Here is a 121896-nt window from a genome sequence, read left to right as displayed (position 1 = left end):
CACCCTTTTCATATATAAAATAACAATTATTCTATAAATTCTATTTACCTTCCAAAATATCTTCAAAACAAATAACTACCTATCTCCGAAACAAATTAATTTCCTCTCTATTTAATCATATTAGCACTTTTTCCCATAGACAAACTGAACGAGCATCATCCACTTTGTTTCAATTTTCTCTATATTCTTTGATGATTCTGCCTACATAAAAAATAATATGTTAAATGGAAATTATCGTATAAAATTAATATTACTAACTTCCTCTCTATTTGGTCATATTTGCACTTATCTACTCTATCTCAATTTTCTCTATACTTTTTAATGATTATGCACTCCGTAAGACTTTAACTAGAAATTATCGTCATTATAATAAAAAATATATGTACTGAAATACATTTATCAATTTTCTAGGTCAAGTCTCCGGCGACACATTCTTCATCTGCAGCATTACAGAAGATGTGAAACTCTGTCGCGGAACATGAATAAACTTTTAACGATATGGGGTAAAGTTGATAATAAAAAATGCATTCCAACTAAAAGGGAAACAAACCAAATGTTTGGCGTCGGCACATTCTGCTCCTCTATGTAATATATTAATGTTATCTTTGGAATTCTTTTGTACCCTGTCTCAACCATATTTCTATCCACAATAATAAGTCCAAGATCAACAAGGAAGGAAGGAATATCATCACCATTCCCTGCAGCACAATAATTGGCTCCATATTCCTTTTTCTTTCAAAATTGAGGTATATCAATCACCTCAGAAGAGACCGAGCGAGATGTTCGCGGGCAACAGCCAGTGCTTGCGTTAATGTCTGCATAAAGCATTATTTAGTTCATCTATGAATGAGAGATTAAAGTTAAGAATGAGAAAGTCAACAAACCTGCTCAGAAAGAGGGGATCCAGAATCCCTACTGTGACTTGCAGCTTTATCAGCAATGGAGTTGCCATCCGTTTCGAGAATAAATCTACCACTTGAAAGGAAGGATGTTACAAACTCAAAGATAATTAAATGATCAATGAGTTTGAAGTTCTACATAAACTATTTATAGGGCGATATGTCGTCCATTTTCCATCGTTTCAACAGCAATATGATGATGATCCCCAATTGCCATGCCATGCAAGTCATACAGTTAAGTGTGTGTGTGTGTGTGAGAGAGAGAGAGAGAGTGCGACACTGATCTAAATTATAATTTAAACCAAAGGCATTGCCCCATCAAATCAACCAAACTAAATTAGCATCTGAAATTTCAACTAGAACTAGATGGATCCAAGGAAAGGGAACTGAATCTCACCCGCCATCAACAATTTCATCAACGCATAAAAGGATGAGATCCAAATTTTCAAGTATTTCTCTCTTGTCAACACTGCCCCTGGAATGAGCACAATAGAGTCAAGCAAAGTATATGCTTAATAACAGAGGGATGGGAATTAAAACAAAATTGGCGTGGCCACCTACTTGAGTATAATGCCAACAGCCTCTAAGAATCCTTGAAGAACACTGGCTAGAATGATTTCATTTTCATTTTCATCTCCAGTAACATAGAAATGTACATCTTGAGAGAACTTGTAGACAACAATGTAGTTCTCAAATATGGTAATCTCAACTGAAGATAAAGTAACAACCTATGAGGTTAGTGTGGCAGAGTTAAGTGCAAACGTAATCTTAAAAGTATACCAAACTGGCATCAAGTATTATAGGAAAAAAACCATAGAAAACACAGGATACTAATGAAGCAAATAAAGATGTATGCACTATGAATTCGAGCTATCCCCCAAAAATGGAGAAGTAAACAAGAAAAAATTGTGCGACAATGAACAGAAAACAATAAATGTAATGATATGATTATACCCAATTAAGTATAAGTATTACATTAAAAAAAGAAAGTATCACCGATCCATTGCTGCTATCTGTAGGTTTATCAAAAGTAGAATTGTTTTCCTTTGCATCATAAAAGCCCGTTTCGTCTATGAAATCATAAGAGATTTCAGCTAAGCTAGACATAGGTTTATCATAAAATTCAATCACAAAACCTAAATTTGTTGTGACTAGATCATGCAAAAGATATTAAAAATCAAGAACACCTTCTGCGCGACCATTTGTCTTCTGAGTTTTGTCAAATATAGCCTTCTCAAAAGTTTCCTTAGCATCCCTGGTGGGCCAATCATTCGAATAGTATTTAGCTGCAACACGTTTTCCTTCTGAATCAAGAAGGATAATATTTTTCACAGAAGGGCATAAATCCTGGTCAAAGAAAAAATACAGTAATAAGCAAATATAGTACACACACAACAGAAACTTTTTATATATTCAGTCAAATGTGAAGCTGGTATTAAATATTAAAGTCGCCACAGTTTATAACATTCCAGCGAGTATAGCAAAAACAACAGCACAAAATAGCATCAATGTCGAACAATTTTTACTCAGTTACAATGCTTCAAATTAATAAAGTACTACTTTGGACACTCCATTCAAGGCGTGTTATAATCAACAATGAAAAGATTAAGATTTTAATAGGTTACATCATTCCATGGCTACACACACTGACACACGCACACACATTCCAGTTTTATTCTATTAAAAGAAGCACAGCGACAGAGAAGCACAACAAGTCAACCGTTTGCCAACCACGGGAAAGGGAGAAGGCCAAAAAAAAAAAAAAAAACAAAAGGACCAAACAACCTAAATATAGAAGGCCGAAGGACTATTTTCTACCGAGGCGCATCATTCAGGGAAAAAAAAAAAAACTGATACATCTAATATAGTCTGTATCATTTTTGACACATCAACAATTGTGAAGCGGCAATTGCGGAAGTAAAAGCATGCACCAAAAGCCTCAAACACTGCGACGCATAAAAGGAAGAAACTTTTTCGTGTGCTAAGACTGTGGAGAAAGAGAAGAAAGGCATAAATACCATTTTTCGACGGAGAAGACTTCGGCTGCAGCGGAGATCGCGCGGATGGCCGACTCTTTCGGAGGAGGAGAAATACAGAGGGACACGACACGTACAGACAACCCTTTAGGTATTTAAGCAAAACGTAAAACTACGCAGTTCCCATAAATCGCATAATCAGGTTTCCGTTAATCGTTGTTAAGTTTGTGTAAAACGTTATTAGGTTCATATGGGCCAGATTAGACCCAATCAAATTTGGATCTTTTGAATTGGGCCAAATAACAAATTTAGGCTTTTTGATGAAGGACCAACGAAGCCCAGCCCATTATTTGACCGCCTTACGTGGCTTCTTCCATGATGCTTCTGTTCGGTCTCTGCGTAACGGTCTCTCCTACGCATCTGCGTCACCCCCTTTCTCTCTCTCTTACACACATACATACACAGCGGGCAGCCAAGCTCGCACAACGGCTCAAGCTTCTTCGGTATCTGAGTATTCTGCAATTATTGTAGGCGAATATCGGCACCGTTTTGGGAAAGAATTTGACCGGACCATGGATGGTATGTTCTTTGATGCCAATCTCTGTATGTGGGTATTTTTTTATAATGGAAATTCTTAGGAAATAATCAAAGCTTAATTTCAGTGATTATTTTATTTTTTTTATTGGTTGATTTGTTATGGATTACCTTGATTGGCGTTGTTTATGATTTATTGAGTTTCCCGAACCGTAATGATGTCAATAACAATGATTAAGAAACGAGTAGACTGAATAAAGCTAAAGGTTTGTGGAGTAGATGATATTTGATTCCACCTTGTTATTGAATGTAGTGATAGCGTTTTTGTATCCATCTTAAAGATATACGGCAAGAAATTTCTATTACCTTGGTTATCCTGCTTACCTCGTATATTTGCCCGTTCAAATTTGCGGTGGTGAGAGAGCATCTTCTTAGTTTCTGTAGCCCGATGGTGTAAATTGCATGAGAATTCAGCCATGGAACTGATAGGTTTGTACTTGAGAGCTGTGATTTTTACTGAATTGATTGGTACAAGTGTTAATAGTTATATTGAAATTAGAGACTCTGAGGGAGCGGTACGCTTTGTTTATCAGTTAATTAGTTTCTTTAAAGTCTTCTACTAACTTTGACTGGGAAAATGTCCTTGATGTCATTCTTCTTCCTTAATGCTGTTGATGTCATATCCATTTTTCATGTATCGGAAGTAATTGAGAAAACTCGATTGGTATTTTTTGGCTTTTTGTCAGATTTGTCAATGAAGAAGTGCGTGCCGTGCGATACCAAAGAACTTAGGCCAATGACAGGGGAAGCAGCAAAGATTTTGATTCAACAGGCAGGAATTACCTACATTGATGTATTTAGTATGTGCGTGTAACATGGAATTTTATAACTGTGTATTATTGATTCAGGTTCCTGGATGGAATCTCTTGAATGAAGGTGGTTTCCAGAAATTGCATCGGTCATGGAAAGTTAAGACATTTGTGAAGGGAATGGAATTTCTTCGGCTGGTAGCTGACATTTCTGAAGCAGAGGGTATATTTAACCACTTATCTCATAAATAGGCATAGTCTGATGGTCTAGGCACACACGAAGATATTTTCCCTTCAAATTTCAAATCGTTTGGTCTTTCATTATTAATATATTAGTATTATTTTCTGTTCTTCTTGCTGCCAAGCAGATTAAGGTTTATTAATTTATTTATTTTTTGGAGTGGGGGTAGGTGTTGTTGGGGGTTGAACTTGAAATATTGGAAGGGAAGGCTTCAACCATCTTTATTGGTGACATCAATACATGATGATGTTTTAATTTCACACTGATGAACCATCTTAACTGCATGTGTTATACAGGATTAGTACCGGGTGATTTGAAAATGGAATCTGATACCTGACATCATCTAGTACTAGTATATATTTTGGTTGATCCACTTACTTGAAAGAGCTGAATATATAACTAATTGATCAAGTGAAACGTCAAGGATTTCAGATAGTGCTTCAGATAACCAAACATAAATTATAATTGGCCCGCTGCTGGCTTGAATCAGCAATTTTTCTACTTTATTTCAGCAAGATCTTAATTTGATCAAAAGTTGCCCTCCTCATTAGATTGTGCTTCCTCAGGCACAAGGAGGAAAAGAAGTGTATTGATGCAGTTGAATTATAAAAATTCAATATATATATCTGTAGATATATATATATATATTCACAAAAATCTGCTTCCTTCCGAACTTTTCTGTGAATATTATGTGACCATAGTAGAAGTTGATATAAGTGCCTGTAGGACTTGATAGCTTCTCATAAGTTTTGGTTAGGAATGCATGGCATTTAATGGACCTTATTTTCTGTGCTTCGTATGTGAATTTCGGATTTATATATATGTTCTGACTTTTTCGCTTTTGTATGTATGTATGTATTGTACAATCTAATTTAATAGGTCATCACCCAGATCTTCACCTGGTTGAATGGAACAATATAAAGATTGATATATGGACTCACGCAGTGGGTAAGATCACTTGGTTTTTGTTTCTATTGTAAAATGAGTGCTGCTGTGATTATTTATCAAGTATAGTATACTTTCATTTTCCTCAAATTGAAGCATGGACATGCATTCATGGAAGGAGTATCTTAGCTAGGTTGTTATCAGAAATATGTTTGCAAATATTCTGGGAAGTGGATAGAAGGTTAATGATGTACGTATATCAGTTTTCTTCAGGCCCCTTATATATGTTAGTTTCACGATGTTAATTACATTAATTTCTATATATCCACTATGCACCTAACCAACCGCTCATGTAATTCATATATATATGTCAGTCGGCTTCTGATTATGATCTCCTTGTAATTCATAGAGTACAAGTATTCATCCTATTTGATTTGATTTGTGTGTTTAAGCTTGACTTGATTTCATTTGTTCCTGGCATATGTATGTATGTATGTATGTAGGTGGACTCACCGAGAACGATTTCATACTTGCTGCCAAGATAAATGGACTCAATCTTCACCACCTTCTGAGGATAACACCTACTAACGACTGACCAGCCTTAATTTAAACGGCTCTCTCATATAGTACTATATATACAATATAAACTCATCCGCTACCTAGCTAGCTAGCTTCTGGACTGAAACTTGTGGATAGACGACGCCTGGCTGGCTTTCCTTCTTACAACCTGCAGATTGCAGTTAGTTGCTGGCCCTGGCCCCGATCAATTAATTATACATTACCTACAACATGTTTTTTGTGTTTTTTTGTTGTGTTGTGCTATATACCGTATCTTAGTCTATATGTCATGCAAATGGCGCAGCTGATCATCTGATGAAGTGCCTTTTAAGGTTCAACTTTAACTTCATGGGATGGGATATGGATATGGATATGGATATAGCGAGGTAGGTTTAGTAGTGCTGGCCTCTGCTTGACATATATATAAATGTTTAACAGATTCTGCTGCGTATTCTTATTCAAACCCACCCTTTTTGGTGTATCATTCTTTCTTTTTAAGATTCAATGTAGTATCATTTATGTGCAGGCTTGATAAAGTAGTTTTATTTAGTTATTTATTAAGGTGGACGAATATAGCGTCGACTTTGAAAGTGCAGTTTCTGTACCTGGAGATTCAACTTTGTCATTATATAGCATCGACGACAGACCAGGTCAAGTCATATATGTTCCCTTTTTCATGCAATTATTACACATTCTCTCTGTATGTTTATAATAATAGAATCTGTTCCAATGACAACTGATCCCGCTATACATCAATTAGCAAACACACCTTTCTTACTCTCTCTCTCAGACACATGATGAGAATAATATCTATTGACGGTTGATGACTGAGGATGAGGATGATGAAGAGGAAAGATGGTTGGAAAAAGAAAAGATGCCCAAAAGTAAGTACCCATAGTGGGGTGGGGTTTGATGAAGCGATCAAGAAAGCTAAGGTTGGGCATCTAACTGAACTCTCGAGTGGGGACGGGGTGGGGTGGTTGGGTGTGATATGGTTCTTTCTCCCATCTTCAGAATTAATGATTAATTAATATATATATATATATATATATATATGATCAGGTACTCCTTCCTACGCTCACCATGCATTACATACTATTATATATTATGATTATGGTTTAATTTGAACTCCATTAACTTAATTTCCTTTTTCACATATGATATATGATGCATGGTATGATGGTGAAAATATTAGTATTGTTATTATTTCGAAAGAGAAAACTCATGTGGTGTTGGAAGTATTAACGCAAGACATGTATGTATATTTGAGTGCAAGTAATATCAGTCTTATCACATGGCTTCCAAGACAGAGACAAAGACTAAGACAAAAGAGACTATTTTGTGGTGTATTGGGATTTGGGACTGATCATGCATGCATGAACTAATGATGATGACGATGTAATGAAAGGTGGCCTTTCACATGTAACTCTGAAAATTCCAAAAGAAAGAAGGATAATATACTTGGACTAGTAGTGTTTATTTATTCAATTGTTTGTTTCTTTGTTTTAAACAATTGGAAATATTGACTCATTCAAACATACATTTTAAGTGGAGTGGATATAATCATTTGCCCTCTTGACTTCATTCTACTTCAATCCCTTTTTTTTTTTATGCTATCATAAGAGGGTTTGTGTTTGTTGATTTTATTTGAGTTTTGGTTAAAAAAGTAATTTGATATGATGATTTATGAGAAAAATAATAATAACAATAATGATTATTTTTTAAAATACAAACTAAATAGATCTTCAATTTTAATAATCAAAGAAAAGAAAATGGTGTTCATGTAGTATTATTTTCATAATAATAATAATAAAAAATAACAACAATACTATATAAAGTCTGTTAATTTGATAAATAGATATTTTATAAGTATGATATTTTAAATTAAAAAATATTTTTAGTTAATAATTAAATATAAAATTGAAGGTACGAATACATAATATATTAATGTTTGAATAATACTATTTTTATCAAGCCAAAAATGTAAATGGAGATACGAATCTAGGACAACGTTATTTAATCAAAAAATTTATTTCATTGTACATTTGTATTAAAGAAAGAAAGAAAAAACAATTGGATTTGATTGTGACGACGGGGACGGTAATAATAATAATAATAATAATAATAATTGTAGTGTAGTAAATTAGGTTGTAGGCAGAGAGGGGGATCTTTGAATTGGTCTCCCAGCTGACTAATTACTTAACTGTTTCTCAGCAAATTAATTTATTAATAAAATAAATATCATCAGTGCAATGCAAAGTCGTGCACTAAAATTAAATATATTCAATATCAAATCATCCAGACGTCCCTTTAATTTGCTTTCGATCATCCAACCCTAATTAAAATAAAAACCAATAATGTGTGATTTCAATTTTATAATTTTCAAAAAATATATATATATATGTGTGTGTGTGTTTGTGGGTGACATTGGGATAATATATATATATATATATATACATACATTGATGATAATAGATGTGTCAATGTCTTAAAGATTCCTTTCTTTTTTCTTTTAGGTATAGAAACCTAACAATTAACAAATAACCTGCCCTGGACAGAGACTTTGTACTGCCCATTAAAATTAGAATTGCTTTTCTTTTTCTTTTACTACTACTCTATATATGTATTATGTCGTCTGTCACATGTAATGGAAGCAGCTAACTTTTACTATCAGCTACTACCAGTCAATAATTTCATGCTCTTTTTATAGTATTTCTTTTTGCACCATAACACATTAACGTATATAGCGACTTCATTTTACATATAATATCTGTTTAAAAAACAATATTTTTATTGGATCATTGTACTATTTACTTAATAAATATTTTTTATAATATTGCTATTATATATATATATATATATTAGTAATTTTTAAAAAAAATAAATATCAAATCTTGAAATGAATTAATTGTTCCTTCCCAAAGTAATTAAGGTGAGGAGGCGTTCCCTAAATCCATCCAATGGTGAGTGCGACTGTATGTGAGCACTGTCGTCGGCCGGCGACTATCCTATCCAATCCTAGACTAGCTAGCTAGGTGTTGTAGTTATATAGCTAGAACAAATACAGTTGGATCGGATCGGATCGGATTTATCATGTACTGATCATACAATTGATTGATTAAATTTATATATACATACATACATACATAGTGGCTCTCCGTATATATTATGCATAGGGACTGACTGGGAATATGTTTGCCAACTTAACTAATTCCAATTAATTAATTAATTAAATTTGGAATTACAGCTGCTGTAGGCTGTAGCTAGCTAGTGTATTATTATTATTATTATTATTATTATTATTATATTGATAGATATTTACTTGATTGAGTGGACAGTACTAGTACTACTGCTCTTTACTAGCTAGCTAGATCTATCTGCCTAATAATTGTTGAATGAATGCACGAATGATTGGTACTTATATACTTGCATGCTGGTATACATACATACATATATATATATATATAGCAAGGAATTGAAAACTGTCACGTACCTCGGCTCAGTTACAATTATTAGCTAGTTTATAGAAACACACACGTGTATATATATATAACAGTGGCTGGGGAGCAGCTAGCAATTCTGAGTTGAAATTAATATCCATCCATGTCTTTAAGATTAAGCTTTTTAAATTGATGGGCTGAGTCTGAGTCTGAGTGCGATCATTTGACGTCGTCCATCGGTAACAACCTATAAAAATAATTTAGGCCATGCCTTGCAAGTTCAATTAACCTAAACTTACTCACGATTAACATAATAATATTTCATACCTTTTGTTTTTTTTGGTCTTATATATACATATGCTTGTCAAACTTAATTAATTCAACTCCAATTATATGTACGCAAGTAGAGTGTATTTGGATGAATTTAAATACTAGTAGTTATCTATAGAAAATAAAAACATGGAATTTAAAATAATAATAATAATAATAATAATAATAATAATAGAGACGTATTTGAGTATGCAAATAACAACAATAATATAAAGGGATCACCACTCCTTAATCTTTAACTTATTATTATTATTATTATGATTCAAAGGTGGGTGGTTGATGAGACCAGAGATTGTTCTTCTTGTAATGAAATTATTATTTTTATTTTTATGTTTATTGTTTTGTTTTTTTATTTTTCTTATAATATGAGAATCTGCTGCTCCTATCCGACTAATCAAATTCAATAGCCTATAAATTAGGTTCAACCAGACAAAATCTGGAGGCATCCCCGCACCACCACCAGATTATTCCCTACAAAACTGTTTTAATGTTTATGTGCAAGGGTATGACATTGCTTTTGACCAATAATACCCCTTTCATTGAATATAATATATATTATTTCCAGATTTATTCTTCCGACCATCATCGACATAGAAATTGGATTTATATATATATATATATATCAGAATCTAACAAACAAATAATCAACAAAGTCAGAATATTAATGTGTTTTTCTTTGTTCATAGGAGTTTTTTTTAAAAAAAAAAAAAAAATGAAACAATTGCCTCATCCTCACTTAGATATATGCAATCTATCTGTTTAGATTTTGTGGTCAAAGTTTGATATGATATCATTGATCCTGACGTGGATGAATGTCCTTTATATATTTTTTTAAATGTTTTTATGTATTTTGTCTGTTTGATACTATGTATAGTAATCAAAGTGTTTTTTCCTTCAATTTTTTTGTTCGTGAATTTTTTTTTTTTTTTTTTTCCCCCACAGTCTATACCCTTTGATAAACTTTCAATCAAATTTAATAGTCTATAAATTAAATTTAACAAAATAAGTCATACACAAACTATATATATATATATATGATACACAAACCTAAAGGCATTATAATCTGAAAGTAGTGCAAATTGAATTCAGTGAACACATCTGCATTGTAACTGACAATAATTAATGATGATCACACCAACCAAAGTATGAAAAGGAGAAGAGTATAAATTCAAGTTGTTGATCATTTTTTTGTTGAATAAATTTAAGTCGTATGATTCATTAATAAATTGCTAATATTGCTATATAACCAATGGTGCGTGGTAATTGTTTTTATTAAAAATATAATACTAGCTTATTACATAGATATTTAATTGATTGAAGTGGAGGACTTATTATTATAGGAATAAAAAGTGTATATTTGTTTTTTAAATTTCAAATAAAAAATATAATTGTACAATTGACATGTTTTTTTTAATGAAAATATATTATTTTTCGATAAAATATAAATAAAAAAATATTATTTAAATGAAAATTCAAATTAAAATCAGTGAAATCCTAGTATTTAGTTAATTTGAATTTGTACAATTATTATAATATATGTACCCAATTTAATGTTTAAAAGAATAAAATTTAGTAACTAGTAAAATATTGGTAAAATTTTTCAATCAAACACACACATGTGAACACAATACAATATACATAAATAAGTGACAATACAAGATAATAATACACAATTAAGATGTTAATTCAATAACAACAATGTGTTAGATAGTATATATGGAGATGAAGAGCGAGCAACCTTTTTCCCTTTACCGATTGATTAATTTTGATATACAACTTTCAGTCCTCTTTTAATTCGTAATATATGACTTTATTTGCACATTGGGTGTGTTTTTTTACATTTAATTTGATTTAGATTTTATATTTGACAGACAAATATTGAAGAAAAGATAATAGCTAAAAATGATTTGTTAATAATTCTATTAAAATTAGGAATAGTGTATGTTTCGAGTATAGACTTAAAAAAGCAAATATGAATAAATTTGACTGCGGAATAAAGATGGTAATAAGCATCGCAGTTGAGAGAGTTGGGAGAGAGGAGCGAGGAACCATTGAGCAGAGCGCACGTGGCGGTGGAGGTCAAAGTGGCGGTGCACAAGTGGGGACACGTGCTCGCCGCTTCAGATCGCATGTTTGAATTTTTGACCGCTGATGATTACAATTCACACAGACTCTCTCCCCTGCGAAGCAGTCTCGGTTGACTTTTCCCCAACAACCATCCATCCATCCATCCTTCCTTCCCCTTGTTGATAAATAAAATAGTAAAATAAAGATCATGCCACACACACACACACACACACTAATTCATTCTCACCTGCTTAATTGATCTTCTGTTAATCTAAGTTGTGACACATAATAATAATATATAACAACAATTACGTGCTCCAATAACTCTCTATCTATGTATCAATCAATCAATCAATCTATGAGTGTGTGCTTGTAGCAAGAAGCTTTGATTAATTTGACCACACACACACATATAGACAGACTATAGTAGTTACATGAAATTAAGTAAGGGGCCGGATTGATTGATCGAGTATTGTATTTGTATTTATGAATTGATTATGTATGTAGTCATGTTTGAGCAGCAAAGAAAAGATGGATTGGATTGGATAGGATACTCTGGCTTCTCTTCATCTTTCTTTCTTTCTATCTATTGCTAATAAATACTAGCAATTCGCTTGCTTGTGTGTGATTGTATGTAGTATACCCTCCCTCCCTCTTCGACTTCAATTTTCAATTTATTTTTAAAAAGGGGAAAGGAAAGAAAACTTTTTGAGAGTGGAGTGGAGTTGAGGCACCAGTTGAGCCTCTGCCGTTCCGTTACCCGAGCTAGCTACTACGGCATATCATTTATCAATATCAATGGCCTGCGCTTCCAGAGACAGACCCGACACATTTCTACTGCTGACCTCCACCTCGACCTCGACCTCCTCGACCTTGATCCAAATAATAGTCAGCCAGTCAGTCAGCCCGTCGCTCGAATAAATAAATGAAGTCACACACACACACACACATATATATATATATATAGCACGTATATTATGCATATATATATGTATTTATTATGTTCGCTCTCGTCAAACTCAAACCTCCCTCGCTCGCTCTCCTCACAAGCATTAGAGATCCAATTGTTTCTCTGCTCCTCGCAGCGTCTCTCTCTCTCTCTCTCTCTCTCTCTCTCTCTCTCTCTCTCTCTCCATGTCTGGAGATTTCAGAGACGTTTACTACTACCACCACGCAGCTAGTTATAATTACGGTGGGAACCAGCTTCATGGCAGCTTCCCCTACCCTGCCGATGCCGACACCTATTCTTCCTCCGCATTATTTTCAGCTGATCCCACTACTTTGCAAATGCTCGATTCTCCTTACCTGACCTTCATTGACTATTTACAAGCTGGACCTGGACCTGGAGAATCCGCACAACATGATAGCACCGCTGCCTTTGGCCTTCCGCCGCCCTCTTCCTCCGTTCCCAAGGAAGTCGAGATGGTCACGCCGCCGACACGGGACGCGTCAGCCGGAGGAGGCGAAGCTCCTACCACGCCGAACTCGTCCATATCCTCCTCCTCCGCGGAGGGAGACTCCGAGTGCAGGAGGAGGACTAGTAGTAAGAAAGGTGTAAGTCAGGTCAAGGAAGCGGCCGACGCGGACGCTTCACAAAAGGAGTAAGCGAATAAACTTGATTGTTTAGCTGCAGTATAATTAATAAATAAAGAATTCCCAATCAATTGAAATATATACGTATGTATGTATATTAACGGGGGAATGGATGAATTAATCAAGTGCAAATGAATGAAGGAATAGAGGCAACAGCAGCAGCAGCAACAAGTCGTCGTCGTCGTCGAAGAAGAAGAAGAAGAAAGGATCATCATCATCATCAGCATCAGAAAAGAAAGAGAAACAGGAGCGATTCGCATTCATGACGAAGAGCGAAGTGGATCATTTGGAAGATGGCTACCGATGGCGAAAGTATGGCCAGAAGGCCGTCAAGAACAGTCCTTATCCCAGGTACGTACGTACGGACGGACGGACGTTAATTTGATGGAATTAGTTTGTGAATTAATGGATTTCGTTTCTTCTTCCTTGCACCACCCTCCCTCCCTAGCTAGCTAGCTTATTAAGCTCGATCGTGCGGTTTGATTAATTGAATAGAATGGATGGAATTGTAGCTAGGCCTAAGCGGTGTGGTGTGAATGGTCTTTGAGAAACATGCAATAGTCAAAACTGTGGATTGTTCGCATTCGACAAGTTGTTCTTGTATAGCTTGCTTTATGGATCGGAGTACTTTTGTGCGTCTCTTGTCCGTGTCTGGGTCTGGGTCAGGGTCTGGTCTGATGATGCATATATATATATTGACTAGCTCGTAAGTCGGAGATATACATACAACTATACCTACAAATGACTACAATAATAAATAAAATAAAATGGGATTGATCATCCTGTTACATACATACGTTCACATAAATTATTATTGTATTGCAGAAGCTACTACAGGTGCACGACCCAGAAGTGCCCAGTGAAGAAACGGGTGGAGAGATCGTTCCAGGACCCTTCGACTGTGATCACCACCTACGAAGGCCAGCACAACCACCACGTTCCTGCCACTCTGCGCGCCTCCTCCTCCTCCTCCATCTCCATGCTTGCCGCTGCTGCTGGTGGTCCGCCCCCGGTCATCTACCAACATGAACCGCCGCCAACCTTCCACCAAGACCTCCTCAGCACCTTGCTTCAGCCCCCGCCGCTGCCACGCACTAGTAGTAATTACGGTTACGCCTACAATGAGGGCAGTGGCGGAAATATGTTGAACCCCTTCCACCAGCAGATGATGATGATGATGTCGACGACCACGACGAATGAGGACGATTATGGGCTGTTGCAGGATATGATTCCTCCGCCCGCGACACTCCCCAAGCAGGAGGAGGACAACGACGACGATGACGACCACCACAACAACGATGATCATCGGGAGCCTTGGTGATTAATGAGCTTATTATTAATTAATTCCTTGTACGACGTGGATCATCGCAAGTATTAATTAATTAATTAATCGTCTAACATATATATATATATATATATATATAGCAATGTTCCCTCCCCGTCCCCGTTTAGTTTGCTTAGCACCACCCATCCTTTCATATCCATATATACACTACACTATCTTGTAACAAAACATTTGATAAACGCAACGCAAGCCTGCAGGCCTTAATCATACTGCTTAACAAATTAATTAATCAATTAAACCCTTACAACATCCATTCATTCATTTTAGTAGTGTGCTTTACGTGCTCGCTAGCTAGTTTATGCTGCTTCATTGGATTTTTATATATTATGAAAACAATATAATACTATATATATATATATATATGTATAGCTTGGGATGGGTGCCTTAATTATTTGTCTTCCATTCAGTCCAATATATCGTACAATAATATACTCCTTAGAACGTTCCTCTAGCATGCCAGAGGTTGTGAGTTCGATCAAATTTATTGAAAACAAAAAAAATGAGGTTCTGGTCCCGTTTCCATATCATCACTTGGACTGGAACTTGGTGGGCATCGGATTGGAAGATAGACAGATGTTGTCTGTCTGGGACAATATCGATGATGCACGAGCACTGTGCTATCAGGCAATGCTGCTTCCAATGCTCATAGTAATTATTTCTCCCATCCATCCCAGATCTTTCCTTTTCCATTTCTGATATATATATGTGTGTGTGTGTACCCTCAGCAGCAACTAATGCACATCCTCACTATACGTGGCAGGGGCGGGGCACTGAGCAACTATAACGAAGCAAGTCATTGGTTATGAAGAAGATAGCCTATCCACCAAAACCTGCAATAGAAAGTGACAGGTGGACCGACCGGACCTATCTATCACCTATGCCTGGGAAATCAAAGTAGAGATTTGATAGATCCATTGTAATGTATATCTACCCATCGACATCAGTTAGTAAATGAACCAAAAAAAAAAACATGAACGGTGAATCTCGCTTATGATACCTAAATAAATATCATGTCACGAAAGAAAACCCGATAACAGACACTGAAGTTTGAGAGGTGAAACTAATGGAGGTGCTTCTTCCCTGTCGCTGTTTCCCAAGCTCGTAAGACATGATCCACGATTTGCTTTACGCCAACGCCATGCTTTACCTGCGCATCATCCATGAGTTTATTATGTAATGTAATCTCAAGTTCAGTAGTGTCACAACCATTGACGCTAATGAAAGCAATAAAATTTGGCCGTGCAGCACTGAGTGTATCCAATGCCCAACCATTCTAAGACCAGCAACATCAATGAATGCAGCATGCTCCTGTGCATATCTTGAGAGAGGCTACACGTATGCAGAGGGGTCAAGTCATTCACTTTCAACTCTACCAATCTCAACCATACACCATTGGCAAGCACCGAGGACTAGAGCATGTCAGCAAAACTAACAAACAAAAATGGATTGATGGTAGCTACGCTGGATATTGGTTCCCTGGATATTCACTGTTCTCTTTCCTCGTTTTCCCATGATGCGACAAGCTTTCTTTGTTGAGTGCATACAAGTAAGCGGAGATAACTATACCAAGCAACTATAGAAAACAAGCCATCCTAGGATTCCAGCCCGATAATGGATGTATAATCTAATGGTACCTGAGCAAAAACAAAGGGACCGCCATCCCTCATTCGCAGTGCATCTCGCTCCATGACTGCCAAATCAGCCCCAATAGCAGCTGCAATGTCGGTTTTATTTATGACCTGCAATACCATGCCAGATAATACTTAGGCTGGGGGAAAATGAACATGAACTGCATGCATGTAAGCTCAAATTGCGATAGCAAATTAGTTGATGACAAGTGAAAACACCAACAAGGAGGTCAGCTTGTGTAATTCCTGGACCGCCTTTCCTGGGAATTTTGTCTCCACCCGATACATCAATTATATAAATGATGTAATCAGCCAATTCTCGGCTGAAGTTTGCAGCCAGATTATCTGCGTTACACAGAGAAAAAATCAGAGCGAACTAACTCATGATCTTGGGCCAGCAGAAAATTACAGATCATTGACTGACAAACTACCTCCTCCAGATTCACAAAATAGTATATCTGCTTTATACAAATTGGAGAGCTCTTCAAGAGGCCCCAGATTAATGCTTATATCTTCTCTAATAGCCGCATGTGGACAACCACCTGTTTCCACAGCACGAATTCTCTCCTCTGGAAGCGCTCCATGCTTTATCAAGAATTCACCATCCTCTTTTGTAAATATATCATTTGTCACCTACAATGATAGCATAATCACCCATCAAAATAAATGTATTCCCAATAATAACTGATACTACATTTTACACGTTGCTAAATGACAAAGACAGTATTATACAGAACATTTTGAGCAAAAATTGCAAATTAGCGATGGCAGTGTCACCCTATCAACCCTATGTCTCTACCATCGGCTATGTATTGTATCAGGGTATAAATGGCTAAAGCACCTTCTCAAACCACAAGGTAAGTGGTCAAAATATATTAAGGCGGGTTTCAATGAAGAGTGACTACAGTAGAGGCTATAAAGATAAGATAAGAGCATGGCTTGTTATCTGCATAAAGAGTAATGCTCAAATACGTTCATCCTTTTCCTTCTGACAATCAAACGTCAGCAAACCATGCTCTCAAATTTTTGTAATTTAACCTTTGGAACCAAGTATGAGTTTCATAGACTAAAACTTCTTTCAGTGTTACACATCAGGATCAGATAATGTGAGGAGAATAAAACGCGTGCAATCGGTGAAAGAGAAAATCAAGAATGAATCAGAATCAGAATCAGAATCGGTTAAGAGAAGGGAGTTCAACTTACTGCAGCAAGACTATACTTGTCCCTCAGAGATTCGCACAGAGCTAACATCAGAGCTGTTTTGCTGCAAATAACAGACAGACAGAAAGAAGCATTTTGCGGATGGCATTAAGCATAACTCGACATCATGTGCCCGCACGCATAATAGCGTAAAAGACACATAAAATTTGCTCGATGCCGAGTCAAATGGAGCGGTAGATTAAAAGAATGTACCCAGTGCCCACGGGGCCGCCGATGCCAACAGTAAAAGCCCTCTCCTTGAAATCCCTGTTCACGAGCGGCGGCGCTCTTCTGCTAAAGTATCCGGGGGATTCAATCGGGTCGTGCGAGTGCGGCGCCAGCCCATCGTGGCTGTGGTACAGCTTCCCGTCCGGACCTACCCATGATTCCCCCCTATCCAATTTCAAAAGATACCACCAATCAACACAACACAACACCACCCCCACCCCCGCAAAGAAAAAGACCTAATAATGTTGATAAATCCGCCCGCCCGCATAACACATACGATAGGATGATGAAATACAGAATACATAAATAATACTAGTATTACTCTTGGTGATGAGGTTCGTCGTCGTCGTGGTGGTGGTGGTGGTGGGACGCCATCAGACAAGTCTTCCAAAAGTCAAGCAGGAGCAGCAGCAGGAGTAGGGTAGCGCTGCTGCCCCAGTCGCGGATAAAATGTACGTCTCGATGGCGGGGACGGTTTTACGAAATTGCCCTTCAACCCATACATACATACACACATAGATACACGCTTCAACAGCAAAAGGGTAAATTGGAAGAATGTAGGAACACTGGAATGGACAGCGCATATTTATATTTATATTCATTCATTCATTTTAGCCGGTGATGAGAAAACATGAAGATGAACAAGTTAAGCGTGTCAAGACGTTGGAAGTGGACGCAATTTTCTGTAAATAAAATTAGTAAATAAAGAATAAACTGCTCGTTCACATTATTATTGTTATTATGATTATTATCACGCATTGGGTTGTTGCAGCAGTGTGTTGAGTACATTGGTTCTCGAAAAATGAGTCCCAAGTGCATTGCTTCTGCTTCTGCTTCTCGTGGGCGATGTTGATGGATCCTCATCAGTCATCCCCCCATGGCCATTCTCCTTTGGAGAAACATTTGGCTCACCATCGCCACCGTCATCCTCCTCCTCCATTCTTCCTTGCTGCTGTACGTATTCCCACTTGTCTTGAAAGAGATAGCACACTGTCATGAACGAGGCTTGAGCTGTGAAAATGATGGTCCAAAGCTGTGTGTTTCTTGATGTTCTGGCATGGAAGGCGTGTAACCCTGTATACACATTCAGGGTGCCCACCAGGTTTATACTTGTACCAAGCATCCAATGCAGGAAATACCATGTCCTCCGATGTTTGCTTCCCCTAGCGTTAACGCGCACACCACCACACCACGCACAGTTTAGAAAAAGAAAAACAAAACACACATGGAAATAATAGATATAGACGAGGGAGGGACTGGGGATTGTTTACTGCTTGGTTCAAGCTCAAATGAATTTATTTATTTATTTATTGATCACCTTGCTGGCCTGTTGAACCCAATCAATACTTGCAAGTATATGACACCATAAAGTGCCAAGCCGATTCTCTGATGAGTGGTGTCGAACGCATTCTCAAACTTTCTGATTGATAAAACTGCCCCAATAGTGACCAGCAGCACAGACGCCACCTTTTTTAAATTGTAGTACATGAAAAGAAACAACCCATTACAATTACAATTGCAATTACAATCAACCAACCAAATTATCCCTCTTCCTCGACCACTGTTACCATATGAAACAATTAGTACTATGAAAATGTAGCTGAGGGGATGATTCTATCTATGTAGCACCATAGACCGACCGACTGTGAAGAAACTTGGGGTCACATTCAGCTTAATTTTATTAATTAATTTTTCTGAGCTGACTTATGCCTGCTCTGAAGTAGTACATACCTGCAGAGCAGCATGGACATAGAGCAAGATTTTGTGCCTGGGGGGATGACGATCCATTGTATTTGTGCTTGACATTCTCATCGCCAGTGTCCCCACGGGCATCAAGAATCCAACTGAAGCCCACAGGAGCACTCCATGAACCACAATATCAAACCCCTTCTGATCATTTGCCTGCAAAATCAAATGGAATATATGTACATACACATACACACCAACAAATGGGTGAGTTCCTTCAAACTATAGTACCCAAGTAAATAAATTTCACCCGACGATTAATATACTAAATCACATGCTGTTTGTTTGTAACTCTGCCGATGCTCCTGATTTTATCCCCGATTCCACTTTCTTGAAATGGTGAGCCTTCAACAGATCGTACAAGAAGCAAAGCAGCTATTTCAGTACAGAAAATGCTGGCAGGAGACATTAACATTTTTGGTAGTTTAGTTCCGGAGGAGCTGTTTCTCTGAGGCTTGTTGAGTTAATGATATCCTTTTGAGGTTGATCTGCGGCCCTTTTTCTGATTGAAGATTCCAGTATTTACCACAGCTTGCAATGATGACGTTCCCGCTCATTGATTGTGTTCCCTTTTCTCTGAAAGATTTGATGCTGTGTCACATGGATTGCTTGCTTGCTATATAATTCCTTTCTCTTAACAAAAGTGATTATTAATTAGGGCATATTATAATCTACATGGCAATCATAGCCTCAGCTCTTGATTAGACTGAAACACTGGGCTGGCATATATATACGAATGAAGGCCTAGAGTAGCAACACAAGATCATTCATATAAATTTTATAATCTCGAAGGAGATTGTAGATCATCTTCATGGCATGTCAAAATCTACGAGGAAGATAGATAGATAATATATGCTCAAGCCACAGAGAGGAACACATGGTTGGTTATCAGATCTTGTGTGTTTCCTCTGTGCAAGGATTGGAGCATGCATGCTGTTTGTAATAATGAATTGAGTTCCGGGGATTGTTCTTGAAAAATAAAGCACGAGGCTTGTGCGCGACAATCATTTGTTGGATCATCAGCTCGCATTATATCATAGTAGATCTAAGATGCGAACAGAACAGGTCAGGTCAATTAAATATAGGCAGTTTGGCTGCTTTGCAATGACAATAATAATAAGTGTGTCCTGTCCTTCTCAATCTGCATTGCTTTGATCTAAAGGCAAACACGTTCAGAGTAGTAAAACTACATGTATTACATCATCACACTGAGTCAACCATGCTTGCTAATCGTTTTCTTTTTCCTCTTTTGGGTATTATTATCTATGACCCGGTGAATAATGATCAGTAAAGCATCAGGCCAGGTTGTGTTTCAACATTTGGAAGAGTTAGTTCGTTGATTTGCCTATAACTTGGAATAATGAGTGGCGTACATTTTAATTATTATCACGCATGAATAATGCTGCATAGCAAAAAAATAATATATCTCGGGATCTCTTGTATTGAAAATGTCACAGGGAAGATCGCATAAAACCTAAGCTTGTAGGGAACCTCAGTTTCTTATCCAATTTGCATACATAACATGAAGTTGCAATTAAGGCCATGGAGAGTATTATTATAATGGGAAGCTTCAACAAGATCATGCACTATGGGCGTAACTAAAAACTAAAGCAATCAAGCAGTTGTTTGTAGTAATCAAAGGGAAAAGAGCAATGTCTCAAGAGAACCCAAAAAAAAGAACACCCTAAAGCATGTAGCAAAATTGTCAGAATAAACTTTCTGAATAGGCACTTATAGAGAACTGTAAGAATGTGGTGGCCCTCCAACAGAGAACAAAACATCCTACATAAAAAGGTTGGGCCTTGATGCTTTGTACGTCGTCTTGAGCTTCCTGGACGGTGGCCTCACCTTCCTGAACACCAGGGGGAATTTGATTTTTGAGTCATGGAATTGCTTGCTGCTCTCCCTTTTGCACAGCTTAGCTGGAACAGTTGCTGTCTTGATGATTTGGATGCAATGATGTCGAACCCTGTGGCGAGAAGCCATTTCAGTGTACATTTGTTCGACCGCACCATTTAAGGTGGTGTCACGGTACTCCTTGTACATGTTATGGTAACCAGTTCTACTTTGGTAGCGCAGCCAGATTCCATAGTTCTTGATTGTTGTTGGGTTCTTCTCATATATCTGTTTTCTCAAAAGAGAAGAAAGCTAGTTAGTATCATTCGTCAATGATTAAGGGGGGAAAGAGTAATAAATCTCAATAATGTAGAACAAAAGCCAAAGAACTGCATCAATGCTACAACGCAGTGGCGATGGGAGAATCCAATAGGAATTCCAAGAAACATATTCCTCATATAATATGGAGCATGCCAAAGTTGAAAGTTTGGAACACAAAACCTTTTCACAGTCCATGAAAAGGCTTCACCACATCAACAAGACTAGAAAGGTTTTAATTAAGGTAGTGAACAGCAGCACATCCATTATCCAAATGAGAATTATAAACTATCTACACCACCAAGCATATCAAATTTACCAAATCCTCATGCTACACATTGCACTGGTAGGAGGATACATCAAATCAAGAAAAAATTACAGAGAAATGTAGGAATTCATATACCTCATTGATAGCCAAAATCTGTCCATTGCTCTTCTTCACCTTCTTAAGCTTCCTTAGATAGTACCTTCAACAAGAATAATACCCAGACAAGAACTTGATGTCAACAGTGCAAAAACCATACCACGCCTAAAGAAGATGCTGCTTCTATTCCCCAGAAATATATTTTATTTTATAATTTTAACATGATTATGCTAACAGAAATGTTCTTTCGGGCTCTATATAGAACTTTTAAAGATGCTTCGCCTAAGAGATCTAATTTTTTGATCGGCGCCCAGGTAAGAAAGCTCAATGCCTAGAAGATTTATTTATTTATTTTTGGAGTTGGAATAAAAAAAAAAAAAATGCATTTGTGATTGTTCTGTCATTTTCACATGGAGGCAAAGTAGACAGACGCATTGGATATGAATTTTCATGGTGAAATCAAGAGCCAAGGAAACGAACCAGAATTTAGACTTGGCGCGAACCTCATTGGTTGCCCAAAGCTTCATCCGGTAGATCTTCGGATGCTCCTCCGCCTCCGTAGGCAAGGCTCTTCCCACGACCTGGTACTGGTGAAACTGCATAGAGAACCACGCGAAAGTACAATAAAACAATCACCCATAAATGACAATGAATGGAGTTGCAAATTGCAGCAACGTACCCGGAATGCCACCATTTTGACAGCTCAAGCACTCTTCTCCGTTGCTGTACTGGCTGTGAGAGAGGCGCGTGTGGGGGAGGTGAGGAGTTTAGTTTATGATCCGAGAAGCTGAGGGAGATTGCAAACCCTAGTTTCTTTATGGGCTCATTGGACCTTAAATTGTTGGAGTTCCTCGCAATAACATATACATGCATCTTTTTGGGCTTGATCTAGTGGAGACTAGCGCAATGTCAAATAGTTCAGAACATTAATTGAGTTATTATTATTATTAAAAAAAAAAAATCATAATAAATATAGTTTTAGTTTTAGAATTTAATTTATATTCTTGAAAATTTCAGGTTTGTAACACCATCCAGTTCCAGCTTCTTCCATTAAACTAATGAACAATGCCGGGAAATTGCTCGCAATCCCACTACCAACCTTGTTGACAATTTTCCTTTTTTTTTTTTTCTTCTTTTTTTTTTTCCTGGAATGATTTCAAGCTTCGGATTGATTATTGAAAAATGATGCATATTATTAATTATTATTTTTTAAAAATATTTGGTATTCGTTATATTTTATTATTTTTATAAAATTTATACTATTTCAATTTTACAAAATACTCCTATAACATTTCAAATATTTAATTCTTATAATTTTTAAAAATTACATTAATGATATCTTACAGTGCATCTAATTGATTATTCAAACAAATAGATTCTTACTCCTTAGAATATTTTTTAAAATCTTGACATTTTCTATTAATTGATTCATTCACTACAGAAATAATCTTTATTAAATTAGGTTTTTTATAATTTTATTCTATGCAATTCTATTTTTCAAAGCAAAGGCAAAATTGACATTAGATTAGTTTAACAAATAAACAGATGTAAAAAACAAAAGAAAAACAATTGGATTTTGGGTGCTCTGCTTTTAGCTGATTCAATGATGATTTGACTGTTTGTAAAACAAGGTTTCGACATTAGTTGTTTATATATAAAATGACTATTAAGGACATTAATATATTATTTTTTAAAATATTTAATTTTGTTCATTTGATTTGAAATTTATGAGAATTTTTGTTATTAATTATTAAAAATTATAAAAATATTATAAAATATTTATTTTATTTTTATTATTTAGATTTGAAAAAATTATTTTTATTAAAAAAATAATAATTTTTTATTGAAATTATGTAAAATATAAAATAATAAATATTTCGTATATATATATTTTTATTATGTTAATTATTGTTTTAATATATATAAATAAATTAATAACATTTGTTTTTCCTATTTGATTTAGTTTTAAAAATTTATATATTTTACAAATAAAATCATTTATATGTAATAATTAATAATAGTAAATTATTTTAAATTTACAAAAATAAAAATATAATTTAATAATTAAATATATTAAAAATAATTAATAAATAATGCTATAAAAATATATTTATATGTATAAAATAAATAATTAAGTTTTAAAGGTAAATTATGAATAACCAAAATTAAAATGAAAATCCTCTTTCAAAATGTTGGGTAAATGAGTTTTTCGTAAATTAGCTTTTTGGGTAAAAAAAAAAAAGCTCTTTCAAAAAGCTAATTTATCAAACATCTAAATTAGTTTTTTGACTGGTGAAACAGCTAAATAATTGGATAAAAGTTGTTCAATAAACTAAAAACTCTTTCCCAAACATCCTCTTTATAATTGGATTAAAAAAAAAAAAAAAACATTTTTTGAAAAAAATTATTTGAATGTAATAAGACTGAAATTGTTTTAATTGTAAAATTTACTTACAAATACATTTTTTAATATAATTGTCTTTTTTTATAAAAACTTTATAATTAATTTTACGCACAATTGGGATTAAATCCCTCTGCGTAATGTTCAATTGAGATTCAGTCCCTATTTATAAACCCTTTCTCTTAACTCCCTTTTTTACCGATCTTCGTTCTTCTCGCTCCCTGTAATCGATTTCTTTCTTTCATTCCTTTTTTTATTTTTTCTTTTTCTTGTTCACACGATATTTCTCCTATACCCGTTAAGCTCTCTCATGTCAGATCGGAAGCAACTTCCTGTCCGATCGCCCAACTTTTAGCCGTGTGGAAATTTCATTTATCTCTCATTCTTCCATTGTCTTGCCGGTTCTCTGTCATCGTTTGTCATTCGATTCTGTTTAAAAACTTCCAAGGGCAGTTACTGATTATGATTCTTTGTCGTTGGCGATCGCACGATTCAATTGAAGAACTTCCGAGAGCTGTCACCGTCGATCTCCAAATTGACACCATTCTCTGGTTGGCCCGGGTCCACGATCGCCGTCCTTGGAAGGAAATTGTTAGGTTTGTATTTGTATCGGTAGCATTTGAGTTAGTAAGGAAATTGTTATTTTGGGGAAAATGTTTGGTATTTCTTGGGTGATTTTGATATTGAATTACGTTGTTATTGGGTATTTTTGTTGCTCTTTTGTGAAGTAGATTGTAATTGTTATTTTGTGAATTGGGTATTTGTTGCTATTGGGGATTCATAAATACTATAATTTCGTAAGAACATATAAGTTTACTGTATCTTGTGTAAGATTGTTGAATCGCTTATATGACTTAAGATAGTTAATACATCTGTTGGATTGATAGGTGATAACCAATTTTTGTTATTATTGCAATTTGCATACAATTTCACAGGGAATTCTATTCGAAAATTAATAAGTAGGATTTTATAGGAAAATGATCAGGTATAGCAGTTGTGTGGTTGTAGACCCTGAGTAGTTATCACAATTATTTATACTCTTTTTACTGGTGAGTTTCCAGGTCGAACACAAAGATTTTAAGTCATGAATTTCAAAGGTAAAAATCTTGAAGAAAGCGATGAAATATGCAAGAAAGGATCCGCTTGCAGCGGGTCCGAAATTTAACTACTAAAAGCGGTAAATAAAGCAATAAAGAGGAGTGGAAACGAGCGAAGCGAGAGGTGGGACGCCAGTGGTAACCAGATGATCGGGACGTGAGCGGAAGTGGGGACCAGGTGATCGGGGCATAGAAGAATCGCGGTTACCAGAGGATCGGGGCGTGAGTGAGCGGCACAATATATATATATATATGTATATGAGTGAATTAGAGTGAAGGAGAGGTGATGTGTCTGATCTGTGCGTTACTAAATGGATAGCTTTCCCTGGATAAAGTGAGCGAATGATGTAAGTGTGTTATCGGAAGAATATATGTATATTATGGAAATGATAGGAGAAGGGTGTTGTAATTATATAAACTAAATTGTAAAGAACTCATCACACTGGTATTTTGGCCTGGGGAGGATTTACAACAAGACTTCAATGACACCCAGAATTAAGACATTATAAGAAAGAAACCCTACTGTCACTAAGAATTTCTGCGACCTAATAGACCCCCGTCTATGTCCCGTTAATTTTCCCAATTTCTGCCTCATTAGTGGCTTTACCCCATGATGTTACTACTATTTAATCAAAATTGAATTTAGTACAGTAGTTACGCAGGTCGACAAGGCTCCCGCGTACTTAACTACATTGAACTACCTTGAAACCACTTTTGGTGCATAACAAGGCTTAGATAATCAATTATTCTCTTGCTCTATACCAGTGAAATGAAATTTTCTAAACTTGATTTATATAAGTGTGGAAAATTGTGAAAGAATTTAATTTGAAGAAGTAAATGATATTTCTTTATATACTACGAAAGCGTGAAAGATTAGAATTACAAAGCTGTAAATGAAACTAGTAATCTAATCTAAGAAAGCAGTAAAGACGTGACCAATGGAGAGGGGAGACCCCTACTCCCTTGGCCATTCCTGTGAAGAATTCCCTTACAGGGTTGGAGCTCTCTGAAACAGGAAGACGACGAATGCTAAAAGTATGCAGAAATCACCAAAAATTCGATCCTTTTACATAAAGATATCTGGCCCCATTTATAGCAGGTGTAAAGAGACGGTTGCAAGTAGTTGTTAGGTAGTTCCAACCGCTGGGCAGTTAGGCGGTTGCTGATAGTTATTCTGTTGAAACAGTTGCTGGCCATAACTCCCAGGGTGCCCGCTTCGCTTGCGTTGAAGGTTAAGGGCACAGATCTTCCTCGCTTGCTGGAGAGCTTGAAGGCATCAACGCAGCTCGGCTCGCTTGTGCTGGCTGGAATTGGAATGGCTGTACCGCTGCAATTAAAGTACTTAGTTGAAATTTGGTGATAGTCTGCAGCGGCGGGTATCTGGACTGTCCCTTATAAGTGGGAGAGGCTATCGCTTGCGGGCTGTGAAGGTGGCCGCTTGCCTCTCATGCCTTAGTATTTTCAAAATATGTTCTAGGCGCTTGTGAGCGAAGGCGGCTGTCGCTTGCGGCGTCTACCTTAGTTTTTCTGGTTCCAGATTACCGCTTAAGAGGGCAAAAATCGTTAATAATCTCAACAACGAACTCTGGATCATGCCTACTGATATAAATCAATATTGTATGCCGATTACGAATTATTTTGATGGTTCTTATGCAGAAATTCGAGTAATACACATTTTTGTCAAGCTAAGAATATGCTCATATTTAGAGTCATCAATAGGTTCCGATGGACATAGAGCAAAGTAGTATGATATTATAATCATTTGTTCGTATGAAGGTGAGCATCATGTAATTGGTGTAGAAGATGGCACAATGCTGACGGATCTTTACATGAATCTATCAAAAAGAGGGAATAAGGTAAGTATTGAGACAATAAAAATCCAATATATTGCACTTATTTAGAAAATCTATGTGACATTATTATGCGATGATGAAAAAAAATGAAAATTGAGAAATATGCGTCTGATTTCATTTTGAATTGAAGTATGATGCACTCTGAAATATTCATGTTTATGCTGATATGTATGTACACCATCCCCCACCATTAACTGTGTAGGTTGTTGCTTTTTTTGACTGATTTGATTGGTGCACATAAGATGTTTTTTACATTATTGTTACAATTGAGAGTGTAGAAGATTGAATCAAAAGGTATTGTTTTGGTTATCATTTTTAAATACACAATCTTTGTATGGTGAATGAAAAAAATTAATGCAAATAATTCACGGAACTATTTATTTATATGGAAACAGTTTGATTGATGGAGTCTCCGTGTTTTTTTAATTATAGATGATGGATGACAACAAATTGAAAGTGAAGTGAAGGAAAGCTCATATTGTGTAGTTCAAGAATGAGTTCATTAAGTAAATAATTAAGTTTATCATATAATAAATTAATAAAAAATGTTGTTTATATCATGTACTCCTAAAGATTGCATTGAGTTTCTTCTGCAGCTTGGTGTTGATATTCTGAGAAAAAATATTTTGGTGATTGATATAAGTAACGTTGTTGGATTGCCTGCAACTTTACTTCTTCAGGTATTGATATATATATAATTATAATTGATCTTAGTCTAGTAGATTTAGATTAGTGTGTAAAGATATTATGCTCATGCATTCTAATTGTGCAATTAATTATATAATCATATATTTTTTTCCTAAGTTGCTGAACATTAATATTTTATCCATTTATTGGCAGAAACATTATGCGATAGTGACTATTCTTCATCCACTACCAAAAATCCAGAACAAATTTGCCATGAAGCTGTTATCTTAATTGCAGCTGCAGAAGTACCCAATTTGGTATGTAGCTCAATTTTCGTAGATATTTAAAGATGTAATTAGGATGTCCGTCAATCATTTCCTTGTAATTACTTTTGGCGTGCTAAACATAATATAATATTGTACGTAAATATAAAACAATAAAATTGTTGTTTCATTGAAGCTCTTTTGTAAATTTGATGTATTATATTAGATTTACGAAAACTACAGGTATGATAATAGTCTCTTATATATGACTTGTTGACAATAGAGGTTTCTGAAAATATAACAGAGGTACATTGGAACTGTGTTTGGAGTACGTGTCTGCTCAACCGAGTCACAATTTTTTGAAATGCTTCTAATTAATTGATATTTTAGTTTGTGAGTGTGTGACAATTTGGATTATTATGTTATTGGTCAAAATACTTTAGAAAAGATATGTTTGTTCAATTACACAAAAAACACTTGAAGTCCTAGTAGTAGATTACAACGCACTTTCACTTGAATGTTGTTGTGTGTGTTATGGTGTGGATTACTTTGTAATAAGTTTAAAGATTTTCAATTCATGGTAGTAATTATTTACTCAAACAACTAATATAATTTAACTTAGTTACTTATGACTTGTTTAGTCATCTACAAGTAGATGTTGGATTATAATTGTATATATATCATACAATATAACTAAGTTATTTCTCACTTGTTTAGTCATATATAATAAATATATATTATTTATCTTTTCATACAATTTAGGGTGTCACGGGAATACTATCACGATGAATTCATCATTTTTTACCGACAACAAGTGAATATTTTGATCAAAAAATTGTCTGTTTTCCAAGGACAGATTATCAGAGTATATATACTCGCTACAAAAGCATATGATACCAGTAATATAGGTACGTAAGATTTGTGACAGGGTATATCGGTATTTTATGCAAGTATGTAACTATGTGCTTTGGGTATGAACACTGACACTTAACGTATGAATAATGATTGCTTAAGTATTATCCGTGTAGTAGTAGGTATCCGTGAATGTGATTGATTTCAGTTGACCCGCTGACGGAGGGGACAATTCACAAACTCGGTGAGAATACTTCATCTCCTAGTCTTGTTGGAAAAAATTAGGCACGGTACATTTATATTCGATAGCTCATGGCATACTTTTCAATAGCAAGACCACAATACATGTAGGAGTAACAAAAAAAATATAATTTAACTAATTCATTTATGACTTGTTTAACCATCCATAATATATATGTGTTATTTATATTTACATACAATTATGGAATTCACAGAAATACTATATGATGAATTTATCCTGATTACAGACAATTATTAAATGTTCTGAACCAAAAATGGTTTGTTTCCCAAGCACAGGTCTTCAGGACATAGATATTAGTTATGGAAGCATATGAGATACTAATTCCAGTGTTTATTGGTAAACGACTGAGGTATCCGTTGATGCTAACATGTGTAAATGAATGACATGTTATAATATTATATTGTTTCCATAGTTTTTGAAATTTATTATTGTGAATGCAATTGGATAGAGTATTATTATATTAATACTCTCAATTGTAAACTCATTGTATATGCAGTAAAACTAAGCACTACCATTATCAACAATACAACTAAGTAACCCCATTGCCTATTGTTCACGATTATGGATCATATTCTTAACTTTTCTAAGCAATTTTTTAATCTTCCAGATTGATATAACTGACTATGTTAAAGATGAATATATCTCATGTACGGGTACTGTTAAAGATAATGTTATACTTCACTTAATGATAAATATATGAAGTTTTAGACCCCCTAGGCATAAGTAACTTACCTTGGGGGTATTTACTAGCTTAATATAGATAGGTCATTAAATAACCGAGGCCTATCGTGTTTTGACAAGAAGTACGTATCAATGTGATGAGGTCATAAACCTTTGTAGTACATGTATATGTTTTTCTTTCTTAGGTGCACCACTAATGTAGTTAGATATCCGTAAATGCACTTATGTACATTGCAAGCATTACCTCAATTATTGGAATGTCTTGTAGTGAATTAGTTAATTCCAATTTAACCAAATTTATCATACAATCATTCACAACAAAATTCATAGCATTACTCCAAAAATTAAATTTCACCAAATTTAACCTACAATTCAATCTCTCAATCAATCTTAATACAATTTCATCAAACATGAGGCAAATAAAACCAATTCAACCGACAATTCAATCAAAATAACAAATTACCCAAATCAAGCACAAATAACACAATCCAAATTCAATACAACGTTCACTTACCCTGTGCTGCTCATTAAAGTCTACGGTTCGGAAAGCAGACCTTTCAGTATTATGGCCTCAATTTTACTGCGGTAGCTCTTCACATTATCAAATTCGTTGTCGATACTGTCGGATTCGCGTTGATGTAACACCCGGAAAACATACACACCAAACGGTACTGCAAATCGACTGATAACCGATTTGTATTCCTTATTCGATCTGTACATAAATACCATCAATTTACATTACCCCAATCTCAAATTTATTTAAAAGTTTGTCATAATCTATTAGGAATACGTAACAACACATTCTGAGTACACAATAGTCCTCCAAAATTATATTACTTAGAAAACTAGACCTAAAAATGCAACTCGGGGTACCTAACAATACCACATTTATCAACTCACAAACATAACTAATTACCGAACAATTAAACAAAAAACACTAAAATACTAAACACCAGGTAATTATACAAACTGGATATTTACAAAATTAACAAAAATTACAGATTAAACAAATAAAATTACCCAAAATCGGTGCCAAAATAAAACACCCAACTCGGTCTATATGGACAAACATACGAACATTTTCAAATCTAGTTAACAAATACAAATACACTGATCACCCAAGGCTCCTCAACACCGAACCTATCAAGACATACAAATACGGAACCAAGACTTATATCCCAAACAATCGAACAAACTACAGTATAAAATACAAATAATGTCAACAAAATAAAAAATCGAAAAATGTCTTATTTTTTCGAGCTTGTCATGGGGATGAGAGTAGGTCAGCTGTTTTCTTCACTATTTTTGCACCGATTGATTGTTACTTGATTGTCGAGGTTTGGAAAACATCAATTCGCCTGAAGATGGAAGATGTAGGGTTTAAAATCGGGGTGAAGGGAGTTATGAAAGATTTTTTTGCCTCAACTCCTATTAAATTGTGGGTAACTGTATTTTTTTACTATTTTTTAATTAAAAAAAAAGGCATATAAGATTATAATGGGGATAGAGCGAGAAGTAATGTATGTATACATTATGATATTAGAAGTATTGATCAATCTATTTCGAATACCTTTTGCGTATACAACGGTGATTAGGAGAAAAATACAAATTTGGGAGCTATTTAAATCTAATTCATAAAGTAGGACTGCAGTCTAATTGATTTCTAACTGAATTACAATTGGATTTCTCTTGAGAGGGATTTTAATACAACTCTCATTTAATTTTAAATTTTATTTATTTTATTTCAAAATTTTAAATGATATATAGTATAAGATATATACAATTTTAAATTTAGTAACTTATATTTTAAAATGTTAATTTAAAAATAAAATTACAATTCAATCTTAACATATTTAAATTTAATATATAAAATAAAAATAAAAATACAATGGTGTTTTTAAATTTGTAATAAAAACATAAAATAATTATTTTATTATTATATTATAATATTATTGTTATTGTTATTGAAAATAAAATTAATTTTAATTTAAAAATATTTCTAGCGTATAAAAATGTAAGGCAAAAATACAATCCCTAGCAAAAATGAATTCAAACGGATCTTATTATATTTAATACTTATTCGTGGAACAAAATATTATAGAATTTCAAACGAAAATTTTAATCTGGATTTATTATCTATTTTTCTACTGTTATTTTAATCTTTTTATTTGTTTTCTAAAAAATAAAAATTATAATAGAGCAGTGTTACAATGATAGATCAAGGGCACTTTAGTCCGTTCACGTTGCAACGGCTACAATATTATTAGCCGTTAGATGCGCCACTAACGCACGAAGCATAGCTGGTCTGTCGGCCGGCCTCCACTTTCTTTCGTTGCGAGGGGGTGTGTGTGAGAGAGAGGGCGTGAATGTGTGTGACAGAGAGCGGGCGTCTAAGGTAGAGCGACAAATCAAGCAAAATTCCCTCTTCGTCTCCTCGCAGTAACCTACCGAAATTCTTGCGCTGCTCCGTTCTTCTTCTCCAGCAATTACTTGGGAGTTTAATTTCTCAAATATACGCACTGCTTCTTTACCGCTAGAATGAATCTCAACATCTTCAAGAAGAAAACTTCGCCTAAAGGTAACCTTTTTTATGGGTTTCAGCTTTATTTGTCTTCTCCAATACGGGGCTTATTTACATATGACATTCTAGTAGCGCTTGTATAAAACTTGCTAGGATGATTCTACATCAATGCTAGTCTCAAGTATCCATATTTTTTATTTAAACCCTAATAATTGTCAGATAAAGGTTCATATTGGGTGGCGTTTTTGCTTTCACCTCCTTCCATAATCTAGGGATTTACTTGATTGTTTACAGTAATTTTATCAAATATCTTGTTGTACTTTTACAGATGCACTGAGATGCAGCAAAAGGGAAATGGCTGTTGCTACAAGAGGTAATAGAAGCTATTTCAATATGTTTTCTTGGCTTGTTGATTGGGTAATTGTATGGTACTGCTGTCTGTTTCAGTTTCCATATGGCATCTGCTTACGATTTATTTCTTTATTTCATCACAGGCATTGAACGTGAGATCGCTTCTTTACAAATGGAGGTACTTACTTGCCAGTTCTTTGACCCGTTTCTGCTGACACCTGTCTTTTAGTAAATTTACTTTATGTTGTTACCTGAAAAACCTCAATGTCATCTGCAATTGTTCAGGAGAAAAAATTGGTAGCAGAAATCAAGAAAACAGCTAAAACCGGAAATGAGGCAAGTTTTGATGGGTTGTATTTTTCATTACCTCCAGTTTAAATTGGATTTCATTTCACTTGTATGTATGATTGGATTAGCAGAGTATTCTATATTTGATGTTGCTTTGTGTTTATAAACCCCAAATTTCTACTATTGGGACTAAGCGTTTTTTTAAAAAGATACACCTTTTTTTTTTTTTTTTTTTTTTTTTTTTTTTTTCCACGCGGAACATCTCATCATACATTATTTTGATACTTAACTCCAACCAAAAATTTTCAAGCCCCATCAAAAGAAACACACCCTTAACTTCTCCACTTGTACCCAACTTCAAAATTTTTAACTTGATTCGAAAAATGCTTCAAACACCTGTATGAGGTTCCATCTTGCAAAGAAAGTTTACTGCTGAAGCCTTGCCGCTTGTTGAGTGAAATTTATAGCTATGCTTGCTGCTTTGAAGTGGTAGCTTTGCAATGTACTCTAATTTGTTTTACTTTGAAGTGGAAGTACAACACTTGAAGTACACAACTAAAGAATTTTATTTGATTTTTAGAATATTACATATGAATCTGCACAAGGGTGATGTCTTGCCATAAAGGATGTTATAAAAAAATAATAATAAAAAAGACTTGACCAACTTGACTTGCCACAGAAGGAGCTACTATCACAATCTTGATCAACTTCACTTGCCATAGAAGGGGATTATTTCACAATCTTGATCAACTAGTAATTTTTTGTTATACTAGTAATTGATTGCATGTTTGGCTTTCAATATAGCTGTGTTGTTGATTATTCTATTGCTTGCTTTTTTGAGGTGTTTTCCATGGTCTAGATGACACCTTATATTAAATTCTAGAATTCCATTTGATGAGATTTACTGAGCCACCACAGACTTCACCATGCTTGATTTTGTTGTCAAACTAGGCTGCCACTAAAATCTTAGCTCGTCAATTGGTTCGGTTGCGGCAGCAAATAACAAATTTGCAGGGAAGTCGAGCTCAGATCAGAGGCGTGGCCACTCATACACAGGTTGTACTTACATTTATGTTGCATTTGTAGTAGGCAAAGTTATGACATTGCATAACATCTATAGTAATGCATCCGTACTAGTCGTCGAGTCAACACATGGCTTAAAAATGATATGGTGCAACTATGACTTTTCATGCACTCCATAACAATGCATTTTGCTTGCTGTGCAGGCTCTGTATGCCAGCACTTCAATTTCAACTGGTATGAAAGGTGCAACCAAAGCTATGACTGCTATGAACAAGGTCAGTGGCTTAAATTGAACTTGGTTGATAGTTTGATTAGTAGGTCTGCTTGTAGCAGGTGAGAGGTTCTATTTGCATGGTTCTGTATCATAAATTGTCATTTGGTCATGATGGGAGTGATAAATTTTCACACTGACGGCATCTTGGTGGTTAGCATGTGGCAATTTGTTGTTACCTTAGCTTTTACCGTTGGCTGCACTTGGTGATCGCCATGTCATTCCAATTATTATGGTTCTTTTCCGGTATATTATGCCTGAAAGAGCTAGATCTCTATCTTATTCAGATGCAACATAAGATTAGGGTCTTAGCACTAATAATTCTTCCCGTTTTACTTTCAGCAAATGGAACCTGCAAAACAAACTAAAATGATAAAAGAATTTCAGAAGCAGTCAGCACAGATGGATATGACGGTAAATCTTACATTGAAATTTAAGGCTTTCCTCTCCATTGAACCATTTCCCATTGGTAGTTGTCAGCTGTAGTTGGATTTTTGGTATATTTTGATCATACCATGGTAAAGTTTTAGTACAAGATGGATTGGCTTAACCAATGCCAAAGAACTGCTTGTAGATGCAAGAGGTACAATTTTGGGATTAAGCTGCACGTCGAACATTGATTGTTAACACTGTCTGTTTATCTTGGCTGGCTTTCTTTTCAGATTGAAATGATGTCTGAGGCCATCGATGAGACGTTAGACAAAGATGAGGCTGAAGAAGAAACTGAAGAACTCACTAACCAGGTGTGCAGTCACCTATTCCACATTTCAAATAATTTGGTCAATCATTTGTTCATTCATTGCCAATGCCAAATCATGCGGTCAATCACTTGAGGCTGTATTAATCTATGAACTGCTTTCTCCTTTAGGTTCTTGACGAGATTGGTGTTGACATTGCATCACAGGTGCGTTTGCTTGAACTGTGTTTAACATAAACTAAATTTGGTGCCAGAATTTGATGAGAACTGCTTGTTTGAACAGTTATCTTCAGCCCCAAAAGGGCGGATCGCCGCCTCGAAGAAAGTCGAAAATGCCACCCCTGGGTATGCCAGCCTCCAATCCCATCTTTGACCTTTTATTCTGCTTGGAAAATATGCTGTGTGGCTGCTGCATTCTTTTGTCTTTTCCTTTGTCATCACTGCCTCTAGGACCAGCTGTTCCTTTTGCAATTTAATTTTAGGGGAGGAAAGTACCATTTTAGTCAAAATATATATCAAATATATCAAAAAAAAGGGGAAGTCGTTTAGCTCATTCACTGGCTTCCTGATAATGTGATATTATTGTTTTCAAAAATTCATAGGTGAAAGGCCCATTATGGGGTTTATAATGTGCAAGCTAGCATATGATCATTAATTTGCCTTTTAATGCATGATACACGTAAAGTAGTAAATTGATTCGGGTTCATCAAAATTGCCTTTTTCATTATTTTATTTTATTTTTCTATTGTATTTTAGTTTTTGGTTTTCCTTTTTGGGTTGCAATAATTTGCATTAGTCATGTTGTTATTGCCTTTTGACTTTGAGTTTGCTTTTGCAGCAGCAGCAGCGCAGGAAGTGAGGATGTCGAGGAGCTGGAGAAAAGACTGGCATCCCTGCGGCGCATATAAGCGGCAGAAAGTAAGAAAGAAAGATAGATAGATAGATAAGATATCCATGTAGCTATCGATCAGTATCCGGAGATGATGATGATGATGATGATGATGATGGTGCTTTCTTGAACCGAATGAACACAAATGGAGTATTACATTACAGCTGCTGCTGGTATCCCTTTATTCGCCTTTGTTGATTGTTTCTGATGAGATGAGGTGCGTGTGTGTGTGTGTTGATTGTTTCTGATGAGATGAGGTGCGTGTGTGTGTGTGTGATGTGTGCAGCAGCGTATGTCTCTCTATATCAATCAATCAATCGATCAGGTTGAGAAATTAGTTTTAATGGCCGTGCAAAGGCGCCCAGTCAGTCAATATAGCTGCTGCCACGGGGGTAGTCGAAGGAACATCGTTGATGTTATATCATTATTATTATATTCGTAGAGAACATCGTTGTTATCGCTGCTGCCTGGTGGGGGCAGGGCAGGGGATAAGCCAGCCAGCCGCCCGCCCATTTGGACCTACTAATAGCAACCAACGAACGTACGAAAGAATGAATGAATGGCCAACTTCTTCCGGGGGAGGGGCAATCCATATATATATCCATTGGAATCACCGTATGTATGTCGTCGTCGTCGTGATTATTATGGTAATACAAGGATGTCTGTCTGTCTTTCTGGTCTAGTCCATTAATTTAACTAATAATAACAATAATGACTTCTCATTGTAATTACGCACTGCATCATCTCCTCCTCCTCCTCCTCCTAGCGTCCAAGAGATTAACGCCGCCGCTGTGTGCCGCCGGCGGCAACTATGAGAACCGGTTTGTTGAGTGCATGACGGCGTCCACGTCCACCCCGTTCGGTGGTGACGGTGGTTCCCTCCTCCACTCTCCTGGCTCCCCGTCCTACGCCTATCTCCTCCGCTCCGCCCAGCAAAACCCTAGATGGTTGAACCGTAGCAGCAGTCGTAATAGCCGGCCCCCTCTGCTCATCATCACCCCTTACACCTCCGGCGAAGTCCGAGCAGCCATCCTCTGTTGCCGGAGGCATGACCTGCAGGTCCGAGTCAAGAGCGGCGGCCATGACTACGAAGGGCTCTCGTACCGGTGCACCCCCAGGTGCGTGATCATCGACCTCCTCAACCTCCGCGCCATCAGCATCCGGCTGGAAGACGACGGGGGGAGGGGGACGGCCTGGGTGCAGTCCGGGGCCACGCTGGGGGAGCTCTACTACAGCATCGCCCAGGAGAGCAGGGCCCACGGCTTCCCCGCGGGGCTGTGCCCCAGCGTGGGCGTCGGCGGCCACTTCAGCGGAGGAGGATTTGGGACCCTGCTCCGGAAGCACGGCCTTGCTGCCGACAACGTCCTCGATGCCCGTCTGGTGGACGCGGAGGGGAACGTGCTGGACCGGAGCACCATGGGGGAGGATCTGTTCTGGGCCATCCGAGGAGGCGGCGGGGGCAGCTTCGGGATCGTGCTGGCCTGGAAGATCAAGCTGGTGCGGCTTCCGCCTGTGCTCACCGTTTTCACCCTCCGCAAGAGTCTTCGAAGAGGAGGAGGAGAGGAGGAGGAATGCATACGGCTGATCAACAAATGGCAACACCTGCTACTATCATCATCATCATCATCATCAGCCGACTACAACAACAACAAGACGACGACGACGATGCCCGAGGATTTATTCATGAGAGTGGTGATGCAACGGTTTAATTACAAAGAGGAGGAGGCGCTGTTCAATGCGTTGTTTCTGGGGCCCGCGGGCGAGCTGATCCCGGTGATGGAGAGGATATTCCCAGAGCTGGGGCTGCGGCAGGAGGACTGCGCCGAGATGAGCTGGATCGAATCGGTGCTGTACTTTGCAGGGTTCCAGAGGGGGGCGCCCCTGGAAGTGCTGCTGAACCGGACGGTGCAGTACAAGAGCTACTTCAAGGCCAAGTCGGACTTTGTGGAGAGGCCGATCCCGGAGGACGCCCTGAGGGGCATCAGGGAGCGGCTGAGGAGGAGGAGGGAGAGGGCGATGACAGCAGCCCTGGTGGTGATCATGGATCCATTTGGGGGGAGGATGGACCGCATCCCGGCGTGGGAGCTCCCATTCCCCCACCGGAGAGGGAGTCTGTTCAACGTACAGTACTTGGTGAAATGGACGGACGAGGACGAGGACGACGAACAAGAGCAGCAACGACGGCACGTCAGATGGATCAGGGAGCTGTACAGGTACATGAAGCCGTACGTCTCGAGCTCCCCCCGAGCTGCCTACGTAAATTACAGGGACTTGGATTTAGGGGGTAATAGTAAGAATAATAATACCGAGGAAGTTGGGAAGAAGATCGGTTGGGGTAGAAAATACTTCAAAGGGAATTTCAAGAGATTGACGGCGGTGAAACAGAGGGCGGATCCGGGCAACTTCTTCCGAAATGAGCAGAGCATCCCCCCTGGCCCTTGATTATCCATCCCTTAGCTCATTAGCTAATGAATAGTGAATCCATCCAATTGATTTATCCACTTCCAATACGAGATTGATGGATGGTTGTTGACATTGGCCAATGGATATGCTTCCTCCTCCCAAAGGCCAAAACTATGGCGCTTTTTTCCTTTTTTTTTTTTTAAATTATAAAATAATAATGATAAAAAAAAAATTGTATTTGATTTAAAAATTATGAATGAATACGAACGGTCGGTCGTGGGTCCAGTCAAACAAACAATGGCTAAAAAATGAATTACAACATACATTGTGTGTTACAATCTATGTGATCCCATACATCTCTTTTACACAAATTTTTTAAACTCTATATTTTTTTTTTTCATGTCATTTTATAAAATGTTATTTTAATTTTAAATTCAAATAAAAAATTTTCAGGCCAAACTCTAAGAAACACACTCAATTCTTCGATCCTGGTTGGTATTCTGCTCTTCTACCCTTTCCTATGTTATTTTTCCACTGCAATCACCCTGTGAGCGGCTACATACTATTCATCATTTTATATCTTTTTATTTGTTTTCTCCGTCCACATGAATACGAGAGGACACAACAAGTGGAATCAGTATATTCAACACGCCAGCCTGCTCGAGTTCAGTCACTCCCATATGCACATAATACATACATACATACATACTGCTTGTGCTGCTTCCGCTCCTTCTCCAGACAAAAGGAGGGGCAACAAAAATGGGAAGAAACAGATGGAGACCCAAGGAAAACAAATAAAGCTTGAGGGGGGGCCATTTCAGACCCCGCTTTTTGTGATGGGAGGCGGCCATGACAATCTCCTATTGGAGTTGGTTGCCCCCTCCCCATCCACCTCCTCACTGCTTGCATTCTCCACTCCCTGCACCTCATTCCCTTGTCTTCTGGGATTTCTAACTTCTACATCATCCAAGCCTGACTCGGCTCTCCAAGTAGTAGGTGTCACGCAATCCACTTCCCCAACCACTTTCTGAGACGAACTACCAACTCTTAGTGCTTGAAGTTTCGCGAATGACTCTCTCATTGCAGTCATGGCTTCAAAGAACCGCGTGCAAGATGCCAATGCAACAGGTATTGGACGGAGCATTTCCTAATCACAAAATATAACATGGGGCGGTTACAACAGAACACAGCTCAACTCATGGTGGCTGGCATCTCTTTGCCATGCTTTCAACCATTAGTTTATTATTGGAGGGTTCGTGGAAAAGAATGGAGGTACCAAGCTGGCGAAAATATATTCGTAAATTTGATGTGTAAGACTACCGGTCCAGACTATGGAGTGGCTTGCAGTTGAAGGTAACTTTAGCAAATGGCATGATCTATGCCAGTTAACTTACCCCCCACACCGTTGGTGGTTCTTTAAAGTTTTGGCTCCATTGAAAATCAGCAACCGACGCTGTCAATGCCCCATAATCACTTGCTGCTCTCATCAGCAATTCAGAGAATTGTTTCTGCACAAGGTCAATCACAAGAAAACAAGCATAAAAGTAACACAAATTATTAGTTAATCAATTGGTGAGTAAGGGTTGAGTATAATAAATTGAGATGCGATGCAACAAGGAGGCAATCTTGCATAGAAAATAGATAACTACAGAATCTCAGGCCACAAGTTATTCATGCCCTCATCAATTGCAGAGTGTCACAGTAAGGATGAAATTTGTGGAGATGTACATAGCAAATGCAGGGGAAAAAATAAACAATTAATCCAGCAGGGGGCAGGGGCGTCTATTATTTTCAAAATTTCAATGCACAAATACTTCTGAAGAAGACTAGTGCAAGCGGGGAAGTACCAGTATTTTGCACCATTAAAAACATTTATTTTGAGCACATACCTGGTACTCAGCCTCCACTGGTATGCAATCCAAGGAATAAGGTTGCTGGAGTCGCGCTATAATCCTATCCTACAAAGGGTATGGTGCAATGTGAAGGGACATTCATAAAAATACAATAACAGTATAGCGGACATGGATAATAAACAATATGTGGGAGAACAGCAGATGTTTCATGTGGTTGAGAGTTATGTCTCTCAGCAAGTCCAGCAACTGGAGCTTTGTCATTGCTGAGTTTCTTCATCAGCTAATGACCACACAACTTCCAGATTTCAAGAGCATTCATTTCATACGGCATACTTCTCTTACAAAACAGTGTCTGTCCTTGAATGAATTGGACATGCCTGGTAGTTTGCATGGCCAAGCACTCAAATAGATTCAGGCCTTTTGGCTATTAACACAAGAGACTGATGAAAGAAAGAGCATTGCATCTACATGCATTTATAACTGGATATACGAGCGGGGATTGCCACTTCCGGAAAAACGCATCAACTTAACAAATATCCTTATGATAGCATATACACAGGACACAAGAACATATTAATATATTATTGGCTTCACCAACTACTGTAACTACCTTATTCTGAATAACATCTTTCAAAATAGAAGTGATCCGAGCTAAAGTCTCGATCTTCTTCTCCATTTCACTCACGTGTGTTAGATGAGCAACATTCTTGTCCTCCTGAAGTTCAATACACAATTAATTATAAGAGGCCCTCCAATAGCAACAGTCATCATCCAACTTCAGGTGCACATTTTCAGACCGGGCAGTCAAATGATATGATATCATACGATCTAGAAGAGTGAAAACTGTGAGAAAAATTAGGAAAGCATCACCTTTCTGCCCTGAAGCTCCACTTGCAGATCCGCGATTTTCCTCTGCACAGCAGTCAATTCTCCCAAGATTCTAATCAAGTCGTCCCCCTTCTCAGAAGAAGATAGATTCTGTATGTCCTCCTGGGCAAACTCAAAATTAGGGCTAAGCAGGAGGCAATATGGGAGGGAGCAAACTCGCAAAAAAACGGGAAGTCAGTTAGTAAGGAAACCTGGGATGGTGGAGGGGAGACAGAGAAACCCAGATCTGCAGCGATGGAGAGGGCATCTGACATTCCCCCGACTCTTCTGAGTGGCTTCTTTCCCACCCATGTGTTGTCGCTTCCCATCGACATTATAAGCTTCTTTTCTGTCCTCTATCTATCTAGATGTAGATGTATGTATTTCTATCTGCGGGAAGAACCACCTAGATGCGTCGGCGAGATTGCCGGCGCCGGGAGAGGATTAAAATGGCGATTGATCCGCCACTGAGATAGGGAAGAGCGCTTTAAAGAATTTCAAATTTGGAATTGGAATCGAAATGGCCGCTGCCACGGTGGGCGTCACGTCACCCAGCCGAACTGGGATTGGGATTGGGATTGGAAAGCCGTCCGTCCCGATTGAGCCGGGTCGCCCTTTTATTAACGCAGCTCTCAAGCCGGGTCGGGTCAGGGTGGGCCTCCCTTCTAATTTCTACTGATAAATAAAAATAGCAGCAAGTTATTTGTAAAACCTTACTAAAAAGAGTCTGGGACCGGGACCGAGATCGAGACCGAGACTGAAGCAAGCATATTATTAGCTCATAGCTGAGAAATAAATATGGAATGGAGCTGCAAACCCACTGCTGCTGCTGCTGCTGCTGCGATTGCAAAGCCTGCATGGAAGGATCAAACAAGCAAGCAATCAACTATGCCTTCTCCCATACTCAATACACTTCTTTTGCTGAATTTTGATTTGGAATGTGTGCGCGCCACCCGCCCAACTGTTACAACATATTAAACTCAAATCAAATTTTTGAGTAATGGAAAGGAAGCTAAGCTACTACTCTCTCTCCCTCCCTTTCTCTCTCTCTCTCTCTCTCTCTCTAATCTCTCTCTTCCCAATTCAGTACAACCAAATCCAAACCGAGTCAGTCAGTCAGTCAGTAATGTGCCATTTTGTGAGGCTGTAAACAAACATTCTTTCCATCCAACAAGGACAAAAGCTTACACATAGCAGCAGGCAATACACTGTTGCAAGCACCCCCCCCCCCCATCCCCCCCCCCAATCAAATGAATCAATCATTCCTATGCTCTTCTACAACATCTGGGTGCCAGAGATGGCGGTTGATTCTGCTGCCTCTAAGCTCCGCCTCTTTTTCTTCCCTTCACCATGCCTCGACCTTCTTGGTGCTTCATCCTCATCATCGCTCTCGCTTTCTTCATTCCTGTAACCATTCCCACCACCACTGTTATAATGATCCTCTTGTTGTGGAGGAGGAGGGGGAGGAGCTCTCCTTCTCTGCTGTTGATTCAGGCCCCCATCACCATCCATTCCACCAACATCTTGTCCCTTGCCTTGATTTGAACTATCATTCCTGTCACCATATGGTGCTTCATTATCTCTCTTGACTTTCTGGGCTGGCGGTGGTGGGGGCTGTTGATAAAAGGGAGGCGGCATACCAACTGGCCGGCCACCTCTTACTGCAGCAGCAGCAGCACCACCTCCACTCACACCCATTGGAGGCCTTCCTGGGCCCATCATCATTCCAAACCCAGATGGTCGACCAGGGAACATCATGCCAGGGGCAGGACCTGCAAAGTCACCGGAGAATCTTGGACCATATGGACCAAAGCCACGGGGGGGCATGCCAAAAGGGCCAGGCATTGGAAAGCCATCAGGGTTTACAGGCCCATATGAAAATCCATCACCACCCATCATGTTAGGGGGGAAACGCCCAGGAAATGGCCGAGCACCATGTGCAAGAGGCATGTGAGGAGGCCACATCATTCCTCTGCCCCTGCCTCTGCCTTGAGCCTCAAAGCCCTGTCCAAGCTCTTCCTCCTCTTCTTCACTCTCTTCTTCCTCCTCTTCTTCGTTGTCTTCAAAAGGTACAATATCCGGATTTTCAGTTCCATTCTCATTGTTTACTCCCTTTGCCTTCTCCTCTTCCCGTTTCAATTCCGCTGCAAGCGACACAGCCTGAAAATACAATGATCAAAGCTATTCAAATCCCAAAGAGTAGCTTGATAGTTTAGAAATAAACAAAATATTGGGAATTGTAAATGCTCGTGCCATCTGGTTATTATTCTTAAAAGGCAAAAGTTACATAATATTTAGAAGTCATTTTTTACTTCGAATCACCAGCCACATAATATATTAGAGAAGAGCAGAAACATCAAGGATATTGCAGGGAGCGGACTAGATGGGGAACCAATTCTGAGGAAAGGCATAAAAGAAAAACATTACTATCAGAAGATGAAATTACTCAGAAAATCCGTATAATGAAATTGTACATGGAGCACAATGACAAATCACCAACCCAATAATATTAGAGAAGACTACAGATATTGCAGGATAATGCTGGGAAAAGGGCATACTTCGACAACCATTACTATCAGAAGATGAAACAACTCAGAAAAATGTATTAAGACATTGTGTACTTGGAGCACAATGAAGTAGCCAAGTTGATGGAATTTCAATCCAAAGTCTTTCGATAGACATATTGTTGTAACCTATTAGGATTAATGATTGAATAACAAATAGAAACGTAAAGAAAACACAGATTTACATAGTTCATCAACAATGTGTTGGCTACGTCCACGGGTAGAAACGTTCTACGGAGAACAGATTTATTGAGGGCCGCTAGGTTACAGGTTACATACACCGACAGATTACATATACTGACAGATTGACCTAGATTTAATGAAGTGGCAAACTAGATTCAAGACATATCAACACATATCTTAGATATATCATACAAAAAAATTAAAGCAAAAGCTAAATTTATTATGTGCAATATATAAGTACCATAAGATCGCTGTCAGGCTCAAGGTAGAGCAACGATGCCAACTGCTCACCAACTGACGCCTCTAGTTCTTGACAATCTCTGCTTATCTGCAATGGGCGAATATAATATCCACAACATTAAAATATTCAGATGGATATTTCACTGAATCAATCTAAATAACCTGCAGTATTCTTTATATTCCATATTCATAAAACCATCACCACTATTACATCCACCCCTGATATACCCTATCCCCATGTGATTAGGTGATACATAAAAGAGACATCTACTATGGAATCTTGGATGTGATTCGTATTAAGACTAAATGGACGGTAGGTTAAAGAAAGCAACTAAAAAGAAGCATCAAATACCAAAAATTCAGTTCTTTATGCTTGGTTGCCGTGGAAATTCAGTCAAGGAGGAAATACACACACTAAACTTGGCTTCTTTACAAATTCATTTACTATTTCTATGGAACTACAGGGTATAAAGCAATAAATATCATTCCTGATAGTTTCAGACGTTTTTGACATATCTTTGACGATGTACCTTCACTGGTAAGTTCTCATTGAATGGATTCCTCAAATGACGAGTTTTGTCGAAGGACAATTCACAGAGCTGCAAGTATTAGTTATAATTAGTTAAATCTAATGCATTAAAAATGGCAAGTCAGAAAGATATCTATTTCCAACCAATCTTACATAATATCACATTCTCAACATTTCCAATCATTTTAAATACCTTCAGCAGAATGGAGAAAGGTCTGAATATTGCCATCGACAGAACATAAAAACCTAACAGGTACTACAAGCAATCAGATCTTTGCTGACCTTTAACCATTTGACCGCAAAATTTCGACCATAATGGGCAGTCCCAGGAGCATGTTTCCAGTTTCCTCCACCAACATAGCCACCAATTCTGGACATCATTTTTGCACAACCCTATTTAACCACAAATGAATCATGGTTCTAATATAGAGAGATTAATAGTTGATACTTGTCTCATACAAAAATTCAATATCAAAAGTTCGGCTGATGTATAATGATAGAACATATTACTATCAATAGCATAAACAACCTGAAAATGTCTAGTCTTGTTAACTGAGAAGATCAGAATGACATTCTCCATAGATTCAAAAGCTTCATTAAGTTTGGCCTCATTGCTTCGCTGTGTTGCCCATACTCCTTGCTGCACTGACAGTTCAAGATTTTCACGATTGCAGCTTTTAACAACGAAGTACCTACAAAAATTGTATGTGCATATAATTAGTACCATGTTTCAACTTAAACCTTTATTCACTTTTCACTGTTAGTACCGTATGAGAAATTGGGTGGCTCTAGCTGGGATTGGGGAGGGAGTTGGAAGTGCTCAAAATGGTTGACTTATACAAGCGTAACTACCAAAATGATTAAAATAAATGCAAATTCCATGCTTCTGGCAAGATATACACTATCACTTTAAACAGTGTGATCCACTATTATAATTAAGCAAGAAAAGTTCACAGATAGCTAAACAACTAGGAGAACCATGGAAAGCCTAACCTCAGACAGCAGAAATCAGGTTCGAGAAGACACCTCAAAAGCCAAGTTTTATCATCACAACAAATTCAATTCAATTTCAGATAATTGTCATAACAAGCAGCCTCTGACTTTGAAATTGACAGTAAGGCATAAGGAAAACATTTTATTTAAGATTTTAATAGAAAAAAAAAATAAAAGAAAAGAAGTAAGTCTTTTGAATAATAGGTTCTCTATAACCATGGCATATAAATTATCCTACTGAATAATTCAGTCTTATACAACTACAGAAAATCTCAGTCTACAAATTGTATGATAAGTCCATATAATTTACCCTGGGTGCAGAAAGTTCACTGGGATCATTAGAATCTCAAAATTGACCAAACCAGGATACTTAAGAACCAACTGTATCAGACATCAATAAGAACTAAAAAAAAAAATTCAGAATCGAATTAAATACCTTAAAATTCATAACCATAATGAGAGCATGTAACCACTGCTGCATTGAGTTTGGACACATAGTGAAAAATAAGTGAACCAATGAAGATTAAAAAAAATGCAAAAATATAATAATCGACAGGGTATCTAGAACCTCATAGTAAAGTCCTTGTTTATCACATGTACTAGCAGAGTACAAATTATTAAATGATGTTAAAACCAAATTATCAGACACTTGGAAAAAGCTACTGCTTCTATTCAACTATATACTTCCCAAAATTAGTAACCTAGCATATTATTAGGCACAGATACAGTCCATGCAAGAAAAAATCCAGGGAAACATAATCAAGTGATGAGATTTCACTACTCCAAGGGAGCAGGATAATCAGCATTGAGGACCTAGAGAACCACCAAGACAGCCATTATTATTTATTTCCTTGTTCCAAATTTAAGTATACTTGTTAAGTTTCTTGATTTTCCCTGAAAAAAAGGTAAACTTTTTTATTGAAAAATCCCTTGGTTTTTTTCTTTTAAAATTAGTCTACTTGCCGAAGAAGAGGGCAATAACACAGGAGCATATATATGAAATACATCATCCAGAGAGCAAGAAGTAACAATCTAACACAGGAAAACAGTTAATTATACAGCTGATGTGGTAAAGATCTCTAATATAACATCCATGTATATCTACAAAACCTTTTCTGTAACCTAGTTAAAAACCTTGTGCGGAACACACCTAGATGTTCCTTGGGGCAGGGGGGTAGCGGTCCTATTAGCTTGATTTTGCTGACCATCAGGAAGATTTTGTACTTGTCCATTGCTGCCCTGTTGCTGAGATTGCTGTACTTGCAGTGGTTGCTTCAGATTGTTAACAGGCTCGATTGTGTTTGTTTTCCCTACTTGATTTGTGCCATTGGGTCCCTGGGAAAACTGAGATTTTTCTGTATGCTGGGAGTGATTGTTATTACGATTTTGATGAAATTTGTTTGAATTTCCAGAGTTGAATGAAGCCATTTGCTGAATCTTCTTAAAAACTTCTTCCACAGGAGGTGGAGGTCCAGGCATCTTAGCATGCCTATACCTACAGTCAGGACCATTTGGACAAAATCCCATTTTGTACCTGCAACATTACCACCATCAATCAGCAGGTAGTTTCCTAAAAGTCTAAAGTTTGAATATCAGAATGGAAGGTATATATGTGTAGCCCTTTTAATAAATAATCACATGTAAATATTTTTTTTAGATACAGGAAACAGATACAAGTGTTTTTCAAAGGCATTGTTGGTTGCATTGCAAAAAAGAAAAAGGGTAGCCCAAGTCCATTTGGTACCCACCCTTGCTCATTATATCATAAACGGTAGAAAAATATCTGTAAAGCATGATGATGGAAGATTTAACTCATTGCAGACTCGGGATAGTTCTAGATGTGCCTAGCTCTGTGCAGGAAGGTGGCTTCAACATTTCAGAACATTTAACCCAAGAAGATATACCAAAAACTTGTCCAATTGTGATACAAATATCTACATTCAAATGCCAGCATGCCACAGGAGGGCAGGAAGCTGAGTTGTAATGTTCATATATCCAAGGGAGTAATAGCTTCGATTGTGTAAAAAGGCCTAGCAGCATAGAAGAAGGACTCGATATGCATACAAGTCTTAAATCAGCAAAAACATCGACGGGGCAAGAAAGAGGGTAACACAAGCGTATACATACATGTGGCACTCCTTGATATCCTCAATGGTGTGTTTGTACACGCAATCTTGCTCTCGGCACTCGCCGTACAGGCGAAAAAACCGGCAAATCGGCATCCGAGACTTGTCATACTGATGAAGAAATCCACAGGCATCACCTTTCATGCAGAGAGATCTCAACCAGTGGCGGCAAACCGTCTGGCGGAAGCTCCGTCTGCCGCCAGCGCCCATCCCATCGGATGGCTGGGAGGGTTGCTGCAAGGGTGCGGCGGCGGAAGGGTTAGCAGAATTAGCCGCAGTAGAGGCGGCGGCGGCGGCGGGCACAGAGGATTGGATAACCGGTACGGAAGCAGTTGGATGTGCGGGAACGGTGTCCAAACCCCCTTCGAAATCGAAGCTCAAACCCCCTTCATCGTCCATCTTGGGAGGGAGAGAGAGCAGCGAGAATCGATGAGACTGGCTGTCTTAATATGATTTACGGAGGGAGGGGATAGGGAGAGCGAATGATGGATTGGAAGAGGGGTTTTAGAGGGCAGCGGCGATGAGCGCGGTGGAGGAGGAGGAGGAGGTATTTGTGCGAATTGCGGGAGAGGGAGGCTGGCTCGCTCCCTCAACTCAAGTCAAGTCAAAGAACGAGAGGAGGAGGTGAAGGAAAGAAAAAGAAAGTGGGGCACTAATAATGGAAATGCTGGTGGTATTTGTTTCCACCATTTAATCTTCAATAAATAAATAAAAATATGCCAACTTTCTCAAATATCAAATTGAACGAACACAAAATGCTTCCGTTCCCCTAGTAGCAAGTAAAAAGAAAAAGTAATTTGAAAGGGTAGCTGGTTTATCTGTAGGATAGATAAAAAGCCCTCCTCCCTCAAGAGAGAGAGAGAGAGAGAGAGAGAGATATATATATATATATATGTATGTATATATATGGTTCGTCGTAAGTCAGATCAATAAAATAGTAATAATCATGGACGGGGGTGAGCGGAGGGATACTATGTTCCATCCATCCACCAACCCAACAACGCAAGGGCAGCGATCCACAGACAGGGCGGGGCAGGGCAGGGCACACTCACTAATTACCATCATCTATCCGCCCATCCAATGAAAAATATATTAACACGTTATGTATGTTGCCCACCAAAATTCGTAACCTTTTTCTCTCGATCGATCGATTACAAAAAGAAAAGAAAAGAAAAGATAAGAAAAATCGCTGTGCTGCTGTGGCTAGCTGATCCTGCTGCTGCTGCTCCTCCTCCGGCTACGTGAACAAAGTGACCACATCTCTCCGGTACCCTCGCACCATCAAAAGCCTCGGCACGTTCTCCACCAACAGGTCCATATACTCCATGTAAAAATAGGCCGGATGGTTCAGTGGCGGCGGTGGCAGGCTCACCAGCACCACTGCAGCCATTCTCGAGTATTTTAGTACCGTCGAGTTCAGCTTTAATGTGGTGTACAGGAACTTCTCCACTTGCTGCTCGTTCACAACAACCCGCTTCCCATCAGCCATCAGCCCTGTCCCTTCTCTCCCAGCCTTATCCTTCATCTCCCTCATATAGCTCGCAATCCTCTCTTGGGCGCCCGCGAATGCTTCCACCGACTCATCTTTCTGCTCGGATTGTGCATCCCATGACTTCATCGACAGCACGATTACCTCAGCTTGCATGCGCAGATCATACAGGAACTTCTTCACATCCGCCTTGAGCTCCTCCGCATCTGAATCCTCCTCCGCAATGCAGAAAACCTGAATCTTACAGCTCTCAAAGCTTGCTTTTGTGAGGAGGAGCTGAGAGAGCAGCAGCATGAGACCACCATCCCTGACAATCCAATACAAATCAATGGTTCCATACTGCCTTTGGTACTCATTTGGCCACTCGTCCAGACCCTTGACAATAACAACTGCCTTGTTTGCAACAATGCAGTCATTAATTATCCCAACAAATGTGGCCGGTATCTCGGTCAAATTCTCTCGACGCCATATTTCAGGGTACCGCATTACCACAATGTTGGGCTTTAGATTGCCGAGGCCCATTGTCTGTACAATGCCACGGAATCCATCAGACATGGACGGAGCAACAACTATCTCTGCAACCCCTTCACATCTTTTGTATTCAATATATGTACTAAGTGCCCTGCAGGAAGCTTTTGCATCTTCAGCACATTCATGATAATCTCCATCTATGATAGACACAAATATGGACATTCCCCTGCCTTTCTTCTTCATGAAATTTGCAAAGTCTGCAAGTTTAGGGTGGCAGGGTACATTCTCAGGCAATTTGCCCCAGGGCCTGCAGAAAATGAGGGGTATAGGGTACCAGTTCTTTGGGTGTACCTGGTTTGCTGCAAAGTTAAAAAAGCCATTCATACAACCAATAGACAAAGAGAAAAAAACTACTTGGAGAGATAGAACAAATAACTGTTTCATATATTAAAATTATTATATCCACCGCAACAAAGAGAGACTAATCAGTCAAACTTCATTTGGCAGTACGATTTTCTATTCAACAGATTGTTCATTCATCCAGAATGTAGTTTTACTAAACCATGCTATTCTTCTACCTAGACCGTGTGAAAAGTTACTTAAGACCATGTGAGTAAAGTTTGCACCGCAAAAAGCACTCGGGAGATTTTATAGGTAAAGCTCATGTGGGGTCCAAGTGATTTTTGTTTTCACATCCTCTATATCACAGAGTGACTACAGAATAGCCCCTCTATTATATGCTCTGCTTCTCTATAATCTTAGAAAGGTTTTAAGTCCATCAGCACCCAAAAATAAAGATACTCTTACAAAATTCTAGTTTTAAATGCAGCAGATTATATGGCAATCCCTTTTTTTAGCGGAAATAAGAGGGTTTAATTGCAGGTCTACACATCCCACATATCACTCAGATATGGATGGGAAAAAAACTAAAAGCAAACCACGTAAAGATATAGACTTGAAATGAGAATACAATTAGAACCACAAACCTCCTAAAGATCGCAGACTACGAAGAGCAAGTTGAAAGTAGGCACTCTTGAAACCATCACCCCAGTCCCCGGCTTTTCCTTTGATGCTCACATAATAATATATGAGTGTTGCCAAAGCTAAAGAGACCACCGTGAATGCCCAAGAAATCAGAAACATTATAACTGCCAAATAATAGAAGAAAGACAAAAGAGATAGCAACATGAGTCGCACAGGTTAAACATGCAAGGTACAAAAAATAGGATGCTGCATGATAGTAAAGAAAAGAAAGACATCACTTTGCATAGTGCCCATGAATTCAGCAAACTCCATACTACTACTGTCGGATGGTTTTAGCAGTACAAATAAGGTTGGTTAAAGTTATCCGGCTGATGATATATAGTAGGACAAAATACCAGTATAGAATAACTTCAATTCACCACCAAAATAAGATTCAATCTCACTAGTAATTAGTTTCTAAAATCTAAAACAATTTTTCTTAATGGTAAATGGTGCAAAAAATAGTAAATTAATTTGAGAAAAGCAAGAACGTTTCCCAGTACAAGAAGCCCAGTAGGTCGGTACCTATAGTTGATCACAAATCAAGTATGTATATAGTTAGCTAATCTAAAATCGCAAACGGCGTCTACCACAAAGGTTTTTATCCAGTTCAGAAGAAATATCTTTTTTTGGTACTGTAGGGGGTTAAGATCCTTAAAACTGACCTAAGCCCCTATTCAAAACCCCTGTTGCTACAGCACACTGTTAGTTACATGAAAATGAATAGGGTCCATTATGAGCCTTGTTTTGGATCCACTTAATAATGATCCAGCACTGTGGTTTCATATTGGTTGCTTTTATAAGGACCAAGATTCAGCCAATTGTTGCTTCTAGGATTCCAGCAGAAGTAAACAAAGACGCAATTTAATTTAATTATATTTTACTTGGCTTGGTAACATATAAGTACTCGCAAAAGAATATGCATATATGAACAACTCTCCTCCAAGCATAGAACATAGACCAAATACAAAGCTGCAATTGGGTCTATTCTTAAGATAGCAATCAAGGTTTATGGTAAACTAACAAACAGGAAAATTCACTCGCTCAATCTTTTAGCAATAGTCAATGCTTGCTTAGTATGATTGCACAACAATGATTAGAAGATATGGAGTATTCATGAACTGACCTATACATAACAATGCCCCAAGAAGGGAGAGACTCCAATGGTGAAATTTCCACCGAGGACGCCAGCTGGGAGCATCCAATAGATCCAAAAGAAAGCAGGACAAGTTGACTCCACCATAACAAAGAAGGTAAAACATTGTTATAGTTGGTGTAATAAGGTCAAGATTGCCAATAATAACACATGCAATACAGAGGAAGGCTGTGAACAAGGTAGCAGCATGTGGTTCACCCCCATCTGCCACTTTAAAGTAGTTAAGAACAGGTAGAATATCATCATTGGCTATTGCTGCGAGGAGGCGGGGGGCACCTGTCAGGCTCTGTAAAGCTGCACCTAAGGTTGAGAGAATAATACCAATATACGTGATTGCAGGGACAGGCCAAGCAACAGTAGCAGTGAGCAACCTGCAAAGCAACTTAGTTAAGCCCAAGGAAAATATATTAATTACCAACAAGTAGTTCAAGATAGAGTGGATAGTCAAGTTTATATTTTAAAATACATACATTAAGCATTGACATATTTCAAATCAAAACTGAAATTGCATTTCAAATAAATACTGCTCTATTTCAAAAGTAGAATGTTCAGAAAACTTTTATCCTCTTGGGGACCTGAATAACCTGTTAACCCCACATTTGCTTTTTATGCATGTGTTAATCATTGAACACAAACAAAAGAATGATATACATCATGTTCCACGAAGAGCTACAATGACCACTCATGTGAGTGAAACTGCAGTCTGAGGAAGAGTACTAATTGGAACACAATTTCATTTAAATTGACACAACACCGCAAGGAACTATTTATGGAACACATCACAGAAAATTAATTTCATCTGAGGCCATTGTGATCTGATATTCAGGGGAACTTGGATATCACTTTTGAACTTTGGAATATGGGTTAAGGAAAAAGGCCAACAACAGCTCTAGGATATAATTGGAAAGACAGAAAACCCATGCAGTAAGTGCAGCCCTGAGAAAACTCAACCTTACGTGTTTAGCAAAGAAAACAGGAATTGAAAAGTGGAAATCCTATACATATGGTACCTGTCAGTCAATAGTTTATCCCTAGTTGCAAGAGCTCCAAAGAATAGCACAGATACGAAATATAGTACTGTAGTTGTCAAAGTAGCACCTAAAGTCCCAATAGGAATGGATCGCTGAGTGTCCTTCAATGAAGCGGACCGATTTGAGCCTGCCATAATCCCCGTCACAGCAGGGAAAAAGAGACCTACCAACGCACTGGAAGTAATAATTACAAAAGGTAAAAATTAGAATACATAGAGTATAATATAACCAACATTTTTTTAGTTTGAAAAAATTCTCTAATGTTTCTAAATGTTATAGGATTTGGGATTTTAAGCAACAAAATTTGTAAACTATAGTGGCCATTAGTTTTAAGCTTTTACTACAATTTCAGCCATACAGTCACAGCCAAAATGTGTTGAGAGAATTTGTTAAATAATCAAATTCATATCCTGAAGACACTTTATAGTAAGGATGTTCTGGTCACATTTCAATTGCATGCACAGAATAAGAACACAAAATTACTTTGATGGGGGTGACAAATAATCCATGGAGAAGACAGAACTAGAACTAGAAAAAGTTAAAAGAGAAAAGAACACAAAATACGCTGTACGAATATGCCTCACTTGAAATCCCATTGTATTTTCCCATTGGGATCTGGAATTCCAGCATTGTTAGTTGTTTGATAATCTGAACCCCAATTGTCCCTGAATGACTTCAAACTCAAACCAGTAATGCCATCTGTACCATGTGCAAAATGCATCAGCAAGCAGTCATAAGAACCTTCAAGACAAGTCCTGAAACTGAGAAAAACAGGTATGGTCTAACCTTCTGGATGGTTCTTTCTTGCCAAAAATATGCCAACAAATATGCAGAATAACGAGAACAGAACAGGGATTAGAAAGGCTGGTGCAACCCGGTTGATCATTTTTACTCCACCAAATACAATGAAACATAGGATGATTGTCACAACAATCCCATAAATTTGCAAGTCATGTAAACTTGGGCTAGTAACAGGCTGAGCAACATCTGTGCCGTTAACCTTCACAAAAGTCTGCGAATCTACAAAAATAAGATAAAGGAACATGCACACATAAGAGGGGCAGTCATTGATACCGACACTTGGTGACAATACAAAACAGATATTGAAAATCTCACATATTTACCATTAAACAAGGACCATTTAATTAAATCTATAATTATCAAACTAGAATTTTAAAAAGCTATTCACCCCCCCAACAGATTGGAACAAAGTCAGATGGGAAAATCATAAGTGAGAGTCCAATTGTTTTAAGCTTGAACAGAATGTCCTGTCTGTGCTGAATCGAAAGAAGATATGCAAACTTCAGGGCCTACCAAAAAGGCTCACTACCGCACAAAGAGCTCTACCACATAAGGGTGCCTTTTACAGTAAAAGATTATCTACCATGACAGATGGGGAAAAAAACCAATACATTCTACTTTCTATAGCAAGAGTAATTAAAAAAAAAAAAAATGTAAGCACAAAAATTAAATTCAGAACATGAAAGGATAAAAATTACCAATATATGAAGCATGTACCATCTAATTATAGGCCATCCGTTTTTTAATTACCTCTGAAAATCCCAGCCTGTGGAAGAGCATTTAGGAACGTCTCCACAGCTCCCAAAACATAACTGCATGAAATTATTATAATCCAAAAAAACAAGTAAACTAATTGTGATAGACAGATAGAAAAAGGAAATTTGTTAACAGCATACTCACAGTGCACCAGCTACTGCATTTCCAAGGAAAAAACATAAACCAATGCTCACTCCAACCTCAGGCCCCAAAGATCGCCCTATGAGATAATAAGGCCCTCCTCCCTGGATTAGAACATATAGTTCAAGAATCTCACTGAGGATTAACTAAAATCTGAGTTCATCCACTTGTGTCAATTTTAACATATTTGGTAATCACTAAACATGGGCTCACGGACCAAGAAAATTATTATGGGAAATATGTGGCCATACCTTCATTGCACCATTAGTGGCAATAGCACTCAAGGATATAGTCGTAAGCAAAGTACATGAACCACAGAAGGCAACCAGTAACAATGACTGACCAATTCCAGCCATGCCCACAATCCTGAAGTTATATAGAGTAAATCAGAATGCAACTAAAGATACACAATGACTGGTGAATGTGTATATAATACAAAGTAAAACAAGTTTACTACATACTGCATATTAATATCTTATGCTTTTACACTGCCAATCTGAGGTGGCTTTTTCATTAAATAATATAACACATTTTCCACTGAATTTCCCCAACCAATAAACAAAGCAGCGTCTAGCACAACAGATACTTTATCTATCAGTAAGTGAACAGTAAAACTTTAGCATCTAAAAGTACTATTTGCACAACAATTCAAATTCCACATAAACAGTAGAATTTTGTACTCTACACGACGGCCTCTCACAAGACAAGAACACAATCCATGGACTTATCATGCAATCAAGTAAGCAAAGCAGCATGATTGAGAATGAAGAGGGCATACACTCACAAAACCAGGGCAAGACATCCAAACCATGTTAGGAAGAGTTGAAAGTTCATAAAACAAAACAATGAATATCAGTTAACATACTGAATTCCAACATCAGAGAACCATTCAAGGAAGATTTACAACTTGACAAAAAATACTATATGAAAAGGAAATCAAAGAACAAAAGAGACAATGCAAACATGATTCCAGATGTGTTAAGAGGAGCTGAGCAAAGATGTTTCAGGATGCTGTCATTATCCTCATTTAGAATGTAGTCATTACGGGTTAAAATTCTATGGAGAATAAGCTAACATATCACAAGAATCTTTGTCTGTTTAGAAGTGTTAGATTAATATTATACTAATCTAACAATAAGGAACCTAAGGATTTCTTTCTAAGTGACCTTCCCAGAGGATTATGCACCTATATGAGAGAGTATCAATTCATCTTGCACAAGAGTTTCACTGCCAAACCATCCCGCACATAGAGCAAATCAAAAAGAGATTAAAGAGATGCAGTGACAAGTTGAGGGGTTTTTAGAGATCTTGTCTAAGGCTTGTTTTATTGATGTCCAGAACACCTGTACTTGGAGAATGCGTGCTGAATATAGCTGTTAATGGATTTACTATTAAATCCAGGTACTTTCTTTAAAATATATTTGGTGAATTACAGGTTCCATCTATATTTTATAAAAGATATCTTAAGAACGACTATGAGGAAAGGAATCAATGGAAGACCACAATGTAAATAAAGCTAGTTCTTGAAGAAAAAGGGTTAAAAAAGGATGTATCCACACATTATATTAAGAAGTTATAAGCATCATAGGCACTATGGTGTAGTGCAAAATATATTAAGCACCAGTTACTTTGAGCATCATTACCTCTAAGAATCCGAAGCAACCATATTTTGTGTGTTTAACTAGGATTGTATTCAAATTAGTACTCTGTACAAAACATTCAACAACATGAACTTACCATGTAAATCTGATGTAGTATATAATTCCCAAGATGTTTTGCAAACAAGGGACAAAGACCCCCATCATTGTTCCCAATTTCAAATTGTTTGCCTGCATGTTAAATAACTAGCTTCAAAATGAGTTCCATTTTTGTTCAATGTCTATCAAATTCATAGTACAAGCAAAGGCGCAATCCAGCAGTTGAGAATGCATGTGTATGTGAACAAGCATCTTCCCATGAGCATGTGCATGTGCGTGTGTGCATGTTTGTGTGTATGTGAGAGAGAGAGAGAGAGGGAGGGAGGGAGATTATTTCTTATTCAAAATAAAAACAATATTGAAGAGATAAATAAAAAATTCCAGTCATACCCTTGCACGCTCAAGTGATACATCATCTCCATCTCTAGGGCTGGATGGCGCTTGAATCTGATCACCAGCCATACTGGGACAAGAACATTCATCAAAACATTCACATTTACCAAATGAAAAGGTAATAAAAAATATTAACGAAACTAATCAGAGAAGAGATATCCTTCTTTTGATAAGTATGTAGGAGGAAAAACATTAAAAGATATTAGCATAACACTTTGATTAGTGTGCCTTGGCAGATCATTTTATGAATTATGTGAACATATGAAGCAAAATAATATCGCTATCATACCTTTTAAGTCCCAAAATATTAACGAGTGAGTCGAAACCAAATAATTCCAACTTAGAATCGGCACGAGACCCATTGACACTTCCATGATGAGGAACCGTCTCATCACTTCCTTCAGGTACTATATCTGGTGGTATGCCCACATTAACTTTTCTACAAATGCACAGGGATCAGGACAAGCATACAGTTCATTGTAGAAGTTATAACACTTCCAGGAAGAAGATCATATAAAAACCATGAGATAACAACACAGTACAATGATATCAATATAGGGATTTCATAAAAGCATATGTAGATGATGAAAGCAAAAAACAATTAAGCACTCGCATAACCCAATAGTACAGGCTATTTGTATTTTATTAAGAAAAGAACAAAAATGTGAGTGACAGATGTCCCTCAGACATGAAGTTTATATGTAATGCACGTTTGGTTCCATATATGTGGAATTTCAATGGTTGGATGGACCTAAAAGTCATCGAAAACCAACCTAGGTCACTATGAATATTTGAGAGAGAATCTATTATATTCAACAAATAAAATGCAAAAAGAATCTGAAGTGATCCATTTGCATTTGACTGATGCATCACGTCTTGAAATTATACTCCATGCATGATTGGAGGTCTATTACTTTATGCATATAGAAGACAATCAAACAAAGATATTCCCTTAATCATAAAAAAATTGGTATACGTTCAACATATTCTCTATGTAAAGCATCAGGTCATGCAAATCTCAATATCTGCGGCACAGTCTCATTACTGATCAATAGGAAATTTAAAAGGCAGCGTTCCGGCCATGGGCCAATTCATGTTGTTTTATACTAGTAACAGTGAAAAAAACAAGGCAATGGGGAAAGTATAGCATTCAAAATAACCCCAAAGAAATTAAGAACAGCAAGATGCAGAATATTTTGCAATGAACAGAGTGTAAACCTCCGCGCGCTGTAACAGTTGAACTATGCGAGGCTAGCTCATGACAAAACAATAAACATGTCGGTAGTTGATGCATCTAAAAAGAATAAGAAAGAAAGGAAAAGTCAAGTTACTTGAGGTTGTTGGGTGCGGAAGAAGATGCCTGGACGCCAGGTTCGATGGAAGACATCTCAAGAACAGCTCGATCGTTATCATGCGCAAAGACTGGCCTGTATTTGCGGCCGCCCGAACCCCGCCCTGATGAGAAGTCATCGCTGTCTAGCGCTTCTATTTCACCTCCATTATGCTCAGAAGCCATGGCATTTATTGAATTGATCCGGTGGGAGGATCTACTTTCCTCGACGATCTTGGACTGTGAAGCAAAGGAATAATGAGAGCGGAATCAGATCCAAAAAATTTAAGAGAGAAAATGACAATTCAAACACGAAGAGTTGAGACGAAACCAAATCTGGGATTGGTCTCTGGGTGGTATATTTATATGTTATTTCGAAGAAGAAGAAAGAAAGAAGGGGTTTGAACTTTCTAAGAATGGAACCAACGAAGAAAAGAAAAGAAAAGAAAAGAAGCGGAAGGAGGAGGAGGACTGGAGGAGGAGGAGCAGAGAAGGGACTAGTCGGGTGGTTTTCCGCTGGACCGGACTCGACTCCGTCCGTGCGTTTAGTTTTCTTACAATCGTCACAAACTCACTCCAACAGCGACTGGGCCCCCCTCAACCCTACCCAACTGACTTGATTACTTATTTGTTGGACCTCGCCCGACCCGGCCCATCCAGCCCGATCTAAACAATTGACTCTTACGACGATCCAGATTTTCTATGAATCACTACTCGCTAGTTTACACTTCACTCAACTGAGAACCCTTCTTCCTCCTCCTCCTCCTCCTAGGACATGATACTGAAATATTTACTATAATTATGGTTATGATTTATACATAAAAGATACCTCCGTCTCTCATTGTCACACACACAAAAGTCTGTACAGCGAAGCAACCAGGCACAGACACGAACCAACCTTCCTTTTCATATCTTACACTCACTCACACATTGCCAGAACCAAAAAAAAAAAAAAAAAAACAAATGTCCAAATGATGTGATGTGATGATGTTAACAGCACAAAGCACGGCTCGGCTATCTATAACTCTAAACCAACAGATATAATAATAATAATAATAATATGGCATGTAACCAACCAACCAACAATCAATCAAACAATCACACAAGCAGCAGGAAAGGAAGAGGGCTCTAATGTAGCCTAGTTAGTTCTTCTACTCTCTTCATCAGTTCATCAACAGCCACATTCATTGCCTTGGAGATCTCTTCCATCCTATTCCGCCCCAGGTCCAGGAAAGATTCGATCAGATCTCCATCCAAGAAGTTTTTGGCATCCACCGTTTTCTTCTCGTTGTAGAAAGATCTCCACTGCTCATGGCTCAGCCCCCCCACACCCTTTATCACTTTCCTTAGATTCATTTGCAGCTTCTCCAAGAACACATACTGCTCGTGTGGAAGAGAAGCAATCACCCCTATCACTCCATTCACTGTCCCAAATATTACAGTTGGAATTTGGCCCATGTCAGAATCTGGCAATCGCATGACAAGAGACCCATGGCGGAACCTGTTAACAAATTCACCCAGGTGGTACTCACCAACCACCTCAAGCCGCCCACGCTCCTCATCAGTGGCCCCCTCACTATTCTTACGGACAGTGAAGAGGTTAAAATTATTTTCAGCACCAAGGTAAATGTCATCATCCAGAATCTCAACAGCTGACATCCAATTGGCATTGTAGTCGCGTGCTCGCTCTTCAATAGCACCCTCCTCATGCTGCAAAAGAAGCATGGAGTTGAATGAAAAGGTGCCAATAATATGGATAGAGATCTAAACATCGGCTTGCACAAATACACCAAAAAAACAGTCAGATTTTGCCCAAAAGAATAACTCCCAGGAATCGACACAAAGATATTAGACACTCAAGCACATTTGGATAGTTGTACCTTGTAAATCAAAAGGGAGATTGATTTCATCAAGTCACCCACAACAATGAAATCTCCTCTTGTCTGCACATAAAGGGCGAGTATGTGCCCATGATGTCCGCACTCAGATTGTAATTCACGAGAACCATCATCCCGGGGCATCCACTTGTATAACTGGATCTTCTGATTTATTGCAGCGAGCAGTTTTCCATTGAAAGAATTAAGAGAGTATACAGAACCTTTAGTTTCTTTCTCGGCAATTAGTTGAAGCTTTCCATCTTCTACTGCAAAAACTAATATCCGACCCTGAAATGTTGTTGGAGAAACAAAAAGCAACATCAACAATTAATAACAAGGAATATATTGTAAATTGAGAAGTACAATTGAATGTGATCAAATTGATATCTATGAAAAAAATATATATATTGGACAGGAATGAAGAAATAAGAAAGACAATAATAATAATTATAATAATAAAACTTGAGATAAAAGGGCACTGGCAGCAAATGAAACACAAGCCCAAACAGTGAAGAATCACTCAGGAACACCAAAAAAGTCTACAACGTACCTTGGTAGGCTCATACTCTTCTGGCATTACATATGCTGTCCCAACACAGTAGTAAACATTATTGTCATCTGAGAATGAGCAGCTAAGAATGGAGCAACCAGACTCATACTGATCTAGTGGGTAAGTTGATAAAACTTCAAAAGTTTGGTCATCCAGCAAGCGGATGAAGTGCACCTCACAGTCTTCTGCACTTGTCTGGTTATACTTCAAGCTACTTATTGCAAAGGTTCGGGTCTGTTCCTGATGACATATACGCCGTGCATGCTCCCCAAGGGGAATAGAGCGGATGTGAAGCTTTTGAATGTCATCAATGGTGCCAATTGTCAGTTCACCTTCTTTAGCAATTGCAAGACTGTCACAAATTATATAAAATCTTAGACATGATGACAAAAGTAATAATTTAAATGTCATTACTCATATCTGAAAGTCCAGAAATGACACAACAGCAACAGCTTCTAGAATATTCTTTGAGTAAATGATTAGAACATCAAACAGAGGAGAAAAATAATCATAGGGAGCAAGAGTTGATTACTAACATACCAACATTTCAAATAAATCTATTTATGAAATACTGAACAAAGGAATTTCATCCCATGAGAACAAATGGATTAATTATACCACATGCTGCTAGCCAAAAAATTTCATCTTTTCTCTTCTGTAGATGTAAACAATAACAAATACCACAAGTACAATGACCAACAGTAACCACCAGAGTGGTTGAAATTTTCAGTTTATTAGTATATCAGATTTAGGTTATTAAATCATCAAACCATTAAGGAACAGGCAGAGATCTTACCTGTCAGGGAAAGCAGCAGAGTTGAAAGGGCACATATAACTGACTTCTTTTAGATTTACATTGCTGTACAGCAATTTCCTATTGCTGCTATAAATGACAGTCGGCCTATCAGAAGCAGCAAAAACATGGCTTGCATTCTTTGATGAGAATGTGCGAAGTGCAATGGGTTGGGTCCCCAAAGAAACCTTCTTCCTATCCGTCAGATCTCCATTACTTGTATTCAAAACAAAATTCAATAGATGTCCATCTCCAAGAGCACATAGTAAGTAAGATATCTGAAATTCAGAAGCAGCAAAAAGTGTTATTGTTGTTCATGATTCTTTTAGCTTGAAATCATATGAATTCAATAAATTCATGAACCACATGTTTTCGCCTCTCCAACAATGAATATAGTCTTATATATATCCCCCAACTTCCCCATGGTATTTCTTTAATTAAATCTCAATTGATTAGACAGAAGTTCATTAAAAACTGTATTCTTAAATGATTCTTAACAGTTTCTTGTCTCTTTAGTCTTTGGTTATGCTTCAATTTGGAAATTAATAGATGGCTATCTTTCATGGTTAACTTTGATTTTTAACTAAATCTAAATATGTAATTACGAAAGATTTTAAATTCCAAAGAATCTTCTGATTTATATGGATACGATGAATGTTCAACCCCTACAAGGAATGGTTTATTAATATCTTCTACCTGGTATGGCAGTCCAGAATCAGAATCTAAAAAACCAGTAGAAAATGGAATCAATCAACTACACCAAGTTCACAACCCAGAAGATATTATTTGGAATCCCTCTATCTAACAGAGACACTACTAGAGTAACAGAAAAAATCATTCAATCCATAGATCAATTTTCACCATTGAAGAAATTCAGACAAAAAAAATAAATAAATAAATAAATGTGCAGGCAGATACAAAATTAGCCAAATTAAACAAGAAACTCACCCCTTCAAAAGAACACAGTAGTACAGATCGTGGAATTATCTCCCCTCCCAAATGCTCCTTTGTAATAAGATTTAAATCAGGAAGTGAAAAGATCCTAACGCTGATATCAGTCCACATTCCCACTGCTGCAAGCTGACTATAATTTGGATTGTCACCAATTGGATTAATGTCCAGGCATGAGATCTCAAACTCCAATTGAGTGTTTTTAACTTCAGTTAACACTCCATCACCAACTTCTATATACACCAAATGGCCACCACCAGTAGCTAATAAAACCTGTCATAAAAAATACACAAAGTAAAGAAAACTGCACATAATCACAAATTTTCTCGGAAATAAAATAAAAGAAAATTTTCTTATATAGTGTGTGAACTAAATTTGATGATCTAGGATCTGTTTTGTTATCATTTCAAATCAGTTTGGGTTTTTAATAGTAAAATTTTGAATTGAAATAGTTGTTTGATGTAATATAAATAAATACTGATGCAATGTTTTGAATGTAAAATTAAATTTTAGTGGAGTATAATATAAAAAATAAAAAATGTATTTTAATTGATATTTTTTTAGAGAAAAAATTATGAATAGTAAAATTCAGGTAAAAACCCTACAAGCATACACAACATTGATTTCTAATGAATACTAAATGCAGAAGCAATGCTAATATATACCTGGGTGGCATTGGCAGTGGCAACATTGACTGAATATCCGGCTGGCGCAAACCATTCATGTCGGAGCTCCCTAGAGGTAGAACTGACCAATCTTACTGAACTTGACGTCACCTGTGAAACTCATTGAGCATGAATCATGAGCCACCAAAGTAAAATACAAATAATAGCCACAAAAAAATTCCTATATTATGTATGGAATCTCACAAATTGAATAAGTAGAATAAAATCAAAGCTCCAGTAAAATTTCCACGAAAAAGAAAATAAGAAGATTGTACTAAACCAAAGGGAAACATTGAAATGCCTAAACATGACTGATTAACTTTGTCTGTGGTGAAAAGGGGTTTCATATGAGTTGCATATGAGGTTTCATGATAAAAATCGCAAAGTCATCAAATTAAGACAATATTGGAGAAGTAATAAAACAATTCCATACACCCTAAACCAACAAACCTGCACAAGCTGGTCATAAACAGCATCATGACAAAATAATGTCTGGACATTCGAACAAAAACCTTCTATTTCAGTTTCCTCCAATTCATCCTCGAGGTTCATTGCCAATATACGAGTCTCGCTAATGAAGCTTACAACCAAGAAAGTGTCATATGGATCATCAGTAGCTGATCGCAATGACCACATCCCTTTGATTCCTTGAAGCTCTACAGATGCCTAGAGATAACATGGAACATTATTTACAATGGGAGGACCAGAAATGTATACCACGACAGAACTCATAAATGCTGTACCTGCTCATTTATCCCAATTCCATTACGAACAATTCGAAGAGAACCATCTTTGTAGGCTCCAGAGCAGGTTACAACCTGACCTTGACCTTGCCTCTCTAAATCAACCACACAGAAGTCAACAATTGGCCCCAAATTCACATATCTTTCAAGAACTTCCACATAAGAGCCTTTTGCATCCGGGTGAAGATTTAGCTTTACAAGCTGGATAATCACAAGATTATGATTATATGTATATATATGAAGTAAAAAGGATCTGAAAAATAGCAAGGATAAATGATAACAGAAGTCAGGTCCAGGCCATATATTTTCCAGATAGTTTGACTAATCATGTTTTCAGGCTTGATAACTTTTACATTCCAGGACAAGTATTAAAAAGGTATTTGTCAATTTTCATCACGACACATGACAAATGACTAAAAACAAAATATAGGAGAGAATGTGCTTTGAAGTAATTAGTCTATTGCCACACTCATTTCAGTTATAATTCCAGAGAACTCTTGACATACACAAAAAGAGTGAGCCGGAGATATCCAAAGTCAACTAGTTGAAAAGGATACCCTAGAATGACAAGCTGAGTGCTCTACAATGATTAAAACACAGATTAAAGGTGTGCTCATGATCAAGGAAACAATAAATTAATTAAAGGCATGCATTGCAGCAGTTCTAATGCTCTTCATATTGAAATTCTAATGCTCTTCATATTGAAATCCATGACACGAAAAGGATAGAAAACGAAATAATCCAAGTTTTAGGGAACATATTCAAATTTAGAAGATTAACCATTTTGGGGGAAAATAGATACACTCTACTGACCTGTGAGTCTCCATAACTGGATCCAATGAATACAACAGCATTATCAAGATATGAAATTGATGATGCAACAGATGTCTCCCCCAAGAGCTCAATTTTGAGACCAGTTACCCTGGAAAATTAAAATGGAAAAAAGACAAAAATAAATAAATAAATAAATAAAAATATAGGAATATAAAACAGTACAAAGCCTATGTTTCTCTGAAAACAAAATTAAATATACATTCGTCACAAAATAATGAACCATGGGATAGCCTACTCACTTCTCCCTTTCATGAGTTATGACGAGTAAGTGCAGAAGTCCATTATGATCACCAAGTAGGTAACGAGAACCATCAGCATCAACCCTACCATAAGCTCTTGTGACAGACTTAGAAGATAAAACACAAGCAAAGGTTAGCAACTATAATCAAATGCAATGTCATAAACATAGCAGAGTAATATACACCTACAGGTCTGATTGGAATTGCTTTAAAGGCTGAAGCACTGCAATACACAATAGTTTCTTCACCAATAATTAGGACACCACAAAGAGGAGGTGGCACTGGGATTAACAAATCTGCCCCATTGTCAAGATTGTTCTGAGACCATGGACCCTCAATGAAATCTTTATCCTTCAGTGTGACCTCATAAGTTTTGACATGACGAGCATCCTTGTTATCCTATCAATCAAGATGGTGATGATATATGACAATCCATACGCCAAGAAGTTCCACAGATGATCAAATGATCAACAGAAACTACACGTGCAGAGCTGTTTGTCCACAGTGTCTGGTAGTCTTTTTCAGGTAAGATAAAGAGAATGCCAAATGATTTACACCAATAAGTTGCAACATCTCACACCCAAAACTTGAACCTTTAAAAAATAGATATGTGGCATACCTCAAAAGGGAGGTCATGAAAAATAAGCTCATTGAAAAGCACAATATATTGACTAAATTTTGATGTGCTAAAGCCCATGGTTTAATGTTTACAAAAACAAAAGTTAGTTACCTTAAACATGTACAGCGTTTTAACATATCTCAATATGAAGAGAAAACAACCACCAGGCTTGGTAGATTTATTTGAGTAGCTGCAAAAGTAAATAAAAAACCTGGTAAAGCACAACAATGGTCGGCCTTGGGCAGCCATATAGAAACTTGATATCCAAAACTTGAAGCTCTTCAAGCCTGAAAATCAATTAGTCCGTCGAGGTAGAAAGAAAATGAGAAGCAATCAATTTCATATCACAAGATTAATAAACACTTTGTGCAACGAGAAGTATAAACTTAAAATTTTAATCAGAACTTCACATAAATATGAAGAATATCTCTCTGTCCACTTGCAAGTTGGAATAGGTATAGCCGATATTACTAATTAATTTTGGACAAGTTAGGAATATCTATCATAGTAAGACCTATTTAGACTAAAATAAAGGGTTCTAACTTTCAGTCAATGCACATATAGTGCAGTGTGCAGATACTCAGGAGTCCCTTCTTGATATAGCAATCAGATGTACGACAAACACTTACTATCATGAGCAAGTAAAGGCAGAAATTTCCAGCTTAATACAAAAAATTTTATGAAATATCTCACTCAACCATATGGTAAAATTGCAACCTAGACCATGGAACTAGAAATTTCATATGTATAAGAAAGCATCTCTTCACCTGCAGAGTACCAAATAAACAAAACCATCAGGAGAAACAGTTACCTGATATTGAATGCTTCCTTGAGCTGGCCTTTGTTGTCAAATGGAATTACCTGAATGCATCAATACAAATAATGTGTCACTGGGACACTTCAGAAACAAACAATAATTTATCTACAATGGTTAAACTGATATTGAACCATCACCTTGAATAATCCATCATAGAGATGAAGCCCAATCAATCTGCAGTCCGGATCTATTATGCCAATCTAGAGAAAATATTTATTTATAAATAATAACAATAATAATAAATAAGAACACAAAATATTAGCACACAATTGTACAAATAAACAAATTCAAGATCTAAATGCCCACACCTGTCCATTGTCAGTGGGTCGACCTATACGATCAGAAACATCCCCCATTGCCCTATTGTAGTGATGGAAGCAACAACAACACGCAGAAGAATATATCGTTTAGCAACAATTAATGAAGACTAATAATTGCAACAACACCTACAATAAATTAATTAATTAATTAATTAAATTAATATTTTGACAGAAAGAACTAGTCCTAAGGCCCTTCTGCATTATTTGATGTAAAATCTTCAACCCAAGATATTGACCATAAGAAGATCTGCTCTGGAAATGAAACTATCAGGCAGAGCTAGACCTAAAGCCCTTTGCATTGCTCTAACTTTATATAAATATACTTCTGCTTGACAAACAGGTTGTGCATTAGAAGATCTGCTATGGTCATGAAACCATATATTTGGAAGAATACAATACATTAAGCACCGTTAGTCCGTTACAATACATTAAGCACCGTTAAACAGCAATTTTATGTAAATTGTACAGAAACGTTAACATGCAGAGAGAGGTTGATCGCACAGGAATCAAATAAGTCACAGACCTTGTAACAACTTCAGCAGCCTCAGCATCCCATTGCAGAACACAAAATTTATATCTTTCAGTCGCAATGAAGAGAAGATCTTGGGGTTCTCCCTAGCCAGTAAATCAGAGAAGTAGATAATGCAGTCTTATTTTGAATTCATTAAGGAAAAGGAAACTAAACCAACTAGATTATGTTCTATAAGTCTCCTGCAAATGGACCATTAACAGACCAAATTCAAAGATTTTTGCATTTTTGTACTCACATGTGGACGGAAAAGCTCGAGTGTGGCAATTCTCCCATATACTGGCACATCCAGTGTGGCCTACAAAGACCATTATCCAACCAATTTTGAATTTCATCAAGTACCAAGAGTAAAAGAATTATGTTAGAAGCTATTAAAAATGGCTGCAGCCTGTATTGTCCAACATCTACAGATGCAGGTTCCCTATACCCTTCCCTAATACCCTTAGGTACAATCTCACCTCAGCATCCACTCCTTGAATCAAAAATCAATGTGGAGTAGTTTTTCCAGGTGATTAAAGGATCAAAATACTGTGTCCTCATTTCTAAGGCAACTTCCTTACGTTATTATCATATTCTGCACCTTACTGGAGTAACTCATTCACTACTCAAAGCATCAATCTTCCACTATATAGATATAACAGGCTAAATAATCTAATTGCTCAATAATAATCAAAAGCATATTTGCTCGTCTACCTGTAAACCTTGAGGTGTCAGCAAATGGATCTCTATCCGGGTGCATTTCCTGAAAATGTATCGCACTCACTAGATAGTTAAAACACTGATAACAAAGAATGAAAAGTAGAAATACACACACATTACACATAGAGAAATTCTTGAGCCGCCAGGTCTCAATTCCGCGCACAAGTAATTGCAGAGACACAAAATAATATATGCAATAACTGATACCACAAAGAAATGTAATGGACTGTTTAACTAGGGAAAAAAGATAGAAAGTGGAAGAATGATTTGGCAGGGTTAAGAAGAGGAGCGAGCAATTAATGTTACTAGCCTAGCCTAGCGTGCCCTAGTAATCAAGTTTCTATAATTCTATCATCATCAAAGTAAGAACAGCGGAAGCGGGGGAAGGGGAGACTGACGCGATGATGAGATTGAGGTCCTGAGGAGCGGTGAAATTCCCAACGCAAGAATGAGTGACATTGGTGGGCTTGTGAGCGGTGACAACATAATTCCATATACTCATGTCGTCGACGGTGAAGGGGGCGAGCTTTTCCGAGAGCAGGAAGTGGAGAGCTGTGGCGGCAGCAGCAAACACAATCAGGGGAGCGGTGGTGAATAAGCAACGTTGATGGCTTACAACACAGCCACGGAAAGAGGAGCCGGGGAAAGGGCAAGGCAAAGTGGGCAAATAGGCAATTGGGGGTAAGAGGGACTGGCAATGGATTGGGAGGGGAAAAGGAAAAGGAAAAGGAAAAGGAAAGCCCCCGCGGTCATTTTATTTATGTCTATGGATAATGGTGATGGATAGGCTGGGCCTCCCGAGGGCTCCCATTTTCAGCCCAGCCAACCACATATTGAGCATTTTCATTTCAATTTTCAAAGGGAACCCTCAATAGGTTAGGGGTATGTTTTTTTGAGTTCGAAAAAATTTGATTTGAATTTACTATTAAAATAATGTATAATGAGATATTTTATAAGAATAAAAAAATATATATTTTTTTAAAAAATACATAGTCCAAATAGTAAAAAATTAAAAAAAAAAAAAACTTAGATTTTAAAGAGTATAAAATAAATATAATTAAGATAAAAACGCTTTTGATTATAATAATTTTTTAAAAATTAACCAAATTTATTATCAAACACTATAATTAATTTTTTGATCGATAAAAAGTTAAAAGCATTTTAGAAACTAGTTACCATCTTGTTGGCACTATTTAGACAATCTAAAATTTATCCAAAACAAACTTTAAAAGTTAAAATAAATAAATATATATTTAAATTGGAAGTGTTGAGATTGTAAATTCATGGCTATCTGCCCACGACTCCCGCATGTATAAAAACAGCCGCCGCCGAGTGCAAAATAGATCATTATCCGATCACACATCCGGGATTTTATTTCTTTATTATTATTATTATTATTATTATTATTATTATTTTCGCATTACTTTGTCGATTAATTTCTTGAAAAATTCCATTCCAGTTTCTTTGATTGAATTCTAGTTCTAGTTCTGGTTCTACTTCTTTAAGCACTTTGTGTAGTCTATTATTTCACTCCAGCCGGGTATTGCTTTTCTAAATTCAATTTTCATTTTTGTTGATTTCGTTTCTCTAATGTTTATTTCATTTAGATCATCGTTGTTTCATATTAAACCAGATGCGATTTCGAATCCTCTTTTGAAAAATCGAAAAACCTTTAGGGTTTTCAGTTGATTCAATCGGAATAGTGTTGGAAGATGATAAAGGATAACAAGGACCACATTGACAAGTGTATACATATTAGTAGCTACTTGCAGTTGGTTAGAAATCTGTCAGAGTTTATTGTAAATTAGTTTTTTGGTTCTATTCATCTCCATGTATATATTTCTCAACCCCTAATTTACAATACACAGAAAATTCCAGAATCTGTATTCCTCGTTGCTCTGCCATTCCTCTTCTTCCCCTTTTATTTTCTTCATGGTATCAGAGGTATTCCCTACCTGTTAATTGCTCATGGATACTTCTTCAAAACCAGAGAATCGAAACATCTCTGGAACTTTGGCCACTTTCCTTCCCAAGGCCTTGTTGCTACAATCTGGAGATCATCCCAGCTTTTCTCTGTCCTCCATTCCTTTGAATGGCAATAACTACATCACTTGGTCTCGAACTATCCGATGCCATGGTTAGAGCTTAGATCAGAAACTCAATAGCTCCAGATCTTCAAGATGCCTTTGTATTCGCGCCAACAGCTAAGGAACTTTGGGATAATTTGACATAAAAGTTTGGCCAATACAACTTTTCCCTCATTTTTCAGTTGCAGAAGAGTATTACTGCATCATCTCAAGGAGGAGATACAATTTCTGCCTATTACACCAAACTGCAGAAACTATGGGATGAACTAACAGCCATTGATCCTCCAACTGGCTGCTCATGTGGTAAATGCTCTTATGATGTCAATAAACGCAATGCTGCAAAACTGGATAGGGACCAATTGATTCAATTCCTCACTGGTCTGAATGATGCTTACGAAAGCCTTAGGGGACAAATTCTTCTCAGGGACCCCTGCCAACCATGAGTCGCGCCTACGCTATCCTTTTGCAAGTGGAAAAACAGAAGGAGCTGCAGATTTCGGCAATGGAGTTTGCCAATCAGAACGTAAATGCAACTGAAGTAAAAAAAATTGCCCTCAATAAAATATTTGGAGACAAGAAGAGGCAAGTGCAGGACAAAAGAAATGTCACATGTGAGTACTGCAAACGAAGAGGTCATATCAAGGATACTTGCTTTAAGCTCCATAGAGTCCCATCCTGGTATAAGGAAATGCAAAACATTGGAGCTCTGGTTCGATCAGAATTGCAAAAGCTTCTTGGAAAGACACCAGACACCCCTGTTGAGTTCACCAACCTGGCCATCGAATTTGCAGGTAACATCTGTTCTAGCATTGCTGCTTTAGATACTTCTTCTTGGCTCCTTGATAGATAGTGGTGCATCTTGCCATATTTGTGTTGATGCCAATCTCTTCACCTCTTTGCAACCTGTCACCATCAAGCCCAAAATATTCTTACCCAATGGTACGTACCACACAGCCACCCATTCTGGTTCTGTAGTTATATCCTCCAAGCTTACCCTGCACAACGTTTATCACATTCCCTCCTTCAAGTTCAATCTCATCTCTGTAAGTCTTTTAGTAGATAACTTTTCCTGCAAGCTCACCTTTATGCCCTCTGTGTGTCTTCTGCAGGACTTGACTTCTAACCACATTCTTGGAATTGGACACCGTACCGATAATCTATATACTTTCCAGACTGATACTCCTATCTCAAATAAAGCCACCTTATCTGTGCCAGTGGCAGCCACCACTGCTGACATCCCTAAAGCCTGGCTGTGGCATCGACGGATGGGACACAGCTCTTCTGAAACCTTGAGACATATGTCCTTACCTACCATTGATGCTTGTAATCCATGTGATGCTTGTCACCGAGCTAAACAACACTGGTTGCCATTTTATAAAAGTACTTCCAAATCTAATGCTTGTTTTGATCTCTTACATATTGATCTTTGGGGACCATACAAACTTGCCTCATTGACAGGTTGTCATTACTTTCTCACCTTAGTCGATGATTACTCCCGTGTTACTTGGATTGTTCTTCTTCCAACTAAACAACAAATATGCCTTGTCATAGAACACTTTATACTTAATATCAAAAACCAATATGGCATAACTGTAAAAACCATTCGATCAGATAATGGTAGTGAGTTTGTTAACAAACAGTGCTACAAATTATTCCACCAGCATGGTATAAACCACCAACGCTCCTGTCCCTGTAGCCCTCAACAAAATGGCCGAGCCGAAATTAAACACAAACACCTTTTTCAAATAACCTGAGCTCTCCTATTTCAGGCTGAATTGCCACACCTTTTTTGGGGGGAAGCCTTGTTTATGGCCACACACATCCTTAACAGACTACCTTCTGCCATTTGGGTTGGTGCTCACCATTTCAAAAGCTTCATAACCGATTCCCTACTCTCTCTCATATTCACACCTTCGGATGTCTATGCTACTGTGTTGACATGAATCCACATCGCACTAAGTTAGATTCCAGATCCAAAAAATGCTTGTTCCTGGTTATCCATCTGGCCAAAAGGGGTTTAAGTTGTTTGACCTTATGAGTAACAAAGTTTTTGTCTCTAGAGATGTCCACTTTTATGAAAATATCTTTCCATAACCAACACGCTCATCCTGCTCTTCCTCTCAACCAGTTGTAGCTATGTTCCCCCCATTCCTCCTGTCACAGCCACCTATCCAGCCGCTGCAGACCTTCCTCTTACTCATACTACTGCTCCATCTTCTATACGTGAGTTCCCTCATGTGCCTTCTCCTGCTCCTCCCTTTATTGGTACTCCAACTGTACCTGCGTGCCCTCCCACTGAACCTCCTAGACCTCACCGCCCCCGCTGCAAGCCAGTTTGGCACAAGGACTACATTCTTTCTACCCATTCGGCACATTTATGGCATTATGCATGTACTATCTGTGAGCAGGAACCAGTATCGTTTGCACAGGCTATGAAGGATCCTTATTGGAGGGCTGTTGTCGCTGCTGAATTACAAGCCTTGGAATCCAATAGCACATGGGAGTTGACTGTTTTACCTTCCGGCACCACACCAATTGCCTGCAAGTGGATCTTTCGCATCAAAAGAAATGTTGATGGTTCAATCCACAAATATATGGCACGTCTGGTTGCCAAAGGTTTTCTCCAAATGTTGGGGCGTGACTTTACAGAATCATATGCTCCAGTGGCCAAACTTGTCACTGTGCGTCTCCTGCTGGCCGTTGCTGCTGCCAAAGGCTGGCCAGTCCATCAACTCGATGTGAATAATGCCTTCCTTCATGGCCTCCTTGAAGTAGAGTTGTATATGGTCCCCCCATCAGGCAGCCAAGTTCCCTCCGGCCTTGTATGCAAGCTACAAAAATCAATTTATGGTCTGCGACAGGCACCTCGTCAATGGTACAAAGAGCTTTCAGGCAAACTTCTTCATTTTGGCTTTCAGAAATCTACACATGACACCTGCTTCTTCTTTATGGCATCTGGCTCCACCTACACTGCCCTTCTGGTTTATATGGATGATGTTTTGCTGACAAGGACTGATCTTCCAACCATTCTTTGTGTCAAGGCATACCTTGATAGGGAGTTCACAATTAAAGATGTTGGCAGTGCAGGTTATTTTCTTGGTATTCAGATTGAATCATCTTCCTCTGGTTTCCTTGTCTCACAATATAGGTTTAGTGCAGACATGACGCAGGTCTCAGCAATGCATCTCCTTGTGCTACTCCATTGGCCTCCGGCTGCAAGTTCCAACATGATGGCGTTGCTTTCGACAAGCCTACATTGTATTGCCGTGTTGTTGGTCGCCTATTATACCTTACCATGACTCGGCATCTCTGCTTCGCCGTTCAACAGCTTTCCCAGTTTATGTCATGCACAACCACTCAGCATTGGAGGACTGCGCAACATGTCCTTCGCTATCTTCGGGGTTCCAGTCATCTTAAGCTCTTCTTTCCTTCTCAATCTGAAATTACCCTCACTGCGTTTGTTGATGCCGATTGGGGGTGTTGCTTGGACTCTCGCAAATCTCTTACGGGGTTCGGTATATTTCTTGGTTCCTCCTTAATTTCCTGGAAGACAAAGAAACAGTCAACTGTATCCCGCTCCTCCACTGAGGCCGAGTATCGTGCCTTGGCTGCGACTGTTTCAGAAATTTTATGGATCACCTACATCTTACGTGATTTTTAGATTTCTATCCCTCAGCCCGTGTCCCTTTTCTGTGACAACAATCTGCGCTGAAGATGGTGCAAAATCTGGTCCATCATGAGCGCATGAAGCATATTGATATTGATTGCCATTTCATTCGCGATCATCATGCTGCAGGAGTCATCAGTCTCAATTTCGTTCCATCTTCTCAACAATTGGCAGATGTTTTTACAAAATCTGTCCCTTCTGCTGTTTTAAACTTCTTTCTCTGCAAGCTGAACTTAGTTGCTTCGCCTGCTCAGCTTGAGGAGGGGGTGTTGGAAGATGATAAAGGATGACGAGGACCACATTGACAAGTGTATACATATTAGTAGCTACTTGCAGTTGGAAATTAGTTTTTTGGTTCTATTCATCTCCATATATATATTTCTCAACCCCTAATTTACAATACAGAAAATTCCAGAATCGTCTTCCTCATTGCTTTGTCATTCCTCTTCTTCCCCTTTTATTTTCTTCAAATAGCGGTCTAAAAAATAATTCGAGACAATATATATAGTGTTGAATAAACGTGAATTATTGGTTATGAGTGGGTGGTCGCCAATGCCATATGTGTATACATAGATAAATATATCAAACCGGGCGGCCGGCCGACCGACCACTGTGTTTGTTAAGTTATATGCATCGATATAATAATAGCAATATTATTGCGATTTATGAATCTATGAATTGATGATCGATGCATCTGTCTCTGTGTCATCCCTCCCACATATTCCGAACGATGAATTAAATTAAAATGGTATATGTGTTGTCACCCCGCCTGCCAAGTGATTCAATAGCCAAAGATGGATGGATGGATCTGGCACGGAACAAGCAGTAAATTAGTTGAAAGAGTGGATGAGAGACCGAGAATGGATTAGATTAGTCTTATCCTGTTATATGTATTATATATATTATATACACGTTGCTTGCCGCCGGATATCTCATTGATCATTAGTACTCACTCCATTCAATAAATAAATAGCAGCAAAGTAAAAGCCGTGACGTTATGTTTTAATTTTACCCAAAGAATAAGGAATATAAATTGATCGATGGAGGGATATAGGAGAGTCATCCAGTGTCGCCCCCGCCGCCCCTCTTCTATGCATCACTCATCAATTATTATTTAATAATAATACATATATATATATGCCATTTTCATCTCCAACTCTTTCTTCTTCTTCTTTCTCTCTCTCTCTCTCTCTCTATATATATATATACACACGCACAAAGTGGGTTGGTGGGTCGGTCACAAGGTCCAAAGTTTGCTCGCGAATCCCTCCTACATTCATTCATTCTTGAACTTAGACTGCACGCATTCTTCTTCATTACATACAGACGGACAGTACTAGCTAGCTAGTACCACTTCTGTTCCAATTTTGATCCAACTTAACTCTTCGGCTCTTGTTACGTACGTAGTCATCAATATGAACCGCCACTCGGACTCGGACTCAGACTCAGGCTCAGTCACAGTCAGTGTCTCTCAGGATTCATCATCGCCACCACCACCACCCTCAACAGCAGATGGGCACCCATACGTTGATTTTGCCATGGAAGGTACGTAGGCCGTAACTCTACTCGCCTAATCAACAACGTCCGCCACAACACCCCCATCACCCCTACAAACACAATCTTCCTCGCTCATTCACCTTTTAAACTAAACTATCTGTGCTATACAAACACACACACACACACACACATATATATATATTAATTCAAATTTAATGATGCAACCCAACCAATCATTAATCAATGATTGTACTTGGTGCACGCAGGGGTGGCAGCAAGTATAAAGCTACTGTTGAAGCTAGTGGAGGATCAGAAAGGGGCGTGCGACAAAGAGGGAAAGCACAGGGGCAAAGCAAGTCTGAGACTGAGAGTGAGAGCGGCCACAATGGTGAGCATAGCGGATCACGTCAGAAGCAGAATCCGTCTCGCACTGGGGCTGCAGGGCAATGACGATGATCCTGTTGATCAAGCCGCCATGAGGAGAGAGCTGAGTGCAAGCCTGGCGGCGCAGCAAAGCCTCGAGGCCATGTGCAGCAGCTTGGGGAAAGAAAAGGAGATTATGGCCGCGGAGCTGTCGAGGAAGGTGCAAGAACTGCACGGAATGGAGGAGCTTCTTGGCGACCTCAGGCAGCAGAACGAGGCCTTGCTGCGGAAAGTGAATCCTCCTCCTCCTCCTCCTCCACCGCAGCCTCAGCTGGAGGAGGAGGTATCGTGGCTAAAGGAGCGGAACAAGGCCCTGTGGGGGCAGGCGTTGAAGTCCCTTGAAGGGTGCCGGGCCATGAAGAGGAAGGTGAAGGCCGTGCAGGAAGAGAACGCAGAATTGCAGGCTGCAATGGATCGGATGCTGCTTGCTGCCCAACCAACATTCAAATTCCGTCACAAGGATTCACCAGAATTGCAGGCTGCAATGGATCGGATGCTGCTCGCTGCCCAACCAACATTCAAATTCCGTCACAAGGACTCACCGTAGTGCAGGTGGTGGTACGTACGTGCTACTCTATATGTCCAGTCCAGGTCTCTCTCACAGCACCCACCCATCATGCTTATGCTTGGCGGGCCTGGGATATAATCATAATAATAAGAGTGGGGAATCCTTTCCTTTCCTTTCCTACTAAAAAACTTAACCAACAGACACGGCGCGAGCGAGAGCAAGAGCAAGAGCCTTCCTTCATTCATTTCCCCTATAGGCGCTATAGTTGTGTTTCACTATGCGGACAGGCAGGCATGCATGTATGTATGTATGTATAACAACAGAGAGAATGCGAGGGTAATAAGGAGTCTTTACAGCTACACCAAATAATACATTAAAAACACAAACCACCAGCTGTTGAGGGACTTCCTTCCTTCCTTCTGTACACAAAACCAAAGCCTATGCCAGCCAGCTTCCTCCTCCTCTTTCCCATGCAAACTTCTTGCACTTACTTGAACTTCTTGTTACGACTGACCCACACCACCCTTCTCATGCCAGATAGTTGTATACTTGCGGGTTACCCTTGTCGCGCTCCAGGTACTCACGGTCTATTAGGCTCTCAATCCTTTTCTTTAGGTCTGCTGGTTTTATAGGAAACTTGAGCTGTGTACCATACCATCAAATATGTAAATATCGAATGCATTTCTATACACATACACTACAATAATAGCTTCCAGCAATTCATCGTGCACATTTCCTTCCCGCAACACTTCCTTTCCAAACCACCACAATAAATGCATTTCAGTTACCTGCTGAAAGAGTTCTGTAATTAATAAAGTGTGACTCAGTATTTTCCTTGTCTTCATTATGCAGACAATTGCAGCGTCCACCTGTATCAGCATCCCACCAAGCACCACATTAAGTTTCACTGTAAAAAAAGTAGAGAACCGATATCTCCACAACATCCAACAGGGTAACTGACCTGATATTGTCGGTCTTGGAATACCCTCTCCGTGGTACTGGCATTTTCCTCTACGGTTTCCTTCATCTGAATTGCATTTACCTGTTCATAGTATGGTTCAGGTGTTTGGTTACCCAACAAATTATCTCACAGCCATAATTTCTAATTGTCCCAATTAGAACTTTGACAACTGAGATGTATATAGGATGACACTGAATCCAACCTTTATACGATAAAGTGGTGCAGTGAATTGATCATTAAAAACAAACAAGTCATCATCTTCCACATCTCTGCCTTTTGGAATCTACAAGGGCAAGCACATCATTTAATTGAGATTTTCATCTTTTTCAGTCAGCCGAGGAATGGGCACTTGCCTTCTGAAGGACACGGAATTTGCCACATGCAAGGGATTGCAAAGTCCTCCTCAGCTCTTTAACCTCTACACCTGTAGATTCTTTGATATCTTGAAACCTGAGCTTTTGTACATCATTGAACAGCATTAACACAACAGTCTTAAGGAGATGAAGAATAAAAATGTTTAAGTTAGGACGGTCCCGGCTATCGAAATAATGAAGTGGGAGATACTAATGCCAAAAAGCATGCATAGTCAACAAGGCAAACCTGGAATAATGACACCGCCAGCTCCTTTTTACCTTTTGCAAAGTCTGCTTTCAGCACACAATGGCCCAACGAATTTTGCCACATTAGTCGCCTTCCACTGTATTTGCTTAGGTAAAACTCCTTGAAAATATCCTGGAGGCCAATAAAGAATATCACACAGAACATGACATCCATTTTTTATTACAAGATTATGTCCTGCATCAAATTTAATTACAAATATCCTGTATGCAGACCTGATACACATTGAGTTCATGGGGTAACCGAACATCCATGGGAGGATAGGTTGGCCAATACCTACAGCAATTTGAGCAGGCATGTACTCATTTGGCTGAAAATTCTCTGGAGACGTGAAAACAATAAAGGTGGAGTAGACCAAACGTACCCAGTTGTTAAAACATGCACACTCATCTCAATACCAGAAGGAAGTTTTGTTCAATGTCTTTTGCTTGGGATGATTGCTTGAAAGATTCATTAATCTCTTTTGACAGTTCAATGTCCTGTCGTAGAATTTTCCAATGAGATCACAAATAAATTAATTAATTTAAAATTTCACTAGAAGTACGACAGAAGATTGTACACGTATCGGCCAAACAGCAGGATGGATATCAGTTTTTATCTTATCAACCAGTGTCTTGCAGATGGATTTATCAATATATTTCAAATTAATCAAAAGTAACCTTGAAATGAAAATTCAGGCATGGATTGGCAAGGAGAAAGAATGAACTTTTGTGAACTTGTCCCAAATGAGGAAGTGAAAACCATTTTCTAGATTTAACAAGCTAGCTGCTCCTATTTGCTTCTATTAGGCATGCATGAACCATAAACTAGCTGCAAGTTCCGTTAGTTCCAAGTTTACATCATTTACAAATTCAGGACTTACTTAGCTTTAACTACCATTTAAAACCAACTGAATCCTATGGTTTTCAGTGAATTGCAACGGATGATGAACTTCTCAATCTTCCATTAAGCTCTCATAATAATCTTCCGGGAAAATGAATGTAGTTGAACAAATTTCATGATATTGAATGAAATGAAGCTTCTGAGAGGAAAAAAAACATAGAATGGAAGAGAAGAACAAATACTAACCTTGAACATTCCTTCGAGTTTGTTAGTAAATTGACTGCCACACTCAGTTTTTAACTGCAGTAATATATTTCCAGTTTGTTGCTTATTATATGCTTTCAAAGATTCACAAAAAAAAAAAAAAAAGAACAAAGAAGAAAAACCTTAGCAATCATTGACTTCTCAGCATCAATAGATGCACTTTTCCCCAATAACAGCCTTTTAGCAAGATCTTTCTTATAAAATGCTTCAAACACATCTTTTGCCTACAAGTGGGGGAGATACAAATTTTAACCAGCTGAAATTCAGAATGACAAGATTAACTCACAAAGAAAATACAAGCCATTGTCAGTCCTTACAGTTTATTGTCTTATCTATGTATATACCTGTATAAATCTGAACAAAACAAGCACTTTGTCAAGTGTACCCTCCAATTCCTCCTCTGAGGTACCCTTATTTCCAGCACGAAGCTTCTCATCCAGAAACTTGGCAATCAGTTCAGCAGGGCGGTTCTGGGAAAGATAATAATAATACATCACTTTAACTGGTTACATATTCAGAAAACTGTGATTTTCAAGTTGCTATGTATTTTACAACTATTAAGTCAAATCATAAACTAAGCTGTGAGTGAAAAAAGTATGAATTTCTTCCCAACCTTTCCAACCTCCCTTGCCCCTACAAGCTGGGGGAATGTCCAATTTTTGTGAGGTTAGTGATTCCATAGAGATATGCTTCTTTTTCTCTCAATTCAAAATTAACTAAGGTTTTAAAGAGAGGTCCCTTTTGAGAATTTTAATTTTTTCACATCCCAATCAATCTTGAAGGGGATCAGTCATCCACATCCAGAAATAAGTTGAAAAAACATTACCATGCCAAATTGTTAGTAATCAATGAAAATAAAAAAATGCATGTATGCTAGTATTTGATTATCTGGACAGTTCCAGACACTAGTTGATTGTTATTTACTAATCCGTAAAGAAATCTTGATGGGGCAACAGAGATGAGTCTCTCAATTCACAAGATCACATATAGTCAATATATTTCAAGATGAATTTCTCTCTTTTAAAACTCCTAAGTTACTAAGATACACTCAGGAAATTAAGATATCATCTGAAGTAGTGAATTGTACCTGGCGAATATTGATGAGATGCTCAAATGCATCCTTGATGGTATTGCTAAATGCTTCGATTTTTAAAAAGCTTTCATCCCATATTCTATCAAAATTTACTTTAAATTCTAATAAGCTGGACAGCATATCTTTGTCTTTTTCTTCATCCATAACAATACTGTGGCCTGTTTTTTTGATGTACTGACTAAGTGATTGCCTTAAAGTCTCAAGGGCATTGACTCTTGAAAAGAGCATATGAATTCTTTGTAAGTCTTCAATGCGCTTTCCATCCATCAGCATCATGAAACCCTGCATAAGTGGATTAGAATATTATAAGAGATCACACACATAAAATCCAGCTAGGGTAGGTGGCAAATAGAACTGAAATTTTACTATAACTACCTTATCCAAAATTGCAGATAAATGCCGCTCAAGAAGTTGCCTTTCAGCAGTGGCTACCAGGCGCTTTCTTGTGCTTGCATCCAAGTAGAGTAAACACCTCTCATTTTCTTCTTGTAACCTCATCTGACGAATGAGATATATCATAATTACATCAAAAAGTGAAGGGATAACAAAATCACCAAGGAATCCATGCTAGGCAAAGTTGGAATCTTGGTGATGCACAAAAGATTAAATGTTTTTATAAGCATGATGATAACCTAAAATATTAAATCGAAATCACACACCTCTACATGCCTCAGATAGTCAGGTACATCTGCCTGTTGCATATATTCAACTCCTTCAGCTCCATAAAATTCAGATGTACCTTCAAGGAATTCTTTCTCAAAGCTTTCTTGGTAAATTCCCAGCGCAGTGAACATCTTAAAAATATGATTAAGAAGTGTCCTATCAACGGCTTCACCTAGTCTACAGTAACCGCCAAAATAATGTTATTAGTATTACATAAATCTTACATACTAGAAACAAATCTTGTGTCCTATTACAATACAGCATAGTAAAATGTTACATAAAGATAATGACAATGGCGTACAACAACTTTGCAGATAAGAGTCATATGACATGCTTAATTATGGAAGTTTTAACTGCCAAGAGAAAAGCGTCACCACATTAGCTAAAGTCCAAAACAATTTTTGTATATAGTGTAACTAATCAAATGTGGGGCGACAATAAATGTAGACTACCTCTCATTCTCAATCATTTTCAGAAGGCCAAAGACAGTTTTGCGCTCCACTTCTGAAGAAAGGGAAAGATGTTTACAGAAAAGCTGCAACCCCATGTCCCACAATGAGCACACGTTTGGTGTTTGCTTTACATATGTTCTATCAAGATATAATGCTATACCCCGAATCATCAACATTTGGTCACAAAAATCTTGCCAGCACTTCTCAACAAGTGACAAGAACGCTACCAGATCTTCGCTCTGGCCAACCAAAGATTCTATTGAATCAGATATGTAGGATTCACACTCCTTTTCAATTCGTTGATAAAGACTTCCACCCATTTTATGCAGGCAAAGGTCATTGACAACCTTAGTGTCAAACATCACCTAATCAGCACATAGTACAATAATAACAAAATACAAGCTTAAAGTCTTCAGCCGCATTACCTGATAGAGTTTCTCCAAGTCACATGGATCAGGTTTCTTCAAAAAAATAGCACGAATAGCAGACTTGAGTTTTGTCCATCTATTTTCCTCAAAATTACTTGGCAAGGTTGGTTTAGCTTTACACAAATTAACAGATCTATTATAAAGGAACACTTGTTTTATGTTAATCATAACACTTCAAATGACACTTTTCAAAGAAAATATAACATCTAAATATAACTTCACAAAAGGTTGGTTTAGTGAAGTTTTTTACACCAGCTCTTCACAACTGTCATAGGCGAGCATGCACTACACAGATAACAAAAAAGCATGCAGGGCTTTCAGCTTCCTATTTCATTATTCCATTTTCGTAACTATCCTTCATGTTAAAGAAGACTGAGTTGCATTTTGTAAACTGTTTCTCCAAGTACACATTATCGTATGCATGGTGACCCTCCTTGAAATTTCTAGAACAAGTTTTTCCCTCATATCTAAGGAACTGCATCATGGAAAATGTTCACAACCTTTCAGCTGATACATGAAGGCAGAAGTACGTCATGCCTTTCAAAAAGCTATGTTCATCTTTTATGGCCAGATTAAGAAACCTACACTGATAGCTTCTTCCAATAACCGACCAATTCTCATCTAGAACACCACACCCACACTGCGTATTGATTGAAAAAACACTACAGTACTGTGAATTAGATGACTTATATTTTGAATACATAGATCAGTGGAACTGAACTGGAAGAAAATTAATAAATTCTCTCATGTTTATCTACTTGACGCAATTAGAAGCAAAAGTTGCGGTTCTTGGAAAGAGACAAAATCCCAGATCTCCACACATCACAAACAACGATAAAATTGCAATCTACCAAATTCACAGACGTTTTAATCTAAAACAGCCAGGTCAAAACATAAAAACCCTAGTAGTCTACACGAATTTGAGCAACGGACAAACGGTAAGAAACGGAAAACCAGAAGCCGAATCTTTTCCCAGAAGTAGTGCCGTCTATATCCATTGCGAAATTGGAAAGAGAAATTGCAAGACAAAAAAAAAAAAAAAAATCGAACCTTTAACGAGCTTAATTACAAGTTTTTTAGTAGGCTGGGGAGGCGTTGCCTTCTTCCGAGACAAATTAGCGGTGACTCCTCCAGCGGCAGCAGCGATAGCGGAGCGACCAAAAGCGGTAGGGGGAGGGGAGCCGTCGGTGGGATCGTCTTCGATCATGGAGGGCTCGGCAGAGCGGACATGAGGATGAGGAATCTGGTGATGGCTGTTCTTGTTGGGATCGTGTGAGCACGCGACAGCGTGTGACTTGGCCTTTTTCATGGCCGAGAAATTGGAGGCTTCGGCGGCGGAGGAGGAATAGGGGGGATTAGAGCGCTTGTTGGGTTTGGCAGAGGAGATGGGCTTAGACATAGAAAAGTGAAAGTAATCAATCTCCGGAAGAAGGAGATCTCCTCAATATATATAAAATAAATGACGGAGAGCAGCAGCAGCGGCGGCAGCGAAAGATAGCGAGAAGCAAAAGGAGAAGACGCCAGAGCCAGAGCCAGAGCCCAGAGCCAGAGCAGCCCTGCCCTTTCCTTCCCGATGACGATGGTGTTGATTAAAAAGCTCTGACTCAACTTTAATATAGCATAAAAATATGAACTTAAGTACCCTCCCTTTCCTCGCGTCATTTTTCATTTATGCTTCTTTCGAAACAAGATTATTATTTTAATAATTATATTACTATCTACTAATATTATAAATATTTTTTTAATTTATTAGTGTATTATACAATATTAATTAATTTTTTTATTTTTATTTTTATTATATTCTAATATAATAATAATATTTTTAAAATTCTTTGTAAAAATTATTTTTTTAATAAATATAAATTAATTATTATTTTTAATTGTAGCAAATTTTTAAATATATAATTTATTTTTTAAATTCATATATTTGTTATGGACATTTAACAAAATTAAGATAATTGTTGCAAATTTATGAATTACTTTTATGATTATTTAATTTAATAAATTATTGCTCGCATTAACAATGAAATTTAATTAAAAAATATTTTTATTGCAATATTTTGCAATTAAAAAAATAAAAAATAATTTTTTATTGTATAATAATTTGTTGTGAAAATTGGACAATTCAATTTTATATAATTTTCATATAATGTGATTATAAAATATTCAGCTAATTTCAACATTTTTCTAGTAGTATTTATTGAAAAATATAGTATTTGTATAAAATTTACTTTAAATATTTTGTCCTACCATTCACAGTCATGTATAGCGGCCGTTTGATGCACAAATTTTCCTTTTTTTTATACGGTGAGTAGCCTCATGTGCCAACAATATATGTTTAGCGGGACGCCGGCAGAGCATAGGTCCGAATGGATAAAAGTCATTTGTTGGTTACGCCTGGGAAGAAAGAACTTAGTTGCGCTTGAGGCTAACAAGCTCAATATCAAAGATAATAGTCCCCAAAGTTTTGCCCTCTCCATTTGCCAGGCGCGTCGGGTTGAATATGGTGGCGTAGAGCCTCTGTCTATCAAAAAACTGCATGGATATTCCATGCCAATTAATAATATGCAAATGATGATAGAGAGAGAGAGAGAGAGAGGGAGAGAGAGAGTACGTTAGGGGGGACGGGCTCCTGAAATGTATTTTGATACCCCTGGGATGGGGGGATGATGACCCGCCTAATGCCACCGACTCTCATTGATCTCACAGCCGATTCGATCCCACCTATCACCTACAGGAGAGGTTGATTAATCGCTAGACATGATGATGACATATGAATACAAACCAATACTACAGTCTACATATACAAATCTGGATCATTCATGCATCCTAACTCCCCGCCAATTAAGAGGTAAGTAGGAGAGACAGTAGATGTATGGAGTATTACTTTTCCGGAACCAAGAATAAACTCAAACGGAACCGCTTCCCCATTCTCGTCTTTATGGTCGTAAGTGGAGTCAAACCGCCATCCTTGCTTTGCTGCCAGTCTTCCATAGTAATGAATCGCAATCTAATTTATATTTTATAGTAATAATAATATTATTATTATTATTAGTTCAATCGAAACAAACTTGGGACAGAAAAGGAGATCAACGAAAAAGGAGTAATTAAATTAAATGGACTTTAATTATGTTTTCAAATCAATACACGCAAATCTAGTTGAAAGAAAGAATAAGACCTTGTCGCCATCCATGGGAGTATCCCCATCCCCGTCATCAGGAATTCGAAGGTCCAGAGCCCTAACACCGCCAGAATTTGGAAGCTCGACGAAATCCGATATGAGGGTGGGTTTTGGCCAACTTTTATTGGGTCCGAGCCCAGAGATAAAAGCGGTAACTGTTAAGAGCGACAACGCCCTTCTTTTAGTTGGCGTGGGCAGTGACTCGCAGGCCTGTGGAGGATGAAGACGGGAGGAAACCCGCAGAAGATAATTGTATGCAGCATTGGAATGACATTGAATAGTAGCAGTCATGGCGCGCAGCTCGGCTCGGGTCTGCTGGTGAAAATAATTAGCTAGGGAATCGATCCTAATTAAGCCTAAACCCCCCAGTTGCTTTGAGCGCATGGACAGGACGGTGCAGAGATGGATAACGAGGTCCCCCACAAGGAAGGCATCATCAATTCACGACAGATTAATAGTCAGTATCACTGAATTGATGGTCGAGTGATCTGTTGGGCCGGAATGAACTGGATCATGGAAGAATGCCTACGACAGCCCAAAAGAAAAAATAAGTAGAAATTTGAAGTGGCACAGCAACTTCAATACGGAGATTATAGAAGATTGTTTACTAACGCGTGTATAGGATAAGAGGACAAGATTTGTTGTGGAACAGAGGAGAAGAGGAGTAATTGACAGGCTATCGCGTAGAGACCGGCTAACGACAGGTTAATAACACACTTACACCCGGCCGGAATGCAATGGCAATGGCAATGGCAATTGCAATTGGCAAGCATATATACCATCATCGCATACCATAACACTCCATTAATGTCATTAACAGATTTTTATTGATTAATTACTGAGTAATGGGCAGATCGATCAGAGTTGAAGCTGGCGGTTCGGTAGCCTTCAAATAATGAAGCAATCTATCAATCAATCCACTAAGCCCACTTAGCCATGAGCGACATTCCGCCGGCCCCGAGGAGCACGGCGGCGTAAGACTTGAGCTGCAGCCGGACACTGGCCTGCAACTTGGTGCCCATGAAATCCGAAGCCAGGAGGTCCACCAGGGCCATGTAGATGAGCAGGCCCGCGGAGGAGGCGTTGAGCAGCCCCACGGTGATCAGGGCTCGGGGGCTGTTCTCCTTGTAGGTGCTGGACAGTGCCATCCCCAGCGCGATCCCGAACGGGGTGGTCACCGCGAAGAAGAATGCCATGGCAGCCTTCTTCGCGAGGCCGTACTCCGCCTGGAGGATGCACCCGCCCAGACCCATTCCTTCGAACATCTGGTGGAAGCAGAGCGCCGCCACCAGCCCTTTGATGGAGCATGTATTGTTCGAAGCCCCCAGTGACAGCCCGATCACCACCGAGTGAACTATGATTCCCAGCTCCAAAACCTGTTGCATTTCAAATCAAAAAACCAAACAAACCCAAAATATTCCTTTCTTACCGCATAGTATGTCATAATTTTTATTTCTATCCATTCTAAATTTTATGTCATAAAAAATAATTTCATTTTGTCACTTTCGTATATCCAAAACAATATTTTTGTTTTTATTTATATAACTAGCTTTTCATTTTTTTTGCAAAATTATTATCATCTTTTCACATTAATTATTATATAAAGTAAAAATATTTTGATTTCTCAAGGTCGGTATGGTTTGAGGGTTTAGAAAGAAGGGAAAGGGAGGAAATACTATTCTAAAATTTTTTCAATGATTCAATTTTGTTTTAGAGTGGAGAGGAGGAGATCGAAGAAGAGGGGAGACAATTTTTTTAAATTTTTTTTCCTTCCAATTTAGAGAATTTGGAGCGGAGTAGTTTTATTATTATTATTATTTTTTTTAATCTAATTACCTATTATACCATTTAAATATTTTATTAAAATTTTAATAACATCTTCAAATTTTTAATATTTATTTATTTTATTTTTAATTATATCAAATCAATATTAATATATAATGTACATAACTTTAAATTATATTATATATTTTGAAATATTTTAAATTAAATATTTTAATCAAATTTAATTATAATACTTTCATCAATTTCAATACAATGATCTTGTTTACTATTTTTGTCCGTCCCAAAACAATAGTCGTATCACCCTAAAACTACCCTTATTTTTTCATTTTTATTACACAATTGCCACTATTTTTACACTAATACACTTATAAGGACAAAAAAGTCTTTTATTATCCAACCCAATTAAGACTATATTTATGAGAGGGAGAGAGTATTTTTTAACAAGTCAAATAAATTAGTATGTAGTAATAATATTATTATTTTAATAAATAATTTTAAAATAATTTAATTTTGAAATAATATAATTTATTTTTTTAAACAAACAATTTATTATCTTTCAAAAATAATTTTAATACAAGCACAATATCCACTAGGCACTCAACTTAAATCTCAATACAATCTTGCTTTCAAGACATAAGCAAAATGCTTTATAAAAATTATTTTATTCTATTGGACAAATACATTGTGTATGATATTTTATGAATAAATTAATAAAATTTTATTAAATACTTTTATTTTTCTTTATTTATACAATATAGAAACAAAATGGTAAAAAATTTCTATTTTTCCTCTTATCTTTTACTTAACAAAACACAAAAATACTATTTTTTCAACACCTTGTCTCGCCTCCATTTCATTAAAATATCTCTTAGTTTTGAACAAATAGTATTTTTTTTATATAAAAAATAATAATTTATTATCTTTCAACAATAATTTTAATACAAGCACAATATCCACTACGCTCTCAACTTAAATCTCAATACAATAAATGCTTTAGAAAATTATTTTATTCTATTGGACAAATACATTTTGTATGATATTTTATGAATAAATTAATCAAATTTTATTAAATACTTTTATTTTTCTTTATTTATACAATATAGGAACAAAATGGTAAAAAATTTCTATTTTTTCTCTCATCTTTTATTTAACCATACACAAAAATATCATTTTCTCTCTTCTCGCCTCCCCTCCATTTCATTAAAATATATCTTAGTTTTGAACGAATAGTATTTTTTTAAAAAACAAACAATTTATTATCTTTCAAAAATAATTTTAATACAAAGACAATCCACTATGCTCTCAACTTAAATCTTAATGCAATTTTGCGGTTCAAGACATAAGCAAAATACTTTAAAAAATTATTTTATTCTATTGGACAAATACATTTTATAAATAAATTAATCAAATTTTATTAAATACTTTTATTTTTCTTTATTTATACAATATATGAACAAAATGGTAAAAAATTTCTATTTTTCCTCTCATTTTTTATTTAACCATACACAAAAATATCATTTTCTCTTCCTCACTTCTCTTCCATTTCATTAAAATATCTCTTAGTTTTGAACCAATAGTTTTTTTTTTTTTTAAACAAACAATTTATTATCTTTCAAAAATAATTTTAATACAAAGACAATATCCACTACGTTATCAACTTAAATCTCAATACAATTTTGCGGTTCAAGACATAAGCAAAATGCTTTAAAAAATTATTTTATTCTATTGGACAAATACATTTTATAAATAAATTAATCAAATTTTATTAAATAATTTTATTTTTCTTTATTTATACAATAAGAAAAAATAGTAAAATTTTTCTATTTTTCCTCCCATCTTTTACTTAACCAAACATAAAAATAATATTTTTTCTCTGTTGGCCTCCCATTCCTTTCATTAAAATATCTCACCTCCCCTCCTTTAGTTTGAACCAAACAGAAACACTTTTACACTTGATATCATAATTTATTTGCTCATCTCAAACGTCTTTATTATTTTGGAACTAAATAAATATTATTTTAAATATTAACTAATGAAAAAGTTCATTCAAGGTATATTTGTTTATTTAAAATATGTTTGTTTGGGGCATTTTTTCATATTTTAACTATTTATAAAAAAAAAAATCTAAAAGTATTAAATTAAGAATTTTTCTATATTATATTAAAAATTAATTTTATATTTAAAATATCAAAAATCAACACTTATATCAATATTTATTTATCATATCATACAATTATTCAAATTAAAAAATTTTACTATTTAATTTTAACTAAAAATCCAAACCTCAAACACAACCACGTCCTTAAAATATTTTCTTTAAGAAAAATAGAGCACTACTTAGTTGACCGGGTAACTCATTAATTAAGGCGCATACTTTGACTGCTAGTGTTTTGGGAGGCGGAAATTTTGACTATTCTACTGGTGATAACAGATACACACAACCAAAGATGCATGATTGTCTAAGCAGAGGTTTTTAGATTTTCTTTTTCGGCAGAATGATATGAATTTAAATTATTTTTATAAAAATCCTCTTTTTTAACGTATCTATTTAAAATTTTATAATAAATTAAAAATTAATAATATTTATTTCGATATTTGAACGCATAATTTAATGATCATACATTTATCTTCACATTATCAAGTGATTTCTCATAAAATATTTTTATTTTTTAATTTTATTTATAAAATAATTATATATAATAATTAATTTTAAATAATTAAAAATATTTTAATATTAATATTTTTATTAAAATAAAAAATACTTTAACATACATAAATAATAAAAAAAACTTTAAATTGAAAAAATAATATATATATACATATTTGTTTAGTAAGATGATAAAAATACCTGCCAAAATTTCTTTACTTGTAACACTTGTTAGTTTTACTATTTCAAATTATTATTTTTAAAATATTAAATTAAATATTTATTTTTTTATTATATTTCATTAAATTAAATTTTACATTTAAAATATTAAATTAATATATATTTATATTAAATCAAATATTTATTTTAATTTAAAATTATACTATTAAAAAATAATCTTAAAACCCAATATATACTAAAGGGTAAAGTATATATATATATATATATATATATTTCAGTCACTCTTTTTAACATGAGTGTGTTAATCTATCATCTACCAAATTAATTCAATTTTAGTCATCAAAGGATGTGATCTTTCACAATTTTTAAAAAGTATATATATTTAAAAAAATATATATATTGCACATATTTATTATTTTTATATTATTTACATAATTTTTTATATCTCAAATAAAAATATATTTTTTCAAAACAATTTCACTAAACATACTCTATATATAATCATTGTTAACAAAGTTGATAATGAATAACTGAAAATTTATGAACGATGGATACAAAATTAATTTTAAAATAAATGGACTAACAATTAAAACATAGATGAATGGAAGAGATCAAAAATTCAAAATATGCGCTATCCATATATTTAATATATAAAAATTTATAAATATCATATAAAAATAAAATTTAAATAAAAATTCCCAAGATTTTAAATTATTTTCAAATATAATCAAACAAAAATTGAAATCTCAACCCACTGCTCTACAATTTTATTCACTTATTTAAAACTATTTATTTTTCAAAACATATCACATAAAATATATTTTTCTCACAAAATATTACATCAAATATTAATTTTTTACTTTTCATTTTTATTTTTTTTCATATTTTTAAATTTTTAAAAACCTCCAAAAACCTTTTATAAACAAAGCCGTAGTAGCCCTTTATATTGATGCATATAAAAAGATACATGTATAAATACATAGGAAATATTTGATAGGTGATTTTTTTTTTTAAAAAAAGTAAAAAATAAACAATTAGTTTGAATAATAATCTGTAAGAATAAATAACACAGTAACGTTTTTTTAAAAAAATTTAAATAATAAATAATTAGGAAGTAATCACTAAAAAATATAACGGTGATGAAAGAGCCGAAAACATATAGGTATAAATACATAGGATATATTTGATTGGTGATTTTTTCTTTTTTTAAAAAAAGTAAAAAATAAAAAATTAGTTTGAATAATGATCTGTAAGAATAAATAACACAGTAATTTTTTTTTAAGCTTTAAGTAATAAATAATTAGGAAATAATCATTAGAAAATATAACGGTGATGAAAGAGCTGAAAAGACCCACCCCTGCCTAAAAATCCACATCATAATTAAAGAAAGACAATGCTGCACTACTCTAATAAGCTAGACGACGCAGCGTATGCGTCCAGAGACTTCTTAAAGTCAAATTGATACTTGCTTGCTAGCCCCACAATTATGCTCTTTCTCTACTGTGACGCTTTCTGAATTCCGAGTTAAAAAACATTTATTTCAATATTAAATTCAAAATTTGATACTATTATTTATATTTTTCTTTTAAAAATATATTAAGCCTGTAGGTTAGGGTTAGAATTTTAATTTTAAAAGTTAAACAGTGCGTTCTAATCTCAGTTCACCAAAGGAACACACCCTAAATTAAATATATATTTATTTTATAAATTACTACATTAATTATTAACCTTTATGATTTATAAAATTTCGCTAACTCCAAAGTCCTCCAAAAATTCTTTTTATCTAAAGATTAACGTTGTTAATGTGTTTATTTGTGCAATTTTGATTTTGATTTTATTATTTCAAATTTTTTTTAAATATTAAATTAAATATTTAATTTTTTTTTGTTATATTACATTAAAATTTAATTTTATATTCAAAAATATTATATCATATATATTTATATCACATTAAACAACTATTTAAATTCAAAATTCTATTATTTAAAATTAAAACCAAAATCAAAATATTAAGAATAAACACAACTTGAATTTTATCTGAGTTTTGTGTTATTATTTTATTATTATTTTTTTTATAACGTAAAAATCCCATCGTCGCTATTTAAAAATACGCACTGAATAAACCCGATCGTAATACCTATAACCAATGCAAGTCACCATTACCTAGCTATATATTTGGCGCACCCTTGTTGTGTGCAAGCGATTAGACTGAATTGAAAATTTGAAACCCATCAATCTATTTGACGCGATCACTCGACTACTCGAGATTATTTTATCCAGGGGTTATGTATTAAATTGATATAATGTGTACTTGCTTGTACTTACTAGACGAACAGGAGGATATTATTTTATATATATATATATATATCATTCTGATTCCTTCTTCACTTGCCTGTACTTACTAGACGGACAGGAGGATATAGGAGGATATTATTTTTTATATATATATCATTCGGATTCTTTCTTTCTTTCTATTTTAGTACTCCCTTCGTCTCAAATAAATAAGATGCGATGTTTATTTTTTACACGGATTTTTAGGTGGATAATATTAAATAGTATAATTTATAAATTAAGTGATGTGATAGAGAAAAAAATATATATTTTATTTTTTTATTTGGATGATGTGAGAAGATAAAGTGTGAAGTAGAGATAAAATATAATTAATTATTTTTTATTTTAAAAATATTGTAAAGTGTTTGAAATATATCAAAAAAAGAAATATAGTAGGGTGTTTGGAACGAAGGGAGTATTTAATTAAAATTTTAAACTCTAACTAGCTAGCTAAGACCCAGTCATCCGATTTACTATACCAATTAATCAGTTGATCTGACCTAGATCGAGCTTCGTAGCAAAACTAAAGTAGCTAGAGCCTAGAGGGTAGAGGGAGGAGTAATGAATGGAGTACCAATTACCATGGCAATCACGCGGTAACGGAGAAGCTGCGCGCCCCCAACTTCCAACTTGGCTCCGTGGTAGTGACCATGAGAGGAATGAGAATGAGGATGAGCTGGAGCTGGAGCTGGAGCTGCAGCATCGACGACGACCACCGCCTCCATCTCCCTTTCCGTGGCTCCGGCGGCCGCGGAATCCGGCAGCACAACACCGCCTTTGTGTTTCTGGGAGTAGAGGCTCGTAGCTATGGAGTCGATCATGAGCGTGATAATGGCGGAGAGCATGGCGACAAAGCCGGTGAAAGGGAACTTGTGCCAGGGGTGTTCGTCCAGGCAGGCAGACGAGAGCATGTCGAAGGAATCCGGGAGGACGTGCATGAACCCCGTCGCTAAGATGATCCCGGCGGCGAAGGCCTTGACGATGACAAAGAGGCTGCGTTCGGGGCTGAGGGCGGGGACGGAGCGCGTGACGAGCGGCAGGCAGACGCCGATCATGCTGGTGACCAGGATGGAGACGATTGCGATGATCTTGAGAGACTGGGCTCTCTTCTTGTTGGTGCAGCCGTCGTCTTCGTCGGCGCCGCACTCCTTCACCACGGACACGACTTGGACCGAGAAGTGGGAAAGAATCAGGAGCAAGATGAGCAGTATTGATGATGATTTGCCTGCGGGCGTGCCCATCTCTCTCTCTCGGATATGTGTGTGTGTGTAGTATGTATGTATGTATGTGTGTGCGCAGATTAATTCATAGAAGACTGATATAGAGAGGGGCGAGTGATAATTAAACTGCCCGATGATAGAATTGACCGGGAACGACGACGATCGAGTGCTTATTTATAGACTCGGATCGGATCGGATCGGATCCAATGGGAAACCAACCAACCACTATTAATGACTAAAAACGAACAAACGCTCTATGAATTAATTCCTGCTAGGAGCGAGGTGATTAGTAATTGCGTGCAGCCATGGCCATCGTCATCATCGATCCTATCAATTCAGATAGCTGGATGGAGCAGCCAGTGACAGTCAACGGTTGTGGAAAACACTTAAAATTGTGGGAGCCGCGAGCAGTAGGGCAATAGATTATACGAATGTGTGGTTATTTGGTGCCGAGGGGAGATGTGGGTGTGCTCTCCCTACGCCCGCCACGTTTTCACTCTGTCTCGTGGAAATTTTGCATTCTACGTGGTGTGGTTCCCCGACTGCAACGCTGTCCCTACTGCTTGCTACCTACAAGTCTCATTTCTCCACTGCATTTGCGTTAGAATGTTTTCTATGCAGAAAAATAAAAATAAAAATAAAGCAATAAAAATATCTTTCTTTTTCTTAGATTGAATTAAAGAATCAGGCTTTGTTTATTTGATAATTTTTTACTTATTTATTTGAAATTATTTATTTTTTAAAAAATATTATATCAAATTTTTTTTTTCATAAAATATCAAATTAAATACTAAATATTTTCTTTCACAAGATTAAATTTCAAAAGTCTACAAAAAATGCTGCATATATAACGGAACTTTAGAATTTGAAATTTTTTATTATCTTCTACCTTTTTTTTTTTTTGTCTGTTTTATTTAGTCTATCATTTTTTAAAAAATATTAACACTTTAATTTCATTTTAAAATTTTTAATTTATAATTTTTTAAATTTTAATTATATTAATTAATTATCTTAATTTAAATTTAAAATTATTTTTATTAGATGATAATTATTTTTACTAATATATTCTTAATTATTTATTAATTATATCCCTCTTAAAATTTCATTTCTACAATAAAAAGGACACCATATTCGGGATGGAGGGAGTAATATATATAAAAATTGAAAAAAATAAAATTAAAATCTCCATGCTTATTTGCTTTTATAATTTACTACTATTTTATTTTTTCATTTTATTTACAAATATATTATTTTGATCATAAAAATAATTTTAAATTATTATCAAATAAAAAATCACTAATTCAATACAATAATATATATATTTTTTATCATGACTTTCAACTCCTATGCACTGAAATTATCTCTTTAGTTAATTCATCATTTTTTCATAATCAATTTATTTTTTTTATTTTTATTCGTATTCAAAACACACTTTTTTAATAGCAGTTTTTACGGAATAAAAAAATTAAAAAATATATGTTTACACCAAAAAAAATAAAAATAAAAATATTATTTAATACATTATTTGTAAATAAAATAATAATATACTTAAATTCGAATGTCAAAAATAAATAAAAAATTATTAATAAACAGAAAAAAAGTACTATGATTTCTAAGTCATTCCATCTTTATAACAAACATAATAATAATATTATTATTATTATTATTATTATATTTATTTATTTATTTTTTGTTTGGCTACGGTCGCGGGTCAACCAATTCCATCGCGTACTTAGATATTTTTTATTCAATTATTTTTTTAAAAAAATATTAATTAAAAATAGGAGTATTATTTTTGTATTATAATAAAAAATTATATTTTATATTATATTTGTTGAGCACAATGGATAGATTTTCAGGGGATGAGCCTGCCAAGATTAAGTTATTCGAAACATCTAATGGGTTTTTTGAAAGTCCAAGTATGATTGCAGTAATCGGGTCGGATGAGTTTAGAGTCTGATCAAACCTGATCGGGTAAATCCCCAAGGTCGGACGGATGATGAGATTGGACCTGGTTGGGACCAAATAGTTCGGACGTCAAAGTCGGACTTAGTCAGGACAAAGTCCGAGGGTCGGATGTAAGAAAGTCGGACGGATGATGAGATTGGATCTGGTCGGGACTAAATAGTTCGGATAGAGAAGTCGGACCTAATCGGGACAAATTCCAAGGGTCGGGCGTAAGAAGGTTAGACATTGAAATCAGACCAAGTTCAAAGGTCAGGTATTAAAAGTAGTTATCCTACAAGTCCGGTAAAAAGCAGTTTCTGATGGTGGAGGGTAGTTTCGACTGACGAGCGGTTTTTAAAAGTCGGACATGACATGACGGTTCTCATACGTGTCGATAGAAGAGAACTTTTTGGGGAGTTATCAGCGATTGTGGTAACCGACCGGATAGCGGTTCGAACCGTATCTTCAAGGGGTTATTTAAAGATTCCGTATTGTATAGAAAGAGCATCTTCAATCGACATCAAATTCAAGAAAATCGCTTTTGGGGATCACCACTTTATTTTTCAGTCTTTATTTTTATCTTATTTTATTTTATGTATTCTACAGTGTTTAGAGGTTTCTAATTTCAGACACTCATCTATCAAATTCAGGGATATTTCTCTATTTTCGAATTTTACTTTTTATTGTTGAAAAAACGCATCAACAATTTCGCGACCACAGTGGGAGTCGAGGCAAGATTGCTGATCCTACATCAACGGAGAGTTTCATACGATTGAGATCCGGCCGAATCGTCGGAAGGATCCACATGGCAGGCTCACAGCCTCAATCATCTTCGGCACCGGTGGGAGAAACAGTTTCACCACCTGTCATGCCAAATACAGGAGAAATGCCACAAACACCCGCTGACTGGGTTTCTTATGTTCAGCAATTGAACAACCAGCATAATTTGGCCATGCAGAATATGTTGCGCGAGCAACAAAACCTTATGCAAAATACGTTAAATCAGGTGTTATCAAGGGTTACTTTGCAACCCATCCAGACGCCACCAGAACTATCACCATCCAGGTTACAGACAAATTTTGCGGGGCCTTCATATGTGGACAACACTTTTCCAAGTGTTACTGCCCCAAGGGTTGACAGAGGGAAGACTCCTCTTACATACCCGAATAACATTCCGTTGGGTGGTAGGACCGAGCCTACCGACCTTAGAGCGGAAAGATTGGGAGGCCAGGCTCACAATCTTATTCAGGTATTGGATCCTGTCCTACCCAGAGTAGACCCAGAGGACATTGCTCAGGTCTTAAGGGTACATTTTGGAATGAACCCCCAGACGGTCAACAGACCTGCGTACCAAAGGCCATTTCCAGAAAGAATCATCAACGAACATCCGCTTCCAAGGAATTACAGACCACCCGATTTTCATTCGTTTTTTGGAGAAGATGGGGCATCGACCATAGAATATGTGGGACGTTTCACGGCCCAATTAGGGGAAGTAGGCAATAATTCTTTTTATAAATTACAATTGTTCGGGTTATCACTTACAAGGACCGCTTTTTCATGGTTTGCAAATTTGCCACCCGGGCAGTTGCAAACCTGGGAAAGTCTGGAAGCAGCGTTCCATGCAAGATTTTTTAATCCTCTCCCAACAGTCTCACTCACAGATCTTTTAGAGATCCGACAAATGCCAGAAGAGACCGCGTATCAGTTTATTGAACGGATACGACTCATGAAAGGCAGATGCCCGACAATCATCGAGGAAAGTGAAATGACCAATTTGGTGGTCAGAAACATGCATTCCAGACTTCGGGAGGCATTGACAGCCCATGATGTTCAGGACTTGGCTAGTTTGGCGTCCAAAGCAGGGAGATTAGAATCTTTGTTTAGAGAAAAAGATCACAACTTTCGTCGGAATAGGGTACAACAAATGGCTAGTATTGATACAGAGATTTATTCGCCAGAAGAAGGAAATATTCTTGAAGAGATGGCAGCCGAAATTGTGAATGGCAAACCGTACGTATGTTCGAAACTAAAGCCATTGCCAGGAACAGAGGAGAGGGAGCAGCCGACTTTCGATGTATCCAAGGCCGACGAGATCTTCGATATTCTATTGGCGGATGGGCAGATTCGTGTTCCTAAAGGGCAAAGTTTGGCAACGAAGGAGGAAATAAAGGGAAGGCCATACTGTAAGTGGCATAATTCCTTTACTCATTACACTAATCAATGCACACATTTCCGAAAGGAAATACAGAAGGCTATCAAAGCAGAAAGATTCAAATATGTAACAATGGGAGTAGAACATCAACCCTTCCCAAAAGTAACCACTGCAATGATCTCTTTGCGGTCTTCACAAGTTGTGCAAAGTGATGATGAAGAAGACACCGGACGAAAAGAACGCAAGCCTAAAGAACGAGAATCCAATCAGGAAATGAAGTTCAAAGTTTGCGAAACTAGAATGGCAGAGAAATGGGATAGAGAAGACGGGTCGTTCAAAGTAGAATTGAAAGATAAAGTCGTGGTACGGGACCGACCAACACGCAAACCACATCCAGTCCAAGAGAAATGGAGTCGAAATAGAAAGCCTCTGCCAATAGACATAGACCCTCGATTTCCAGGTATGAATCGCACACAAATCCGTAATGCTAAACGCAGGTATGCAGCACGGCATGGAAAACGAACAGATAAAGGTAAGGAGAAGAAAGAATCATCACCTAAAATGAAGGACTTGAATGACGAAACAGAGGAGCAAGGGGAGAACAACAAGCCTATCAAGAAGGCGAGATGTTTTCGATGTCAATTCTGCAAACGGATCAATATTGATCCTGAAATAGAAATTGCAGAGGAAGAGACCCCCGAGATTATTTTCGGATCATTTGCCCCAGAAGAGACGAAAGTTTTGCGCAACAAGATAGTAAAACTTGATAAAGCAGGATTCGAAGTCAGGATGACGGATATGCGATGGTTCGTCGAAGAAGAACCCATTTGGGCAAAGTTTGAGGAGGAGGAAGAACCAGAATGGGGAGCAATGGTTGGCAGACCCCCACCAATGGTTTTTCCACCTATACCAGAAGGAGCAATCCCGCATTTAAAATCACTCTATGTTAATGCTCACATATGTGGTAAGCCGGTTAACAAGGTTTTTATCGATAATGGGGCTGTTTTCAATGTCATGCCCCTCAAAACTTTAAGAAAATTGGGTAAAGAGATTGGTGATTTATCTCTGGTAGACATCGAGATGACAAGCTTCACAGGACAACCGACCAAACCAGAAGGGATGATGGTGGCGCCCATTGAGGTTGGACCGAAGGTGATTTCGACTGTGTTTTTTGTTGTGGATGCCAATACTACCTACTCAGTTTTGTTGGGGCGAGATTGGATTCACGCTTCCAAATGTGTGCCTTTTTCTCTCCATCAACAAATTATGTTTTGGGAAGGAGATCAGGTTTTCACCGTGGAAGCCAGTACGAATCCGTTCAGCTCTACAGAAGGAGTGGAAGAATCGGTTCTTTATACGGAATACGTACCACCTATTTCACGGACAACCTTGGTAGATGAGTATCCCTGGAAGGGTTGTAAGCTCACTACGCAGGGTTGCATGTTTCATTAGAAACAATTTTCTGTTTTTATGGCTTTGTTGTTAGCCAAAATAAACTTTTACTTGAAGTTAATTTATGGAAGAAATAAATAAATGTGATAAACTGATTAGACAGTTCTATTTAAACCAATTAATGGTTAGACTACATAATAGTAAAATTTCCAATAATAATGTTGGCGAAGAAGAAGGTTTTCGCTGGCCTGATCTCCTGGAAAAGACAGAAACTTCTCTGTCAAGTCAGGACCCTTTCATTGAATATAATGTGGGAACCAAACAGATACCCAAGATGGTCAGGGTAAGTGGTTTACTGACAAAAAGTCAACAGGAGCGAATGGTAGCGTTAATTCGAGATCACAAGGAATGTTTGGCATGAGATTATTCCGAAATGCCCGGATTGGCGCGCAGTTTAATAGAACATAGGTTTCCTATTAAAAAGGGTTTAAGCCTTACAAGCAACCACCAAGGAGAGTGAGTCCAGATTTGATGCCCCAAATCAAAGAAGAAATTGAGAAGCTACTAAAGGTTGGTTTCATTCGTCCATGTCGATATGCGGAATGGTTAGCCAATATCGTTCCGGTAACAAAAAAATGGAAAGATCTGAATTTTCATCGAATTCAGAGATCTCAATCTCGCCACTCCAAAAGATGAATATGTCATGCCTATAGCAGACATGTTGATCGATTCTGCGGCGGGACACCGGATTTTGAGTTTAATGGATGGATACGCAGGGTATAATCAAATTTCATTAACAGAAGAAGATATACCCAAAACTGTATTTAGGTGCCCAGAAGCGTTGGGAATTTATGAATGGACAGTTATGCCATTCGGTTTAAAGAATGCTGGGGTGACTTACCAACGGGCTATGAACACTATCTTTCATGATCTTATTTGGTGGTCAATGGAGGTATATATTGATGATGTGATCATTAAGTTTACCGACTTTGATTCACATCTGGTTGATTTAGAAAATGCTTTTATTCGGATGAAGCAGTACAACCTGACAATGAACCCAACGAAATGTGCCTTTGGAGTTTCGGCGGGGAATTTCTTGGGGTTTTTAGTACATGAAAAGGGAATAGAGATTGACGCGAACAAAGCCAAAGCTGTTCTAACAATGCGGTCGCCTCAGTCGGTCAAAGAAGTACAAAGTTTTTTTGGAAAGGTGAATTACCTAAGGCGTTTTATATCAAACGCCGCAGGGAAATTAAAACCTATCACGAAATTATTACGGAATAAGGCTACCGATTTTTCTTGGGGTCGGGACCAACAAAAGGCATTGGAGGAAATCAAGAAGGCATTGGTTAACCCGCCTGTGTTGGTCCCTCCAAGAGGCGACCGACCTCTTCAGTTATATTTGGCGAATAGTTTTGATGTGGTAAGCAGTCTCTTGGTACAAGAATGTGAAGATGGTAAGGAAAGAGCCATTTATTATTTAAGCAAACTTTAGCAGGACCTGAGTTAAATTACAGTATGCCCGAAAAAATGTATTATTCTTTAGTCTTCGCCTGCACTCGGTTGGAACATTATATTCTGCCAAGAGAAACCGAAGTGGTTTCTAAAATGGATTTGGTGAGATGTTGCACAGACCAACCATGCAAGGTAGATTAATGAAATGGGCTATTAAGCTGGCTTCTGTTGCACTACGCCACCGACCTCTCAAGGCTGTGAAAGGGCAAGTTGTGGCTGATTTGTTGGTTGAGTTTACAAGCGATGGATCATCAGAAAACAAAATAATGCCATATATTGGCACCAGTCCTTGGAAAATATTTTTTGATGGTTCCCGTTCGAAAGGAAAGTCAGGAGCGGAAATGATACTAGAAGGACCAGGAGGCGGCAAAATTAATTTGCAGCTTCAAATGGAAGATATGACACATAACTCCGCAGAATATGAAGCACTGATTTTGGGTCTAGAAGCACTTATCGCTAAGGGAGTGCAGTCTGTTCTAATATATGGGGATTCTCAACTTGTTATCAACCAAGTATTGAAACGGTACGCGTGTAATTTTCCCCATTTGCGTAGATACCGAGATGTAGTGCTACACTTGTTATATAGAATCGGGGAAGTAGTTTTTGAGCATGTACCAAGAGCGGAAAATCAGTTGGCTGATAATCTGGCTCAGAGTGCTTGTCAGCAGTTGGTTGGCAGTCTCGATTCTGGGACTGAGTGGAGAACAGAGATTATGGTATATTTGGAATTTCCGAATTCTACTGTTCCTGTTCGTGTTTGCTTAAAGGCTTTGTGTTTTCAGCTAATTGATGGTATTTTATATAAAAGAACCTTTGAAGGGGTTTTGTTGAGGTGTTTGGGACCTGAGGAATCTATTAAAATAATGGAGGAGGTCCATGGAGGAATATGTGGTGCGCATCGGGCAGGTTTAAATATGCGATGGGCCATTCATCGTATGGGATTCTATTGGCCGAAGATTTTTGATGATTGTATCAGATTTGCCAAGGGATGTCAAGAGTGCCAGAAGCATGGTCCTTTACATCATTTGCCAACAGTGGAGTTGCAGACAATGGTTAAACCTTGGCCATTCAAAGCTTGGGCGTTGGTTGTAATTGGAAAAATTCATCCGGCCTCGTCGAAACAACATTCTTTTATTTTGGTGGCGACTAATTATTTTACCAAATGGGTAGAAGCAGTTCCCTTGAAGAATGCGACGCAGAAAGAAGTGATCGAATTTGTACTCAGTCATATCATCTATCGATTTGGAATTCCTCACACTCTCACAACCGATCAAGGGTTGATGTTTACTGGGGAAAAGTTTATTGAGTTTTTGGCCGAATACAATGTCAAATTACACCATTCTTCACCGTATTATCCACAGACGAATGGATTGGCCGAAGCAGCCAATAAAATTATTATTGGCATTATCCGGAAAATAGTGGAGGAGAATCCAAGGAAATGGCATACTCTGCTATCTCAAGCATTGTGGGCTCATCAAAACAGTAGAAGTACTTCTACTGGATTCTCTCCATACCAATTAACATTCGGGCAAGATGCAGTATTACCTGCAGAATTGGTCGTGCCTTCACCCAAGGTGACCAGTACAACAGCCTATATTGATGAGATGTATTTACAAAAGATGTGGCGACAATTGGAAGAATTAGATACAGATCGATTGAATGCTTTGGACCAAGTAATTAAGTAGAGTGAGATTAGGGCAAAATATTACGGAAAAAGGGTGGTCCCTAAGTTCTTTGTAGAAGGCGATCTGGTCTGGAAGACAATTTTGCCGACCTATAAGAAGGTAGATCAATTAGGAAAGTGGTCTCCCAACTGGGAAGGTCCTTTCATCATTCATAAGGTAATTGGAAATGGAGCCTTTATTATCATAAATTAAGAGGGAAAAACGGTACATGAGAATATTAATGCTAAGTATCTGAAAAGGTATTACCCTGCCTTTTCGGAACTTTGTCATTGATTATTTGAAAAAGGAAAAATCATAGGACCCTCTAAAGGGTTCGAACCCATTGGTAAAAGGGTTCTCTAGTCATCAGAAAGATTAATGGTGTCATCCCAGACTGTCGAGGCCGAGACCATTTCAGGTTCTTTATCCAGAAAATCATCCAAATCCAAGTGGTAGCGATCCCATTTGTCTTGCATGTCTTGAAGATTTTGTCAGTTCGGGACTTCATGTCCTGCAAAGACTGAATCTCTCGTTCAGCGAGGACACTCAGTCTGGAGAGCGTTGATCTTTGTGGTTGGAAATCGTTGTTCCAACTAAGGTTTGGGAGAATGGCGGTTACATGATGGTTTATCATGTCTAGATGATGGTCGATATCCGATATACGTGTGAGTATGTCGGTATAAGGTTCGTAGCTGGTAGATATATGTTCCATCGGTCGGATGGTACGATGAATGGTTCTCCTACCTCTGCCGGAGAATTTGAATTTGACATCCAGTTGTTTCAGAACCTGTATCATATCTTTAGCGTAATGGCCTATGGGGTGCTTTCCCACTAAGAATGGTTGGAGAGCACCTTCCCAGTTTGAAAGAGGAACACGGAGACGAGGAGTAACCATATTGCATGAAAAGTAATGGTGATGATATTTTGGAGTTGGGGGTATGGAGTTTATATAAAAATTATGGTTTCTAAGTTAGGTGATTTAGTAATAGGCAATAAACACGGATCTGTGTTTGCTTGTTAGACTTAGTAAAAACGCAGGAAAGAAAGGATCTATTTTCTAGAAATAGGAATTAATATTAGTTAAGGCCGAAGCAATGTACATGATATTTGAATTACATGGAGAGAAGAGCCCGTAAAGCAGTTTTAAGATTGGTCCATTTGAGTTCTGACTTGATGGCCCGACGACATTGGTATGCTTCTTGATGTCTCTGGATGAGTCTCATTTGTATAGCTGCGTGAAGTTGTTCGCAAAGACTGGTTTGGTTAAGGCAATGTGTTTTAACCAGACGACTTCCCTCCTGTATGCTACCATCTAGAGCTTCCAATCGTTCTTGAAGTCGTCGTAGTTCTTCAGTCTTTTGGGAGATTTCAGTAGCTAATGTATGTCTCTCATGCCGGAGCTCGTCCAGTCGGGCCCTAGCCATGCTGAGATCTTGGTCGGCCTTCTTCAAATCTGCTTTAATGTTGTTAGGATCTGCGGCCGGACGAGATGAGGTCGCTTCGGATGATGGGGGTCGGATCAGAGGAAGTTCAGCTTGAAGTTCGGTGATCCTGGCCATCATCCGATCGAGAACAGGTGAAGGTCCCGGCTCCAGGGCAGGTAGAACCAATAGGGTTATTGCAACTTGGACTAGCGCCGAAAGGTCAGCCAGTTCTAAGTTAGCAAAATCCAAATTGGCGCATCGTTCCACAATGGTTCTGACGGGAGTCGGGAGGTCTATTCGGGTCAAAATGTTAATCTCCTGAGTAGCCTGAACCAGAATAAGATTAGCAAGCTAAAAGACATGGTAAGATTTTTTTTGAGAGATAAGGTTGGAAGGTTAATTGATTCATGGCAGCCGTAGCCTCAGAAGGGGCCATAAGTTGGAAAATTGAGGGGTGGACTGGTCGGATAATCGGACCAGCAACTGATTCATCCCCTGGTGGAAGATATTGGGCGGCTGCTAACTCCATACCCTGAACAAAAGACAAAAGTTTTCAGCACCGTCGGATGGGCGAAAATTAAATCCAAAAACGGATAAGAAAGGATACTAACCGGATTCAGCGGGGCAAAATTAACGGAGGCTTCACCCGACTTTGAAGAGGAAATTTCCTCTACATCGTGGGGTGGTTGGACTGGTTCGGGTTGGACTGGTTCGGAAGCAGCAAGAGGAACCTCATAAACTTGCTGAACAAGCGGGTCGGGTAAAGCCACGACCTGGTCGGGATCGGGTAATACCATATCTTCAATGGGTGCCTGGTCCAAATAGGTTTTAGGTATCAGGAGTTTTATCAAAAGGACGATGTTGAAAGAAGGTTTAGCGCTTACTTGTTGTGGTTCCGCAACTTGGTCGGGGAGGACAACAGGTTGGTCGGGCATCACTGCGACCATATCCGACGCTGGGGGAGGAAGTAACCTTCCCATCGATTCGTCTGGTCGGTGTGCCTACAATAAAAGGTTTGAAGTTATTGTTTAAGATTAATATTTTGTTGGTCTAAGGAATGTCAGAAACCATTTTTTACCTCTGATTGTCTGGGGGTCGGTTGTGTGGTGATCGGGACTATGGCTAGTTGTTCTGTGGTCCGGACCACAGATGGTTGTTCTTTGGTCGGGACGGCAGTTGATCGGGACGAAGATAGATTAATGGGAAGTTGTGCCTCGGGTGATTGATGATCGGTCGGTTGAGACATGGTCGGGCCAGTGGTCGGGAGCATTGAAGGATCTTCTGAAATAGACATATTGGAGTTAGAAAGGGGCCGTACGAAAATGACATAGTGAAAGGAACAAAACTTACCAAATTGTTGCCTTAAATACTTTGGCATCCCATTGGTATCTATTGGCAGAGATGCCAAATATTCCTCGATGGCCTGGCTATCGATAGCAGGAGTGGCCTTTGCTTTTTGTCTCTTTGCTCCCGACCCACCTGCCACAGGTACTTGCCTTTTCCTTCCTCTGATTGCCAGTCGGGGAGAGCCAAGAGCCAGAGCTGGGGGTGGAGCAAGCTTCCTGACCAGTTGGTCAGTCGAAGGGGCAAGTAAAGACCAGGTGGCCGACCACCAGGCGGGAAAATTTTCAGTTGTCGAAGGTTTTGGGCAGAAAGGGAGATATGAATTTGAGGTGATATTGTTGGTGAGTTAAGAAATATAGGTCGGGATGAGTTCGGGAATTACCAGACCCTCGGGGCTTTGAAATATGAAGTGAGGACTGCCTAATGGTCCTGGTATGCCCTGGCAGCAACCAAATTGCCTCGACAAAAATTGAGGTTGGTAATTGTAAGTGTAAAATGATCTACGATTTTTTTTATCCGACCTCCTATTAGAAAAAAGAGATCGGGGTTTTATCGCGGCGTCCCAGGAAAAAATGTAGGTCGGGTGAGGGATAGGATCTGGGCGAGTTAAAGGATAAGTTGGGTCAGGATAAAGGAAGAAAAGATTAGTTGAATATTGCATTAAGGTTGTATATACAAAAAAAAACGGGAATTGTTCCGATCTTCGGTCAAAATTTGGGTTATTATAGAATCAGAGGATTTTAGACAAGAAGAGTTCGGGGTTAATCTGGCTAAGGCCTAGCCGATAGACCTGTAAGGATTGGGAGAAATTGGGAGGCGACCAAAAAATGCAGAGGGGAAGTATAGACAGAGCCACAATTCCAGGAACCAAAATGGTCCTGAGGCTGCAGTGTCCGTAAGACGGGAGCTTACTCGAGTTAAACCCTCAAAGAGGTTGGCTAAAAATAAGGTGCCTAATGAAGTGAAGTGACTACATGCCAAATGGATGGCTAGGTCAATGTGAGTAGAAAGGACAAGTTTCGAAGGGGAAAAAATGATATATCTGTGAAAGAAAAGAAGAAAGGAATTTAAGCTCAAACATTCAAACTTTGTACATACAAAAGAAATTAAAAGAAGAAGAAGATATACCTGCAGAGCCAAAAGAGGAGAAAAGCAGTGTGTTCCAACTCGGAAACAGGGGTATCCTCCTTACTCTGATATTTGTTGACAAAGTGTGTCCATCCTCTTTCTCTTTCAGGAAGCTTGGTCAGGGCCCAGCCTTGATGGTTGGGGGGAAGTTCTTGATTTCCGAGAGAAACCAGAACGGGGTCCTCTCCTGTGATCGGCAAATGCGCGATCACTGCTACTGCTACATCCATTAAGGTTGGACCCATTGGACCTGAAGGGAGGAAAAAGGCACCGGTTTGCGAATGCCAAAAGGCCGCCATGGCCATCAGAACTTTATCGTGTAGATAGAGGGGTTGCGTCGAAAGGAGGATAGCTTTATCGATCCCTTGGGTTTTCCATTGGTTTTCAAAATGGGGAAGGAGCCTCGTGTACCATTTCCGATAAGCATCTTTTGGATCAGTCAACTGAGTCTTGATACTGTCCAGAAGGCGTTCCGGTTTGAACGCTTCATTGTTGACGATAATAGGAGAAACTTGAAGAATAACAGAGCTCATACGCTCAGCATCCGCAATGGTAGTGCATTGAGGGCGTATTGTAGGGGTAAGAACCTTGGAAGATACAAGGGGTATTGAGGGTTCGGTTCCGTCAAAAGGAAGTGCAGGAACGTATTGTTTAGCCATTTACGCGAGGATGAGAAAGATAGAAAGAAAGTAAAAACGAATGAGGGAGCTATATGAGAGCTGAAAGGGTTTTATAGAATCGTGAATGCATAAGTTTGAGAAGATGAAGGTAGGGTTTAACATAAACCCTTTTGATTTGACGTAGCGCAGTGTGATGATCACACTGTAACCCTAAAACGTCACGTCTTCCGTAGTTCGAGGAGTGACGTTTCGGCGGGAGGAGGCAAGTTGTTGAGCACAAAATAATGGATAGGTTTTTAGGGGATGGGCCTGCCAAGATTAGGTTATTCGAAACATCTAATGGGCTTTTTGAAAGTCCAAGTATGATTGCAGTAACCGGGTCGGATGAGTTTAGAGTCTGATCAAACCTGGTCGGGTAAATCCCCAAGGTCGGACGGATGATGAGATTGGACCTGGTCGGGACCAAATAGTTCGGACGTCAAAGTCGGACCAGTCAGGACAATGTCCGAGGGTCGGATGTAAGAAAGTCGGACGGATGATGAGATTGGATCTGGTCGGGACTAAATAGTTCGGATAGAGAAGTCGGACCTAGTCGGGAAAAATTCCAAGGGTCGGGCGTAAGAAGGTTAGACATTGAAATCGGACCAAGTTCAAAGGTCACGTATTAAAAGTAGTTATCCTACAGGTCGGGTAAAAAGCAGTTTCTGATGGTGGAGGGTAGTTTCGACCGGCGAGCGGTTTTTAAAAGTCGGACATGACAGGACGGTTCTCATACGTGTCGATAGAAGAGAACTTTTTGGGGAGTATCAGCGGTTATAGTAACCGACCGGATAGCGGTTCGAACCGTATCTTCAAGGGGTTATTTAAAGATTTCATATTGTATAGAAAGGGCATCTCCAATCAACATCAAATTCAAATAAATCGCTTTTGAGGATCACCACTTTATTTTTCAGTCTTTATTTTTATCTTATTTTATTTTATGTATTCTACGGTGTTTAGAGGTTTCTAATTTCAGACACTCATCTATCAAATTCGGGGATATTTCTCTATTTTCGAATTTTACTTTTTATTGTTGAAAAAATGCATTAACAATTTCAAATAATTATTTAAATTTTAAATTTTATTACTAAAAAATTTAAATGCAAATCTTAAATCCTCAAACAACCGATCCAATCCGATATTTTTGAAATATTTTTTTTAATAAATAGTAGAATTTTGAAAAAAAAAAAAACACATTCTTACCATATTTTCGGATTAAATTAATATGATTTTTAAAATTGAAGTGTCCAATAAAAATGCATAGATACCCCGCATAAAATGAGTGTTTCTTTATCCTAAACCCAAAATTTATATTATTTGAACGGAACGATTCTCGAAATATATACTTCATTTTTCCCGTAATTAACACGTGTTGATTTATAAATATTAATTATTATATCAAAATCTATTATAAATAAAGAGATAATAACAAAAACACTGCTATTTGTATTTTATAATACTAATATAATAACATATATATAAAATATTATATAAATATAAAAATATTTTTAACGTTAAATAATGACAATGTTACTTTGTTTTGAGACAAAAAATATATATTTTATTATCTAATAAAATATCTTATAATATATTATTTTTGTTAGAAAATAAACATATAATCAAATATGTTAGCGGAAGCGAATTTAAACAAACCTCCAGTCATTGCTAAAAATAGATTTGTTCTTGAGATCTTCTTCTTCAAGAACAGTAGATTGGAACCGTGAGAAGATGATGTTGTAGACTTTGGAACCCTTGTGAGGATGTTGCCAAACTTTGGAAACCTCCGAAGATAGCGCCAGATCGTGGAACCCTAGGACGATGTTGCCAAACTCTGGCTCTCAAATAGCGATCGTGTATTCTAATTTTCTGAGAGTAGGTTTAGTAACCCGTATGTGAGAGTATTTATAATAAAAAAGAGAAACCGTCCATCACGATTTTTCTGCCACTTCTCACGTATATTTTGAATGCGATAGACTTAATGGGAGAAAAGTGGGCCACAATTTTAGGTTAGTTTAATTATATAAGATAATTAAAAAATAATCAAAATTCAAATATGATTAATTAATTGGATTAAACTAACATTCTCCCACTTGGCCCACTCAAACCATCACAACATAACGAGAAACCTTACATACGAATCATGGCGGTAGGTCTTCTACAAACGAATGTTACCTTCCATGTATCACGATATGTCAAGCATCTCAAACTAAATTCACAACTTAATGAATAAATCTTATATTTATTCCGGGTTAAACATAAGTGAGTTTTCTCAATAATAAACAAATATGTGCACAATAAGGCGAGAAAACATCAAACTGAATAAGAGTCTCAAATGACAATGTGTGCAAACAAACTACATTGTAGAATCAAGTCCCATACTTGCTACGTGATCCCTGAAACTCTTTAGTGGCATGCCTTTAGTCAAGGGATCAGCAACCATCAACTCTGTACTAACGTGTTCAATGACCACTTTATTTTCCTTGACACGTTCTCTTAAGGCTAAATATTTGATGTCGATGTGTTTACTTCGACTCCCACTCTTATTGTTTTTAGCCATAAACACCGCAGCAGAGTTGTCACAATACAACTTAATCGGTCTGGAAATAGAGTCAACGACTCTGAGCTCGGATATGAAACTCTTCAACCATACACCATGCGAGCTAGCCTCGAAATATGAAACAAACTCAGCCTCCATAGTGGAAGTAGCAGTGATAGACTGCTTCGAACTTCTCCAAGAGATAGCTCCACCAGCCAACATGAACACATAACCCGATATGGATTTCCGAATGTCAATGCAGCCAGCGTAGTCCGAATCGGAGTAGCCAATTACTTCCAGGACATCAGTTTGTTTATACATGAGCATGAAGTCCTTCGTACCTTGAAGGTACCTCATCACTTTCTTTGCAGTTTTCCAGTGGTCAACACCTAGATTACTCTGATATCTCCCTAATACTCCAACGACATATGCTATGTCAGGCCTGGTGCAAACCTGAGCATACATAAGACTTTCTACTGCTGAAGCATAAGAGATATTGCTCATGTGTTCCCTTTCAAAGTCATTTTTCAGACACTGACTCAAATCGAGCCTGTCGCCCGTCACAATGGGAGCTACACTCGGTGAGCAATCTTTCATATTAAATCTTTCTAGAACTTTCTTGATATAGGCTTCTTGAAACAAATCCAAAATGCCTCGATTTCTATCTCTATGGATCTTAATGCCAATGACATAAGATGCCTCTCCCATATCTTTTATATCAAAGTTCATTGAGAGAAATTGTTTCACCTCATATAACATCCCTTTATCATTAGTTGCAAGCAAAATGTCATCCACGTACAACACAAGGAAGCAAATATGACTCCCACTAACCTTCTGGTATATACAGTGATCCATAACATTTTCTTCAAAGCTGAATGAAGAGATAACATCATGAAATTTCAAATACCACTGACGGGAGGCTTGCTTCAACCCATATATGGATTTATTAAGCTTACAAACTAAATTTTTTCCACCACTAAAGGCAAATTCTTCAGGTTGTTTCATATAAACCTGTTCCTCTAGATCACCATTCAGGAATGCTATTTTCACATCCATCTGATGTAACTCAAAATCAAACTGAGCTACTAATGCCATGATCACACGGAGGGAATCTTTCTTAGATACCGGAGAAAATGTCTCGGTGTAATCGATTCCTTCACTTTGAGTGAATCCCTTAGCAACAAGTCTTGCTTTATGTATTTCGATGTTGCCATCAGAGTTTATTTTAGTTTTGAAGACCCATCTGCATCCGATGGCTTTTACACCATCAGGCAACTCGACAAAATCCCCTACCTTGTTTGATGCCATAGAGTCCATCTCGTCTTTCATAGCACCATGCCATAAATCGGATTCTTTAGAATTCATGGCTTGTGAAAACGTTTCAGGATCATTTGCGGCTTTTATATCGTAATCCGATTCTTGAAGATACACCATAAAGTCACTAGAAATAGCTGATTTTCTAACTCGTGTAGATCTTCTCAATGTTGTCTCATCATTATCATGAAGAACTTGTTGACCAACTGATTCAACAGCATGTTGTTCAACATTTTCTTGATGTTCCTCATTAACAACTTGATCTGCGTGATCATTTTCATCAGTTTGTGGAACTTCATTAGTTAATCGTCTAACACGCGTTGGAACTTGAGGAGCGTGAAAGACAATCAATCTATCACTCGGCTTAGTAGGTTGATCTTTATAGTGATCTCTTTCAGAATGAGTATCTAGAATATGATCACTCCCACTAACCAAGTCATTCTCGAGAAATTTCGCATTTCTCGATTCCACAATTCTAGTGCTATGAGATGGACAATAGAATCTATATCCTTTGGACTTTTCGGCATATCCAATGAAATACCCACTAATAGTCCTCGGATCTAGCTTCTTTTCTTGTGGATTATATATTCGCACCTCAGACGGGCATCCCCAAACACGTATATGTCGCAAACTCGGCTTCCAACCCTTAAATAATTCAAAAGATGTCCTTGAGACAGCCTTGGTTGGTGCCCGGTTCAATACATACGCAGCCGTCTTTAGTGCTTCAGTCCACAAGAACTGAGGAAGTTTCACATTACTCATCATACTCCTTACCATGTCCATTAATGTTCGATTTCTTCGTTCTGAAACATCATTTTGGTCCGGAGAACCAGGCATAGTGTATTGGGCAACAATCCCATTCTCTTGAAGAAATCTAACAAATGGACCGGCAGCTTGTCCATTTTCTATGTATCTGCCATAGTACTCACCACCTCTGTCAGATCTGACGATTTTGATCTGTTTTCCACATTGTTTCTCTACTTCAGCCTTGAAAACTTTAAAGGCTTCTAAAGCTTCATCCTTAGAATGAAGTAAGTAAAGATACATATACCGTGAATAATCGTCAATAAAGGTGATAAAGTATCTCGGACTACTTGCGTTCATGTCTAGACAACAAATGTTTGTATGAATAATTTCCAAAAGATTCGAACTCCTTTCTGCACCCTTTATGGACTTGTTAGTTTGCTTGCCTTTAATGCAACTAACACAAGTCTCAAAATCAGTGTAATCCAGGGTACCAAGTATCCATTCATTCACTAATCTCTTAATTCTGTCAATTGAGATATGTCCCAATCGACGATGCCACAACATATATGAGTTCTCATTGATAACACATCGCTTTAAACCAGCTGTGACATGCAGTGAATCAAAAGTAGTGTCCCTTTTTAAATTGATTGAATAAAGGCCATCATTAATTTCACCACAACCAACGGTTTTAGATTCAAAATCCAAAACAAAACTAGAATCCATAAAGTGAAACGAAAAACCCAAACATGATAGTCTCGATACAGAAATTAAATTTTTGGAAAAACTAGAAACATAAAAAGTCTTTTTCAACTTCAAAACAAAACCACTACTCAGCACTAAACTGCATGTCCCAATGGCTTCCACAGGCGAACGCATCCGACTACCGGAATAGATGAACTGTTCACTTCCCATTGGTTTCCTTAGGTTTTCCATACCCTGCAAGGTATTGGAAACATGGATTGTAGAACCAGAATCAATCCACCATGTGTCATAATTAATATCAACCATATTGGATTCATAACAGACAAATGCAGAAGGGATACCTTTCTTTTCGAGCCAGGTTTTGAACTTAATGCAGTCCTTCTTTATGTGTCCTTTCTTTTTACAGAAAAAACACGTAGACTCCTTCTTTATAACCCGCTCAGCTGGCACAGGTCCCTTCCCCTTTGTATCAGGCTTTCTCTTCTTGCCATGGACCGTTAGGTTCACTTTCTCACATTCCTCCATCAGTAGTCTCTTCTTTTCTTGAACACACATGGTCATCAATTCATTAATGGATCATTTATCTTTATGTGTGTTATAGGATATCTTAAATGGATCGTACTGATGAGGTAAAGTGCACAAAATGTAATGGAAAAAAAAGGTCTCAGACATGGTCACCTCTAAGTTTTTCAGCTGCGCCGCAATGTCCCATATGCGCATTATGTGCTCGCGCACACCCCTCACACCCGTGAACCTCATGGTGGAGAACTGAATGATCAATGTGCTGGCAAGAGTCTTATCAGACTTGACGAATTGTTCATCAATAGCCTTCAAAAGCTCTCTAACATTATCATGCTGATCGACAGACGCACGGATACCAGCAGAGATCTTAGTCTTTATGAGCATCATGGAAAGACGGTTAGATCTCTCCAATCGCTCATAAAGATCCACATCATCTGGCTCGCTGGTTTCAGTAATAACCGGCGGCTCGTCTTTTCGTATAGCATAATCAATGTCCATCCAGCCTAAATGAAGGAGAATCCTCTCCTTCCAGATCTTATAATTATCATCAGTCAATTCGGGAATATCACATTTAATGTTAGAGAAATTCATAGGATTAAATGCTGCAAAATTAAACATACATGCTCATCAATAAACGAGATAAATAAATTACATGTTCTACCAATGTAAACACGTCATGACATGAATCTAAAGACATAAGACTTGCCTGTGGGCTAAAGTTTTACTCAATTAGATTTCATCAAAAACTTTACATTAAAACTATCAAATTGCGTTCCCTTTTTCAATTCCTGTGGGTAGATTAAGAAATACAACTCAATATTTTATCCTAATTATTCATATAAATATAACAAGACTCCTGTGGGTAGATCTCATCATATCGTACATGATAATTACAATCGATGTCTATTAATGTGATTTCAAATAAATCATGAATAAAATTTTAATTAATCGAAGATGCTGTGACTATTTCGCAATTAAATAAAACTTAAAATAAATCACAAATATCATGAATATATAAACTAAAGTTGACATAAATAAATCAGATTTATACCATATATGCAAAATAATAATAATAATAATAATAATTATGCATGCCTCATCGTCACAATAATATTAAATATAATAATAATAATTGCAACAAAGTACTGCACTGCACTTTCCATTATTAAAATATTCTAAACAAACCATCAATGAGTTAGGATAGGACTCATAGTACTATAGTCTGGCGCTTAATTAAAAAAACACGCATACATGCCATATACATATAAATATGCTCAATTAAAGGACGCGATTTCTTATATGATCGATTGCCTCCATAATTCAACATGAAATTTCACATATTGCGTAAATAAATAAATAAATAAATAATCCAGATTAAAAAACTGCATCCGAATACTTCATCAGCCCCAAATAATATCTTTCAGACATTCAAATATTTTGCAGAGATTAATTTCACTAAAGAATTTTAAAAATAAAATTCAAAATTTTTTTCAAAAATAGAATGAAATTTTCTCAAATCACAGGATCGGATCTTGATAAAAAATATCGCAAAGCAATTGTTGTAAAACCAAAATATTTCCAAATAAGAAATTAAAGTGAATTTTGATCAATAATTTGACGAGAAGAAAATTCAAAACAAGACAGAGGCAAAGAGAAAGCTCAGATACCAAATGTTAGAAAATAAACATATAATCAAATATGTTAGCGGAAGCGAAATTTAAACAAACCTCAAGCCATTGCTAAAAATAGATTTGTTCTTGAGATATTCTTCTTAAAAAACAGTAGATTGGAACCGTGAGAAAATGGTGTTGTCAGACTTTGGAACCCTTGTGGGGATGTTGCCAAACTTTGGAAACCTCCGAAGATAGCGGCAGATCGTGGAACCCTAGGACGATGTTGCCAAACTTTGGCTCTCAAATAGCGATGGTATATTCTAATTTTCTGAGAGTACGTTTAGTAACCCGTATGTGAGAGTATTTATAATAAAAAAGAGAAACCGTCCATCACGATTTTTCTTCTGCTACTTCTCACGTATATTTTGAATGCGATAGACTTAACGGGAGAAAAGTGAGCCACAATTTTAGATTAATTTAATTATATAAGATAATTAAAAAATAATCAAAATTCAAATATGATTAATTAATTAATTAACTAACAATTTTAATAAGTTTTCAAAAACCGGTTATAAGAAAATATACCCTTAGTTTTTTTTTTTTTTTTTTTTTTTTCATAGGGTACACTTGAGACAAAGTGCGTGCCTTGTTCAGGTTACAACTCTTTGTCCTCGAACTCAAAAGCATTGTAACGTACTGAAGAATGATGACTACATTTATTTAATAAATTAATAGTTGACTTTTGTAACTTAATAAAAGCAAAATAGCGTTCTCCATGCCTAACAAATACATGTTTTTGCTGGCAATTAAATATTTCACCTATTTCGTAATTATAATTTAATATAATATAAGGAAAGAAATCGTCTCCATAGAGATTGTGTTATTTATTCTTTCGTGTTCTAATGCAGTAAATAAAGGGGAGAATTTTCTTTTATTATCTAATGAAAATAAAACAAGAAAGCAATTAAATTAAAGGAGAATTGGCTATCAAAGGTATACCTGAATTAATTTATAATTAATTCAGTATCAATAAATTGATTATAGTTATCAAAAAGCTCTGACAACCAATTTTTTCTTACAGTATAGCTAATTAAGGCACGACCTTTAACTACCCTTAATTAAGCAAATAAACCTAGGTACGCCCATAAAAATATTGCCTAACCGCATTCTAATATAAAAAAACCCAATTCAAAACAATTACTACCTAAGAGGAGCAGTTAGATTTGATTGTCTAACTCTCGGGAAGGAACTATTCAACTCGGTTGTCACCTATTCAAGTGCGAATACAATTACGGATATCCTATCTGAATTGACTTTAGATTATCAGACTAATTCAAATATCGGTACCAAAATATTCAATCAATCTAACAATCACAAACGTTATTATCAGAATTAGACAAATATTGATAATAAAAAAGAACTTTTATAAAGAAAATTAAGAATTTCCAAAACAAAATAACCAAATATTATCATCCCTCAAACCAGAAAAGTATCTAATCCGTAATCAAATAATAAAGAACAAAAGAAAAGGATAAAGTCATAGTAGGAGGGGGAAATCTTCTCCGTCGATTTGCTCCTGCCCGATCTATGAGTCTGTCAGTCTTCTGCTCTTGTGCGTATCTGCTCTGGCCGTGATTTCTCCCTTTTATTTAATTTTTGCCCTAATTATTTTGTAGCTGGGTTTTTGAGCATTTAATTAAATTCTCATGTCAAGAGGGTATAGTTAGTCATGGTCATGACTAATTAGGCGGTGCATATCTGAATTTTTCTTTTATTTTTCTGCCAATCATGCCAAATTTGATATTTGTCCTCTGCACACAGCAGATAAACAATTCGCATATAAATTATGTAGAATTAAATCAAATTCACTCAAATATCGCATATGATATGAACATAAAATACATGCGATTTCTAATTATGATTGTGACTAGATAGATGGAATCGCCATAAAAAATTACTTTAAAAGTGCTCAAGCATATTATGAGATATATTGTTTAATCAGATTCTTAGATATATTGTATTAACAATCAATTAAGGACTTGTTTATCATTTTGGAGATGAAGGAAAATTGCTTAGGTATAGTGCCAGTAGTCCTATCATGGATCTTATTATTGTAAAAGTACAATAGGTATGATATTTTATTTCTCTTAGAATATGTTCACTTGGTATTTATAGAACAATGCATTGTAGCATTCTCTTATTGTGAAGTTGAATTTATAGTTGCATCAGCAGGATGTCAAACACTATGGTTTAATTTGTAACTTATTGATCAGAGTTGATTGGTTGAAAAATTCAAAAATTGTACGAAAATAATTAGTCCGTTTTAATATTATCGACATGATTTCATATACTTCACATAAAAAAAAAATTTAAATTAAAATACTAAATAAACAAATATATTATTTAAATTGTAATAGAATAGGCATTGCACCTCTCATTCTATATTTCATTTATTGGATAAAATTACTTCTTGTTATTTAGTATGCAACTTATCATTTTAATTTTGTTAGAAGTATAGAACAATAATTATAACATTTTTTTTTTTTTGTTTTTTGTCAAAAAAGTCAATTAAAGAGAGCTAAGAAGAATGAACAAGTAGAGACAATTACGGGAAAACAACATGTATATCTATACAATATAGATGCATATAAGATATTAAATTCAATCGAAAACAACAGAATAACTGTTCAAAATTTTTATGTTATCAGAAAAATAAAAAATGAAAAATATACACATCCCTTAAGAATAATCTAATGGAGTAGAGTGAATTCGTGACGGTGAAATAATGGGTTCAAACCCCGATTCAATACACACGAAAGCTAATGGCTTCGGGTTCTCACAATCAGAAAAAATAAATTAAAAAACACAACTTTTATATATAAATGTATAATGATATAGATAAAAAAGACAAGCAAGCAATTCAGAGCTTCCAATAACGTACGGAACATTCTCCAATCAGTGCAAGCATAAATTGTATCATGTGCTTATTCAGTTCATTCAGTTTATTATTGTTAGGGACAGGGAGTATGTAATGCAATGCAAGTTCGTGTTCTCTCTATTTAATTTAATTAATTAACTTATGCTGCAGAAGCAGCAGCTTATTTAATTTATTAATATGTTAAAAGCGTGAATCGGATAAAGCGAATTGATGGATGGCTCGATCTCTCGATCGATCTAAGCAGTGTGGGCGGGGGCAGGGGTCGGGGTGGCCGCCGTTGGGCTTGGGTTTGAGTTTGGTTCGTCGGGGAGCTGGAATGCCGAGACAGGATGCGCGCGGGACAATCCAACTGGGGTGGTGAACTTGATCATGTCCGGGGAGGGGAAGCCGACGAGGACGTCGCTGATGACTACTGCAATCATCATCTCCTTGCCCTTGACTCCGGTGAGCTTGGAGAGGTGCCCTGGCTCCACGAACCCGGTCATCTCCACGCTGTACAACACCGTCTGTCCAATCTGCCGGAACTTGATCTCCGACTTCTTCTTCAGCTTCAGCCACAGAAACCCGGTCGACCGGTTCAGCCCGATCTCCACGATTTCGTCCCTCGGCAACAGTCCGTTGGGGAGCTTGAATTCCTCCAGCAGCTTCAGGATTATGTCCTTGCACTCCTCCCCCTGGTATATTTCCGCTCCTTTCCTGTGCGTTTCGATTAGTTTCGCTGTTGCCGCTGCTGATGCTGCCATTTTCAATTCTCTCCCTCTCTGTATATTATGTGCTTGCTTAGTTAATAAAACGTATATTCAATTGTAATGGGAAATTTATATTATATATCAACGAGACAACCTGCAATCTGCAAGCTGCTGGCTGGTTTATATAGAAGAAAGGAGATATATATATTAATTAATACAGACGGCTCAGATCATATCAGATCAGACAACTCGAGATCTTCCGTGCCTGAATCGATCCCCACCCGCCCACAAATAATAATTTAGGATGCCCCTGCGCCACCAATATTAATTAAATGTTTAATTTCTCTATGTATGTTAAGTAGGGAGTAACTCGAGATGCATGCATGGGGATGGCCCTATTCTCACCGTCTATATATAGGTAGCAGGAAGGCACAGTGGTAGTTCGGTGCGGCTATACCTTATCAAAAAGAATTTACTCCATATGCTAAATTCGATATTTATATGATAGGATATAGCGTGCTAATTTGATGGATCAACACAATAGAAAAAAGCAAAAAAGTGTATGTATGTACATAAAATAATATAATGATGTAAAACGTATATATTTATTTTTATACAAAGTTTAAGAAATAATATTATTTTAATTATAGTGGGTAAGTAAAAATAGTGTAATGATAAAGAAATAATAATATTTTTGCTTTTACTTTTTGGTATAATAATAAATATGTGATGTAAAGTAAATGTATTTGTGAAAAAAATTGAATATTTAATGAAATAATTACTTTGTAATTAGACGTCCCAAAATAGAAATACGTATACTTTCTAATTGGAGGGATGAAGTATTATATATAAATATCTATTATAGAATTTATATATTGTCATGTTCTATGCATATTGTGTTTAATTCAATAATATATTATACTATATAAGATTATATCATATATTGTCAGAATATATATGGTATATTATACTTTCTCCGTCCATCTTAAAGGTTAACATTTATTTTTTACGCTCTGTTTAAAACATATTGTATTTTAATGATAGTTGAGATAATTTTGATGTAAAAAGACCATTACACCCTTATAGTATTTTTTTCTTTGTTTTTTGTAATAGAGTCGTGATTTAGAATAATGTCATTAATGTACTTTGTAAGGAAAATAATTAAAATTAAAGTGTACAAAAAAGATCAAATTTACTGAATAATTTAAATTACTGGGATAATTATAGAATTACTAGCAAAAGTTATGAAATAAATAAAATAACTACTGTAATTAAAATTAAAACTATAGAATTAAATTTACAATTAACATAATTAATACAGTGTACAAATCTTAATTTACAATGCAAAAAATTAAGAAAACCGTGTTCATATTAAAAAAGTGTACACAATTTGAAAATAAAAAAAGTGCATAAACCATTATCATTTCGTAACATTATACATCGAGAAGTGAAAATCCGTAGATAAACCTTAATTTTACTGTAACATCATACATTGAGAAGGAAAAATCAATAGACAACGCGATATATTAGTAGAGACTGCGATAAATCATTATGTCATTACACAATAAAAATCACAGTGAACACAGGTAAAAACCAATGCAAAAAATAGCTTCCAAAACACAATTCATTCCCCAAGGAGGGATAATCACATCATTGTCACATCATCTTAACCATTCTCATCAAAGGGAAATTTTTTCTCAATTACTAAATACACATTCCTCCAATTAAATTACACTATATATACATCATGCAATCACATATTTCAGCCACTGACTTCACAATGGCTGGAAATATGAAAAAGCAAAATTTAGGAGCCAATGATCTTAATTGCATTGCACACGAGCAAATTCAGTCAGGTCAGCCCATTTTTTTAAATAATAAGAAAACAGACCTTCCTCGGGTTAGAAGGAAGGAGTTTGATAAAAACAACTTTACAAAATATAGTTGTGCACAGGAGACACACTTATAGAAATATTGCAAAAGAGATAAATGTAAGCAAAAGTATTGTCAGGAATTGGGCAAAATCAGTGATGATCAGGCCACACACCAATGCTATCAAGCATTCCCTTAGTGAGAAAAACAAGATAGATAGGCTGAAATTCAACCTCAACTCACTACAGATTGACAGTGCATCGAAAGTAATCAAATTTCGAAGCATGACTCAAGTTGTGCACATAAATGAGAAGTGGTTAATCTTACAAGAGAGACGGAAAGATACTATCTAGTACCCGATAAGCCAGAGCCGTATAGGGCCTTTCAGAGTAAAAGATTCATCACGAAGGTAATGTTCTTATGTGCAGTTGCTAGACCGATGTATACAAGCAGTGGGGAATGCATATTCGATGGAAAAATAGACATTTTCCTTTTTACAGAAAAAGTTTTAGCCCAAAGAAGTTCAAAAAGTAGAGCAGCCGGGACAATGGTTACAAAACCATTAGAATCCATTACGAAGGAAGTCACAAAGGAACTTTTAATCAACAAGGTATGTTGTTTCACTGTGTATTTCTATAATTAAACTTCCTTATCCCTCAGAAACATTTCATCATTGGAATATTGATCAAAAGTATAAGTCTCCTCAATAAGAATTATGTGAGTAATCTTCATTTGTGACTTTATAACAAATGATACCATCAATAAAGGAGAAGTGACCAACTATTAGAGACAAGAATGTCACTATTCAACAAGATAATGCAAAGCTGCAAATCAACAATTTTGATCTAGATTTCAGACAGGCAACAAACACTGATGAATGGAATATCAATTTGGTGTTTCAACCACCAAATAGCCCATACACAAATGTGAATGACTTGGGATGGTTCTGGGCACTGCAATCTTTACGAATTACATAGCTTGGTACCACAGTTGATGACTTACTTGGAGCAGTTCACAAATCATTTGAACAACTCTCCCATATTGCTCTAAATTCAGTTTTTCTATGTTTGCAAGCATGTCTTGGTAAGATAATAGCTAATCTCGGATCACACAATTATAGGGTTTAGGGTTTAGGGTTTAGGGTGTTTTTTTTTTTAAAAAAAAACTATATAGCAGTGGTTGAACCCAAAGTGGGCTGCTTACGTACCCGAACGAGATCAAGCCATACGCAGTTCTTAGTAGTGCTACATAGTCCAAGTAAACAAACAGCGACCACAAGATGCAAGAAAGCCAACTCCGTGCTCCAACTGATCGGCTCATCTCCCATGCTGAAGTTGTAGAGAAAGTACCTGTGGTCGAGGCCTTCCAAATCGGCTGATCCGCAATCTGGGGATCAGAAGGAATCGCCGAGACCTGCTGAACAAGGGTTTCCGGAAGATAGGCCCGAAGGCGCGTCAAGTCCCACGTCCCGTTTACCCACATCTCTTTCACCCGTATCGACGGAGGGCGGTCCTAGCGGTCAGTGCAGAGAGGGCGATCGCCACACCAAGTATCATACCAAAAGAAGCAGTCCCCACGCCCCAAATTCCAAGTGATCTGAGTCTGTGTCTCGTCTCTAACCTGGCAGAGGCGCTTCCAAACCGGGCTGTCGTAGCTTCGGCAGGGTGCAAGTCCTGGAAAGGAATTACGAAAATATTTCTGTTGAAGCGCGCGAGCCCAAAGGGAGGAGCCATCTCTTAGTCGCCACCACAGTTTAAAAGAGAAGGCCCGAACCATATCGGCGAGGCGGCGAATGCCAAGCCCACCCTCCTTCTGAGGCCGTGCAATATCCACCCAGGAGATCCAATGGCGGCGACGGTGCCCGTGATAAGAGCCCCAGAAAAAACGAGCAAGTAGCTGCTCCACGGAGTGAAGTACCATCTGGGGAGGGCAAAGTACCTGCAGGAGATAGAGGGGGAGCGAGAACAAGGTGCTCCTGATCAACTGTAATCGACCCCCGTGAGATAGAACCGATCGATCCTAACGCTGTAGATAGCGACGGAGCTTTCCAAGGAGTTCCTCATAAAGAATATTGCGCCGATTGCCCACATAGAGGGGCGCGCCAAGATACGTGAGGGGAAGTTCAGCCGTGCCAAAACCAGTCACCGATTGGAGCAGCCGTTGTACACTCTCCGGGCACTGGCAGCTGAAAACAAGCTGGCTTTTCTGACAATTCACCTTCTGACCAGTAATCCGTGCGTAAGTCGTCAGAAAGTCCCTCAGAAGGCTGATGCGATTGCCATAAGTATTAGCGAATATGAGGACATCATCCGCATAGGCTAGGTGCGTCAGCCGGAACCGACCACGACAACGATAGTATAGATCCGGAAAACGGTTGTATAGGCGCTCCAAGCCTCGTGATAAAAGATCTGCAGCCAAAACAAAAAGGGTCGGGGACAAGGGGTCTCCCTGCCTAAGGCCTCGCGAGGAGGGGAAGAAGCCACCCAAGTCCCCATTCACAAGGATCGAGTACCAAGCATGCTCAACACAATTCATAATCAAGGTGATGAAATGAGCCGGGAAACCGAACCTGGAAAGGGCGTGCCGCAAGAACCGCCAGGACACCCGATCATATGCCTTGTTAAGGTCCAATTTCAGTAATAAATTATGCGAGTCCCCTCTCAGATTAAGATCATGGACCATTTCCGAGGCTAACAGGATATTGTCCGCAATCGCGCGGCCTTTGACAAAGCCCGCTCTGATGCGGTGATAGGAGCTGCGGCAGTAGAGGGCTAAGGCGCGTGGTAAGAAGCTTTGTGAAGATCTTACTGCTTACATTACACAGGCTGATAGGCCGATAATCAGCCCATGCAAGTGGCCCCTCCTTCTTTGGGATAAGCACAAGAGTCGTCGCTGTATAGAACTTCAGGAGAGGAGCTCCCGAAAAAAATTCCAGTACAGCCTCAAACACATCCTCCCGGATAATCTCCCAACATTTCTGGTAGAAGGCGGCAGAGAAGCCATCAGGGCCAGCCACACTATCCTGATCAATCGAGAAGACCACAGCACGAATCTCCGCAAGTGTAGGCGGCTCTAGCAATCGATTGCACTTGGCCGGCGGAACCTGGGGCGGTGGGTCCGCCAAGGCATCCATTCCCGAGGTGTCGGCATCATCAG

At 37.4% G+C, this 121896-nt stretch overlaps 17 protein-coding genes across 26 annotated transcripts; 5 read left to right on the top strand and 12 right to left on the bottom strand.

The window, feature by feature from the left end:
• Positions 1–509: 509 nt before the first annotated feature.
• LOC127253302 (coatomer subunit zeta-1-like) lies at positions 510–3033 on the bottom strand. 4 transcript variants are annotated; one of them, XM_051277817.1, is made up of 6 exons: positions 2918–3033; positions 2087–2246; positions 1461–1608; positions 1297–1374; positions 885–975; positions 510–815 (listed from the first exon to the last, which is right to left on the bottom strand). In XM_051277817.1, exons 1-6 carry the CDS (start codon positions 2918–2920, stop codon positions 756–758), a joined length of 540 nt encoding a protein of 179 aa, XP_051133774.1. In that variant the 5' UTR covers positions 2921–3033; the 3' UTR covers positions 510–755. The 4 variants fall into 4 exon arrangements, with proteins under 4 accessions (XP_051133774.1, XP_051133775.1, XP_051133776.1 ...); XM_051277818.1 differs by having other exon boundaries at positions 885–969; positions 2918–3032; XM_051277819.1 differs by lacking the exons at positions 2087–2246; positions 2918–3033 and adding an exon at positions 1875–2080 and having other exon boundaries at positions 1461–1627.
• Positions 2948–6407, top strand: LOC127253301 (pterin-4-alpha-carbinolamine dehydratase 2, mitochondrial-like). Its single transcript, XM_051277816.1, has 6 exons — positions 2948–3026; positions 3218–3454; positions 4156–4241; positions 4318–4441; positions 5339–5407; positions 5848–6407. The coding sequence occupies exons 1-6, from the start codon at positions 2963–2965 to the stop codon at positions 5937–5939; spliced, it is 672 nt and encodes a 223-aa protein (XP_051133773.1). The 5' UTR covers positions 2948–2962; the 3' UTR covers positions 5940–6407.
• Positions 6408–12718: 6311 nt separating this feature from the next.
• On the top strand, positions 12719–14730 carry LOC127253292 (WRKY transcription factor 71-like). 2 transcript variants are annotated; one of them, XM_051277806.1, is made up of 3 exons: positions 12719–13340; positions 13480–13683; positions 14158–14730. In XM_051277806.1, exons 1-3 carry the CDS (start codon positions 12874–12876, stop codon positions 14651–14653), a joined length of 1167 nt encoding a protein of 388 aa, XP_051133763.1. In that variant the 5' UTR covers positions 12719–12873; the 3' UTR covers positions 14654–14730. The 2 variants fall into 2 exon arrangements, with proteins under 2 accessions (XP_051133763.1, XP_051133762.1); XM_051277805.1 differs by having other exon boundaries at positions 12721–13340; positions 13474–13683.
• Positions 14731–15055: 325 nt separating this feature from the next.
• Positions 15056–18219, bottom strand: LOC127253391 (urease accessory protein G). 2 transcript variants are annotated; one of them, XR_007839252.1, is made up of 8 exons: positions 18056–18219; positions 17719–17898; positions 17509–17569; positions 16737–16938; positions 16529–16650; positions 16312–16416; positions 15675–15824; positions 15056–15558 (listed from the first exon to the last, which is right to left on the bottom strand). XR_007839252.1 is itself a non-coding variant. In XM_051277962.1 (7 exons), exons 1-7 carry the CDS (start codon positions 18106–18108, stop codon positions 15738–15740), a joined length of 810 nt encoding a protein of 269 aa, XP_051133919.1. In that variant the 5' UTR covers positions 18109–18219; the 3' UTR covers positions 15056–15737. The 2 variants fall into 2 exon arrangements, 1 of the variants encoding a protein (XP_051133919.1); XM_051277962.1 differs by having other exon boundaries at positions 15056–15824.
• Positions 18220–18341: 122 nt separating this feature from the next.
• On the bottom strand, positions 18342–20027 carry LOC127253390 (cytochrome b561 domain-containing protein At2g30890-like). The gene is made up of 4 exons (XM_051277961.1): positions 19754–20027; positions 19465–19635; positions 19052–19200; positions 18342–18896 (listed from the first exon to the last, which is right to left on the bottom strand). Exons 1-4 carry the CDS (start codon positions 19892–19894, stop codon positions 18485–18487), a joined length of 873 nt encoding a protein of 290 aa, XP_051133918.1. The 5' UTR covers positions 19895–20027; the 3' UTR covers positions 18342–18484.
• A 980-nt stretch (positions 20028–21007) lies between these two features.
• On the bottom strand, positions 21008–22833 carry LOC127253442 (60S ribosomal protein L18a-2). Its single transcript, XM_051278053.1, has 4 exons — positions 22677–22833; positions 22478–22593; positions 22037–22100; positions 21008–21603 (listed from the first exon to the last, which is right to left on the bottom strand). Exons 1-4 carry the CDS (start codon positions 22689–22691, stop codon positions 21262–21264), a joined length of 537 nt encoding a protein of 178 aa, XP_051134010.1. The 5' UTR covers positions 22692–22833; the 3' UTR covers positions 21008–21261.
• Positions 22834–32328: 9495 nt separating this feature from the next.
• Positions 32329–36236, top strand: LOC127253170 (vacuolar protein sorting-associated protein 2 homolog 2). 2 transcript variants are annotated; one of them, XM_051277616.1, is made up of 11 exons: positions 32329–32611; positions 32883–32927; positions 33049–33083; positions 33191–33241; positions 34145–34249; positions 34420–34491; positions 34830–34901; positions 35150–35230; positions 35356–35391; positions 35468–35529; positions 36026–36236. In XM_051277616.1, exons 1-11 carry the CDS (start codon positions 32572–32574, stop codon positions 36090–36092), a joined length of 666 nt encoding a protein of 221 aa, XP_051133573.1. In that variant the 5' UTR covers positions 32329–32571; the 3' UTR covers positions 36093–36236. The 2 variants fall into 2 exon arrangements, with proteins under 2 accessions (XP_051133573.1, XP_051133572.1); XM_051277615.1 differs by having other exon boundaries at positions 36023–36236.
• LOC127253168 (berberine bridge enzyme-like 22) lies at positions 36134–38639 on the top strand. Its single transcript, XM_051277611.1, has 3 exons — positions 36134–36246; positions 36360–36720; positions 36840–38639. Exons 2-3 carry the CDS (start codon positions 36633–36635, stop codon positions 38513–38515), a joined length of 1764 nt encoding a protein of 587 aa, XP_051133568.1. The 5' UTR covers positions 36134–36246; positions 36360–36632; the 3' UTR covers positions 38516–38639.
• Positions 38640–39093: 454 nt separating this feature from the next.
• LOC127253169 (AUGMIN subunit 2) lies at positions 39094–41941 on the bottom strand. 2 transcript variants are annotated; one of them, XM_051277612.1, is made up of 6 exons: positions 41409–41941; positions 41200–41319; positions 40940–41044; positions 40366–40434; positions 39871–39984; positions 39094–39623 (listed from the first exon to the last, which is right to left on the bottom strand). In XM_051277612.1, the coding sequence occupies exons 1-6, from the start codon at positions 41529–41531 to the stop codon at positions 39294–39296; spliced, it is 861 nt and encodes a 286-aa protein (XP_051133569.1). In that variant the 5' UTR covers positions 41532–41941; the 3' UTR covers positions 39094–39293. The 2 variants fall into 2 exon arrangements, with proteins under 2 accessions (XP_051133569.1, XP_051133571.1); XM_051277614.1 differs by having other exon boundaries at positions 41200–41307.
• A 148-nt stretch (positions 41942–42089) lies between these two features.
• Positions 42090–48507, bottom strand: LOC127253167 (30-kDa cleavage and polyadenylation specificity factor 30). The gene is made up of 7 exons (XM_051277610.1): positions 47833–48507; positions 46856–47239; positions 45242–45404; positions 44995–45105; positions 44714–44782; positions 44185–44271; positions 42090–43356 (listed from the first exon to the last, which is right to left on the bottom strand). Exons 1-7 carry the CDS (start codon positions 48228–48230, stop codon positions 42472–42474), a joined length of 2097 nt encoding a protein of 698 aa, XP_051133567.1. The 5' UTR covers positions 48231–48507; the 3' UTR covers positions 42090–42471.
• Positions 48508–48743: 236 nt separating this feature from the next.
• Positions 48744–58896, bottom strand: LOC127253165 (cation-chloride cotransporter 1). Of its 2 annotated transcripts, none has more exons than XM_051277607.1 (14): positions 58451–58896; positions 58121–58359; positions 57079–57228; positions 56787–56859; positions 56437–56528; positions 54951–55065; positions 54703–54803; positions 54553–54614; positions 53788–54021; positions 53586–53700; positions 52981–53175; positions 51941–52341; positions 50778–50939; positions 48744–50150 (listed from the first exon to the last, which is right to left on the bottom strand). In XM_051277607.1, exons 2-14 carry the CDS (start codon positions 58303–58305, stop codon positions 49069–49071), a joined length of 2967 nt encoding a protein of 988 aa, XP_051133564.1. In that variant the 5' UTR covers positions 58306–58359; positions 58451–58896; the 3' UTR covers positions 48744–49068. The 2 variants fall into 2 exon arrangements, with proteins under 2 accessions (XP_051133564.1, XP_051133565.1); XM_051277608.1 differs by having other exon boundaries at positions 57079–57223.
• A 108-nt stretch (positions 58897–59004) lies between these two features.
• LOC127253164 (DNA damage-binding protein 1) lies at positions 59005–68484 on the bottom strand. Its single transcript, XM_051277606.1, has 19 exons — positions 68154–68484; positions 67750–67798; positions 67295–67354; positions 67051–67142; positions 66516–66567; positions 66345–66407; positions 66202–66251; positions 65602–65677; positions 64961–65170; positions 64772–64878; positions 64512–64620; positions 63699–63899; positions 63406–63621; positions 62956–63066; positions 62288–62563; positions 61343–61617; positions 60547–60898; positions 60000–60284; positions 59005–59829 (listed from the first exon to the last, which is right to left on the bottom strand). Exons 1-19 carry the CDS (start codon positions 68255–68257, stop codon positions 59248–59250), a joined length of 3270 nt encoding a protein of 1089 aa, XP_051133563.1. The 5' UTR covers positions 68258–68484; the 3' UTR covers positions 59005–59247.
• Positions 68485–69059: 575 nt separating this feature from the next.
• LOC127253423 (uncharacterized) lies at positions 69060–76408 on the top strand. 2 transcript variants are annotated; one of them, XM_051278013.1, is made up of 4 exons: positions 69060–70145; positions 70267–70633; positions 74917–75054; positions 75273–76408. In XM_051278013.1, the coding sequence occupies exons 2-4, from the start codon at positions 70282–70284 to the stop codon at positions 75974–75976; spliced, it is 1194 nt and encodes a 397-aa protein (XP_051133970.1). In that variant the 5' UTR covers positions 69060–70145; positions 70267–70281; the 3' UTR covers positions 75977–76408. The 2 variants fall into 2 exon arrangements, with proteins under 2 accessions (XP_051133970.1, XP_051133971.1); XM_051278014.1 differs by lacking the exon at positions 74917–75054 and having other exon boundaries at positions 69061–70633.
• LOC127253425 (cullin-4-like) lies at positions 76155–82855 on the bottom strand. The gene is given in 18 exon segments (XM_051278015.1): positions 76155–76579; positions 76726–76806; positions 76899–76979; positions 77101–77181; positions 77252–77389; positions 77499–77630; positions 77732–77792; positions 77881–77936; positions 77939–77995; positions 78585–78638; positions 78725–78826; positions 78947–79072; positions 79690–79977; positions 80071–80193; positions 80355–80535; positions 80811–81157; positions 81236–81351; positions 82289–82855. Coding segments are annotated over 18 exon segments (2487 nt in total). The 5' UTR covers positions 82638–82855; the 3' UTR covers positions 76155–76465.
• Positions 82856–83372: 517 nt separating this feature from the next.
• LOC127253237 (peptidyl-prolyl cis-trans isomerase FKBP17-1, chloroplastic) lies at positions 83373–84835 on the bottom strand. The gene is made up of 4 exons (XM_051277694.1): positions 84417–84835; positions 84126–84248; positions 83853–83969; positions 83373–83773 (listed from the first exon to the last, which is right to left on the bottom strand). Exons 1-4 carry the CDS (start codon positions 84801–84803, stop codon positions 83651–83653), a joined length of 750 nt encoding a protein of 249 aa, XP_051133651.1. The 5' UTR covers positions 84804–84835; the 3' UTR covers positions 83373–83650.
• A 392-nt stretch (positions 84836–85227) lies between these two features.
• On the bottom strand, positions 85228–92907 carry LOC127253236 (probable zinc transporter 10). Its single transcript, XM_051277693.1, has 2 exons — positions 91944–92907; positions 85228–85795 (listed from the first exon to the last, which is right to left on the bottom strand). The coding sequence occupies exons 1-2, from the start codon at positions 92601–92603 to the stop codon at positions 85340–85342; spliced, it is 1116 nt and encodes a 371-aa protein (XP_051133650.1). The 5' UTR covers positions 92604–92907; the 3' UTR covers positions 85228–85339.
• A 23508-nt stretch (positions 92908–116415) lies between these two features.
• LOC127253191 (uncharacterized) lies at positions 116416–116922 on the bottom strand. The gene has a single exon (XM_051277640.1). It carries the CDS (start codon positions 116920–116922, stop codon positions 116416–116418), a length of 507 nt encoding a protein of 168 aa, XP_051133597.1.
• Between the last annotated feature and the right edge of the window lie 4974 nt (positions 116923–121896).

This window comes from Andrographis paniculata, unplaced genomic scaffold (assembly GCF_009805555.1).
Source record: "Andrographis paniculata isolate CXL003 unplaced genomic scaffold, ASM980555v1 Contig50END, whole genome shotgun sequence".
Lineage (NCBI taxonomy): Eukaryota > Viridiplantae > Streptophyta > Magnoliopsida > Lamiales > Acanthaceae > Andrographis > Andrographis paniculata.
The sequence above is the reverse complement of the archived record's forward strand: the minus strand, read 5'-3'. Positions and strand labels throughout refer to the sequence as shown.

Bases quoted from the DNA above. Each gene is read 5' to 3' on its own strand.
- LOC127253167 (XM_051277610.1), bottom strand. From the start codon at position 48,230: ATGGACGATGAAGGGGGTTTGAGCTTCGATTTCGAAGGGGGTTTGGAC. The intron at 45,405-46,855 runs GTGTGTTCCGCA...CAATTTTTGTAG, and splicing joins CTGCCCCAAGGAACATCTAG to GTACTTCGTTGTTAAAAGCT. The intron at 45,106-45,241 runs GTTGTTTATGCT...GTGGTTAAATAG, and splicing joins ACAAGACTAGACATTTTCAG to GGTTGTGCAAAAATGATGTC.
- LOC127253237 (XM_051277694.1), bottom strand. From the start codon at position 84,803: ATGCGCTCAAAGCAACTGGGGGGTTTAGGCTTAATTAGGATCGATTCC. The intron at 84,249-84,416 runs GTCTTATTCTTT...AATATAAATTAG, and splicing joins CTCCCATGGATGGCGACAAG to ATTGCGATTCATTACTATGG. The intron at 83,774-83,852 runs GTACTCTCTCTC...ATATCCATGCAG, and splicing joins AGGAGCCCGTCCCCCCTAAC to TTTTTTGATAGACAGAGGCT.
- LOC127253236 (XM_051277693.1), bottom strand. From the start codon at position 92,603: ATGGGCACGCCCGCAGGCAAATCATCATCAATACTGCTCATCTTGCTC. The intron at 85,796-91,943 runs GTAATTGGTACT...GAAATGCAACAG, and splicing joins GTTACCGCGTGATTGCCATG to GTTTTGGAGCTGGGAATCAT.
- LOC127253191 (XM_051277640.1), bottom strand. From the start codon at position 116,922: ATGGCAGCATCAGCAGCGGCAACAGCGAAACTAATCGAAACGCACAGG.
- LOC127253168 (XM_051277611.1), top strand. From the start codon at position 36,633: ATGGCCAACTTCTTCCGGGGGAGGGGCAATCCATATATATATCCATTG. The intron at 36,721-36,839 runs GTAATACAAGGA...TCCTCCTCCTAG, and splicing joins TCGTCGTCGTGATTATTATG to CGTCCAAGAGATTAACGCCG.
- LOC127253302 (XM_051277817.1), bottom strand. The intron at 976-1,296 runs GTGAGATTCAGT...CTTCCTTTCAAG, and splicing joins GATGAAATTGTTGATGGCGG to TGGTAGATTTATTCTCGAAA. The intron at 816-884 runs GTTTGTTGACTT...TGCTTTATGCAG, and splicing joins GATCCCCTCTTTCTGAGCAG to ACATTAACGCAAGCACTGGC.
- LOC127253170 (XM_051277615.1), top strand. From the start codon at position 32,572: ATGAATCTCAACATCTTCAAGAAGAAAACTTCGCCTAAAG. The intron at 33,242-34,144 runs GCAAGTTTTGAT...TTGTCAAACTAG, and splicing joins CAGCTAAAACCGGAAATGAG to GCTGCCACTAAAATCTTAGC. The intron at 34,902-35,149 runs GTAAATCTTACA...CTTTCTTTTCAG, and splicing joins CAGCACAGATGGATATGACG to ATTGAAATGATGTCTGAGGC.
- LOC127253292 (XM_051277805.1), top strand. From the start codon at position 12,874: ATGTCTGGAGATTTCAGAGACGTTTACTACTACCACCACGCAGCTAGT. The intron at 13,341-13,473 runs GTAAGCGAATAA...AAATGAATGAAG, and splicing joins GCGGACGCTTCACAAAAGGA to GAATAGAGGCAACAGCAGCA. The intron at 13,684-14,157 runs GTACGTACGTAC...ATTGTATTGCAG, and splicing joins AAGAACAGTCCTTATCCCAG to AAGCTACTACAGGTGCACGA.
- LOC127253164 (XM_051277606.1), bottom strand. From the start codon at position 68,257: ATGAGTATATGGAATTATGTTGTCACCGCTCACAAGCCCACCAATGTC. The intron at 63,900-64,511 runs GTCAGTAGAGTG...GTGATTATCCAG, and splicing joins CCAGTTATGGAGACTCACAG to CTTGTAAAGCTAAATCTTCA. The intron at 61,618-62,287 runs GTGAGTTTCTTG...TCTGAATTTCAG, and splicing joins TACTGTGTTCTTTTGAAGGG to ATATCTTACTTACTATGTGC.
- LOC127253390 (XM_051277961.1), bottom strand. From the start codon at position 19,894: ATGTTAATGTCTCCTGCCAGCATTTTCTGTACTGAAATAGCTGCTTTG. The intron at 19,201-19,464 runs GTATGTACTACT...AATTTAAAAAAG, and splicing joins ATGTCCATGCTGCTCTGCAG to GTGGCGTCTGTGCTGCTGGT. The intron at 18,897-19,051 runs GTGATCAATAAA...CGTTAACGCTAG, and splicing joins GGGTTCAACAGGCCAGCAAG to GGGAAGCAAACATCGGAGGA.
- LOC127253165 (XM_051277607.1), bottom strand. From the start codon at position 58,305: ATGGCTTCTGAGCATAATGGAGGTGAAATAGAAGCGCTAGACAGCGAT. The intron at 54,615-54,702 runs GTGAGTATGCTG...AATTTCATGCAG, and splicing joins AATGCAGTAGCTGGTGCACT to TTATGTTTTGGGAGCTGTGG. The intron at 53,701-53,787 runs GTTAGACCATAC...CACATGGTACAG, and splicing joins AAGAAAGAACCATCCAGAAG to ATGGCATTACTGGTTTGAGT.
- LOC127253301 (XM_051277816.1), top strand. From the start codon at position 2,963: ATGGCCGACTCTTTCGGAGGAGGAGAAATACAGAGGGACACGACACGT. The intron at 3,027-3,217 runs GTATTTAAGCAA...AACGAAGCCCAG, and splicing joins ACGTACAGACAACCCTTTAG to CCCATTATTTGACCGCCTTA. The intron at 3,455-4,155 runs GTATGTTCTTTG...GCTTTTTGTCAG, and splicing joins ATTTGACCGGACCATGGATG to ATTTGTCAATGAAGAAGTGC.
- LOC127253169 (XM_051277612.1), bottom strand. From the start codon at position 41,531: ATGTCGATGGGAAGCGACAACACATGGGTGGGAAAGAAGCCACTCAGA. The intron at 41,320-41,408 runs GTTTCCTTACTA...GAGTTTGCCCAG, and splicing joins TCTCCCCTCCACCATCCCAG to GAGGACATACAGAATCTATC. The intron at 39,985-40,365 runs GTATGTGCTCAA...GACCTTGTGCAG, and splicing joins CAGTGGAGGCTGAGTACCAG to AAACAATTCTCTGAATTGCT.
- LOC127253442 (XM_051278053.1), bottom strand. The intron at 22,101-22,477 runs GTTCGTTTCCTT...TTCTTGTTGAAG, and splicing joins CGCGCCAAGTCTAAATTCTG to GTACTATCTAAGGAAGCTTA. The intron at 21,604-22,036 runs GTATATGAATTC...TTGAGAAAACAG, and splicing joins AGATTTTGGCTATCAATGAG to ATATATGAGAAGAACCCAAC.
- LOC127253391 (XM_051277962.1), bottom strand. From the start codon at position 18,108: ATGGCGTCCCACCACCACCACCACCACGACGACGACGAACCTCATCAC. The intron at 17,899-18,055 runs GTAATACTAGTA...GAAATTGGATAG, and splicing joins GACGAACCTCATCACCAAGA to GGGGGAATCATGGGTAGGTC. The intron at 17,570-17,718 runs GTACATTCTTTT...TGTTATTTGCAG, and splicing joins GGCGGCCCCGTGGGCACTGG to CAAAACAGCTCTGATGTTAG.
- LOC127253423 (XM_051278013.1), top strand. From the start codon at position 70,282: ATGAGTCGCGCCTACGCTATCCTTTTGCAAGTGGAAAAACAGAAGGAG. The intron at 70,634-74,916 runs GTAACATCTGTT...TTACGTACGTAG, and splicing joins CCTGGCCATCGAATTTGCAG to TCATCAATATGAACCGCCAC. The intron at 75,055-75,272 runs GTACGTAGGCCG...TGGTGCACGCAG, and splicing joins CGTTGATTTTGCCATGGAAG to GGGTGGCAGCAAGTATAAAG.